The sequence below is a fragment of the Oncorhynchus kisutch genome, linkage group LG25 (assembly GCF_002021735.2).
Source record: "Oncorhynchus kisutch isolate 150728-3 linkage group LG25, Okis_V2, whole genome shotgun sequence".
Classification (NCBI taxonomy): Eukaryota; Metazoa; Chordata; class Actinopteri; order Salmoniformes; family Salmonidae; genus Oncorhynchus; species Oncorhynchus kisutch.
The window spans coordinates 31,461,715-31,605,893 of record NC_034198.2 but is presented as its reverse complement, the minus strand read 5'-3'; the positions used below and the strand labels follow the sequence as shown (position 1 = coordinate 31,605,893).

At 44.4% G+C, this 144,179-nt stretch overlaps 5 protein-coding genes and 1 long non-coding RNA gene across 12 annotated transcripts; 2 read left to right on the top strand and 4 right to left on the bottom strand.

The window, feature by feature from the left end:
- Positions 1-10,417: 10,417 nt before the first annotated feature.
- LOC109880191 (mitoferrin-2) lies at positions 10,418-30,641 on the bottom strand. The gene is made up of 4 exons (XM_031804928.1): positions 28,280-30,641; positions 22,494-22,722; positions 19,469-19,525; positions 10,418-13,098 (listed from the first exon to the last, which is right to left on the bottom strand). The coding sequence occupies exons 1-4, from the start codon at positions 28,619-28,621 to the stop codon at positions 12,542-12,544; spliced, it is 1,185 nt and encodes a 394-aa protein (XP_031660788.1). The 5' UTR covers positions 28,622-30,641; the 3' UTR covers positions 10,418-12,541.
- A 12,156-nt stretch (positions 30,642-42,797) lies between these two features.
- Positions 42,798-85,015, bottom strand: LOC109880195 (serine/arginine repetitive matrix protein 2). 7 transcript variants are annotated; one of them, XM_031804516.1, is made up of 16 exons: positions 84,856-85,015; positions 74,261-74,304; positions 67,542-67,999; positions 66,649-66,706; positions 66,024-66,180; positions 64,211-65,696; positions 63,837-63,910; positions 59,445-59,555; positions 57,826-57,993; positions 52,658-52,760; positions 51,940-52,169; positions 51,593-51,857; positions 46,493-46,816; positions 45,260-45,424; positions 44,999-45,067; positions 42,798-43,280 (listed from the first exon to the last, which is right to left on the bottom strand). In XM_031804516.1, the coding sequence occupies exons 3-16, from the start codon at positions 67,923-67,925 to the stop codon at positions 42,843-42,845; spliced, it is 4,032 nt and encodes a 1,343-aa protein (XP_031660376.1). In that variant the 5' UTR covers positions 67,926-67,999; positions 74,261-74,304; positions 84,856-85,015; the 3' UTR covers positions 42,798-42,842. The 7 variants fall into 7 exon arrangements, with proteins under 7 accessions (XP_031660376.1, XP_031660378.1, XP_031660377.1 ...); XM_031804518.1 differs by lacking the exon at positions 84,856-85,015 and adding an exon at positions 83,892-84,017; XM_031804517.1 differs by lacking the exon at positions 84,856-85,015 and adding an exon at positions 83,331-83,652.
- A 166-nt stretch (positions 85,016-85,181) lies between these two features.
- LOC109880189 (phosphoglycerate mutase 1) lies at positions 85,182-96,798 on the bottom strand. The gene is made up of 4 exons (XM_020472420.2): positions 96,378-96,798; positions 93,877-94,151; positions 88,140-88,320; positions 85,182-87,640 (listed from the first exon to the last, which is right to left on the bottom strand). Exons 1-4 carry the CDS (start codon positions 96,514-96,516, stop codon positions 87,471-87,473), a joined length of 765 nt encoding a protein of 254 aa, XP_020328009.1. The 5' UTR covers positions 96,517-96,798; the 3' UTR covers positions 85,182-87,470.
- A 1,236-nt stretch (positions 96,799-98,034) lies between these two features.
- On the top strand, positions 98,035-110,895 carry LOC109880193 (phosphatidylinositol 4-kinase type 2-alpha). Its single transcript, XM_031804521.1, has 10 exons — positions 98,035-98,507; positions 101,646-101,846; positions 101,991-102,122; positions 104,541-104,694; positions 104,836-104,897; positions 105,039-105,138; positions 106,793-106,926; positions 107,144-107,203; positions 108,384-108,592; positions 108,702-110,895. The coding sequence occupies exons 1-9, from the start codon at positions 98,184-98,186 to the stop codon at positions 108,543-108,545; spliced, it is 1,329 nt and encodes a 442-aa protein (XP_031660381.1). The 5' UTR covers positions 98,035-98,183; the 3' UTR covers positions 108,546-108,592; positions 108,702-110,895.
- On the bottom strand, positions 110,503-119,686 carry LOC116357415 (uncharacterized). The gene is made up of 3 exons (XR_004205390.1): positions 119,551-119,686; positions 114,149-114,319; positions 110,503-111,872 (listed from the first exon to the last, which is right to left on the bottom strand). It is a non-coding gene; the product is annotated as an uncharacterized LOC116357415 (long non-coding RNA).
- A 1,790-nt stretch (positions 119,687-121,476) lies between these two features.
- Positions 121,477-122,840, top strand: LOC109880194 (MARVEL domain-containing protein 1). Its single transcript, XM_020472423.2, has one exon. It carries the CDS (start codon positions 121,741-121,743, stop codon positions 122,227-122,229), a length of 489 nt encoding a protein of 162 aa, XP_020328012.1. The 5' UTR covers positions 121,477-121,740; the 3' UTR covers positions 122,230-122,840.
- Positions 122,841-144,179: the final 21,339 nt, after the last annotated feature.

Below are 144,179 nucleotides of genomic sequence, written 5' to 3'. Positions count from 1 at the left end.
TAATGTACTCTATATCATCTACTGCATCTTTATGTAATACATGTATCACTAGCCACTTTAAACTATGCCACTTTGTTTACATACCCTACATTACTCATCTCATATGTATATACTGTATTTTGTACCATCTATTGCATCTTGCCTATGCCGTTAGGCCATCGCTCATCCATATATTTATATGTACATATTCTTATTCAATCGTTTACACTTGTGTGTATAAGGTAGTTGTTGTGAAATTGTTAGATTACTTGTTAGATTTTACTGCACGGTCGGAACTAGAAGCACAAGCCTTTCACTATACTCGCATTGACATCTGCCAACCATGTGTATGTGACCAATAACATTTGGTTTGATTTGATTTGGGGGTGGGGGTGGGGGGTGTGTGTGCGTGCGTGTCTGGGGGTGGTGTATGTTCGTGTGTGTGCCAGGGGGTGGTGAGTGTGTGTGTGTGTCTGTGTGTCACCAGCCCCTTCCACAGGTGTGAGCTGTGAATGTCACTGACCCGAGGCTTGGTTTCCAAAACAGGGGCTTACACCATGACTCCTGGGAGAGAGTGAGTGGGTGTGTGTGTGTGTGTGTGTGGCCTTCTTTCACATGTGTAGGTTTGTTACACAGGGGAGTGTGTGGGTGTGTTTGAGGCCTTGATAACACTTTCCCCTGTTTTAATTCTCTTGGGAAGATCGGCACTGTAGACTATAGAACCTTACAGAAAAACCACATGTTTTCACATGGAACATCTCACAAGAAATAGCACATTTTAAATGGTGTGAAAATGTGTGTTTTTTTGATCACGTCATCACGTGTAGTTTTATGTCATCACGTATAGTTTTATTTCATCACGTGTTGTTTTATGTCATCACGTGTAGTTTTATGTCATCACGTGTAGTTTTATGTCATCATGTGTAGTTTTATGTCATCACGTGTAGTTTTATGTCAGCACATGTGTAGTTTTATGTCATCACGTGTAGTTTTATGTCAGCACATGTTCCATTACATGTTGTCACAATAATCACGTCATCACGTGTAGTTTTATGTCCGCACGTGTAGTTTTATGTCAGCACGTCGTTTTATGTCATCACGTGTAGTTTTATGTCATCACGTGTAGTTTTATGTCAGCACATGTGTAGTTTTATGTCATCACGTGTAGTTTTATGTCAGCACATGTTCCATTACATGTTGTCACAATAATCACGTCATCACGTGTAGTTTTATGTCCGCACATGTGTAGTTTTATGTCAGCACATGTCGTTTTATGTCATCACGTGTAGTTTTATGTCATCATGTGTAGTTTTTTGTCATCGCGTGTAGTTTTATGTCAGCATATGTGTAGTTTTATGTCATCACGTGTAGTTTTATGTCAGCACATGTGTAGTTTTATGTCATCACGTGTAGTTTTATGTCATCACGTGTAGTTTTATGTCATCATGTGTAGTTTTATGTCATCACGTGTAGTTTTATGCCATCACGTGTAGTTTTATGTCATCACGTGTAGTTTTATGTCATCACGTGTAGTTTTATGCCATCACGTGTAGTTTTATGTCATCACGTGTAGTTTTATGTCAGCACATGTGTAGTTTTATGTCAGCACTTGTGTAGTTTTATGTCAGCACATGTGTAGTTTTATGTCAGCACATGTGTAGTTTTATGTCAGCACATGTTCCATTACATGTTGTCACAATAATACATTGCCTTCACATAAGATAATGTGATCACATGAAAACGTGTTTTTGGAACACTTCACATGTGATCCCGTGACATTCATGTTGTTTTTCTGTGAGGGCAGGACATACTGTCTCACACCCCATCCACATTTTATGGTCCACTGCTTATGGGTCAGCAGCTGGTCAATCAGAAGCATAAAAGAAAATGCAGCCGCCACCATTGGCTGCTACGTAAAGCCAACGGCAGTTGCTCTCTGCAAAAACAAATGCATGCTAGCAAATTTCGTCCTTGTTGGACCTGCGTTTACGACGTATTCAATTTGTGTTTGTGTGGTTGTTGCTGTAGTTTTCTGTCTCTTGGTCTCGTTGGTGCAGTGATTTAGAGTAATGGATCTACTTCAGAGGTATACAATAACTTTTACAATTGTCCCATTATCTGACATGAATGCACAGTGTAAGTACACCATTTAGCAAATCAGAAATTATTATTTAACAACGCTGTGGTAAAATACGGTGGGAAAGTGACCGCCTTTTGGGCTTCAAGATGATACACCAAAGTATGTGGACACCCCTTCAAATGAGTGGATTCTGCTATTTCAGCCACACCTGTTGCTAACAGGTGTATAAAATCAAGCACACAGCTATGTAATCTCCATAAACAAGCATTGGAAGAAGAATGGCCCATAATGAAGAGCTCAGTAACTTTCAACGTGACACCGTCATAGGATGCCACCTTTCCAACAAGTCTGTTCGTCAAATTTCTGCCCTGCTAGAGCTGCCCCGGTCAACTGTATGTGCTGTTATTGTGAAGTGGAAACGTCTAGGAGCAACAACGGCTCAGCCGTGAAGTGGTAGGCCACACAAAGTCACAGAAAGGGACCGACAAGAACTTTTCGTCGGGAGCCTCATGAAATGGGATTCCACGGCCGAGCAGCCGCACACAAGCCTAAGCTCACCATGCTCAATGCCAAGCGTCTACTGGAGTGGAGTAAAGCTCACCGCCATTGGACTCTGGAGCAGTGGAAACACGTTCCCTGGAGTGATGAATCACACTTCGCCATCTGGGTTTGGCGGATGCCAGGAGAATGCTACCTGCCTGAATGCATAGTGCCAACTGTAAAGTTTGGAGGAGGATGAATAATGGTCTGGTGCTGTTTTTAGTGGTCGGGCTATGCCCCTTAGTTCCAGTAAAGGGAAATCTTTATGCTACAGCATACAATGACATTCTATACGATTCCGTGCTTCCAACTTTGTGGCAAGAGTTTAGAGAAGGCCCTTTCCTGTTTCTGCATGACAATGCGCCTGTACACAAAGCGAGGTCCATACAGAAATTGTTTGTCAAGATTGGTGTCGAAGAACTTGACTAACCTGCACAGAGACCTGACCTCAACCCCACTGAATACCTTTGGGATGAATTGGAACTCCGACTGCGAGCCAGGACTAATCCCAACATCAGTGCCCAACCTCACTAATGCTCTTGTGGCTGAATGGAAGAAAATTCTCGCAGCAATGTTCCAACGTCTAGTGGGAAGCCTTCCCAAAAGAGTGGAGGCTGTTGTGGCAGAAAAGGAGGAACCAACCCCACATTAACACCCATGATTTTGGAAAGAGATGTTGGACGAGCAGGTGTCCACATACTTTTGGTCATGTAGTTTATTTATAAAGAGAGAAAGAGAGTTGTTATACATACTGTAGAGGTCTGTCTCGTCAAATGCATGAAAATGTGGTTGTTTAAGATATACATCAAATTATATTTGTACAGTATTTGTGGGATAATTTACATCTACCCGATGCCTTTTATGAACGTTTTCATTTACGAATACGCAATGGAAACTTTCATGAAAGCCATCGTTGTCGTAGGCTAGAATAATCCACGAATGCGAATATAGTTTAATAGACAGTACCAGTAAAATATTTGGACACACCTACTCATTCAAGGGTTTTTCTTTATTTTCTTCTATTTCCTACATTGTAGAATAATAGTGAAGACATCAAAACTGTGAAATAACACATATGGAATCATGTCATAACCCCAAAAAAGTGATAAACAAATCAAAATATATTTTATATTTGAGATTCTTCAAAGTAGCCACCGTTTGCCTTGATGACAGCTTTGCACACTCTTGGCATTCTCTCAACCAGCTTCATGAGGTAGTCACCTGGAATGCTTTTCCAACAGTCTTGAAGGAGTTCCCACATATGCTGAGCACTTGTTGACCGCTTTTTACTTCACTCAGCAGTCCAACTCATCCCAAACCATCTCAATTGGGTTGATGTCGGGTGATTGTGGAGGCCAGGTCATCTGATGCAGCACTTTCCTTCTTGGTCAAATAGCCTTTTCACAGCCTGGAGGTGTGTTGGGTCATTGTCCTATTGAAAAAGAAATGACAGTCCCACTAAAGCGAGAAGTTTCAAAATACTTAGTCGTCACCAAAGTTCCAGAGCACATCTTTAAGCAGTAAGACACACGAGGCTGTGCTATATCATGAATAAAGTCACAGTGACAGCAGTAAGACACACGAGGCTGTGCTATATCATGAATAAAGTCACAGTGACAGCAGTAAGACACACGAGGCTGTGCTATATCATGAATACAGTGACAGTGACAGCAGTAAGACACACGAGGCTGTGCTATATCATGAATACAGTGACAGTGACAGCAGTAAGACACACGAGGCTGTGCTATATCATAAATAAAGTCACAGTGACAGCAGTAAGACACACGAAGCTGTGCTATATCATGAATAAAGTCACAGTGACAGCAGTAAGACACACGAGGCTGTGCTATATCATGAATAAAGTCACAGTGACAGCAGTAAGACACACGAGGCTGTGCTATATCATGAATACAGTGACAGCAGTAAGACACACGAGGCTGTGCTATATCATGAATAAAGTCACAGTGACAGACCTGCTGGAGGATCCTCCAGCCACAGCTTCTGTTGACTCAACATTATACTGTACAGCAGGCACACTGTCAGCTACCATTACTACTACTGTCCCGTGGTCTTCCTCTTCATCCTTTTCAAACTAGTAACAAACGCATGTACGCACACACACCAACAGGGCTTAGCTTCAGACTAAATAGTTTACATTAGGCTGGGAGATAGGTAGGCAAGAGACGGCAAACACACAAATCCCCCCTCCCCCACAACACACACACGCAGTCAGGCTCTCATGAGGAGTATCTGCAGTGGCCTGGTGGGGCAAGCTTCAGCTAGCTACACCACAGGCAGGAAGAGAGGGGACGGGTCAAACACACACAGACAGACAGACAGACACACAGATGGCTCATTAACACTCGCTGTTTGAATAGGTGTCTGGCTGACAAGAGGCTCCATGTGAGCATGTGTGTGTGTGTGTGTGTGTGTGTGTGTGTGTGTGTGTGTGTGTGTGTGTGTGTGTGTGTGTGTGTGTGTGTGTGTGTGTGTGTGTGTGTGTGTGTGTGTGTGTGTGTGAGTGCGTGCGTGCGTGCGTGCGTGCGTGCGTGCGTGCGTGCGTGCGTGCGTGCGTGCGTGTGTGTGTGATTAGCCAGTGAGACATCACTCTACACTTGAAGCTGTGTGAAAAGGAGCTGATTCTTCTTAAAGCTGCTTGTCTTAAACAGCACTGTTAGCCTTACTGTAGCAAACCAGAGAGGACCCCTTGCTTTAAGCTACTTCTATATACCCCTCTCTGTTCAACGTTAACAAATCAGTTAGCAGATACTACAGTGATTCACTGTACAATAAGTTGATTTCTTCAGGAAGGGGGAAAACCATGATCATCACAAGTATAGTGGCTCAACTTTAATGTAACATTCCTCAATCGTTTCATCAATAATGTTATTGTCCAGGTTGAGAAATTCATGAATTCATCCTGATTCTCTACATTGGTAATATTCTATTGTTCTGAATGTGGGCTGTAACCAGTCACATACTCCATTAGAGGCTGCTGAGGGGAGAAGGCTGAAGAATGGCTGGAAGGCATGGTGTAAAGTACTTAAGTAAAAATACTTTACAGTTCTACGTAAGTCATTTGGGGGGGTATCTGTACTTTTTTTACTTTTACTTCACTTACATTCCTAAAGAAAATAATGTACTTTTTACTCCATACATTTTCCCTGACACCCAAAAGTACTCATTGCATTTTGAATGCTTAGCAGGACAGGAAAATGGTCCAATTCACGCACTTATCAAGAGAACATCCCTGGTCATCTCTACTGCCTCTGATCTGGCGGACTCACTAAACACACGTTTCATTTGTAAATTATGTCTTAGTGTTGGAGTGTTCCCCTGGCTATGTGTAAATGATGTCTTAGTGTTGGAGCCCCTGGCTATCTGTAAATGATGTCTTAGTGTTGGAGCCCCTGACTATCTGTAAATGATGTCTTAGTGTTGAGGCCCCTGGCTATCTGTAAATGATGTCTTAGTGTTGGAGTGTTCCCCTGGCTATCTGTAAATGATGTCTTAGTGTTGGAGCCCCTGGCTATCTGTAAATGATGTCTTAGTGTTGGAGTGTTCCCCTGGCTATCTGTAAATGATGTCTTAGTGTTGGAGCCCCTGGCTATCTGTAAATGATGTCTTAGTGTTGGAGCCCCTGGCTATCTGTAAATTATGTCTTAGTGTTGGAGCCCCTGGCTATCTGTAAATGATGTCTTAGTGTTGGAGCCCCTGGCTATCTGTAAATGATGTCTTAGTGTTGGAGCCCCTGGCTATCTGTAAATGATGTCTTAGTGTTGGAGCCCCTGGCTATCTGTAAATGATGTCTGAGTGTTGGGGCCCCTGGCTATCTGTAAATGATGTCTTAGTGTTGGAGCCCCTGGCTATCTGTAAATGATGTCTTAGTGCTGGAGCCCATGGCTCTCTGTAAATGATGTCTTAGTGTTGGAGCCCCTGGCTATCTGTAAATGATGTCTTAGTGTTGGAGCACCTGGCTATCTGTAAATTATGTCTTAGTGTTGGAGCCCCTGGCTATCTGTAAATGATGTCTTAGTGTTGGAGCCCCTGGCTATCTGTAAATGATGTCTTAGTGTTGGAGCCCCTGGCTATCTGTAAATGATGTCTTAGTGTTGGAGCCCCTGGCTATCTGTAAATGATGTCTTAGTGTTGGAGCCCCTGGCTATCTGTAAATGATGTCTTAGTGTTGGAGCCCCTGGCTATCTGTAAATGATGTCTTAGTGTTGGAGCCCCTGGCTATCTGTAAATGATGTCTTAGTGTTGGAGCCCCTGGCTATCTGTAAATGATGTCTTAGTGTTGGAGCCCCTGGCTATCTGTAAATGATGTCTTAGTGTTGGAGCCCCTGGCTATCTGTAAATGATGTCTTAGTGTTGGAGCCCCTGGCTATCTGTAAATGATGTCTTAGTGTTGGAGCCCCTGGCTATCTGTAAATGATGTCTTAGTGTTGGAGCCCCTGGCTATCTGTAAATGATGTCTTAGTGTTGGAGCCCCTGGCTATCTGTAAATGATGTCTTAGTGTTGGAGCCCCTGGCTATCTGTAAATGATGTCTTAGTGTTGGAGCCCCTGGCTATCTGTAAATGATGTCTTAGTGTTAGAGCCCCTGGCTATCTGTAAATGATGTCTTAGTGTTGGAGCCCCGGGCTATCTGTAAATGATGTCTTAGTGTTGGAGCCCCTGGCTATCTGTAAATGATGTCTTAGTGTTGGAGCCCCTGGCTATCTGTAAATGATGTCTTAGTGTTGGAGCCCCTGGCTATCTGTAAATGATGTCTTAGTGTTGGAGCCCCTGGCTATCTGTAAATGATGTCTTAGTGTTGGAGCCCCTGGCTATCTGTAAATGATGTCTTAGTGTTGGAGCCCCTGGCTATCTGTAAATGATGTCTTAGTGTTGGAGTGTTCCCCTGGCTATCTGTAAATGATGTCTGAGTGTTGGAGCCCCTGGCTATCTGTAAATGATGTCTGAGTGTTGGAGCCCCTGGCTATCTGTAAATGATGTCTTAGTGTTGGAGCCCCTGGCTATCTGTAAATGATGTCTTAGTGTTGGAGCCCCTGGCTATCTGTAAATGATGTCTTAGTGTTGGAGCCCCTGGCTATCTGTAAATGATGTCTTAGTGTTGGAGCCCCTGGCTATCTGTAAATGATGTCTTAGTGTTGGAGCCCCTGGCTATCTGTAAATGATGTCTTAGTGTTGGAGCCCCTGGCTATCTGTAAATTATGTCTTAGTGTTAGAGCCCCTGGCTATCTGTAAATTATATCTTAGTGTTGGAGCCCCTGGCTATCTGTAAATGATGTCTTAGTGTTGGAGCCCCTGGCTATCTGTAAATGATGTCTTAGTGTTGGAGCCCCTGGCTATCTGTAAATGATGTCTTAGTGTTGGAGCCCCTGGCTATCTGTAAATGATATCTTAGTGTTGGAGTGTTCCCCTGGCTATCTGTAAATTATGTCTTAGAGTTGGAGCCCCTGGCTATCTGTAAATGATGTCTTAGTGTTGGAGCCCCTGGCTATCTGTAAATGATGTCTTAGTGTTGGAGCCCCTGGCTATCTGTAAATGATGTCTTAGTGTTGGAGCCCCTGGCTATCTGTAAATTATGTCTTAGTGTTGGAGTGTTCCCCTGGCTATCTGTAAATGATGTCTGAGTGTTGGAGCCCCTGGCTATCTGTAAATGATGTCTTAGTGTTGGAGCCCCTGGCTATCTGTAAATGATGTCTTAGTGTTGGAGCCCCTGGTCTCTGTAAATGATGTCTTAGTGTTGGAGCCCCTGGCTATCTGTAAATGATGTCTTAGTGTTGGAGCCCCTGGCTATCTGTAAATGATGTCTTAGTGTTGGAGCCCCTGGCTATCTGTAAATGATGTCTTAGTGTTGGAGCCCCTGGCTATCTGTAAATGATGTCTTAGTGTTGGAGCCCCTGGCTATCTGTAAATGATGTCTTAGTGTTGGAGCCCCTGGCTATCTGTAAATGATGTCTTAGTGTTGGAGCCCCTGGCTATCTGTAAATGATGTCTTAGTGTTAGAGCCCCTGGCTATCTGTAAATGATGTCTTAGTGTTGGAGCCCCTGGCTATCTGTAAATGATGTCTTAGTGTTGGAGCCCCTGGCTATCTGTAAATGATGTCTTAGTGTTAGAGCCCCTGGCTATCTGTAAATGATGTCTTAGTGTTGGAGCCCCTGGCTATCTGTAAATGATGTCTTAGTGTTGGAGCCCCTGGCTATCTGTAAATGATGTCTTAGTGTTGGAGCCCCTGGCTCTCTGTAAATGATGTCTTAGTGTTGGAGCCCCTGGCTATCTGTAAATGATGTCTTAGTGTTGGAGCCCCTGGCTCTCTGTAAATAACAAATACAAATAACATGAACCGTCTGGTTTGCTTAATATAAGGCATTTAATTATTTATACTTTTACTTTTGATACTTTTACTTGTGGTATATTTTAGTCAGTACATGTGCTTTTGATAGTTATGTATATTTAAAACCAAATACTTTTACTCAAGTAGTATATTACTTGGTGACTTTGACTTTTACTTGAGTCATTTTCTATTTAGGTATAATTACTTTTACTCCAGTATGACAACTGGGTACTTCTTCCACCACTGCTGGGACGGAACAAATGGAATGGCATCACACCCTTGGAAACCATGTGTTTGATACCATTCCACCTATATCTGCTCCAGCCATTACCACGAGCCCGTCCTCCCTAATTAAGGTGCCACCAACCTCCTGTGATACACTCACAGGTAAAGGAGACCCAGCTGTGTGAGCGAGGCGGTTATGTTTCGGGTCGCAGGGTGAAAGTTCAGATCTGCACCTGTGCCTCAGCCTAAACACAATACCTGTCACCAACAGACAGCCTTTCGAGCTAATGTGTGTGTGTGTGTGTGTGTGTGTGTGTGTGTGTGTGTTTGTGTGTTTGACAGGGGAGCAAATACCTGAGACATGTTCAAGTCCACACACAAACACACACATATTATTACTATTTTTAAAACATAATAGCAACAGACCTGAATTATAAAAAAGATAAATATCAGACACAAGCCTGGTTGCTAGACAGCCAGCCAGACAGACACATCTCATGGGTGGGATGCATCAGACCCTTCATCCTCTTGACACGGACAAATAAACCCTACACACACATCAAATAACCTTACAATGGAAAACACTGGGGGAGATCACTCTCTAACATCATCTAACTGCTAATGACTTTATTTTCTTATCAGCAGGCTATCCAGGAAGTACCTCAAACTTTCTGTATTCCTCTGCCATGTGTTACTATGACAATAGAGATATATAGGTGACACAAACGGCTGTTTAAAGGTCCATTGCAGTCAAAATCGTGTTAATCCTGTGTTTAGTATCATATTGTAAAGCTGATGAATATAACACTGTAAAAGTGTGAAAACATTTAATCAGTGTTATTTCCTGTCCGTTTCTGGTTGAAACTAGAATATGCAATGGACCTTCTAATCGGCGGGTTTTGCAAGGGTGGAGTTTCAGCTTGCCTGGTGACACGTCACCAAGCAGTACATTAGTTAATAGTCCAATAACAGAGTTCCAGAGTTTTCCCCTCCCAGCAAAATTCTTGCTTGAGGAATAGTATATTTCTTAACAAATAAATATTTGTTCTTCTTTTCAACCATTCTGATGTAAAACTATTACAGTTAGGTACTTGTTACCCACAAATGATTTTATATCGATATAAAAACGGCCTTTAAGGTTTTGATCGCAGTATGTGAGATTCTACTGCATTGTTTTGTTGTTGCTGAGAGGAAAGGTATATGTGTCTGTGTGTACGAAAACAAACAATGCAAACAAGTGTAACAGCACCTGTGGGCAACCTGAGGGAGTCTACTGCTCTGTTTATTGATCAGACAGGATTACAGGGGACAGTCAGACAGAGGTCAAGAAGACTGATCAGCTGCATTCATCATCCACACACACAGCTGAGGCCACATAGGCTACGTTTACACAGGCAGCCCAATTCTGACCTCTGATCCGATTGGTAAAAATACCAATTATTGTTAAGAGATCAGAATTGGGCTGCCTGTATAAACACAGCCATACACACCGAGTGTCATGGATAAGTCCCTTAATCAATCAATTCATGTAATAGTTAATACACAACAGTATAATGATGTCACACCCCTAGCCACTGATCTAAGGCCAGTTTAGCATTCTCTCCAATGGTTAAGTTAGTATTTCGGGAGAGGACGCTGATCCTAGATCTGTGTCCAACGGTTACTTCTACCTGAAGTTTTTAGAACGGCTTATTAACAGATGACTTGTGCAGAAACCTTTCAATGGAAGTTCCCCTGAAACATGAGCTCTTTCCTTCTTGACCCTTTGGAGTCAGGGCCAGACCGTAACATTCACATGATGTCAACATGTTTCTGTAGTGTGGATTTTGCTTCATGCTGGGAATCCATATTGTGTGTGTGTGCCAGTCAGCCTCTGTTTTAGCCAACCGGTCCTGTCTAAACCTTCATGTGTTCTAGTCAGTCTAGGTAAAACAAGGGTGTGACTGTAAACTGAAGTGTGTTTACGTTGGAGTTATTTTAGTCAAATGCAGAGCGACATACAGGAGCAATCAGGATTAAGTGCGTCGCTCAAAGGCTCATCAGTATATGTTAAAACCTGGTCGGCTCGTGGATTTGAATCAGCAACCTTTCGGTTACGGTCCAAACGCTCTTAAGCGCTAAGCTACCTGTCATCTGTGTGGGCTAACCCATCCAAGAATTTGATCTACTCCAAGCAAAAGTACAAAGTGAGATCTGGGCAAACCCCCCCCACCCCACTCTGCTTACATCAGTGCAAATAACAAGGCAAGATGGAATTTATCTTCCAATGAATTGTCCAAAGATCCATGGTGATTCTCTCCATTCTTTCTATACACCAAAGCCAACCAACGTTAGTACTGTAGGGGTTCAGGAATCACTTTAACTCAATAGTTCCTCTCAGAATATATTTACTGCACTTTACAACTTACTGTCAGCAATATATTTAAGATATATATATATATTTATTTAAGTCTATATTTTGAGAGAAATTCCTGATTTCAAACCTCAAGAAGAGGTTTACGTCTCTACCAGTTCAAGAAATTACAAACTGATACTAGGTCTGGGGTTAAGGCGATCTTGTACATGAAGCCTATAAACAATCGTCTGGGTTTACACAAATGCCTCCAAAAGGCCCACTGTCACTCACACCTGGCCAAATGATATTACTCAAGAGCTTTATTGGGATGGTCACAGTGCCCCCTGGTGGGGCTTACAGTGAACAACATTCTCATCCAGATACATTAAAACGCAAGAATTAACACTACAGGTAGACTCCGTAATAGATCATCATACAAAGCTGGGCGACTTCCCGCTAACACATAACAATAACAGAATCCAAATCTGCCAAGATGACCGCAACTACTGGCTATTTCCAATCTGCGCCTCAATTAGACAATCTTGTTGTTAATTTCCGAAAGCAGGAAGTGGCCAACTGTCTGTGTATGATGAGGTCATAGTCTTTAAGAACACCGACAGAACAGCTGTCGTCAAATTCATCCCAACAAAACTCTATGAAAGGTGCTGGACACTTTACATATTTCACAACTAAATCCGCTGGAGTAAAACAGAAGCATCTCTTTCAGGTTGACGTTTATGTGCGTTATATGGGTATACATTGAACACGTACTGTCAATACATCACATATTCACTTTCATAGTGTATTGTAAATCCTCAGTTTCAAACAGTTTAGCAGAGATGTTGATGGTTGAGCCACAGATGGAAGTGTGTTATTGGCAGTCTGAACGGGGTAAATAAGAGGTGGGTATTGGTTGGTTTATGTGCGTATCGATTCTTCCTCTCCCTCGCTCTGAACACCTGCTCCAAAGGAAAAGGAGGTTGATAGATAAAAAAAGGAAGAGATGAAGAGATATGGCTGAAAGAAAATAGGACCTGATTTATTTCCCCTCCCGCTGTAGCGCGACCCTCTTCTCCTGCTGGTGCTTGGTGATTCCGTACTTGAAGAACTCATAGACAGACCAGCTGATGGCTGTGGAGGGCATCTGATAGATCACCCTGGCCTGGACTCCTTTAAAGAACCCAGGCAGGCCACCCAGCCTGTACACTGTCCGGAAGGCATGGGCCAGGCCTGTGATGTGTCTGTGTGTCCCCTGACCTCCACCCTGGCCTGCAGCGGGGAGCCCCACCAGGGACTCCTGGGTGTTGAGCAGGGTCTTGCAGACATCCAGAGGGGTGGTGGCTGCAGCAGCGATGGCCCCGGCCAGGGCTCCAGACACCATGTGTGAGGAGGGGTTGTACTGTCTGTGGGGGTTGAGCAGCTCCTGGAGGTACTCGTAGGTCATGAAGTGGAGAGCCTGGAAGGGGACGTTCATGGTGAGCTGGGTGGTGTAGGAGCGGTAAAAGGCCCCAGGGCCCTCGCTCTGCCACACGGCACGCACACAGTCCATCACGCCGCGGTACGGGGAGTTATACATCTGCAAACGCTGCTTCACCACTGGACAGGGAGAAAAAGAGAGAGGGAGGGACAAGTGAGCAGAGGGGAGGGAGGGAGGGAGGGACAAGTGAGCAGAGGGGAGGGAGGGAGGGACAAGTGAGCAGAGGGGAGGGAGGGAGGGACAAGGGAGTAGAGGGGAGGGACAAGTGAGCAGAGGGGAGGGAGGTAGGGACAAGGGAGTAGAGGGGAGGGACAAGTGAGCAGAGGGGAGGGAGGGAGGGACAAGTGAGCAGAGGGGAGGGAGGGAGGGACAAGTGAGCAGAGGGGAGGGAGGGAGGGACAAGTGAGCAGAGGGGAGGGAGGGAGGGACAAGTGAGCAGAGGGGAGGGAGGGAGGGACAAGTGAACAGAGGGGAGGGAGGGAGGGACAAGTGAACAGAGGGGAGGGAGGGAGGGACAAGGGAGTAGAGGGGAGGGACAAGTGAACAGAGGGGAGGGAGGGAGGGACAAGGGAGTAGAGGGAGGGAGGGACAAGGGAGTAGAGGGGAGGGAGGGAGGGACAAGGGAGTAGAGGGGAGGGAGGGAGGGACAAGGGAGTAGAGGGGAGGGAGGGAGGGACAAGGGAGCAGAGGGGAGGGAGGGAGGGACAAGGGAGCAGAGGGGAGGGAGGGAGGGACAAGGGAGCAGAGGGGAGGGAGGGAGGGACAAGGGAGCAGAGGGGAGGGAGGGAGGGACAAGGGAGCAGAGGGGAGGGAGGGAGGGACAAGGGAGCAGAGGGGAGGGAGGGAGGGACAAGGGAGCAGAGGGGAGGGAGGGAGGGACAAGGGAGCAGAGGGAGGGAGGGAGGGACAAGGGAGCAGAGGGGAGGGAGGGAGGGACAAGTGAGCAGAGGGGAGGGAGGGAGGGACAAGTGAGCAGAGGGGAGGGAGGGAGGGACAAGTGAGCAGAGGGGAGGGAGGGAGGGACAAGTGAGCAGAGGGGAGGGAGGGAGGGACAAGTGAGCAGAGGGGAGGGAGGGAGGGACAAGTGAGCAGAGGGGAGGGAGGGAGGGACAAGTGAGCAGAGGGGAGGGAGGGAGGGACAAGTGAGCAGAGGGGAGGGAGGGAGGGACAAGTGAGCAGAGGGGAGGGAGGGAGGGACAAGTGAGCAGAGGGGAGAGAGGGAGGGACAAGTGAGCAGAGGGGAGGGAGGGAGGGACAAGTGAGCAGAGGGGAGGGAGGGAGGGACAAGTGAGCAGAGGGGAGGGAGGGAGGGACAAGTGAACAGAGGGGAGGGAGGGAGGGACAAGTGAACAGAGGGGAGGGAGGGAGGGACAAGGGAGTAGAGGGAGGGAGGGAGGGACAAGGGAGTAGAGGGGAGGGAGGGAGGGACAAGGGAGTAGAGGGGAGGGAGGGAGGGACAAGGGAGTAGAGGGGAGGGAGGGAGGGACAAGGGAGCAGAGGGGGAGGGAGGGAGGGACAAGGGAGCAGAGGGGGGGGAGGGAGGGACAAGGGAGCAGAGGGGAGGGAGGGAGGGACAAGGGAGCAGAGGGGAGGGAGGGAGGGACAAGGGAGCAGAGGGGAGGGAGGGAGGGACAAGGGAGCAGAGGGGAGGGAGGGAGGGACAAGGGAGGGAGGGACAAGGGAGCAGAGGGGAGGGAGGGAGGGACAAGGGAGCAGAGGGGAGGGAGGGAGGGACAAGGGAGCAGAGGGGAGGGAGGGAGGGACAAGTGAGCAGAGGGGAGGGAGGGAGGGACAAGGGAGTAGAGGGGAGGGAGGGAGGGACAAGTGAGCAGAGGGAGGGACAAGGGAGTAGAGGGGAGGGAGGGACAAGTGAGCAGAGGGGAGGGACAAGTGAGCAGAGGGGAGGGACAAGTGAGCAGAGGGGAGGGACAAGTGAGCAGAGGGGAGGGACAAGTGAGCAGAGGGGAGGGACAAGTGAGCAGAGGGGAGGGACAAGTGAGCAGAGGGGAGGGACAAGTGAGGCAGAGGGGAGGGACAAGTGAGCAGAGGGAGGGACAAGTGAGCAGAGGGGAGGGAGGGAGGGACAAGTGAGCAGAGGGGAGGGAGGGAGGGACAAGTGAGCAGAGGGGAGGGAGGGAGGGACAAGTGAGCAGAGGGGAGGGAGGGAGGGACAAGTGAGCAGAGGGGAGGGAGGGAGGGACAAGTGAGCAGAGGGGAGGGAGGGAGGGACAAGTGAGCAGAGGGGAGGGAGGGAGGGACAAGTGAGCAGAGGGGAGGGAGGGAGGGACAAGTGAACAGAGGGGAGGGAGGGAGGGACAAGTGAACAGAGGGGAGGGAGGGAGGGACAAGGGAGTAGAGGGGGGGAGGGAGGGACAAGGGAACAGAGGGGAGGGAGGGACAAGGGAGTAGAGGGGAGGGACAAGGGAAGTAGAGGGGAGGGAGGGAGGGAGGGACAAGGGAGTAGAGGGGAGGGAGGGACAAGGGAGTAGAGGGGAGGGAGGGAGGGACAAGGGAGTAGAGGGGAGGGAGGGAGGGACAAGGGAGTAGAGGGGAGGGAGGGAGGGACAAGGGAGTAGAGGGGAGGGAGGGAGGGACAAGGGAGTAGAGGGGAGGGAGGGAGGGACAAGGGAGTAGAGGGGAGGGAGGGACAAGGGAGCAGAGGGGAGGGAGGGAGGGACAAGGAGCAGAGGGGAGGGAGGGAGGGACAAGGGAGCAGAGGGGAGGGAGGGAGGGACAAGTGAGCAGAGGGGAGGGAGGGAGGGACAAGGGAGTAGAGGGGAGGGAGGACAAGTGAGCAGAGGGGAGGGACAAGTGAGCAGAGGGGAGGGAGGGAGGGACAAGTGAGCAGAGGGAGGGAGGGAGGGACAAGTGAGCAGAGGGGAGGGAGGGAGGGGACAAGGGAGTAGAGGGGAGGGAGGGAGGGACAAGGGAGTAGAGGGGAGGGAGGGAGGGAGGGACAAGGGAGTAGAGGGGAGGGAGGGAGGGACAAGGGAGTAGAGGGGAGGGAGGGAGGGACAAGGGAGAAGAGGGGAGGGAGGGACAAGGGAGAAGAGGGGAGGGAGGGTAGGGACAAGGGAGCAGAGGGGAGGGAGGGAGGGACAAGGGGAGCAGAGGGGAGGGACAAGTGAGCAGAGGGGAGGGAGGGAGGGACAAGTGAGCAGAGGGGAGGGAGGGAGGGACAAGAGTGAGCAGAGGGGAGGGAGGGAGGGGGACAAGTGAGCAGAGGGAGGAGGGAGGGACAAAGTGAGCGAGGGAGGGACAAGTGAGCAGAGGGAGGGAGGGAGGGACAAGTGAGGCAGGGGAGGAGGGAGGGACAAGTGAGCAGAGGGGAGGGAGGGAGGGACAAGTGAGCAGAGGGGAGGGAGGGAGGGACAAGTGAGCAGAGGGGAGGGAGGGAGGGACAAAGTGAGCAGAGGGGAGGGAGGGAGGGACAAGTGAGCAGAGGGGGAGGGAGGGAGGGACAAGTGAGGCAGAGGGGAGGGAGGGAGGGACAAGTGAGCAGAGGGAGGGAGGGAGGGACAAGTGAGCAGAGGGGAGGGAGGAGGGACAAGTGAGCAGAGGGGAGGGAGGGAGGGACAAGTGAGCAGAGGGGAGGGAGGGAGGGACAAGTGAGCAGAGGGGAGGGAGGGAGGGACAAGTGAGCAGAGGGGAGGGAGGGAGGGACAAGTGAGCAGAGGGGAGGGAGGGAGGGACAAGTGAGCAGAGGGGAGGGAGGGAGGGACAAGTGAGCAGAGGGGAGGGGGAAGGGAGGGAGGGACAAGTGAGCAGAGGGGAGGGAGGGAGGGACAAGTGAGCAGAGGGGAGGGAGGGAGGGACAAGTGAGCAGAGGGGAGGGAGGGAGGGACAAGTGAGCAGAGGGGAGGGAGGGAGGGACAAGTGAGCAGAGGGGAGGGAGGGAGGGACAAGTGAGCAGAGGGGAGGGAGGGAGGGACAAGTGAGCAGAGGGGAGGGAGGGAGGGACAAGTGAGCAGAGGGGAGGGAGGGAGGGACAAGTGAGCAGAGGGGAGGGAGGGAGGGACAAGTGAGCAGAGGGGAGGGAGGGAGGACAAGTGAGCAGAGGGAGGGAGGAGGGACAAGTGAGCAGAGGGAGGGAGGGAGGGACAAGTGAGCAGAGGGGAGGGAGGGAGGGACAAGTGAGCAGAGGGGAGGGAGGGAGGGACAAGTGAGCAGAGGGGAGGGAGGGAGGGACAAGTGAGCAGAGGGGAGGGAGGGAGGGACAAGTGAGCAGAGGGGAGGGAGGGAGGGACAAGTGAGCAGAGGGGAGGGAGGGAGGGACAAGTGAGCAGAGGGGAGGGAGGGAGGGACAAGTGAGCAGAGGGGAGGGAGGGAGGGACAAGTGAGCAGAGGGGAGGGAGGGAGGGACAAGTGAGCAGAGGGGAGGGAGGGAGGGACAAGTGAGCAGAGGGGAGGGAGGGAGGGACAAGTGAGCAGAGGGGAGGGAGGGAGGGACAAGTGAGCAGAGGGGAGGGAGGGAGGGACAAGTGAGCAGAGGGGAGGGAGGAGGGACAAGTGAGCAGAGGGGAGGGAGGGAGGGACAAGTGAGCAGAGGGGAGGGAGGGAGGGACAAGTGAGCAGAGGGGAGGGAGGGAGGGACAAGTGAGCAGAGGGACGGAGGGACAAGGGAGTAGAGGGGAGGGACGGAGGGACAAGTGAACAGAGGGGACGGAGGGACAAGTGAGCAGAGGGGAGGGAGGTAGGGACAAGGGAGTAGAGGGGAGGGAGGGAGGGACAAGTGAGCAGAGGGGAGGGAGGAAGGGATAAGTGAGTAGAGGGAGGAAAGGACAAGTGAGTAGAGGGAGGAAAGGACAGGTGAGTAGAGGGAGGAAAGGACAGGTGAGTAGAGGGAGGAAAGGACAGGTGAGTAGAGGGAGGAAAGGACAGGTGAGTAGAGGGAGGAAAGGACAGGTGAGTAGAGGGAGGAAAGGACAGGTGAGTAGAGGGAGGAAAGGACAGGTGAGTAGAGGGAGGAAAGGACAGGTGAGTAGAGGGAGGAAAGGACAGGTGAGTAGAGGGAGGAAAGGACAGGTAAGTAGAGGGAGGAAAGGACAGGTGAGTAGAGGGAGGAAAGGACAGGTGAGTAGAGGGAGGAAAGGACAGGTGAGTAGAGGGAGGAAAGGACAGGTGAGTAGAGGGAGGAAAGGACAGGTGAGTAGAGGGGAGGGAGGGATGGAGGAAGCATTAGAAAGACCTCAACCTGCCCCCCACCCCCCAATCTCCCCCTCCACCTAGCTAGCAGGTAGAGTAAACAGGTTAGGCCCTCGAGGTACAAGGTGCTACACCTGCAGAGGGAGCTCTGACACAGTGGTTTATCTGCAGCAAACAACATCTCAGTGTCCTTAACTTCTTGAGTGTAGGTGGCAGGATTTTCGTTTTTGGCTAAAAGACATACCCACTTGAAACTGCCTATTTCTCAGGCAAGAATATGCATAATTGTCAGATTAGGATAGAAAACACTCTAAAGTTTCCAAAACGGTCAAAATATTGTCTGTGAGTATAACAGAACTGATATTGCAGGTGAAAACCTGAGGAAAATCAAACCAGGAAGTGCTGTTTTTCCTAAAAGCTCTCCGTTCCATTGGATGCCTTGCCTCCATTTAAAGGGACATCAAACAGATTGCTTTTCTTATAGCTTCCTCGAGGTGTCAGTCTTTAGACAGTTTCAGGCTTTTATTTTGAAAAAATGAGCGAGAAAGATAACATCACGTCAGTGGATAGCTGGGTGTTCGCAGAGTTTTGCTTGTGCAACAGAGTGGGGCTGCCATTGTCTCTCCCTCTCCTATTGAAAAAGCGACAGTCCCGGTTGATATATTATCGATTATATATTTTAAAAACAACCTGAGGATTGATTATAAAAAAACGTTTGACATGTTTCCCTGGACATTACGGATACTATTTGGAATTTTCGTCTGCGATGTCGTGACCGCTCGAGCCTGTGGATTTCTGAACATAATGCGCCAAACAAATGGAGGTATTTTGGATATAAAAATAATCTTTATGGAACAAAAGGAACATTTATTGTGTAACTGGGAGTCTCTTGAGTACAAACATCCGAAGATCATCAAAGATAAGCGATTTAATCTATTGCTTTTCTGACTTTCGTGACCAATCTACTTGGCTGCTAGTGTTTGTAATATTTTGTCTACTGAGAGAGATGTTCTTACATAAACGGTTGGTTTGCTTTCGCCGAACAGCTGTATTTAAATCTGACACACCAGGTGGATTAACAACAAGCTAAGCTGTGTTTTGCTATATTGCACTTGTGATTTCATGAAAATGAAATATTTTTTGTAATTTAATTTGAATTTGGTGCTCTGCAGTTCAGCGGGTGTTGATGAAAATGATCCCGCTAAAGGGATGGGTGCGTCAAGAAGTTTAATACACCCCATGCATCAGAAGGAGAAAAGCAGGTTCAAAGCAGTGCCGTGAGACCTGTGTCCCTGGCCCTCACCCAGGGAAAGAGATAGATTATTTATAGACAGAGAAATGTACCTTCAGATGGGTTCATGGCTGCGTCATGAAGCAATGTGGCTACACACCCTGCCGTACCTGTAACACACACACACACACCCCAATGGTGAACAACAACAAGAGAGAGAGAGAAAGATTGCAGCGAATGAACGAAAAAGCAGAGGAGAAATCCTCTAGTTCTCTCTAGTGGTAAAACAGGACATCATCACTGCTGATGGACCAGAGTTAAAACTTCTCTTCCTCTACTGGGCATGTCTGCAATCTCTTACCCTGCCTCTCCCTTGACTTGGAAACAAGGGAGGGGGGAAGAAGAGAGAAGACAGCTGACCTGGGAAGAAGAGAGAGAAAAAGCAGAGAAGACAGCTGACCTGGGAAGAAGAGAGAGAAAAAGCAGAGAAGACAGCTGACCTGGGAAGAAGAGAGAGAAAAGCAGAGAAGACAGCTGACCTGGGAAGAAGAGAGAGAAAAAGCAGAGAAGACAGCTGACCTGGGAAGAAGAGAGAGAAAAAGCAGAGAAGACAGCTGACCTGGGAAGAAGAGAGAGAAAAGCAGAGAAGACAGCTGACCTGGGAAGAAGAGAGAGAAAAAGCAGAGAAGACAGCTGACCTGGGAAGAAGAGAGAGAAAAAGCAGAGAAGACAGCTGACCTGGGAAGAAGAGAGAGAAAAAGCAGAGAAGACAGCTGACCTGGGAAGAAGAGAGAGAAAAAGCAGAGAAGACAGCTGACCTGGGAAGAAGAGAGAGAAAAAGCAGAGAAGACAGCTGACCTGGGAAGGAGAGAGAGAAAAAGCAGAGAAGACAGCTGACCTGGGAAGGAGAGAGAGAAAAAGCAGAGAAGACAGCTGACCTGGGAAGGAGAGAGAAAAAGCAGAGAAGACAGCTGACCTGGGAAGAAGAGAGAGAAAAGCAGAGAAGACAGCTGACCTGGGAAGAAGAGAGAGAAAAAGCAGAGAAGACAGCTGACCTGGGAAGAAGAGAGAGAAAAAGCAGAGAAGACAGCTGACCTGGGAAGAAGAGAGAGAAAAAGCAGAGAAGACAGCTGACCTGGGAAGAAGAGAGAGAAAAAGCAGAGAAGACAGCTGACCTGGGAAGAAGAGAGAGAAAAAGCAGAGAAGACAGCTGACCTGGGAAGAAGAGAGAGAAAAAGCAGAGAAGACAGCTGACCTGGGAAGAAGAGAGAGAAAAGCAGAGAAGACAGCTGACCTGGGAAGAAGAGAGAGAAAAAGCAGAGAAGACAGCTGACCTGGGAAGAAGAGAGAGAAAAAGCAGAGAAGACAGCTGACCTGGGAAGAAGAGAGAGAAAAAGCAGAGAAGACAGCTGACCTGGGAAGAAGAGAGAGAAAAAGCAGAGAAGACAGCTGACCTGGGAAGAAGAGAGAGAAAAAGCAGAGAAGACAGCTGACCTGGGAAGAAGAGAGAGAAAAAGCAGAGAAGACAGCTGACCTGGGAAGAAGAGAGAGAAAAAGCAGAGAAGACAGCTGACCTGGGAAGAAGAGAGAGAAAAAGCAGAGAAGACAGCTGACCTGGGAAGAAGAGAGAGAAAAGCAGAGAAGACAGCTGACCTGGGAAGAAGAGAGAGAAAAAGCAGAGAAGACAGCTGACCTGGGAAGAAGAGAGAGAAAAAGCAGAGAAGACAGCTGACCTGGGAAGAAGAGAGAGAAAAAGCAGAGAAGATAGCTGACCTGGGAAGAAGAGAGAGAAAAAGCAGAGAAGACAGCTGACCTGGGAAGAAGAGAGAGAAAAAGCAGAGAAGACAGCTGACCTGGGAAGAAGAGAGAGAAAAAGCAGAGAAGACAGCTGACCTGGGAAGAAGAGAGAGAAAAAGCAGAGAAGACAGCTGACCTGGGAAGAAGAGAGAAAAAGCAGAGAAGACAGCGGACCTGGGAAGAAGAGAGAAAAAGCAGAGAAGACAGCTGACCTGGGAAGAAGAGAGAGAAAAAGCAGAGAACAGAAACAGGGATAAATAGAGAAATATTCTCTAGTACTTGCTTTGTCTGAGCAAACTGTGTTTCAAGTTTCTTGTCGTGCAAATTAGAACTGTGTGGACAGACCTAGATGGCAGCTACTTAGTGAACTCTCAGAGGACTGTTAGTCTGGTTCTAACTGCAGTCTGCTTTCCTTTCACATGCTCTCTAATAAAGCTAGTTACAACTATGGGGGACAGAAACAATTCCTGCAGTAATAATAGTGTCTTTCTTTACCCTCTGAAGGTCTCTGATGCAGTCAGTCTGTGAATGTGGCTGACTCGGCAGAATGCTGACCATTCATACGGGGTCATATCAGCCGCGCGGCCAGATAAATACCACTCCTACTAGCCTCCAGGGCCAGAATTAGACCCCACCATCAGCTGATACCCCGCCAGAGTGGCTGGTGATGTTTTTCATCACACTGGCGAGTGGACCAACAAGTTAGTTTCAGGCCAATCAATCAATTAAAATGTATTTTATAAAGCTCTTTTTACATCAGCAGTTATACAGATACCCAGCCTAAAACCCCAAAGAGCAAGCAATGCAGAAGCACGGTAGCTAGGGAAAAACTCCCTAGAAAGACAGGAACCTAGGACAAAACCAAGAGAGAAACCAGGGCCTGCTTACTGTCTGGGTATGAGAGAGCCTGGAGCTCAAGCAGTAGTCCTGTCTACAGAATGGGGCTATAGGAACCATGTAGCACCACTCCTCAGCCACTGTGCTCCAGGTGGCAGGCTGACTCACCCACCCACCCACACAACTCAGTGTCTGAGAGCAAGGTTCATCTAGGTTTGTCCAAGTTGCATCTGCTTAGTGCCCAGGGGAGAAAAGGGCCTCTCCCTCTCTACAGTGTGAACCAACATTACAGGACTACAGAACTAAATAATTCACTACTTGATTGAGTTGCTAAGAATAATTTTGGAAACACCAAATGAAATGAGTGTTTACAAGAAAAAAACAAGGTAATTTACTGTATGTAGGTTGCATAGGAGAAGTACAGGCTTGGTATGCACACATGTGCATTTTGTGCGTGTGCTTTGCATGTATATGCCTTGTGTGTGCTGTGTTTTCCCGGTATACCGTTGGCCAGGTGGCTGTTAGCACCGGGATGGATGATGTCACCCAGACTCTTCTTCAGTTTCTCGTAGCAGGCGAAGTAGAGAGCATGCGCCGGTCCTGCCCCCACGGCCGTGGCATTCAGCCCTCTCATTGGTCGCCAGACACCCTCTGTGGTTATGATTCGCCGAAGCGCGTCCATCACATTCCGGTAGCGTGCGGCAGGCTCAGGCTGTAGGCTCTGCATTCGCGTCTACACAGGGGAGAGGTTAGAGGTCACAGACTTACTGGTTACCCAAGTCATAACCTAACCACACACTTCTCGCCATACCATAATCTAACCAGAATGTTTAAATTACATTTGAGAAACTTCCATGTTGGAATAAAATCTTAGCAGAGGTGGGATGAGTGCAGTACTTGTAATATATTAAAAAAGCCAAGTCATAATATTGGTAGTGCTTCCACATGCTAAATAGTTTCACGTTTGAACATTTTGAGTGGTCGTGCCCCCCCCCCCCCCCCCCCTCATTTTGGGGAATATCCACAATATGGGAATTAACAGCACTCACACCCCCTGCCCCTACACACACTCCTTTCTGTGAGGCACTCCCCCCAGCAGCACTCACACGCCCTGCCCCTACACACACTCCTTTCTGTGAGGCACTCCACCCAGCAGAACTCACACGCCCTGCCCCTACACACACTCCTTTCTGTGAGCCACTCCCCCCAGCAGCACTCACACCCCCTGCCCCTACACACACTCCTTTCCGTGAGCCGCTCCCCCCAGCAGCACTCACACGCCCTGCCCCTACACACACTCCTTTCTGTGAGCCACTCCTCCCAGCAGCACTCACACGCCCTGCCCCTACACACACTCCTTTCCGTGAGCCGCTCCCCCCAGCAGCACTCACACGCCCTGCCCCTACACACACTCCTTTTCGCTGGGCCAGTGTCCAGGTTCAGTGTTCATCCCGTGAGGTTTAGGGTTGCACATTTTGGGGAATATCCACAGGTGGAAACTGTCCATGGGAATATGGGAATTAACAGAAATATATGAAAATTAATGCCATTTAAACTGTGGAATTATTTGCATTGGATCTATTTACCATATCATACAGAGACAGACACCTTTTACCTTATCATAAGACATCATTGAAAATGATTAAATCCTTCCAATAGAAAAAAAACAATTGAGTGACAAATTGAACTTTAATTAAATGAGTTGACTCTTCACATGGGATGATTTCACTGAACAACAAAAGGGAATATTGAATGATCTCCAATGATCCATCGTATCTCCCAAAAATTGTCTTGGTCAGTCTGTTGTGTGCTTTGGTGTGTGTGTTCCCAAACAAGGACCAGTTGCGCTCTGAGGTGGCTGATGTTGGTGGGATTTAGAGGATGATGGAGGCAACATGAGAAAGAGCCTCAGATCCACAAAGTCCCTTCCACCAGGTGGCTGATGAAATATGTTGGCACGACTGCCATAATGCATCACCATCCCAAAGACCTTGCTTGGAAGTGTACTCCGCCAGACTGCCAAGAACCTTCCCCTCATCCAGGCCAAGGTGGTGAAACACGGTAGTGATGACACCATAGGCCTTGTTGATCTCTGCACCAGACATGATGCTCTTGCCAGCATACTTGGGGTCCAACATGTACGTTGCAGTGTGTTTGGGCTTCAGGCACAAGTCTTCACACTTTTTGATGCATTTCAGAACTGTAGTTTCCTCTGCTTGGCACAACAGTGAAGTGGGCAGGGCAGTATGGATTTATTATATTACATCTGCAAGCAGAGTCTGAACATCAGACATGATGGCATTGTCTTCCTCAATCTGTGCAATGGCTACTGCTATAGGTTTCCCTCTGCTTACCACTCTTTCCCAAAATACATCATCCAGTAGGATCCTCTTGATGGGGCTGTCCATATCGGCAGACTGTGATATGGCCATTTCTTGGAGAGACTCCTTCCCCTCCAGGAGACTATCAAACATGATGACAACACCACCCCAACGGGTGTTGCTGGGCAGCTTCAATGTGGTGCTCTTATTCTTCTCACTTTGCTTGGTGAGGTAGACTGCTGCTATAACTTGATGACCCTTCACATATCTAACCCCTTTCCTTGGCTCTCTTGTAGAATGTATCCATTGTTTTCAGTGCCATGATGTCCTTGAGAAGCAGATTCAATGTATGAGCATCACAGCCAATGGGTGTGATGTGAGGGTAGGACTCCTCCACTTTAGACCAAGCAGCCTTCATGTTCGCAGCATTGTCTGTCACCAGTGCAAATACCTTCTGTGGTCCAAGGTCATTGATGACTGCCTTCAGCTCATCTGCAATGAATTGACTGGTGTGTCTGTTGTCCCTTGTGTCTGTGCTCTTGTAGAATACTGGTGGAGGGATGGAGATCTAGTTAATTATTCCTTGCCCACAAACATTCGACCACCCATCAGAGAAAGGTTCAGGGTTCATCCTCTCTCTGTGAGGCTAGGGGCCAGTATCAAGGTTCAGGGTTCATCCTCTCTCTGTGAGGCTAGGGGCCAGTGTCAAGGTTCAGGGTTCATCCTCTCCCTGTGAGGCTAGGGGCCAGTGTCAAGGTTCAGGGTTCATCCTCTCTCTGTGAGGCTAGGGGCCAGTGTCAAGGTTCAGGGTTCATCCTCTCTCTGTGAGGCTAGGGGCCAGTGTCAAGGTTCATCCTCTCTCTGTGAGGCTAGGGGCCAGTGTCAAGGTTCAGGGTTCATCCTCTCCCTGTGAGGCTAGGGGCCAGTGTCAAGGTTCAGGGTTCATCCTCTCTCTGTGAGGCTAGGGGCCAGTGTCAAGGTTCATCCTCTCTCTGTGAGGCTAGGGGCCAGTGTCAAGGTTCATCCTCTCTCTGTGAGGCTAGGGGCCAGTGTCAAGGTTCAGGGTTCATCCTCTCTCTGTGAGGCTAGGGGCCAGTGTCAAGGTTCATCCTCTCTCTGTGAGGCTAGGGGCCAGTGTCAAGGTTCATCCTCTCTCTGTGAGGCTAGGGGCCAGTGTCAAGGTTCAGGGTTCATCCTCTCTCTGTGAGGCTAGGGGCCAGTGTCAAGGTTCAGGGTTCATCCTCTCTGTGAGGCTAGGGACCAGCTAGTGCTGTGAAACGCATAGAGGGTCTTCTAATAACGTCCAAAGGAGAGGCCCGGGCTACAGCTGAATGGACAATACATGCTGATTGCTTGCTGCACTGTGTATGTCAGTGTGTTACAGGAACTGTAAAGCACTGTGGAATGCCGGGCCTGTAAGAGAGAGCAGACTCCTACACGTCAACCAACCATGCATAATGTAGCAGTACCTGGATGGGTTTGAAACCTTTAGAACATCGCCATCTTGCAAGATATTTGATGTCAATGTTTCAATGAGAGTTCGGTATGAATCAATGTTAAAGGTAATGAGAACAGTTCTCTCAGCCACGACACACGATATGTAGCCTATGGTTGTGTATTGCAGAGAGCTTAGCTTGTCTAGAAAGAGCCTTTCTAACCTCAACCTTTGGAATGAGTGTAAACAACGAGTTGACATCATCTCTACTGTGCAATCTGTGAGACAACCACTGCAAGCTATTTTCAGAGGATTATCAACTGTTAGTCCACTGGGGTCAGCTGTCAGCTTGAGCTAGGTCCCCTCTGTAGAGATCTGCTAATGTGTTTATAAGTAAAGACGGTCAATGCCATGTTGTTTGACAGGTGACATGATTTATAGATCAGTGAGTCTGTGTCTCAGGCTGCCCTTCCTCTGCAAGCAGACTGTTTCACTGTCTGGGCTGCACCTCAATACTTTAAAAGACACATGCTTTCCTAGTCTCCTTTACTTCGTCTGCGCGCATTTGAAAACTCAGTATATGTGAAAGCAACACGGTGGCTGGATGCCAACTGGGAACATGCTTTTTTTTGACTGTCCTGTTCTTTCATGTCGTTGAAGAGAGGAGACGGGGCGAGGAAGCCATTTTAGACGACTGAGACGAAGCCCAAGCTGTGTGAGCAGCACCTGGATCAGAGGTAGGAAATACAGCTGGGAAAGACAGATGAATCTCCGCTTTGTTCTGAGAGAGCCCTGCTCTCCCACCTGACACTAACAGCTGACTCGTCTCCCTACCTGACCGCTCTGACTCGGTTGCTCCGTCTCTGCTAACTGCATAGTCGTACACACTGACCGCAGCGGTCTACAAATCTCCCTGAATCTTAAATAACTACTCAATATTATTCGTAGATCAGTCAGTCACAATTTACCGATGATATATCACGGTTTTGATGCTCCCAAACACCACCAATCATTTCCAGCAGTGACCAACTCATGACTCGCTCTACAGGGACCACAAAATATACCAGACAAAACGCTGGGCTCTCATGTGCAGAGCAGACCTAAATCAGTGAGTGGGCCTGTCAAAACAGCATAGGCTAATGTAACGTAACACATCTGGTTTACATAACACCTAAGTCATCCCGGCTAAGCACTTCATCCAACACACATTTAAAGTCTTATAACAATAAACAGAACTATGGTTCTAAGAGTGTGCAGTGGTAGAGCCAACCTGTCAGCCTAATTCTGCATAATGAGCACAGCAACATAGAAGCATTGTGCTCTTAATCCCAGGACATCCAGCCCGGTATTTTCTGTAAACAAAGAACAGTTCTACCCCATCTAAATGCTGCCAGGTAGCAATTAGCATTGCAAGTTCGTTTTGCATGGCCCGATGCCCCGCGGGTGCGGAGTTTCACACTGTACACCATTGGTTTCTATTGAATCTCCTTACAACCGGGGAACCGGGCCATGCAAAACGAACTGACCCATTGACGATCTAATACTTTTTGACAGAATCCAGGGTGCCTGTACTAACCTATGGGTTCTCTTCTTAAATAGTTTGGAAATACAGGGAGTTACACCTAGAAGCCATATGCATGCTAAAAGCAGTTTGGAACGTTTTTCAAATGTAACGTTAGCTACTAATCGATCACATACTCTCCTACGTTTACTAGTCACCTAGCTAGCTGGTGGGCAACAGTCAGCGGGTGATGTGTTTACATGTACAGGAAATGGGGCACATGTGCTGCTTCATTCCACCTAACCGTCTCCTTTCTCAAAGCGAATAATAACTTTGCGTGTTATTAGTATGTAAAACTACCTGGGGGGTGCACACTAATGGCAATAGGGACCATAGTAAATTGCAGTAAGAAAATATTATATCAGGCGCCAACTAAATAGCTGGCTACAGTACTAGCTAATCATTATTCACCCCCAGACTCGAGCCGATGCACAGCCAGGGGCCGACCTTGCGGTTTTGGTTAGCTAACTAACAGCTAAAATGGCTAACGTTAGACAGCTAGCTAATAAGATGACAACGGCAATATTCACTTCCTAAAAGTTTACCTTTCCATTTTATTGAAATTCTGTATGCCAAAGTTAAGTTAATGAATATGGTGACTAATTATGTGACAAATCTAACTTGTGTGCACTGCAGTAACTAACTAGCTAGGTAACGTTACCTAATCTAGCAAGTAGAGCAGGCTCGATCCACTGATATTCGTAGTGGATGGAAGTTAGCTCTTTAGCATGCTAAGTTAGCGTCCTAGCTGAAATGTTAGCCTGTCTGGTTTCGACCTTGCCTCATATGTGCTGTGACTGACAAACTTATTGACAAGGTGGCCACCAATCGGATTCGCATGATTGCTGAAGCCACATCATGACAAGCAAAGTAATTTCTAACCCTCCAATGCAATGTGCCCAAGCTCCAAGACCAGTCGGTTAACTATCTAAGTTAGCGGCTAACGCTAGCCCAACATAGCCTACCGCGTTACCTTGACACAGTCGATGGGGAACATCAGGCAATGCTCCATGATCCCAGCCACTGCTCCTGCAAACATGTGGGTGCTGGTGGAAGCGCCTTGCGGCAAACCCTCATACTCCGGTTCCGAAGCATCTGCTATTTCAGGAGGGCCACCGCTAAACTGAACAGTCTGGATCTCTGCATCGCCTCCGATCCGGGGAGACAAATTCCCAACGAGGCTCTCCGACACTCCCCAGATCCTTCCACTGAACCATCGGACCTCTGCGCCGGCTGAGGCTCCAGCAACCCCGGCGTTCCCGCCTGCTGTCTCCGCTGTCATCCGATGCCTTCTCGGGAAACCATCCGCTTCCATTGGAATCTCGATGGACAGTCTTTACTTTATGCCCCGATGGCACTCCGTCTAAGGCGGTTTCGTGTTCGCGTACCGTTGGTAGTTTTTTACATTCCCGTCCCAGATGTTTACCGGTCGTACACCGTTTCCACGCCCCGCCTCCCTCAGTCCCCAGAGCGGACAGGTCCACGCAGTGTTTGGGAAAGGCTTGCCGAAACCCCAACAACCGGATGTTCCGGTTTTCAGGGGAAGTGGGAAGAGAGCCTGTGACGCGACGGCCGCTTTTGGACGTTAACATAATGTGGTTGGTTGAGCTATAACTGCATTTTCTATTGCATCAGGATTAAAACGGAATGTTTCTAAATGTGAAATGTTATGTTTATTTGACTCTGATGATAAAGAAATAGAAAATATTCCTGTAAAGGACTGTGTTAAAAATTTAGGAATACATCTGTCAAAAAACCACTTAGTCAGACAACATTTGAATTTCTCTCCTAAAATTAAGAGAACTAAACATATATTTAATAATTGGCTACAAAGAGATCTTTCTATACTTGGGAGAGTACTTCTGTCCAAGGCAGAGGGTCTGTCTCGTTTTGTGTACCCCTCATTATCGTTATGTGTAAATCTAGCTACTTGTAAAGAGATCAATAAGACCTTTCTTGACTTCATCTGGAAAAATAAGCCTCACAAACGAAAAAAAGATGTCCTTTCTAACCAAAGAGCTGAAGGCGGTCTAGAAGTGTTGGACTTTGTTGACATAAATAACACTTTCAAGATAAACTGGTTGAAAAAATGTTTGCTCAATACTGATTCAATATGGTATTTCATTCCAAATAATGTGTTTAATAAATTGGGAGGTCTTCAATTTTTACTGAAATGTAATTATATTCCTGAAAGATTACCTGCTAAATTGGCTAGGTTTCACCAACAAGCTTTACTGGACTGGAAAATATGTTTCCTGCACAATTTTTTCCCCTCATAAAGCTCTTTTGTGGAATAATTCAGACATAACTGTAAGGAATAAGTCATTGTTCTACCCCAGCAGGCATGAGAGGAATATTGACTTTGTCCTTGATATTTTTGACAACAAGGGTAATATTCTTACATATGAACAATTTATAACATTGAAAGAGTTTCCAATACCTTTCAGAGAGTTTATTTCTGTGATCAAAGCCGTTCCCAGTGGTCTAACTACACTTATGAAAAGTCATCTTAATTTTGGGAATGATCACAAAGTTTATCCAGATCTCAGATTGGAAGGCGTGGGCTTACTTGAGATATCTTGTTGTGATAAATATATAAGATAAATATATAAGAAAAATTCTTCATTCACAAAACCAACTTACACCGAGAGGAAAGTTTTTCTGGAACATGCTTATTCCTGACAAATGCATGGTTAAGGCCTTACAAATACTGTATACCAAACAAAGTTAAAGAAGTGCACTTCAACATTTTGCATAAGATATATCCATGTAATTCTATGATGTCCAAATTTGTGGCTATTGATGATATCTGCGTTTTCTGTGAAAAAGAAGGTGAGAATCTGTCTCACTTGTTCTTTGAATGTAAATTTGTGTCCGAATTTTGGGAAAACCTTGCAAAGTACTTATTTACCATGATGAACACTGCCTATAATTTTAACATAAAATAGATATGTTACTATTGCAATGATAACAAAACCACTGAAATTATTGTTATTTTTTAAATTCTTGTTGCCAAAAACTTTATACACAAATAAAAATTCAAAAATTCTATACGAAAATTACCAATTTTTCTGATTGAATTTAATTATCTTATTAAAACACTAACCCTAGTGAATAACAAAAAGAATAACATCTTCATGAATCATTATAATAAGATATTTCCAGAGCGAATATAATTGCACTTAAATTGTTTCTTTTTTGTATTTTATTGATATTTTTGTATGTTTGAGCATTGTTAATACCTGTGTTTGGTTTGCTAGACATGTTTGATGTAGCAATGTAAGTAGATTTTTGTATTATGAATAATAAAAAATAACATTTTTATAAAAAAATAAAAAAAATAATGTGGTTGGTTGTCTGGTATAGCTATCTTAAGATGAATGCACCAACTGTAAGTCGCTCTGGATAAGAGTGTCTGCTAAAATGTAAATGCAGGCTAGATGTTAAACAATCAGTAATTTGGGTATATATTTGGGCACTTTTTCGCCACTTTTCTACAAAATCTTTAAAGGATACATACATATGGCATACTTGGGCCATTTTGTTGTGTTTTCCAGACCCCCTCAAACATTTTAAGACATCATTGGGGTGTATGTACCAATTATTTATGGAGATATGGCCATGTGGATCCTGTCCAATATGGCCATGTGGATCCTGTCCAATATGGCCATGTTGATCCTGTCCAGTATGGCCATGTGGATCCTGTCCAATATGGCCATGTGGATCCTGTCCAATATGGCCATGTGGATCCTGTCCAATACAGCCCTATGGAGCAGGTTGATGGTCATTTTAAAAACTGTCCCTTTAGAGTATGAGTATAATATGTTAAATCTGCTATGGAGCTATAGCTAGACATCTTTATTTATACTCTTACTTACTTTGTGTAAAGGCTGAAAGGTCTCATCATAAAAGTGTTTATGTAACCGATGTGAAATGGCTAGCTAGTTAGCGGTGGTGCGTGCTAATAGCGTTTCAATCGGTGACGTTACTTGAGACCTTGAAGTAGTTGTTCCCCTTGCTCTGCAAGAGCCATGGCTTTTGTGGAGCGATGGGTAACGATGCTTTGTGGGTGTCAGTTGTCTATGTGTGCAGAGGGTCCCTGGTTCGAGCCCGGTGAGGGGACGGACTAAAGTTGTACTGTTAAAATGGGTTACCCGTCTCTCTCTGCTGGACATAATGCATTCCTATGAGACTTTACCCAAAGTGACAAGTACAGGGTAGGTTTTCTGTTACATTTCTATAATTTTTTTTCAAAAATGACTTTTTTAGACATGTGTCTCAAATTTGGTGGACTATCCCAGTAGCTGCTGGGCTGCTGGGCTACAGTCAAAAGTACCTCAACATGACCTCAATGAAGGGCTTAAGAGTACTTTATGATCAGAAGTATTTTCTATGGCCTCCCGAGTGGCGCAGTGGTCTAAGTCACTGTAGCCTGGGGTTTGATCCCAGGCTACGTCACAACTGTCCGGGACCGGGAGTCCCAAAGGGTGGTGCACAGTTGTCCGTATATTATATGTGGGGTTTATTTAGTGGCTAGATGACCCTATTTTCATCTAGAATGTGGCTGCAAATACAGATGTTTCACGGTCGCAACCCGTCAAGCCCCTCCGGAAACTGCTTTCTCAAAGCTAAGGATCCGGATCACGTTCTACGCTTGTGTTATTTTATGCACACTGCATAGCTGCTGCTCACACTCCCCCTCTTATGTTTCTCTCTTTACTCACCAGCCTCTCTGAACCATGATGAAGTAGCCTCTCTCTACCTCATATTTCTGAACATTTGAAAAAAAGAAACTGCCGATTTGAACGAACATTCCCCAAAATATTTATTGAAGGCTATACAACCTTCTCTGTCACTTTGCACAATAATTGCTGCAAAGAAACAACTACTAAAGGACACCAATAATAAGAAGAGACTTGCTTGGGCCAAGAAACATGAGCAATGGATATTAGACCGGTGGAAATCGGTCTTTTGTGAGACACAGAGTAGGATGATCTCCGCATGTGTGGTTCCCACCGTGAAGCATGGAGGTGGTGCGATGGTGCTTTGCTGGTCACACTGTCTGTGATTTACTTAGAATTCAAGGCACACTTAACCAGCATGGCTACCACAGCATTCTGCAGCGATACGCCATCCCCTCTGGTTTGGGCTTAGTGGGACTATCATTTGTTTTTCAACAGGACAATGACCCAAAATACCCTGAGGCTGTGTAAGGGCTATTTGTCTAAGAAGGAGAGTGATGGAGTGCTGCATTAGATGACCTGGCCTCCACAATCACCCGACCGTAACCCGATTGAGATGGTTTGGGATGAGTTGGACCACAGAGAGAACGAAAAGCAGCTAACAAGTGCTCAGCATATGTTGGAACTTCTTCAGACAAAGACCAACAAAGACTGTTGGAAAAGCATTCCAGGTGAAGCTGGCTGAGAGAATGCCAAGAGTGTGCAATGCTGTCATCAAGGCAAAGGGTGGCTACTTTGAAGAATGTAAAATATAAAATAGATTTTGATTAGTTTAACACTTTCTTTGGTTACTACATTATTCCATATGTTTTGCTGAGTCATGGCTGAACGACAACACGGATATTATACAGTTGGCTGGGTTTTCCGTGCTTCGGAAAGACAGAACAGGTAAATCCGGTAAGCCAAGTGGTGGTGGAGTGTGTCTGTCTGTCAATAACAACTGGTGTGTCTAATATTAAGGAAGTCTTGAGGTATTTCTTGCCTGAGGTAGGGTACCTCATAAGCTGTAGAACACACTACCTACAAAGAGTTTTCATTCGTTTTTTTCAGAGATGTTTATTTACTACCACAAACCAATGCTGGCACTAAGACCTCACTCATCGACCTGTATAAAGCCATAAGCAAACAAGAAAATGCTCACCCAGAAGCGGTGCTCCTAGTGGCCAGGGACTTTAATGCAGGCAAATTTGAATATGTTTTACCTCATATCTACCAGCACGTCACATGTGCAACCAGAGGGGAAAAAAACTCTAGACCACCTTTACTCCACACACAGCCATTCGTACAAAGCTCTCCCTCGCCCTCCATTTGGAATTACCATAATTCTATCCTTCTGATTCCTACTTATAAAAAAACTAAAGTAGGAAGTAGCAGTGACTCACTCAATATGGAAGTGGTCAGATGACGCGGACACTATGCTACAGGACTGTTTTGCTAGCACAGACTGGAATATGTTCCAGGATTCATCCAATGGCATTGAGGAGTATACCACGAGCAATGAAACAGGCAAAGCGTCAATACAGGATTAAGATTGAATCCTACTACACCGGCTCTGACGCTCGACGCATGTGGCAGGGCTTGCAAACGATTTACGGAAACCCAGCTGCGAGCTGCCAAGGGACGTGAGCCTAACAAATGGGATAAATGCCTTTGATGCTCGCTTCGAGGCAAGCAACACTGAAGCATGCTTGAGAGCATCAGCTGTTCTGGACGACTGTGTGTCTCCATAGCCGATGTGAGTAAGACCTTTAAACATTCACAAGGCCGCAGGGCCAGACGGATTACCAGGATGTGTACTCGGAGCATGCACGGATAAACTGGCAAGTGTCTTCACTGACCTTTTCAACCTCTCCCTAACCAAGTCTGTAATGCCAACATGTTTCAAGGAGACAACCATAGTCCCGAAGGTAACCTGCCTAAATGATTACCGCCACGTAGCACTCACATCGGTAGCCATAAAGTGATTTGAAAGGTTGGTCATGGCTAACAGCACTATCATCCCAGAAACACTAGACCCACTCCAATTCGCATACCGCCCCAACAGGTCCACAGATGACGCAATCTCAATTGCACTCCACACTGCCCTTTCCCACACGGAGAAAAACACCTATGTGAGAATGCCGTTCATTGACTAGGAAAGGCAAAGGCAAAGGGGGATACCTAGTCAGTTGTCCAACTGAATGTAATTCAACTGAAATGTGTCTTCCGCATTTAACCCAACCCCTCTGAATCAGAGCGGTGCGGGGGGCTGCCTTAATCGACATCCACATCTTCAGCGCCAGGGGAACAGTGGGTTAACTGGCTGCAGCTCACTGTTCCAACACCATAGTGTCCACAAAGCTCATCACTAAGCTAAGGACCCTGGAACTAAACACCTCCCTCAGCAACTGGATCCTGGACTTCCTGACGGGCCACCACCAGGTGGGAAGGCTAGGCAATAACACTTCTGCCACACTAATCCTCAACATGGGGGCCCCTCAGGGGTGCGTGCTTAGTCGCTTCCTGTACTCCCCGTTCACCCATGACTGTCTGTCCAAGCACGACTCCATCACCATCATTAAGTTTGCTGACGACAAGGTTTGGCACTATGTATTCAGGTAGGTAGCGATCTCTTGGCATCCGCCAAACCCAGATTCGTCCATCGGACTGCCAGATGGTGAAGCTTGATTCATCACTCCAGAGAATGCATTTCCAAAGTGTTATGAAATTTAATGTCATATAATATTTTTAATTGTATGTACCTGCCTTAATGTTGCTGGATCCCAGTAAAAGTAGCTGATACCTTGGCAGGAGCCAATGGGGATCCTTAATAAACACCAGGAAGATTACCTGCTGCCTTGATCAATAGCTAACGGCTACATAATCATCTCCTCAACCAGACTTCTCTCTGCCAACATGGAAACTAGCTAATTGTGTTTCAGTCCAGAGCTGTTTTAACTTAACACTATTATCTATTCTAGTCCCTGAGAGGACCTTCAAGGCAGTGCAGTGTTCAATTTCTGCCGACCAAGGGGAATGAAGTGTTAATTTCTGCTTACAAGAACAAAAGCCACTGGTTCTGATCAAGTTAGAGTCGATTGTGTGTTGTCCAAAGGCGCTCCTTAAAGGAATACCAAGCCAGAGAAGGGTCATCATTCTCCATTGACCCTAATGTCTCTCTAACACACTCTAACATGTCCTGGGAGAGAAGTGTTACAGGAGACGAGCGGGAAACCTTAGATCGCTTAGACCCCCCCCCCCCCCCCCCCCACACACAGAGAGACCATATATCACTCATAACATACTACTTCATTCCCTCTCCTGTGGGACGACAGGAGTTATTTTACCCAGCATAAGCTAAACAAGACAGAAAATTCACATTACACTGCCTGAAAATTAGACGATAACCTGTTTACGTCCTGCTGTTTGGTTGTTTTTGCACATTCAGTGAACACTCTTCCTTGAGTTACAGAACAGATACCTTCCGCGTGGGTTTTCTGTATTCCCTTGGCTGCTGCATTGTTAACTGGCATATAACCTATTATTGTATTTAACACAGGCGTTGGACTACTGAAGATGCTGACGGAGCTCAATGTGACACATTAGGAAACCATCTTCTGTTATGGAGACTCTCAAGGTGGGTCCTTCACTTAAGATGGTTTCCTTTAGTGCTCTTATGGAAGATGTCTGTCAGGGCTCTGTCATGATTTTATGTGGTCCTGTAAGGCTCAGTTGCAACAAGATTATCGTGTGTTCAATTTCTGGGACCACCCACAGTTGAAATGTAGACACACATGACTGGAGGTCGCTTTGGATTAAAGCCTGCTAAATGTTATATTATGTACATGATTTGACGTCTGGCAACTTCAGGCCTCTGAATTTTTCCAATGTTAACAAAAGTGCTTTAGATGTATGCTAAATACTATTAAAATAGGTAATAGAAATGGTTAGAATGGAGTCAAGGCTTACTGGAAAATACTTCAGTTATCTTACAAAGAAAAATATTTCTGCATCAACATGCCGTTCACCTGAAAATATATTAATTTAAAGCTATTTTCAACATTGTGAAATCTTCTTTTTCCTTAACTGGAATTAAAAGTTGAAATCGCTCAGTCTACTTGTTCGTCTATCACTGGCTGATTCAGAATCAGAAAAAATACTGTCATTTAAAACAATTTCTAGGATTGTGTCAGTGTTATACGAAGCTAAACATTGAAATCACACCATGATATACAGTAGGTCAGTGAAATTGTTGAGTGAATAATGTGGATTCGGCCTACGTTAATTCCAACTGCAGTAAAGTGTTCCATGTGTAGACAATGCCCATTTGCTTATCGGTCTGAGATGCTGTCTGTGTATTCGGGGCCTGTATTTAAGTGGAGGACATTTTGGGTTTTATGCACCAGCTGCACCACCTTGTGGAAAATAATAAAATGGCAAACAAGAATATATCTATTTTTTAACTGTACACCTATTCTTTATTGTCTTTATAGCCATGGATATCAATCACATTTGATTTGTTTGTCTCCGTTTGTAAATACCTTTGTAATAAAGTGCAACCCGGTCCTAAACCCAACACAGAGCGAGCAGAAAGCCACCACACCCTGCAGGAGTTTAACAAGCCAAACACACACACACACGTTGCAGCACAGATGACAGGAGAGATAGGTAGAATTCATAGAGGACTCATCTTTGTATCTGGCCATCTCCATTTTGAAGTTGTACATTTTTTTTAACGATAGGCTGACAGTGCCTTGCAAAAGTATTCACCCTCCTTGGCATTTTTCCTATTTTGATGCATTACAACCTGTAATTTAAATTGATTGTTATTTGGATTTCATGTAATGGACGTACACAAAATAGTCCAAATTGGTGAAGTGAAATGAAAAAAATAACTTGTTTCAAAAAACTCTAAAAAATGTAAACCTGAAAAGTGGTGTGTGCAAATGTATTCACCCCCTTTGCTATGCAGCCCCTAAATAATATCTGGTGCAACCAATTACCTTCAGAAGTCACATAATTAGTTAGATTGCACACAGGTAGACTTTATTTAAGTGTCACATGATCTGTCAAATGATCTCAGTATATATATACACCTGTTCTGAGAGGCCCCAGAGTCTGCAACACCAGAAAAAAATAAGCAAACACATTTGGTGTTCACCAAAAAGCATGTGGGAGACTCCCCAAACATATGGAAGAAGGTACTCTGGTTAAATGAGAATAAAATGAAGCTTTTTGGCCATCAAGGAAAATGCTATGTCTGGCGCAAACCCAACACCTCTCATCACCCCGAGAATATCATCTCCACAGTGAATCATGGTGGTGGCAGCATCATGCTGTGGGTATGTTTTTCATCGGAAGGGGCTGGGAAACTGGTCAGAATTGAAGGAATGATGTATGGCGCTAAATACAGGGAAATTCTTGAGGGAAAACTATTTCAGTCTTCCAGAGATTTGATACTGGGAGGGAGGTTCACCTTATAGCAGGACAATGACCCTAGGCATACTGCTAAAACACTCGAGTGGTTTAAGGAGAAACATTTCAATGTCTTGGAATGGCCTAGTTCAAGTCCAGACCTCAATCCAATTGAGAATCTGTGTTATGACTTAAAGATTGCAGTACACCAACAGAACCCATCCAACTTGAAGGAGCTGGGGCAGTTTTGTAAGAATGGGCAAAAATCCCAGTGGCTAGATGTGCCAATCTTATAGAGACTTGCAGCTGTAATTGCTGCAAAAGGTGGCTCTACAGAGTATTGACTTTGGGGGGTGAATAGTTACGCAGATTAAAGTTACGTTTTTTTGTCTTATTTCTTGTTTGTTTTACCCAAAAATATTTTGCATCTTCAAAGTGTTAGGCATTGTGTAAATCAAATTATACAACCCCCCCCCCCTCCCCAAAAAAACATTTTAATTCCAGTTTGTAAGGCAACAAAATAGGAAAAAATGCCCTTGGGGGGTGAATACTTTCGCAAGCCGCTGTAACTCGATGACTCGGTTGGACATGACTCTAACAGGGTCACCATGAGGGATTAGCCAGTGAATTTGGAAGTCCCACCCAGTTGACTGCATTAAAATGGTGGAAGCTAATACTGCCATTTGGCCACTAATGGCCTCTATCATTCTCTATGGGAGCATCTCAATTGCATACTCCTTGCACACCCTCTCTCCTCGCATTCTCAAAACCCATTGGAGGAAAAGGTCAGAGGGGAGGGACCTCTGGCTTTGTCATTCAATGGGTTTTGAGAAGGAGGTGAGGGAATGCTAACATAGTCAAGGGCCGATAGATTCGGAATGGGCTAATATCAGCCCAAAATACCATCCCAACCGATTGTCGGTCGGTCTCTAGTTGGCAGCACTTTTTACAATTTTCTTCACACTCATCTCTAGTTGGCATGGTCAAGTTCCTTATTCTGCACAGGTGTAAAGAGAAACTATTTCCACTCCATAACAGAAGTGATACGTTGGGGGGCATGTGTACTAATGATGCAGTGAAGAAATTCTACTCAAACACAATTGGGATTTGTTTGACAAACTACATTTATTTTTTACCACTTCTGCAATTGCAATAAAAAATGTATTTTGGAAATATAAGTTATTCAACAGCAGAAATGTTACAAAAAAACAAGTGTAAATAGTAAAAGGAATGAACAGAACAGGTGAAAATATATATAGGTAGGTCAATCCTACTAGGATTCATCTTTTGCATTGTTCAACAAAGTGCCTGAAAGAAATCACGTGACGTTTGCTCACTTGAAGTGATTTACCTGAGAAAGTGGAACATGTAGACAGTTGAGTCCCAAATGGCACCCTGCTCCCTATATCATGCCCTACTTTTGACCAGAGCCCCATGGGACCTGGTCAAAAATAGTGCACTACACAGGGAATAGGCCGGGGTGCCATTTTGGATCCAATCTTGGTCGTCTAGACGACAGGCAGTGGGTCTAGACAGGCACAATTCTAAATGGAAGCAGCCAGGTTATCTTCCATTGCATTCTTCTTTGGTTTCTCTCTCCCCCGATTCCTTCATATAATCTTCATCCCTCCTTTCTGTGCTTCTCCCAGTCTCTTCCTTCAGTACGGTGCTTCTCTCTGCTTCTCCACCTCTTTGTCCCATCTCTGAATCTTTCTGTAAATTGCCTCTCTCCTCAGTCTCTCCCTTCTGTCTGTTCTTCCCCTCTCTCCTCAGTCTCTCCCTTCTGTCTGTTCTTCCCCTCTCTCCTCAGTCTCTCCCTTCCGTCTGTTCTTCCCTTCTCTCCTCAGTCTCTCCCTTCCGTCTGTTCTTCCCTTCTCTCCTCAGTCTCTCCCTTCCGTCTGTTCTTCCCTTCTCTCCTCAGTCTCTCCCTTCCGTCTGTTCTTCCCTTCTCTCCTCAGTCTCTCCCTTCTGTCTGTTCTTCCCTTCTCTCCTCAGTCTCTCCCTTCTGTCTGTTCTTCCCTTCTCTCCTCAGTCTCTCCCTTCTGTCTGTTCTTCCCTTCTCTCCTCAGTCTCTCCTCAGTCTCTCCCTTCCGTCTGTTCTTCCCTTCTCTCCTCAGTCTCTCCCGTCTGTTCTTCCCTTCTCTCCTCAGTCTCTCCCTTCTGTCTGTTCTTCCCTTCTCTCCTCAGTCTCTCCTCAGTCTCTCCCTTCCGTCTGTTCTTCCCTTCTCTCCTCAGTCTCTCCCTTCCGTCTGTTCTTCCCTTCTCTCCTCAGTCTCTCCCTTACCGTCGGTTCTTCCCTTCTCTCCTCAGTCTCTCCCTTCCGTCTGTTCTTCCCTTCTCTCCTCAGTCTCTCCTCAGTCTCTCCCTTCCGTCTGTTCTCCCTTCTCTCCTCAGTCTCTCCCTTCTGTCTGTTCTTACCTTCTCTCCTCAGTCTCTCCTCAGTCTCTCCCTTCCGTCTGTTCTTCCCTTCTCTCCTCAGTCTCTCCTCAGTCTCTCCCTTCCGTCTGTTCTTCCCTTCTCTCCTCAGTCTCTCCTCAGTCTCTCCCTTCCGTCTGTTCTTCCCTTCTCTCCTCAGTCTCTCCTCAGTCTCTCCCTTCTGTCTGTTCTTCCCTTCTCTCCTCAGTCTCTCCCTTCCGTCTGTTCTTCCCTTCTCTCCTCAGTCTCTCCCTTCCGTCTGTTCTTCCCTTCTCTCCTCAGTCTCTCCCTTCCGTCTGTTCTTCCCTTCTCTCCTCAGTCTCTCCCTTCCGTCTGTTCTTCCCTTTTCTCCTCAGTCTCTCCCTTCCGTCTGTTCTTCCCTTCTCTCCTCAGTCTCTCCCTTCCGTCTGTTCTTCCCTTCTCTCCTCAGTCTCTCCTCAGTCTCTCCCTTACCGTCGGTTTCTTCCCTTCTCTCCTCAGTCTCTCCCTTCCGTCTGTTCTTCCCTTCTCTCCTCAGTCTCTCCTCAGTCTCTCCCTTCCGTCTGTTCTTCCCTTCTCTCCTCAGTCTCTCCTCAGTCTCTCCCTTCCGTCTGTTCTTCCCTTCTCTTCTCAGTCTCTCCTCAGTCTCTCCCTTCCGTCTGTTCTTCCCTTTTCTCCTCAGTCTCTCCTCAGTCTCTCCCTTCTGTCTGTTCTTCCCCTCTCTCCTCAGTCTCTCCCTTCTGTCTGTTCTTCCCCTCTCTCCTCAGTCTCTCCCTTCCGTCTGTTCTTCCCTTCTCTCCTCAGTCTCTCCCTTCCGTCTGTTCTTCCCTTCTCTCCTCAGTCTCTCCCTTCCGTCTGTTCTTCCCTTCTCTCCTCAGTCTCTCCCTTCCGTCTGTTCTTCCCTTCTCTCCTCAGTCTCTCCCTTCCGTCTGTTCTTCCCTTCTCTCCTCAGTCTCTCCCTTCTGTCTGTTCTTCCCTTCTCTCCTCAGTCTCTCCCTTCTGTCTGTTCTTCCCTTCTCTCCTCAGTCTCTCCCTTCCGTCTGTTCTTCCCTTCTCTCCTCAGTCTCTCCTCAGTCTCTCCCTTCTGTCTGTTCTTCCCTTCTCTCCTCAGTCTCTCCCTTCTGTCTGTTCTTCCCTTCTCTCCTCAGTCTCTCCTCAGTCTCTCCCTTCTGTCTGTTCCTCCCTTCTCTCCTCAGTCTCTCCTCAGTCTCTCCCTTCCGTCTGTTCTTCCCTTCTCTCCTCAGTCTCTCCCGTCTGTTCTTCCCTTCTCTCCTCAGTCTCTCCCTTCTGTCTGTTCTTCCCTTCTCTCCTCAGTCTCTCCTCAGTCTCTCCCTTCCGTCTGTTCTTCCCTTCTCTCCTCAGTCTCTCCCTTCCGTCTGTTCTTCCCTTCTCTCCTCAGTCTCTCCCTTACCGTCGGTTCTTCCCTTCTCTCCTCAGTCTCTCCCTTCCGTCTGTTCTTCCCTTCTCTCCTCAGTCTCTCCTCAGTCTCTCCCTTCCGTCTGTTCTCCCTTCTCTCCTCAGTCTCTCCCTTCTGTCTGTTCTTCCCTTCTCTCCTCAGTCTCTCCTCAGTCTCTCCTCAGTCTCTCCCTTCCGTCTGTTCTTCCCTTCTCTCCTCAGTCTCTCCTCAGTCTCTCCCTTCCGTCTGTTCTTCCCTTCTCTCCTCAGTCTCTCCTCAGTCTCTCCCTTCCGTCTGTTCTTCCCTTCTCTCCTCAGTCTCTCCTCAGTCTCTCCCTTCTGTCTGTTCTTCCCTTCTCTCCTCAGTCTCTCCCTTCTGTCTGTTCTTCCCTTCTCTCCTCAGTCTCTCCCTTCCGTCTGTTCTTCCCTTCTCTCCTCAGTCTCTCCCTTCCGTCTGTTCTTCCCTTCTCTCCTCAGTCTCTCCCTTCCGTCTGTTCTTCCCTTCTCTCCTCAGTCTCTCCCTTCCGTCTGTTCTTCCCTTTTCTCCTCAGTCTCTCCCTTCCGTCTGTTTCTTCCCTTCTCTCCTCAGTCTCTCCCTTCCGTCTGTTCTTCCCTTCTCTCCTCAGTCTCTCCTCAGCCTCTCCCTTACCGTCGGTTCTTCCCTTCTCTCCTCAGTCTCTCCCTTCCGTCTGTTCTTCCCTTCTCTCCTCAGTCTCTCCTCAGTCTCTCCCTTCCGTCTGTTCTTCCCTTCTCTCCTCAGTCTCTCCTCAGTCTCTCCCTTCCGTCTGTTCTTCCCTTCTCTCCTCAGTCTCTCCTCAGTCTCTCCCTTCTGTCTGTTCTTCCCTTCTCTCCTCAGTCTCTCCCTTCCGTCTGTTCTTCCCTTCTCTCCTCAGTCTCTCCCTTCCGTCTGTTCTTCCCTTCTCTCCTCAGTCTCTCCCTTCCGTCTGTTCTTCCCTTCTCTCCTCAGTCTCTCCTCAGTCTCTCCCTTACCGTCGGTTCTTCCCTTCTCTCCTCAGTCTCTCCCTTCCGTCTGTTCTTCCCTTCTCTCCTCAGTCTCTCCCTTCCGTCTGTTCTTCCCTTCTCTCCTCAGTCTCTCCTCAGTCTCTCCCTTACCGTCGGTTCTTCCCTTCTCTCCTCAGTCTCTCCCTTCCGTCTGTTCTTCCCTTCTCTCCTCAGTCTCTCCCTTCTGTCTGTTCTTCCCTTCTCTCCTCAGTCTCTCCTCAGTCTCTCCCTTCCGTCTGTTCTTCCCTTCTCTCCTCAGTCTCTCCCTTCCGTCTGTTCTTCCCTTCTCTCCTCAGTCTCTCCCTTCCGTCTGTTCTTCCCTTCTCTCCTCAGTCTCTCCTCACTCTCCCTTCTGTCTGTTCTTCCCTTCTCTCCTCAGTCTCTCCCTTCCGTCTGTTCTTCCCTTCTCTCCTCAGTCTCTCCCTTCCGTCTGTTCTTCCCTTTTCTCCTCAGTCTCTCCCTTCCGTCTGTTCTTCCCTTCTCTCCTCAGTCTCTCCCTTCCGTCTGTTCTTCCCTTCTCTCCTCAGTCTCTCCTCAGTCTCTCCCTTACCGTCGGTTCTTCCCTTCTCTCCTCAGTCTCTCCCTTCCGTCTGTTCTTCCCTTCTCTCCTCAGTCTCTCCCTTCCGTCTGTTCTTCCCTTCTCTCCTCCACCGCTGCTTCCCTCTTTTCTGTGACCCTCAGTTCTACTTCTGTCCTTTCTGCCACCATGTCTTCCATATCTGGTTCCTCATCTGAATCCTCTCGCGTAAGTTCCACCATCTCCTCCATCTTTAGGAATGTATCTTCCTCCTCCCCCTGAATGTCCCTTTCTTCCTCAGCTTCCTCCATGACTAAGTGCTTTTCTGGTGTCTTCTCTTTCTCATCGCTCTCATCCTCCATCGCCAAAGTCTTCACTGCAATCCTCACCTCATCCCCCTCATCTTCTTCTCCTTCCACCTCCATGACCCTATCCCCCTCTCTCTCTTCCTCCCCGTCGGAGTGTTGACTCTCCTGGCTGCTGCTCACAGCATCCTCAGGCGGAGGCTGCCAGAAGTCATACAGTTTATCCTAGAGGCAATACACACATTATAAAACATATCACATTGCTATCAAACATCACCACATCTTACCCTGTAGGGAATAAACATAATATTATTCTAACACTTTTACTCTGCAATAATAAACACAGCATTAAACCAAACACAGCTCTGCGATACTATAGTTACCCTGGGAATACTTCCCCGAACTAACTAACTAACTACACACACCCACACATACACATACATACAGTACCAGTCATAAGTTTGGACACACCTACTCATTCAAGGGTTTCTCTTTATTTAACTATTTTCTACATTGTAGAATAATAGTGAAGAAATCAAAACTATGAAATAACACATATGGAATCATGTAGTAACCCAAAAAAAGTGTTAAACAAATGAAAATATATTTTAGATTCTTCAAAGTAGCGACCATTTGCCGTGATGACAGCTTTGCACAATCTTGGCATTCTCTCAACTAGCTTCATGAGGAATGCTTTTCCAACAGTCTTGAAGGAGTTCCCACATATGCTGAGCACTTGCTGGCTCCTTTTCTTTACTCTGCGGTCCAACTCATCCCAAACCATCTCAATTGGGTTGAGGTTAGGTGATTGTGGAGGCCAGGTCATATCTGATGCAGCACTCCATCACTCTCCTTCTTGGTCAAATAGCCCTTACACAGCCTGGATGTGTTTTGGGTCATTATCCTGTTGAAAAACAAATGATAGTCCCACTAAGCCCAAACCAGATGGGATGGCATATCGCTGCAGAATGCTGTGGTAGCCATACTTGTTAAGTGTGCCTTGGATTCTAAATAAATCACCGACAGTGTCACCAGCAAAGCATCCCCACACCTCCTTCTCCATGCTTCAATGTGGGAACCACACATTTCCACCAGTCTAATGTCCATTGCTCGTGTTTCTTGGCCCAAGCAAGTATGTTCTTCTTATTGGTGTCCTTTAGTAGTGTTTCCTTTGCAGAAATTCGACCATGAAGGCCTGATTCACACAGTCTCCTCTGAACAGTTGATGTTGAGATGTGTCTGTTACTTGAACTCTGTGAAGCATTTATTTGGGCTGCAATTTCTGAGGCTGGTAACTCTAATGAACTTATCCTCTGCAGCAGAGGTAACTCTGGGTCTTCCATTCCTGTGGCGGTCCTCATGAGGTCAAGTTTCATCATAGCGCTTGATGGTTTTTGTGATTGCACTTGAAGAAACTTTCAATTCTTGAAATGTTCTGGTTTGACTGACCATGTCTTAAAGTAACGATGGACTGTCATTTCTCTTTGCTTCTTTGAGCTGTTTTTGGACTTGGTCTTTTACCAAATAGGGCTATCTTCTGTATATCCCCCTACCTTGTCACAACACAACTGATTGGCTAAACCACATTAAGGAAAGATATTCCACAAATTAACAAGGCACACCTGTTAATTGAAATGTATTCCAGGTGACTACCTCATGAAGCTGGTTGAGAGAATGCCAAGAGTGTGCAAAGCTGTCAAGGCAAAAGGTGGCTATTTTGAAGAATCTAAAATGTTAAATATGTTTTGATTAGTTTAACACTGTTGGTTACTACATGATTCCATGTGTTATTTCATAGTTTTGATGTCTTCACTATTATTCTACAATGTAGAAAATAGTCTAAATAAATCAAGATTGATTCCAGGGTTTTTCTACACACCCACACACATCTAGCTATGGCTTTATGTACTATAGCTGTACTGTATCTCTCTATGCATGTCTACCTGGAGAGGCCTGGTTCTCTGGACCAGCACGTGCCACTTGGTGTAGATTCTGGCAACAAGGTCCTTCACCTGGAGGAAGAGAGAGCGAGAGGTGGGGTGGATGAGGAAGAGTGCGGAGAGAGAGGAAGAAGAGAAGAAAGAGGGAGAGAACGAGAGGGGTTAAGAGCTGTTTAACTAGAGAGAACATATCATCATTAATGCATTAATGTGGGTTACAGTTCCCATAGAAATGTTGTCTATATGGAAGAAGTAACTACATACCCTGCTCCTGTAAAGCATCTTCTCACTCTCCCTGATGTCACTTTTGATGTGTTTCTCCAGCTCAGCACTTAGCAACAACAACTGGTTCTTTTGCTCCGAAGGGAAGACCTCAAAGTTGGTGGCTTCGTTGGCCAAGGCCAGGAGGCTGTAGCAGAGGTAGTAGGCCTGAAAACAACAGTGTTCATTAGACACCAACCGGAAGAAAACGGGGATGACTTTGACAATTGGTCATATATACATATTATATATATATATATATATACATACACACACACACACACATGTACATATATATACACACAGTTGAAGTCAGAAGTTCACATACACCTTAGCCAAATGCATTTAAACTCAGCATTTCACAATTCCTGACATTTAATCCAAGTAAAAACTACTTGTCTTAGGTTAGTGAAGTGAAATGTCAGAATAATAGTAGAGAGAATAACTTATTTCAGCTTTTATTTCTTTCATCACATTCCCAGAGGGTCAGAAGTTTACATACACTCAATTAGTATTTGGTAGCATTGCCTTTAAATTGTTGAACTTGGGTCAAACGTTTTGGTAGCCTCCCACAAGCTTCCCACAGTAAGTTGGGTGAATTTGGCCCATTCCTCCTGACAGAGCTGGTGTAACTGAGTCAGGTTTGTAGGCCTCCTTGCTCGCACACGCCTTTTCAGTTCTTCTCACACGCTTCATTCATCAAATGATGTCAATTAGCCTATCAGAAGCTATTACATCATTTTCTGGAATCTTTCATGCCGTTATAAGGCACAGTCAACTTAGTGGATGTAAACTTCTGACCCACTGGAATTGTGATACAGTGAATTATAAGTTAAATAATCTGTCTGTAAACAATTGTTGGAAAAGTTACTTGTGTCATGCACAAAGTAGATGTCCTAACTGACTTGCCAAAACTATAGTTTGCTAACAAGACTTTTGTGGAGTGGTTGAAAAACGAGTCATACTGACTCAGGTCTAAGTGTATGTAAACTTCCGACTTCAACTGTATATACACTTCCCTTGTAAACCACTGTCGGTTGTGTGACCTAATGAACACAACCCCAGTTCTCCTGATTTAACCGGACAAGAAGTGTAGTCACTTTGAACCAGACGCAAACAAACCTGGGAGGGACTAGCTGCTGCTCATGTCCAATAAGAAACTCATATTTTGTTGCAAAACAAATTCTGTTGCAAAAATACCCTTATATACACCCTGGTAAATAACCCTTTGTTGACCTGCTGGTCCAGGGAGGCACAGTCCTCCTCTTCCTCCCGCTCTCTGTGTGGGTGGTGACTCCTCCTGTAGCAGGAGGTGGCCAGCCCCCGGAGGAGTGAGGAGGGCCGCATTTGGGAGAGGTAGGGACGCAGGTCTGACAGCTGGAACTCTGTGTTGGAGGGAATGTAAGTGCATCTGTTGTTTAGCAGCTTGGAGATGGCCGACACACTGAGGTGTCTCCTGAGTTGCTTGCCGCGCATGCTGTCTGGCAGGAGCTCAACCAGCCAGCGCAGGTTGTGGTGGTCCTCAGTCAGGGCAATCAGCGACATGCAGATCCTGGGTAGCTACAGAACAGGACAGGAGATCGATCAACATCAACAATCAGACAGGAGAAACAGACACACAACACAGTGAGATGAGTTTACCTAGGAAAGGAAAGAAATAAAGTTCAAACTAGCAAAATAAAGAAATGGTGACAAGCATTCATTCATCTCCAGCACCATACCAGTGTCTACATACAGTGAGCTCCAAAAGTATTGGGACAGTAGCAGGTTTCCATCCAATTTGTGACAAATTTTCATGGGAATATTTTTTAAAAATCTGCATAGAATAACATGCTCATTTTCCACCAGAGATGTGTTTCCATCAAAGTAACCTTTTGCGGATAAAAGGCTGTGCGCGATGATGTAGTGCACATAAAAATAACTTTTGCAGTTAAATTACAAGTTAAATGTGTTTCCATGGGGCCTCCCGAGTGGCGCAGCGGTCTAAGGCACTGCATCGCAGTATTTCCTCTGACACATTGGTGCAGCTGGTTTCCGGGTTAAGCGAGCAGTGTGTTCAGAAGCAGTGCGGCTTAGCAGGGTCGTGTTTCGGAGGACACATGGCTCTCGAGCTTCGCCTCTCCCGAGTCCATATGGGAGATGCAGCAATGAAACTGTAAATATTGATCCCACGGAATTGAGAAAAAAAGGGGTAAAAAGTCACATTTTATTTGTATATAAAAAATGAGTTTCCATTTTCAACTTTACTGATGGTTTTGTAACAAGATTTGTTGCGTTATATTGCAAATGTGCCCACTCTAGTCTTGGCACATTAACCAACATCTCGCAGATACAGTGCTGGTAGGCTACCTACATTATGAGATTATTATGGAGAAGAGTGATATTTTTTGTATTTGTCAAACGGCAGCCAAGCATTGATGATCATGTCACTAGAATAAGACCCTCGATATTCATTGGAAAAGAGCATCAAGCTCATCACCTTGCACATTCACCTCCTAACTTAGTTCATCTGTAGCCTAATAAACAGCATGGTTTACAGATTGGTAGTGGGAGGACCACACAACATGGCGTGACTCCAAGTTTACTTCAAAATGATGGTTATATTAATATTTGCTAATAAAGGCATTTCCACTGCCATTTCTCACATCATTTATTTTAGACTTAAAAAGATCCCACCATGTCGAACAAACAAATTGTCTGTTGGCATTTATAAAATTGTACCGGCATTTCATGTTTCCATCAGCCCAGTCGTGATGGACTTTTTTCATGCGTCAGGTAATTCATCTGCATGAAATGGTTGGCTGGAAGCCTGGTTGGTGACACATTTTGGGGGTTTTGGCTCTGGTCTACAGCACTTTGGATTTGAAATGATACAAAGTTACAGAGGCACAAACATCATATCCCTAAGAAATGCTAACCTCTCCTGTTCTTGTAATGGAGAGAGGTTAGCATGTCTTGGAGGTATGATATAAAATGCTAATCTCTCCTGTTCTTGTAATGGAGAGAGGTTAGCATGTCTTGGAGGTATGATATAAAATGCTAATCTCTCCTGTTATTGTAATGGTGAGAGGTTAGCATGTCTTGGAGGTATGACATAAAATGCTAATCTCTCCTGTTCTTGTAATGGAGAGAGGTTAGCATGTCTTGGGGGGATGATTTTTGTGCATCTGTAACTTTCTCACTCATCATTATTCATCATTGGGGCGGCAGGGTAGCCTAGTGGTTAGAGCGTTGGACTAGTAACTGAAAGGTTGCAATTTCAAATCCCCAAGCTAACAAGGTACAAATCTGTTGTTCTGCCCCTGAACAGGCAGTTAACCCACTGTTCCTAGGCCGTCATTGAAAATAAGAATTAGTTCTTAACTGACTTTCCTAGAAAAATAAATAAATAAATGCAGTGCCTGTTAATTCATCATCGAATCACAGCCTACTTCGTCAAACAGGTGATGATTTAACAAGCGCATTTGTGAAAAAAGCACTGTCGTGGCACCAATGTGTACCTAAACATCAATGCCTTTCTTAAAAACAATACACAAGTACATATTTTTTTAAACCTGCATATTTAGTTAAAAGAAATTAATGTTAGCAGGCAATATTAACGAGGGAAATTGTGTCACTTCTCTTGCGTTCAGTGTCAAGGTATATGCAGCAGTCTGGGCCGCCTGGCTCAAACTGTGTGAAGACCATTTCTTCCAAAAAAGACTAATTCATTTGCCAGAATCTTACATAATTATGACATAACGTTGAAGGTTGCGCAATGTAACAGCAATATTTAGACTTATGGATGTGGTTCCGTATTTCACTGAAAGAATAAACGTTTTGTTTTCTAAATGACAGTTTCCAGATTTGACCATATTAATGACCTAAGGCTCGTATTTCTGTGTGTTATTATATTATAATTAAGTCTATGATTTGATAGAGCAGTCTGACTGAGAGGTGGTAGGCAGCAGCAGTAAGCATTCATTCAAACAGCACTTTACTGCGTTTGCCAGCAGCTCTTCGCAATGCTTGAAGCACAGCTCTGTTTATGACTTCAAGCCTATCAACTCCCGAGATTAGCCTGTCAATACTAAAGTACCTATTAGAACATCCAATAGGATGTATCTGAAATACAAATGGTAGAGAGAAATAGTCCTATAATTACTATAATAACTACAACCTAAAACGTATTCATTGGGAATATCGAAGAGGAACCACCAGCTTTCATATGTTCTCATGTTCTGAGCAAGGAACTTAACTTCTTCGATATAGGGGGCGCTCTTTTAATTTTTGGATGAAAAACGTTCCAGTTTTAAACAAGATATTTTTTCACAAAAAGATGCTCGACGATGCATATAATTGACAGCTTTGGAAAGAAAACACTCTGACGTTTCCAAAACTGCAAAGATATTGTCTGTGTGCCACAGAACTGATGTTACAGAAAAAACCCAGATAAAAATACAATCAGGAAGTGCCGCATTTTTTAAAACCGCCTCATGGCAATGACTCCTTATATGGCTGTGGAGGAGCTAGGAGTCAGCTTACCTTTTCCACGTTTTCCCCAAGGTGTCTGCAGCATTGTGACGCATTTGTAGGCATATCATTGACCCTAAGAGACTACATTTACCAGGTGGTCGCTTGGTGTCCTCCGTCGCAATTATTGCGTAATCTCCAGCTGCAGTATTTTTCCGTTTTCTTCGGGTGAGAAGCCAGCTGCCACCACTGATAGATTATCGAATAGATATGTGAAAAACACCTTGAGGATTGATTCTAAACAACGTTTGCCATGTTTCTGTCGATATTATGGCGTGAATTTGGAAAAAAGTTTGGCGTTGTAAGTGACAGCATTTTCGTTTTTTTCTCTTAGCCAAACGTGATGAACAAAACGGAGCTATTTCTATTACACAAATAATCTTTTTGGAAAAAATGAACATTTGCTATCTAACTGAGAGTCTCGTCATTGAAAACATCCGAATTTCTTCAAAGGTAAATTATTTTATTTGAATGCTTTTCTTGTTTTTGTGAAAATGTTGCCTGCTGAATGCTAGGCTTAATGCTATGCTAGCTATCAATACTCTTACACAAATGCTTGTGTAGCTTTGGTTAAAGCATATTTTGAAAATCTGAGATGACAGTGTTGTTAACAAAAGGCTAAGCTTGTGTTTCAATATATTTATTTCATTTCATTTGCGATTTTCATGAATAGGAAACGTTGCGTTATGGTAATGAGCTTGAGGCTATGATTACGCTCCCGGATACGGGATTGCTCGACGCTAGAGGTTAAACTTTAGCTTTTTTACATGGCACATGTTGTACATTTACTTTCTTCTCCAACACTGTTTTTGCATTATTTAAACTAAATTGTTTTTATTTATGTATTATATTAAGTTAAAATAAAAGTGTTCATTCAGTATTGTTGTAATTGTCATTATTACAAATATATATATATATATAAAAAATCGTCTGATTAATCAGTATCGGGGTTAAAAAAATCATAAACGGTCGACCTCTAGCCAACACACCGTAATGGTGTTGTCCACCACCCTTCTTCCATCTTCATATTTGACAGGGAAGCCTAAATGCTCCCATCCATGAGACTTACATGAAGCGGGAGGCTTTTCCTGTTCTTCAGCTCCTCCGCTAGCTCCATGTCTGTCACTGCTCTTTAGTCTTCTTCGCTTTTTGCAATGTGAGCATCCAGGATTGATTCTTTGCGATTCAACATGCCCCGTTCATGTGAACAGTAAACACAACTGCTTAAAAAAATTATTCAATCAGGCTTCAGAGCAAAACACAGCATCTTTTCACTGCAACTTTGCATCGAGATTTAGGGAATTACTTTAAAAAGTAACAGCAGCAGTAAAATCACACTATGATGGTTAAACTCTGCAATTGATCTGCGGATCACATGCGTGCTGAGCCGTGGGGGGTGATCCGTACAGATCACGGATCAACTACGGTCCGTTACATCACTAGTCATGAGCATATGTAGATTAAGTGAAAGTGCAGCTTTTGTGATTGGACCTAGAAAATTCTTGAACCTGTTTCCAACGGGCTATTTTGGGACTGTAATTTAAAACAAGTCAGTGCTAACTCTGCTCCGGAGCAGGGCCAGCTAGCCCTGGGCTAAGGATGGTGCTAGTCCACTTTACAATGTGCAAGCGTGAACACTCCCTTAGCCCTGGGCTTATTTAGACAGCAAATAACTGGATGGGAGAGACAAGCAAGTAGGAGATGAAGTTAGAAATGCTGAGGCGGGGATTGAACCCACAACCATTGGGGTTGCACATGTACACGTGTTTCTACGGCACCACGCAGAAGACACAGAAGAAGAAAGAAATAAAACAGTTGACTGACCATGATGTCCAAGTCCCTTATGCTGTTGACCAGGTTGTGCAGTAGGGAGCGGAGGTGCTCAGTGGGCTGGAGGGCGAGCTGCGTGTCCAGGCCCACTCTGCTCACCACCGTCAGGAGTAACAACAGTTCTCCGTCACTGTAGACCCGCGGGCACAACGACGTACAATGACACATGTACTTGACGACATTGTCAAAGTTGTGTTCAGGGAAAGTTCTGATCTCCTTCTTGCTGGACAGGCTCTCTGTGCTGATCTGGAGGCCCTCTCTACATACACACAGGTAGTTATTATCTGTCTATCAGAAAAATTGTATGAACAAAGTAGTTATTGACACACACACAGATTTACATCAGGTCTCCCTCAGTGAAGGGGGGTTGTAGGTTCTCCAGGGGGAAAAGGGTGACAAAGGGAACCCCCATGTTCATGAAGACCAGGGTCATGTCTCCAACACTGGGCACCCACACCTCAAACCTCTCACTCTTATTCAGCACCATGTGTTCAGCAGCGGAGCAGGAAATATCTCCAAGGGCCTTTAGTACCTGATGACAGGTCAGCCTGTCTGAGTGGACTGACATCATCTACAGGAGGGAGGGAGAGAGAAAGAGAGACTGACGTTTTGTCTGTCTTTAATGAGCCATCCTCATTTGATTAAAAACACTTTCGTACCCCCTCGTTAGTCCTCCCCCTATGTTAGTCCCCCCCCTCGTTAGTCCTCCCCCGGGGCAGCAGGGTAGCCTAGTGGTTAGAGCGTTGGACTAGTAACCGGAAGGTTGCAAGTTCAAACCCCCGAGCTGACAAATCTGTCGTTCTTCCCCTGAACAAGGCAGTTGACCCACCGTTCCTAGGCTGTCATTGAAAATAAGAATTTGTTCTTAACTGACTTGCCTAGTTAAATAAAGAGAAAATGTTAGTCCTCCCCACAAAAAAAGAGTTGCGTACCACCAACCCAACACAGAGAGAGAGAGAGAGACATTAATACATTGATCAATTAAAATTAAGCAATTATACAAACAAATCAATCAAGCTGATTAGTCTAGCACAGGTAAAAGGGGGTGTAGAGTAGTACCTGGAAGAGCCAGCGGGTCACCTGGGGAGGACAGGGGGAGGAGCAGTAGGCTCTCTGGAACAGCTGGGAACTGACCTGGGTCCTGAACTGGTCTGGAGAGGAGCTGAGAGACACAGAGGGAATGGGAGATGGTAGAGAGAGGGGAAAACACACCAGAGAGAGAGAGAGGGGGAAAACACACACCAGAGAGATGAGAGAGAGGGGGGAAAACACACACCAGAGAGAGAGGGGGAAAACACACACCAGAGAGAGAGAGGGGAAAAACACACACCAGAGAGAGAGGGGGAAAAACGCACACCAGAGAGAGAGAGGGGGAAAAACATACACCAGAGAGAGAGGGGGGAAAAAACACACACCAGAGAGAGAGAGGGGAAAAACACACACCAGAGAGAGAGAGGGGGAAAAACACACACCAGAGAGAGAGAGAGGGGAAAAACACACACCAGAGAGAGAGAGAGGGGAAAAACACACATCAGAGAGATGAGAGGGAAAAACACACACCAGAGAGAGAGAGAGAGAGGGGAAAAACACACACCAGAGAGAGAGAGAGAGGGGAAAAACACACACCAGAGAGAGAGAGAGAGAGAGGGGAAAAAACACACACACACCAGAGAGAGAGAGACACACCAGAGAGAGAGAGAGGGAAAAAAAACACACCAGAGAGAGAGAGAGGGAAAAACACACACCAGAGAGAGAGAGAGAAAAACACACACCAGAGAGAGAGAGGGGAAAAACACACACCAGAGAGAGAGAGAGAGAGAGACACACCAGAGAGAGAGAGAGAGAGGGGAAAAACACACACCAGAGAGAGAGAGAGAGAGGGGAAAAACACACACCAGAGAGAGAGAGAGAGAGAGGGGAAAAACACACACCAGAGAGAGAGAGAGAGAGAGGGGAAAAACACACCAGAGAGAGAGAGAGAGAGAGAGAGGGGAAAAACACACACCAGAGAGAGAGAGAGAGAGAGGGGAAAAACACACACCAGAGAGAGAGAGAGAGAGAGAGGGGAAAACACACACCAGAGAGAGAGAGAGAAGGGAAAAACACACACCAGAGAGAGAGAGAGGAAAAACACACACCAGAGAGAGAGAGAGAGGGGAAAAACACACACCAGAGAGATGAGAGGGGAAAAACACACACCAGAGAGATGAGGGGAAAAACACACACCAGAGAGATGAGAGGGGAAAATACACACCAGAGAGATGAGGGGAAAAACACACACCAGAGAGAGAGAGGGGAAAAACACACACCAGAGAGATGAGAGGGGAAAACACACACCAGAGAGAGAGGGGAAAAACACACACCAGAGAGATGAGAGGGGAAAAACACACACCAGAGAGATGAGAGGGGGAAAAACACACACCAGAGAGATGAGAGGGGAAAAACACACACCAGAGAGAGAGGGGGGGAAAAACGCACACCAGAGAGAGAGAGGGGAAAAACGCACACCAGAGAGAGAGAGGGGAAAAACACACACCAGAGAGAGAGAGGGGAAAAACACACACCAGAGAGATGAGAGGGGGGAAAACACACACCAGAGAGAGAGAGGGGAAAAACACACACCAGAGAGAGAGAGGGGAAAAACACACACCAGAGAGAGAGAGGGGAAAAACACACACCAGAGAGAGAGAGGGGAAAAACACACACCAGAGAGATGAGAGGGGGAAAACACACACCAGAGAGATGAGAGGGGAAAACACACACCAGAGAGAGAGAGAGAGGGGAAAAACACACACCAGAGAGAGAGAGAGAGGGGAAAAACACACACCAGAGAGAGAGAGAGAGAGGGGAAAACACACACCAGAGAGAGAGGGGAAAAACACACACCAGAGAGATGAGAGGGGAAAAACACACACCAGAGAGATGAGAGGGGAAAAACACACACCAGAGAGATGAGAGGGGAAAAACACACACCAGAGAGATGAGGGGAAAAACACACACCAAAGAGATGAGAGGGGAAAAACACACACCAGAGAGAGAGAGAGGGGGAAAACATACACCAGAGAGAGAGAGAGGAAAAACACACACCAGAGAGATGAGAGGGGGAAAACACACACCAGAGAGATGAGAGGGGAAAAACACACACCAGAGAGAGAGAGAGAGAGGGGGGGAAAAACACACACCAGAGAGAGAGAGAGAGGGGAAAAACACACACCAGAGAGAGAGAGAGAGAGAGAGGGGAAAAACACACACCAGAGAGAGAGAGAGAGGGGAAAACACACACCAGAGAGAGAGAGAGAGGGGAAAAACACACACCAGAGAGAGAGAGAGAGGGGAAAAACACACACCAGAGAGATGAGAGGGGAAAAACACACACCAGAGAGATGAGGGGAAAAACACACACCAGAGAGATGAGAGGGGAAAAACACACACCAGAGAGATGAGAGGGGAAAAACACACACCAGAGAGAGAGGGGAAAAACACACACCAGAGAGATGAGAGGGGAAAAACACACACCAGAGAGAGAGGGGAAAAACACACACCAGAGAGATGAGAGGGGAAAAACACACACCAGAGAGATGAGAGGGGAAAAACACACACCAGAGAGATGAGAGGGGAAAAACACACACCAGAGAGATGAGAGAGAGGGAAAACACACACCAGAGAGATGAGAGAGAGGGGGAAAACACACACCAGAGAGAGAGGGGAAAAACACACACCAGAGAGGGGAAAAACGCACACCAGAGAGAGAGAGGGGAAAAACACACACCAGAGAGAGAGAGGGGAAAAACACACACCAGAGAGAGAGGGGGGAAAAACACACACCAGAGAGAGAGAGGGGAAAAACACACACCAGAGAGAGAGAGGGGAAAAACACACACCAGAGAGATGAGAGGGGGAAAACACACACCAGAGAGATGAGAGGGGAAAAACACACACCAGAGAGAGAGAGAGAGGGGAAAAACACACACCAGATAGAGAGAGAGAGAGAGGGGAAAACACACACCAGAGAGAGAGAGAGAAGGGAAAAACACACACCAGAGAGAGAGGGGAAAAACACACACCAGAGAGATGAGAGGGGAAAAACACACACCAGAGAGATGAGAGGGGAAAAAACACACACCAGAGAGATGAGAGAGAGGGGAAAAACACACACCAGAGAGATGAGAGAGAGGGGAAAAACACACACCAGAGAGATGAGAGAGAGGGGAAAAACACACACCAGAGAGATGAGAGGGGAAAAACACACACCAGAGAGATGAGAGGGGAAAAACACACACCAGAGAGATGAGAGGGGAAAAACACACACCAGAGAGATGAGAGGGGAAAAACACACACCAGAGAGATGAGAGGGGAAAAACACACACCAGAGAGATGAGAGGGGAAAAACACACACCAGAGAGAGAGAGGGGAAAAACACACACCAGAGAGATGAGAGGGGAAAAACACACACCAGAGAGATGAGAGGGGAAAAACACACACCAGAGAGAGAGAGCGAGGGGAAAAACACACACCAGAGAGATGAGAGGGGGAAAACACACACCAGAGAGAGAGATGAGAGAGAGAGGGGAAAAACACACACCAGAGAGAGAGAAGGGAAAAACACACACCAGAGAGATGAGAGAGAGGGGAAAACACACACCAGAGAGAGAGAGAGAGGGGAAAACACACACCAGAGAGAGAGAGAGGAAAAACACACACCAGAGAGAGAGAGAGAGGGGAAAAACACACACCAGAGAGATGAGAGGGGAAAAACACACACCAGAGAGATGAGGGGAAAAACACACACCAGAGAGATGAGAGGGGAAAAACACACACCAGAGAGATGAGAGGGGAAAAACACACACCAGAGAGAGAGAGGGGAAAAACACACACCAGAGAGATGAGAGGGGAAAAACACACACCAGAGAGAGAGGGGAAAAACACACACCAGAGAGATGAGAGGGGAAAAACACACACCAGAGAGATGAGAGGGGAAAAACACACACCAGAGAGATGAGAGGGGAAAAACACACACCAGAGAGATGAGAGAGAGGGAAAACACACACCAGAGAGATGAGAGAGAGGGGAAAAACACACACCAGAGAGGGGAAAAACGCACACCAGAGAGAGAGAGGGGAAAAACACACACCAGAGAGAGAGAGGGGAAAAACACACACCAGAGAGAGAGAGGGGAAAAACACACACCAGAGAGAGAGGGGGGAAAAACACACACCAGAGAGAGAGAGGGGAAAAACACACACCAGAGAGAGAGAGGGGAAAAACACACACCAGAGAGATGAGAGGGGGAAAACACACACCAGAGAGATGAGAGGGGAAAAACACACACCAGAGAGAGAGAGAGAGGGGAAAAACACACACCAGATAGAGAGAGAGAGAGAGAGAGGGGAAAACACACACCAGAGAGAGAGAGAGAAGGGAAAAACACACACCAGAGAGAGAGGGGAAAAACACACACCAGAGAGATGAGAGGGGAAAAACACACACCAGAGAGATGAGAGGGGAAAAAACACACACCAGAGAGATGAGAGAGAGGGGAAAAACACACACCAGAGAGATGAGAGAGAGGGGAAAAACACACACCAGAGAGATGAGAGAGAGGGGAAAAACACACACCAGAGAGATGAGAGGGGAAAAACACACACCAGAGAGATGAGAGGGGAAAAACACACACCAGAGAGATGAGAGGGGAAAAACACACACCAGAGAGATGAGAGGGGAAAAACACACACCAGAGAGATGAGAGGGGAAAAACACACACCAGAGAGAGAGAGGGGAAAAACACACACCAGAGAGATGAGAGGGGAAAAACACACACCAGAGAGATGAGAGGGGAAAAACACACACCAGAGAGAGAGAGCGAGGGGAAAAACACACACCAGAGAGATGAGAGGGGGAAAACACACACCAGAGAGAGAGATGAGAGAGAGAGGGGAAAAACACACACCAGAGAGAGAGAAGGGAAAAACACACACCAGAGAGATGAGAGAGAGGGGAAAACACACACCAGAGAGAGAGAGAGGGGAAAACACACACCAGAGAGAGAGAGAGAGAGAGGGGAAAAACACACACCAGAGAGAGAGAGGGGAAAACACACCAGAGAAAGAGAGGGGAAAAACACACACCAGAGAGAGGGGAGAGAGAGGGAGGAAAAACACCAGAGATGGGGTATTGGGGCAAGAGAGGAGAGGACTGAACATTTCCTCTCAGTCACTCACACACCTCACCATAGGATTGTTTTCTGTGTGGTGTCACACGGGGTGACGTTACAGCGTCTCAGCTGCAGTGTGTGTTGGCTGAAGAGACGCCCAAAGTTGTCCAGGTTGAACACCGCTTCGCCGGGGTGCAGGTCCTGGATGGCACTAGACAACACCGAGAAACGCTGCAGGAAATCCCTGGGGTTGACAAGAGATACACACATGGAAGTGTGGGATTGTGGTTATTAGTCTGTGTGTGTGTGTAGTTACCTCTGCTCCTAGGACTAACTGGAAATGGGGTACCTAGACAGTTCAACAGAAGATGTCCGCTGCATTTATCTGCCTTAAATCGACGTCATCGGCGCTCGTAGAGCGGTTGTTGTTAAGTGCCTTGCTCACGGACAGAACAGCAGATTTTCCCACATTGCCCGGCTCAGGGATTCAAACCAGCGACCTCTGTTAACCTCTAGGCTACCTGCACTCTGTTTTCTGTACGCTCCTCTTTGGTGTTTATATGGATGTACAGCACCAGTCAAAAGTACTAGGTTGACTTTATTTGGACTATTTTCTACATTGTAGAATAATAGTGAAGACATCAACACTATGAAATAACACACATGGAATCATGTAGTAACCAACAGTGTTAAACAAATCAAAATATATTTTATATTTGAGATTCTTTAAAGTAGTAGGAAAGGAAGACTCAAAGTTCATTAGAGTTACCAGCCCAAATAAATGTTTCACAGAGTTCAAGTAACAGACACACCTCAACATCAACTGTTCAGAGGAGACTGTGTGAATCAGGACTTCATGGTCGATTTCTGCAAAGGAAACACTACTAAAGGACACCAATAAGAAGAACATACTTGCTTGGGCCAAGAAACACGAGCAATGGACATTAGACTGGTGGAAATCTGTCCTGTGGTCTGATTTTTGTTTCCAACCGCCATGTCTTTGTGAGACGCAGAGTAGGTGAACGGATGATCTGCACATGTGTGGTTCCGACCGTGAAGCATGGAGGAAGAGGTGGGATGGGGCTTTGCTGGTGACACTGTCACCAGCTAATTCAAGGCACACTTAACCAGCATGGCTACCACAGCATTCTGCAGCGATATGCCATCCCATCTGGTTTGTGCTTAGTGCGACTATCATTTGTTTTTCAACAGGACAATGACCCAAAACACACCTCCAGGCTGTGTACGGGATATTTGACCAAGAAGGAGAGTGATGAAGTGCTGCATCAGATGACCTGGCCTCCACAATCACCCAACCTCAACCCAATTTAGATGGTTTGGGATGAGTTAGACTGCAGAGTGAAGAAAAAGCAGCTGACAAATGCTCATCATATGTGGAAACTCATTCAAAACTGTTGGCATTCCACGTGAAGCTGGTTGAGAGAATGCCAAAAGTGTGCAAAGAGTGTGCATCAATGCAAATGGTGGCTACTTTGAAGAATTTCAAAAATATTTAGATTTTTTAAACACTTTTTGGTTACTACATGATTCCATATGTGTTATATAATAGTATTGATGTCTTCACTATTATTTTACAATGTAGAAAATAGTCAAAATAAAGAAAACCCCCAAACTTTTGACTGGTACTGTATGTTTTAAGTGTATGTGTGTGGGTGCATGTGTGCGTGCAGTTACTTTTGCTGCTGCGAGATAGCCTCCTCAATGTTCTCCTCCTCCTCTTCCTCAGCCAATCTCAGCAGTTTCTCTTTACAGGAGAGATGCAGCTTGGCTTCCATCTCCTTAGACCTGGGGAGAATAACCACGACATAGCACACATTGTTATGACATAGAACTCGTTTAATTCTTAAAGTCTAAGCCATTGGGGGGTTCTCAGCTGACATATGGAATTGTTTTAAGGTGGTCATACTATGGATCATTTAGCTATTTGATTTAGAATTTTTAGGTAACTAACAAAATATATATATTTGATAAAATATTGAATTTGGCCTTTACTACTACAGCCCAGAGAAACGCATCGAAAAACACATTCATAAATGGGGAAAAAGACAGTCAAAATGTAAATAATGAGAAACAAGGTTTTCAAGTGTTTGCTCTATATCTAGAGACATAAGAAAGCTCAGGAAATATACAGTGGGGAGAACAAGTATTTGATACACGGCCGATTTGGCAGGTTTTCCTACTTACAAAGCATGTAGAGGTCTGTAATTTTTATCATTAGGTACACTTCAACTGTGAGAGACGGAATCTAAAACAAAAATCCAGAAAATCACATTGTATGATTTTAAAGTAATTCATTTGCATTTTATTGCATGATATAAGTATATTTGATCACCTACCAACCAGTAAGAATTCCTGCTCTCACAGACCTGTTAGTTTTTCTTTAAGAAGCCCTCCTGTTCTCCACTCATTACCTGTATTAACTGCACCTGTTTGAACTCGTTACCTGTATAAAAGACACCTGTCCACACACTCAATCAAACAGACTCCAACCTCTCCACAATGGCCAAGACCAGTGAGCTGTGTAAGGACATCAGGGATAAAATTGTACACCTGCACAAGGCTGGGATGGGCTACAGGACAATGGGCAAGCAGCTTGGTGAGAAGGCAACAACTGTTGGCGCAATTATTATTATTAAGATCAAGATGATGGTCAATCACCCTCGGTCTGGGGCTCCATGCAAGATCTCACCTCGTGGGGCATCAATGATCATGAGGAAGGTGAGGGATCAGCCCAGAACTACACGGCATGACCTGGTCAATGACCTGAAGAGAGCTGGGACCACAGTCTCAAAGAAAACCATTAGTAACACACTACGCCGTCATGGATTAAAATCCTGCAGTGCACGCAAGGTCCCCCTGCTCAAGCCAGCGCATGTCCAGGCCCGTCTGAAGTTTGCCAATGAACATCTGGATGATCCAGAGGAGGAATGGGAGAAGGTCATGTGGTCTGATGAGACAAAAATAGAGCTTTTTGGTCTAAACTCCACTCGCTGTGTTTGGAGGAAGAAGGATGAGTACAACCAAGAACACCATCCCAACCGTGAAGCATGGAGGTGGAAACATCATTCTTTGGGGATGCTTTTCTGTAAAGGGGACAGGACGACTGCACCGTATTGAGGGGAGGATGGATGAGGCCATGTATCGCGAGATCTTGGCCAACAACCTCCTTCCCTCAGTAAGAGCATTGAAGATGGGTCGTGGCTGGGTCTTCCAGCATGACAACGACCCGAAACACACAGCCAGGGCAACTAAGGAGCGGCTTTGTAAGAAGCATCTCAAGGTCATGGAGTGGCCTAGCCAGTCTCCAGACCTGAACCCAATAGAAAATCTTTGAAGGGAGCTGAAAGTACGTATTGCCCAGTGACAGCCCCGAAATCTGAAGGCTTTGGAAACCTGAAGGATCTGTCTGTATGCAGGAGTGGGCCAAAATCACTGTTGCAGTGTGTGCAAACCTGGTCAAGAACTACAGGAAACGTATGATTTCTGTAATAGCAAACAAAGGTTTCTGTACCAAATATTAAGTTCTGCTTTTCTGATGTATCAAATACTTATGTCATGCAATAAAATGCTAATTAATTACATAAAAATCATACAATGCGATTTTCTGGATTTTTGTTTGAGATTCTGTCTCTCACAGTTGAAGTGTACCTATGATAAAAATGACAGAAATTACATGCTTTCTAAGTAGGAAAACCTGCAAAATCGGCAGTGTTTCAAATACTTGTTCTCCCCACTGTATATATTCTTTACACATATTTAACCCCTTTTGGGGTAGGCACAAATCTACCTTCATCCTTCCATTCCTTTTTTAAAATGGTACAGGTTACCTTCAGACGACACTTGTGGGGGTCATAGAGCAAAACGGCGAACACCATCGTGTTTGTGTTTTGAAGCAAGAAATAGATCTCTGAACATTTCACCTATTACTACCTGTCAGGGCAATGAGATTGAGACTGTAACCTCATAAATATCTTGTAATTGTAATTGATGATGGCCTCTTAAATTGCATATTCAACAACTTACAAAAAAATTGAAGCTGAAGTTGGGATTTTATTTTAGGAATAAGGCCTGTTTTTCTTTTGAAGCCAGAAGGAGGCTCGTATCAGCTACATTTATGCCTTTACTAGACTATGGGGATATTTTATATATGAATGCTTCCACTCAGTGTTTGAGATCAATTGACACCCTTTACCATGGAGCATTGAGATTTATTTTAAACTGCAAAACCCTTACGCACCACTGCACTTTGTATACCAGGGTTGGCTGGCCTTCTCTAGTCACTCGTAGGCTCAGTCACTGGTATACTTTTATTTACAAAGACATTTTGGGTTTACTACCATTTTATTTGGGCATTTTTATTGTTCATAAATGTGGTGGGTTGTCTCTTCGTTCGCTGGACTTTATCCTGCTAACTGTTCCAAATGTCCAAACTGAATTTGGTAAAAGGGCTTTAATGTACTCTGCATCATCGTCTTGGAACGCATTACAAAAATACTTGTCCTGATTGGTGTTTTTAAATCACTGATGAAGGACTTTGAGACTGATTCCCTGACCTGTCAATGTTTTTAAATCACTGATGAAGGACTTTGAGACTGATTCCCTGACCTGTCAATGTATTTAAATCACTGATGAAGGACTTTGAGACTGATTCCCTGACCTGTCAATGTTTTTAAATCACTGATGAAGGACTTTGAGACTGATTCCCTGACCTGTCAATGTATTTAAATCACTGATGAAGGACTTTGAGACTGATTCCCTGACCTGTCAATGTTTTTAAATCACTGATGAATGATCTTGAGACTGATTCCCTGACCTGTCAATGTTTTTAAATCACTGATGAAGGACTTTGAGACTGATTCCCTGACCTGTCAATGTTTTTAAATCACTGATGAAGGACTTTGAGACTGATTCCCTGACCTGTCAATGTTTTTAAATCACTGATGAAGGACTTTGAGACTGATTCCCTGACCTGTCAATGTTTTTAAATCACTGATGAAGGACTTTGAGACTGATTCCCTGACCTGTCAATGTTTTTAAATCACTGATGAAGGACTTTGAGACTGATTCCCTGACCTGTCAATGTTTTTAAATCACTGATGAAGGACTTTGAGACTGATTCCCTGACCTGTCAATGTTTTTAAATCACTGATGAAGGACTTTGAGACTGATTCCCTGACCTGTCAATGTTTTTAAATCACTGATGAAGGACTTTGAGACTGATTCCCTGACCTGTCAATGTTTTTAAATCACTGATGAAGGACTTTGAGACTGATTCCCTGACCTGTCAATGTTTTTAAATCACTGATGAAGGACTTTGAGACTGATTCCCTGACCTGTCAATGTTTTTAAATCACTGATGAAGGACTTTGAGACTGATTCCCTGACCTGTCAATGTTTTTAAATCACTGATGAAGGACTTTGAGACTGATTCCCTGACCTGTCAATGTTTTTAAATCACTGATGAAGGACTTTGAGACTGATTCCCTGACCTGTCAATGTTTTTAAATCACTGATGAAGGACTTTGAGACTGATTCCCTGACCTGTCAATGTTTTTAAATCACTGATGAAGGACTTTGAGACTGATTCCCTGACCTGTCAATGTTTTTAAATCACTGATGAAGGACTTTGAGACTGATTCCCTGACCTGTCAATGTTTTTAAATCACTGATGAAGGACTTTGAGACTGATTCCCTGACCTGTCAATGTTTTTAAATCACTGATGAATGATCTTGAGACTGATTCCTTGACCTGTCAATGTTTTTTTGAATTTGCTGTTTTATGATGTTGTTATACTCTTGTGAATTATATGGTTTGTATTAGATTACTTGTAGTTTTTCATGTTGTCTGTCTGTAATTTTTGTAATGACTTGGCGCTGCCTATCTTGGCCAGGACTCTCTTGAAAAAGAGATTTCAAATCTCAATGAGCCCTTCCTGGTTAAACATTTTTTTTATTAAATTTTTAAAAAATGGTACGTTGTCATTTTAAAGCAATGCAGTGATTTCTCTATCTCCCAGACCCACATGGAGAAAATAGCACTATAATGTCCCTTATGATAAACAATACCTTTGAATGCCCTCCTTTTCCTTCAGCATCTCATCCAGGTTGTTCCTGTAACTGGTGGCTTTAGATGAAGATGGCTGCCAGAGAAAACATCACGTCAACGTTATCAACCCTTTTAGACTGAGGTAAAACACTGTAGCATTGTTAGAGACGACTTGTACACTGTTTTACGGCATTTCAAATTAGTCCTTTGAACCTTTCTAACCTTCTACAATAAGTTACAACTAAACCATATAAATGCCATTATAGAAAGTAGCTCCTTACAGACTGGTTATAGTGGCTATACTGGACCCCATTTAGGCCTACATCAAAACTGGAAAATTACAATAAGTGAATAAAACATTGTTGACCACGACCCTAAGAAAGTTGCATCTTACTGGTTGGCTGTGGTGTCGGAGCCCAACGGGGATGCTGGGTGCAGGGATGGTTCCTTTTTCTGGGGTGTCTGGGGGCCAGGCGGTACGGTCCAGGATCTGCTGCAGGGACGGCAGCTGGTCCTCGTCACTGCTGCTGCTGGTCTGGGATAGCGCCAACTCTAGCCCCAGGCTCAGGTCGAGGCCTAGGCTCAACTCCACATCCACAGGGTCCCCCTCCAGACTCTTACGGGAATTGTTCTTGTTGCTTCTTTGTTCTCCTTCCTCAAGGAACGATAAACTCTTAAGGACCTTCTGGTCTCCTTCCTTCCTCTCTTCACCCTCCTTTCCTTGTCCATGTTGGTCCAGGGTTGAGAAGGGACTGGTTTTGAGGTCTGCCGTCTCCATGCTAAATGACTTGTCCTTCCATGAGGATGAGGACTTTGCAGAGGCTGAGAGGGGGATCGTTTTCAGAACGGAGGACTCAGTCTTGAGGTAGGCATTCTCATTCATAGTTGACACCAACTCTGCTGAAGCAATACCAGAAGATCTGGTTTTCGGTCCTGAGGCGACATCCTTAGGGGACGAGGGCTTCCCTGAGGAAGATACAGTGCTGGTGATGGCTCTGTACAAGCCGGTCTCTAGTTTAGTCAAGTCATTCCTGCTCAACTCCAGCCTTACAAAGGAGGAGAAGATTTTGGGGTCCAGGAGTAGCTTACAGGGGTCCATTGCAGTGTCCGTACAGGAAGAGATCTTGGGACATGGGATTCGCTGTGATCGGGATTTGGGGGGGATTTCTCTAGGGCTTGTTACATAGGGGGACCCCGGTCCCATACTAGCATCACTGACAGTAGCCAACACAACAGACAGAGGAACCTTGTTGTGTACAGAGGGCGACCTGTCTCCTCTCTGGGGACTGGGAGAAAAGGTCATCGCTGCTCTAGACAGGCTAGAGGTTATGGGGTCAGGGGTGAAAAGGTCATTCAGGTCATCCGGCAAGGCAGACGTTCTACGTGGGCGAGAGACGTGTCGCTTCTTTTCCAATGCGTGATGGCACCGAAAACTAGGGCAGCTCGACTCCGAGCTCTGAGATTTTGAGTCGGGTTTGGGGGTTCTCCCGTCGGGGCGAACTGTCGGTTCTCTTCCTCCACTCTCTCGCTCTCTGGTCTCTTTAGCTCTACTACATTCTCCTCTACTAAGGATTGTGACTGGCAGGTTGGCTGGGTTGCCAGATTGGTGATTCATTCCCCTGTATCCGGCCTGAGGGTTGCCGTTCTCCCTCACATTATTGAAGCATGGCGTCTTTCCATGGCCGGTGCAGCGCTTCCTCGCAGGTTTGGGTGTGGAGAGTGGATAGGTCGGGAAAGTACTCCTGTCTCTCTCCATCCCTTCCTCTGTCTTCTTAGGGGTGAGACTCTCCTTCAACCTTAGAGTAGGACTTGAGCTCAGATTGTTCTTCATGAAGACTTTCTTCAGGTAGGATGGGTTGGGGCTGGTGGACATTTTAGAACTAGGAGTAAAGGGTCAAATTAAATCAAATGTATTCATAACAGAGCACTTAGCCATCACAAACCAGGCGTTACAGAGATCACAATCAGTAACATTTCTGGCTTTTCAATTGATGATATTATATTCATTGATCCTTGTAGAAGGCCTTATGAGCTTAGTTAGCACAATTATCTAAATGATCATAAGCCAAAATATAAGGTTCACTCCATCGTCCATCTTTCTTTCTGTAGTCATTTCCAGCTACTACACGGCATACAAAGTTAGCCCTAATAGTAATTGCTGAAGGGGACAAATACAGTTGCATTGAATTAAATGTTTACCCCCTCACCTGGCTGTTCCATCGGTTGGGCAACAGGTACTGATAGGGTCTGGGTTATAGTCCTCTGGATGAAGTCTCTTATTAGCCATGTCCTCTCCTCTTCCTCTGTTTCTCTCCTCCAAGTCTGGCTGTCTGAGTCTCTTCAGAGACATGGATCTGGTGCCTCCTGGTGGGAAACATCATAATCAACATTCCACAGTAAATACAATATTTCATATAAAGTTCAACAAATAAAATACTAGAGAACGAGTATGTGGGCCCTCAACAAATGACTAAATATTACATGAATTGTGAAGTCAATTGTGATAACCCCTTTTTCAAGCGCTTTAGCACACATAACAGAGAGGCCCACTAGATAACTAGATAAAAGTGCACTTCATGCAAAATTTGCCTGAATTTGCATAGTATACTACTCTCAACAAATCATTAGTCAAATGGCAGAAGGGGCATCAGAAACTACTATACATGTCTGCATCAGCATTGTTACTGTACAAAAAGAACAACATTGAAACTTATCATTTGGAGATGGTTAACCTATTGATGTGTTTATAGACTCATTTTATAAGGGTTCAGGATTCAAAAATAGGTCTATGATGGGCTTGTTATTTACATACAAGTTAGGTCTAATTTGTACCTGGAGTGAACTGCTTGTTAGAGGGAGTGGTTCCTCTGTGGTCCAGGGAACCACGACTCTGTGGAAAGACCGAAAACAGAAGAGAACCAAATATCAACATCATTGAATTGTCATTATTGACGTGCCTGTGAGAGGTGAGAGTGAGACAGTTTAGATTATATTATATTTGTTCGTATCTGCTTAGGACAGACTTTCGGGATCAATGAAGTACAATACATGGTCAAAGGTATGTAGAGACCTGCTCGTCGAACATCTCATTCCAAAATCATGGCCATTAATATGGAGTTGGTCCCCCTTTGCTGCTATAACAGCCTCCACTCTTCTGGGAAGTCTTTCTACTAGATGTTGGAACATTGCTGGAGGGACTTGCTTCCATTCAGCCACAAAAGCATTAGTGAGGTCGGGCACTGATGTTGGGCGATTAGGCCTGGCTCGCAGTCGGCGTTCCAATTCATCTCAAAGGTGTTCAATGGGGTTTAGGTCAGGGCTCTGTGCAGGCTAGTCAAGTTATTCCACAACGATCTCGACCAACCATTTCTGTGTGGACCTCACTTTGTGCATCGGGGCATTGTCATGCAGACACAGGAAAGGGCCTTCCCCAAACTGTTACCACAAAGTTGGAAGCACAGAATCGTCTAGAATGTCATTGTATGCTGTAGCGTTAAGAAACCCATTTCATGAAGCTCCTGACGAACAGTTCTTGTCCTGGCATTTCTGCCAGGGGCAGTGTGGAACTCGGGAGTGAGTGTTGCAACCAGTGTTTTCCCCACTGAAAAGCATTGAAGAGAGTTGGAATGGGAATTACAGTGTACTTCCTGAATTGACTGGAATTGACCCCAACCCTAATAGGGATGTGATCAGAGAAAACAGAACAAATTCAAATGAAACTCTACCTTGAGTTTCTTGTTCATGTCTTCCCTCAGCACCACTCCATAGTCCCTCCTTCTGCTGGGAGCACTGACTCTGCATGGGGGAAGGGAGGAGGGCGACAGTGGGTTGTCCCTTCCCATACCACCCCAAGTGTTAAATTTCTTGCCCCTATAGGGGTGAGGGGTCACAGGGCTGTGGGAATGCTGGGTTTTCCTGATTAGGGTGTTTGTAAAGTTGGCCGGGCCATCCTTGGCTTCACCCCCAACTCCAACCCGGGAGGCTCGGTGGTGTACCCCTGGCAGGTGGGGAGGGGGAGGAGGCAGGCCAGGAGCGGGCTTCGCCCTGAGTTTGGGCAGGGGGTAAGTGTTGGGGTTGGACAGGTGTCCGGGGGGCTGAGAGGGTTTCATCTCGGTCTCCTGGATGGAGGAGAGGGCCGGTGATGGTTCAGGACGAGGAGACCCCAAAGGGATGACGTCTTTGACTGCAAACACAGGTGGAAAAGGGATACAGGTGTGAGCACATAGACCAACAGAGATATGATCCATCACCATATGGAGGAACCATCACCTCCCATTTCACAGCGAGCTTGCTCAAAGGGAAAATGCACACTGTATTAATGCAGGTTAACAGCCCCAAAGCATTTCTTGGCCCACCACCATACGATGGGCAACAAAATATTAGGGTTGTCACAATACCAGGATCGCGATACTACAATACCTGATTTTCCATGGCAAAAAAGAAAACACAAATTAGACTGAACTCTATAGCCCTATATTAACCTACTTTAAGGTTAAATTGTGGGTGCTACAGCTTGCAGATTAAACAAATGTGACTCTAGATTGTCAGCTCGATGGTGAGAGATTTTGGCGTGCCTAAGGTCTGTTGACCGACTAAGGTCCACTGTCATCCAGAAGGCTGTGTCCATGACATCTCTCCTGCACACGGTTATGGCCAACTACTCCAATTTTGACACCATCGTCACTCACGTAGGTTTTAACAACCTTCGTTTTCGGCGATCTGAGGAAGGACTACACATTTTATTTTAAAGCCCTCGCTGGCACAGGGAAGAGAATAATTATCTCTGGCCCCCTCCCGTGCTACAGAAGGGCTTCTGGATGTTTCAGACGACTCTTTGCCCTAAACGAGTACCTGAAGAAACTTTGCAACAACAGGAATGTCTCTTTTTGTGACAACTTTGATTTGCTGTGGGATCAACCAAGACTTTTTAAAAGAGACAGGATTCACCCTAACTGCAGGGGTTCCAGGATTATTTCCAGCAACATGGCAAACTGTTTTACAGACTGACAGACAGGGTCTGGCAGTGCTCCAGTTCTCTCTGTCAGAATAAGCAACATAGAACTCAGAAAGCATATCAGCTCCTGTAGAAATTTCACTATGGTTATTGTGTGACCTAATTTATGTTCCTTTAACTCCACCTTCTGTCATCTACCATTCTGATAGATTGGAGACTGTCAAAAAAACGTGGTTGTAACGTTAATAGGTCTGGTTACCTCTAGGCAGACGCCCACACTCATTGAATGTCACTTTTAAATGTTAGAGCAATCACTAGTAAAAACCTCATTACTGACTGCAAAGTTCATTGCATGTTTCTCACTGAAACATGGCTGTCTTCAGACTGTCGAGCCACTCTTATTGAAGCCCCCCAGGGCTAAAGATGTTCATACTCTACCAGAAAAGGGAAAAAGAGTGTGGGGGGGGGGGGGCAGACACTATTTTTGCTAATGCTCTCAGCTGTAAGGACACCTCCCTTCTCACCTCATTTGCTCACATTGTATATAGACTTGTTTATACTGCATTATTGACTGTATGTTTGTTTTTACTCCATGTGTAACTCTGTGTCGTTTTATCTGTCGAACTGCTTTGCTTTATCTTGGCCAGGTCGCAATTGTAAATGAGAACTTGTTCTCAACTTGCCTACCTGGTTAAATAAAGGTAAAATAAAAAATAAAATAAAAAATTTCAGTTGGATACTTTGGGTCTTTTCAGCATCATACTATACTTTTTAAATGTCATTGTGTTGGGAGATGTTATATTCATGTTGACAAAGAGAATTTAAGAATCTTTTGAGCTCTATGGACTTTATCCAACATGTTACTGGGCCCACCCATAAGCATAGCCATTCTCTGGACCTGGTTATTACCAAGAGGCTTTCTATTGACATATCCTGTATTGTTTATGTTGCTTTATCTGATCACCACTGTGTGTTCATTACTACTACTGAACACATTAAGAAACACTATTGACTGTATGAACAATAACTACTCCACCACCTATTCTGCCTTCCTCTTGTGATGATTGAGTTGATAACTTTAATAACAAATGAAGGGTAACCATTGATGCCATAGCTCCAGTAAAGTTGACAAAGGCCACATCCAAATGGAGACTGAGGAAACTAATAAATTAAGGAGAAATTGCAGAAAGGCAGATCGGAAGTGGAGAAAGTCAAAGTTGCAGGTCCATTAAGATATTCCGAGAGCAACTTGGCATATAATGCATTCGGAAAGTATTCAGACCCCTTGACGTTTTCCACATTTTGTTATGTTACAGCCTCATTCTAAAATGGATTAAATAGTTACACACAATACCCCATAATGACAAAGCAAAACAGGTATTTAGAAATTGTTCCAAATTTATATACATTTTTTTTTTGAAATATCACATTTACATAAGTATTCAGACCCTTTACTCAGTACTTTAATGAAGCACCTTTGGCAGCGATTACAGCCTTGAGCCTTCTTGGGTATGACGCTACAAGCTTGGCACACCTGTATTTGGGGAGTTTCTCCCATTCTTCTCTGCAGATCCTCTCGAGCTCTGTCGGGTTGGATGGGGAACGTCGCTGCACAGCTATTTTCAGGTCTCTCTAGAGATGTTCGATCAGGTTAAAGTCCGGGCTCTGGCTGGGCCACTCAAGGACATTCAGAGACTTGTTCTGAAGCCACTCCTGCGTTGTCTTGGCTATGTGTTTAGGGTCGTTGTCCTGTTGGAAGGTGAACCTTCGCCCCAGTCTAAGATCCTGAGCGCTCTGGAGCAGGTTTTCATCAAGGATCTCTCTGTACTTTTCTCCGTTCCTCTTTCCCTCGATCCTAACTAGTCTTCCAATCCTTTCCCTGAAAAACATCACCACAGCATGACGCTGCCACCACCATGCTTCACCATTGGTATGGTGCCAGGTTTCCTCCAGATGTGAGAATTGGCATTCAGGCCAAAGAGTTTGATCTTGGTTTCATCAGACCAGATAATCTTGTTTCTCATGGTCTGAGATGCCTTTAGGCTAACTCCAAGCAGGCTGTCATGTGCCTTTTACTGAGGAGTGGCTTCCGTCTGGCCACTACCACAAAGGCCTGATTGGTGGAGTGCCGCAGAGATGGTTGTCGTTCTGGAAGGTTCTCCCATCTCCACAGAACTCTGGAGCTCTGTCAGAGTGACCATCGGGATCTTGGTCACCTCCCTGACCAAGGCTCTTCTCCCGCAATTGCTCAGTTTGGCAAAGCGGCCAGGCCCAGGAAGTGTCTTGGTGGTTCTAAACTTCTTCCATTTAAGAATGATGGAGACCACTGTGTTATTGGGGACCTGCAATGCTGCAGAAATGTTTTGGTACCCTTCCCCAGATCTGTGCCTCGACACAATCCTGTCGGAGCTCTAAGGACAATTCCTTCGACCTCATGGCTTGGTTTCTGCTCTGATATGCACTGTCAACTCTGGGACCTTATATAGACAGATGTGTGCCTTTCCAAATCATGTCAAATCAATTGAATTTACCACAGGTGGACTCCAATCAAGTTGTAGAAACATCTCAAGGATGATGAATGGAAACAGGGTGCACCTGAGCTCAATGTAGAGTCTCATAGCAAAGGGTCTGAATACTTATGTAAATAAGGTTTCTGTTTTTCATTTTTAATAAAATGTGCAAACATTTCTAAAAACCTTTTTTTCATTGTTATTATGGGGTATGGTGTGTAGACTTTGTTATTATGGGGTTTGGTGTGTAGACTTTGTTATTATGGGGTATGGTGTGTAGACTTTGTTATTATGGGGTATGGTGTGTAGACTTTGTTATTATGGGGTATGGTGTGTAGACTTTGTTATTATGGGGTATGGTGTGTAGACTGAATTCTTTTTTTTAGAATAAGGCTGTAACGTAACAATATGTGGAAAAAGTCAAGGGGTCTGAATACTTTCCGAATGCACTATATAACAAGACAATTAGAAAGGCCAGACAGACTTATTTTTCTAACTTGATCACTAATAATCAGAATAATTCTAGTGCTCTTCTCAACCATTGATGGCCTGATAAATCCTATCCCTCACATTTTATGTGGACTTTTCTCCACATCTAAATGTGATGAGTTTGCGGCATATTTCAGAGATAAGACAACAAACATTAGGCTGGGTATCAGTCAAGCAAGACCTGATGAGAAGTTAGATGATATGTGCCCTAGTCTACTACGCAAAGGCACTAGGGATTTATTTTCCCTGGTTGACACATGCTCAGGAAAGTGATATCACAACTTAAGCCTTCTACCTGCCTTCTGGATCCTATCCCCACCACCTTCTTCAAAACAGTTTTTAATTGCATATCTGAAGAAGTGCAAGCTATTGTTAATCCCTCCCTGTTCACAGGCACTTTCCCATCTGCACTAAAAACTGCTATCGTGAAACCCCTTCTGAAGAAAAATGATCTAGATTCAACAGTTCTTAGCAATTTTCAGCCAATCTACAACCTTACATTCTTAAGCAAAATTCTGGATAAATTTGTTTCAAACAAGTAAATTACTTTTTCAGTGCCAACTGTATTTAAACAAAAATCCAAATCTGGTTTTCCGGCCCACCACAGTAGAGACAACATTAGTTAAAGTAGTAAATGTTCATAGAGCCAACAGATGCCAAACATCTCTCTGTCCTTGTACTCTTGGATTTAAGTGCTGCATTCAACACTGTTGACCATGATGTCCTTCTGGAAAGACTGGAGAGGTGAGTTAGCCTCTCCGGTTCAGTTCTAAAGTGGTTTGGGAGCTACTTCACCAGTGGAGAGTTTGTTGTCACCCTGGGTGAACATAACCTAGAGAAAATACATACCACATGTGGCATTCCACAAGGTTTGATTTAGGGTCCGGTATGGTTCAGTTTCTATATGTTACTCCTTAGCAGCATTAACAGAAAGCATCTTCAGTGCTACGCAGACCATACACAACTTACAATTTGTGTCACCAGAGGATTTTAGCTTCACGGATAAATTATTACTGTATTTGTGATTTAAATACTTGGATGGCTCACCACGTCCTCCAGCTAAATCAAGACAAGACTGAGGTACTTATTGTTGGAGCAAAAGCACAGAGAGAATCTGTCCGCAGTTTAATTCACAGGCAATAAATATAAAACACCAGGTAAAAAAAACCTAGGTGTTATTTTAGATTCTGAACTCAATTTCAAATGACACATTAGGAATGTAGCTTTTTACCACCTGAGGAACATTGCCAAGGTCTGGCTGTTTCTGTCTCAGACTGTAATGCTCCTGTCTGGTCTACCCAAGGAGGTCAACTGCAAAACATACAGAATGCTGCAGCACAGGTACTAACCAAGACCAGACAGAGAGCACTCATTACACCGAATTTAAAGTATCTGCACTGGCTGCCTGTGAGTTTAGAATTAATTTAAAGATTATTATTGGTTTTTAAATCAATCCATGATTGTGCACCCCAATACATACCAAGTAATGCACCCATTAGGTCCCTCTTGCACTGGCCTTTCAACGATCCCAAAGCCTCGGACCAAGAGGCATGGAGAGGCAGCTTTTAGTTATTATGCCCCCAGCCTCTGGAATAGCCTGCCAGAGAACCTGAGGGGGGCTGAAACTGTGGACACATTAAAAAGAGATCTTAAAACACACCGTTTTTTAGCTTTGCTTTTCCTTAAGATGATTTTGGGTAGTTCAGTTATTGTTATTCTGTAGTTTTTTTTATCCTCTTATGTTTGTTGTGTAGTAAGTATTTCAGTTATTGTGTTGCAGTCCATGTCTGAAATGTGCTTTAGAAATACATCTCAATTTGATAATGCTGTTTGTTTCTAACATTAGGACTGTTTTCCTCAAGAAATCTGCTTCATGATTTGTTTCCTTGCCACGATACTTCTGAATATTGCGATACTGGTATTGTGACAAACCTACAAGACATTAATGGTAACTTCCAGAATCCAGGGCAAGTGAGTGAGTGATAGTTTTGAGGTTGAGCTTAGAAGAACCCTGTAGGCTATATAGTTAGTTGTGGTTATTGTCCCGAGTGGTCAAACAAAATCCACACAGACAGAGTAAGACACAGCCAGAGAGACAGAGAAAAACAGACACACCCACACTACACTGTAGCAGCAAGGTTTTTGACCCAGTTCAAAGGTTAGCGTTAGCATAGCATCAAATGATCCAACGATGAAGCATTATGCTGTAGAGTGTTAGTGCTCCATGCCCCAACTCAATACAAACTCTGTTTCTCACCCACATTGGTGAAGTACTGCCTAAGGCTACTCATCCTTCTCTATAAGTACGATCTCACTCCTTTACATTAGCATGGGGCAGCTCCTAAGGCAGTCACACAAAGCAGCAGGTGCCACAGTCATCTGTGTGTGGAGTCAAATCACTTGGGTTTAACTACAATATTTCAGTGTGTGTGTGTGTGGATATAGTCTCATAACAAGTTCAGTGTTGTTTCATCAGTTCTCAAGATCTTACATCCACCAGTAATGCTTTTCGTAGAGAAGTAGTCTGCAATTGATCTGCAAAAAAAGACAAGACAAAAGTCAATGGAGAAGTAATTTCCATAAAAAGCATTATGCTTTGTTTGAGTCAATTAAACATTAACAAGAAATATTGCGTACAACGGAAAGAGACACTTGCCCTTTGAATTGGATTTAACTAGCCGAGTCAGTTAACCAGGGACTGTAGTGATGCCTGTTGCACTGAGATGCAGTGCCTTTGAACGCTGCGCCACTCAGGAGCCCCAGCCTCTGACAAGGTAGATGGGCTAGCTACAACCGTCATAGACTGTTTTTTACGGGTTAGCTGGCCTCCGCCCAGTACCCTGCTCTGAACTTATTCACTGTTACTAGCCAGCTACTACCCAGTACTCTACACTGCACCTTATAGACTGCTGCCCTATGTACCTAATCATTGAAAACTAACTTTAATAATGATTACATACTGTTTTACCAAGTTCATATGTATATACTGTATTCTAGGCAAGGATCATCCTACAGTGCATTCGGAAAGTATTCAGACCCCTTGCCTTTTTCCACATTTTGTTATGTTACAGCCTTATTCTAAAAATGACTAAATAGTTATTTTTGCTCATCAACCAATAACCAATAACCCATAATGACAAAGCAAAACATATATTTTAAAAAAAACATTTAGGCAAATTCTGTTAACAATAAAACACTGAAATATGACATTTACATAAATATTCACTCCCTTTACTCAGTACTTTGTTGAAGCCCTTTTGGCAGAGATTACAGCCTTGATCTTTGTCAAAAGGAATATAAAAATCTCCCAACACAAGGATTTTTATCAAAGTTCTCAAGGACAATAGACAATAGTTCAGAGAGATCCGTAAAGAAAGTGTTTCATTACATTGGTGGCCTATACAGGGTGATGGCCAGCACTGGTGGCTGACATTTAAACAGTATAACATGATGCTCAAAAGACCCAAAGTCGCCGAATGAAATCTCCTCACAGCTGGGAGCATTAGCAAAAAGAGGCTGTCCCTCCCACACTTTTCTGATAGAGTATGAAAAGCTTCAGCCCGGGGGGGGCTTCAATAAGAGCATCTCTACAGTCTGAAGACAGCCATGTTTAGTGAGAAACATGCCATCAACATGAACACTTATGTAAATGTGAAATTTCCATTAAAAAATATATATATACAGTGGGGCAAAAAAGTATTTAGTCAGCCACCAATTGTGCAAGTTCTCCCACATAAAAAGTGAGAGGCCTGTAATTTTCATCATAGGTACACTTCAACTATGACAGACAAAATGAGAGAAAAAAAATCCTGAAAATCACATTGTAGGATTTTTTATGAATTTATTTTCAAATTATGGTGGAAAATAAGTATTTGGTCACCTACAGACAAGAAAGATTGCTGGCTCTCACAGACCTGTAACTTCTCTTTAAGAGGCTCCTCTGTCCTCCACTCGTTACCTGTATTAATGGCACCTGTTTGAACTTGTTATCAGTATAAAAGACACCTGTCCACAACCTCAAACAGTCACACTCCAAACTCCACTATGGCCAAGACCAAAGAGCTGTCAAAGGACACCAGAAACAGAATTGTAGACCTGCACCAGGCTGGGAAGACTGAATCTGCAATAGGTAAGCAGCTTGGTTTGAAGAAATCAACTGTGGGAGCTAATATTAGGAAATGGAAGACATACAAGACCACTGATAATCTCCCTCGATCTGGGGCTCCACGCAAGATCTCACCCCGTGGGGTCAAAATGATCACAAGAACTGTGAGCAAAAATCCCAGAACCACACGGGGGGGGACCTAGTGAATGACCTGCAGAGAGCTGGGACCAAAGTAACAAAGCCTACCATCAGTAACACACTACGCCGCCAGGGACTCAAATCCTGCAGTGTCAGACGTGTCCCCCTGCTTAAGCCAGTACATGTCCAGGCCCGTCTGAAGTTTGCTAGAGAGCATTTGGATGATCCAGAAGAAGATTGGGAGAATGTCATATGGTCAGATGAAACCAAAATATAACTTTTTGGTAAAAACTCAACTCGTCGTGTTTGGAGGACAAAGAATGCTGAGTTGCATCCAAAGAACACCATACCTACTGTGAAGCATGGGGGTGGAAACATCATGCTTTGGGGCTGTTTTTCTGCAAAGGGACCAGGACGACTGATCTGTGTAAAGGAAAGAATGAATGGGGCCATGTATCGTGAGATTTTGAGTGAAAACCTCCTTCCATCAGCAAGGGCATTGAAGATGAAACGTGGCTGGGTCTTTCAGCATGACAATGATCCCAAACACACCGCCCTGGCAACGAAGGAGTGGCTTCGTAAGAAGCATTTCAAGGTCCTGGAGTGGCCTATCCAGTCTCCAGATCTCAACCCCATAGAAAATCTTTGGAGGGAGTTGAAAGTCCATGTTGCCCAGCAACAGCCACAAAACATCACTGCTCTAGAGGAGATCTGCATGGAGGAATGGGCCAAAATACAAGCAACAGTGTGTGAAAACCTTGTGAAGACTTACAGAAAACGTTTGACCTCTGTCATTGCCAACAAAGAGTACATAACAAAGTATTGAGATAAACTTTTGTTATTGACCAAATACTTATTTTCCACCATCATTTGCAAATAAATTCATTAAAAATCCTACAATGTGATTTTCTGGATTTTTTTCCCTCATTTTGTCTGTCATAGTTGAAGTGTACCTATGATGAAATTTACAGGCCTCTCTCATATTTTTAAGTGGGAGAACTTGCACAATTGGTGGCTGACTAAATATTCCCCCCCTCCCACTGTATATATAAAAATAATAATTAAATCGCTGCCAAAGGTGCATCAACAAAGTACTGAGTAAAGGGTCTGAATACTTAAGTAAATGTGATATTTCAGCAAAAACGAATAAGACTGTAAAGTAACAACTTGTTACTAAAAAAATTTAAAAGATAATGACAAAGCAAAACAGGTTTTTAGAAATGTTAGTAAATGTATAAAATAAAACTGAAGAATCACATTTACATAAGTATTCAGACCCTTATTTCAGTACTTCGTTGATGCACCTCTGGCAGCGATTACAATCTCGAGTCTTCTTGGGTATGACGCTAAAAGCTTGGCACACCTGTATTTGGGGAGTTTCACCTATTCTTCTCTGCAGATCCTCTTAAGCTCTGTCAGGTTGAATGGGGAGCGTCACAGCACAGCTATTTTCAGGTCTCTCCAGAGATGTTCGATGGGGTTCAAGTCTGGGCTCTGGCTGGGCCACTCAAGGCTCAAGGACATTTAGAGACTTGTCCCGAAGGGACTAATGCGTTGTCTTGGCTGTGTGCTTAGGGTCGTTGTCCTGTTGGAAGGTGAACCTTCGCCCCAGTCCTCTCTCGAAGAGATTACGAGCTAAATAGCTTCTATGCTCGCTTCGAGGCAAGCAACACTGAAGCATGCATGAGAGCATCAGCTGTTCCGGACGACTGTGTGATCAGGCTCTCTGCAGCCGATGTGAGCTAGACCTTGAAACAGGTCAACATTCACAAGGCCTCAGTGCCAGACGTATTATCAGGACGTGTACTCCGAGCATGCGCTGACCAACTGGCAAGTGTCTTCACTAACATTTTCAACCTGTCCCTGACTGAGTCTGTAATACCAACATGTTTTAAGCAGACCACCATAGTCCCTGTGCTCAAGAAGACCAAGGTAACCTGCCTAAATGACTACCGACCCGTAGCACTCACATCGGTAGCCATGAAGTGCTTTGAAAGGCTGGTCATGGCTCACATCAACACCATTACCCCTGAAACCCTAGACCCACTCCAATTTGCATAGTGCCCAACAGATCCACAGATGATGCAATCTCTATTGCATGCCACACTGCCCTTTCCCACCTGGACAAAAGGAACGCCTACGTGAGACTGCTATTCAGCATGATGCTGCCACCAGCATATTCACCGTAGGGATGGTTCCAGGTTTCCTCCAGATGTGAAGCTTGGCATTCAAGCAAAAGAGTTCAATCTTGGTTTCATCAGACCAGATAATCTTGTTTCTCATGGTCTGAGATGCCTTTAGGCAAACTCCAAACGGGCTGTCATGTGCCTTTTACTGAGGAGTGGCCACTCTACCATAAAGGCCTAATTGGTGGAGTGCCGCAGAGATGGTTGTCCTTCTGGAAGGTTCTCCCATCTCCACAGAGGAACTCTGAAGCTCTGTCAGAGTGGCCAGCGGGTTCTTGGTCACCCCCGACCAAAGCCATTCTTCCCAGATTGTCCAGTTTGGCCGAGCGGCCAGCTCTAGGAATTGTCTTGGTGGTTCCAAACTTCTTCCATTTAAGAATGATGGAGGCCACTGGGTTCTTTGGGACCTTCAAGGCTGCAGACATTTTTTGGTACCCTTCCCTAGATCGGTGCCTCGACACAATACTTTCTCGGAGCTCTACGGACAATTCCTTCGACCTCATTTCTTGGTTTTTGCTCTGACATGCACTGTCAACTCTGGGACCCTATAAAGACAGCTGTGTGCCATTCAAAATCTTATCCAATTATTTGAATTTACCACAGGTGGACTCCAGTCAAGTTGTAAAAACATCTCAAGAATAATCAATGGACTCAGGATGCACAGGAGCTAAATTGAGTCTTATAGCAAAGGGTCTTAATATTTACGGAAATAAGGTATTTGAAAAATATTCTAAAAACCTGTTTTTGCTTTGTCTTTATTGGGTATTGTGTTTATTTTTTTTATTTAATCGATTTTAGAATAAGGCTGTAACGTAACAAAATGTGGAAAAGTGAAGGGGTCTGAATTAGAGTTCGACCGATTAATCGGAATGGGCGATTAATTAGTGGAGATTTCAAGTTTTCATAACAATCGGAAATCGATATTTTTGTACACCGATTTGGACTATTTTTTTGTTTACATCTTTATTTAACTAGGCAAGTCAGTTAAGAATACATTCTTATTTTCAATGATGGCCTAGGAACGGTGGGTTAACTGCCTCGTTCAGGGGCAGAACAACAGATTTTTACCTTGTCAGCTCGGGGGATTCAATCTTGCAACCTTACAGTTAACTAGTCCAACTCTCTAGCCACCTGCCTCTCGTTGCACTCCACGAGAAGACTGCCTGTTACGCGAATGCAGTAAGCCAAGGTAAGTTGCTAGCTAGCATTAAAACGTATCTTATAAAAAACAATCATAATCACTAGTTAACTACACATGGTTCATGATATTACTAGTTTATCTAGCGTGTTCTGCGTTGCATATAATCGATGCGGTGCGTATCATTGCTTCAATATGTACCTAACCATAAACATTAATGCCTTTCTTAAAATCAATACACAGAAGTATACATTTTTAAACTTGCATATTTAGCTAAAAGAAATCCAGATTAGCAGGCAATATTAACCAGGTGAAATTGTGTCACTTCTCTAGCGTTCATTGCACGCAGAGTCAGTGTATATGCAACAGTTTGGGCCGCCTAATTTGCTAGAATTTTACGTAATTATGACATAACATTGAAGGTTGTGCAATGTAACAGGAATATTTAGACTTATGGATGCCACCCGTTAGATAAAATACAGAAGTAACGGTTACGTGTTTCACTGAAAGAATAAACGTCTTGTTTTCGAGTTAATAGTTTCCGGATTCGACCATATTAATGACCTAAGGCTCGTATTTCTGTGTGGTATCATGTTATAACTAAGTCTATGATTTGATAGAGCAGTCGGTACCAGCAGGCTAGTAAGCATTCATTCAAACAGCACTTTTGTGCGTTTGCCAGCAGCTGTTTATGACTTCAAGCCTATCAACTCCTGAGATTAGGCTCGTGTAACCGATGTGAAATGGCTAGCTAGTTAGCGGGGTGCAAGCTAATAGCGTTTCAAACGTCACTTGCTCTGAGACTTGGAGTGGTTGTTCCCCTTGCTCTGCATGGGTAACGCTGCTTCGAGGGTGGCTGTTGTCAATGTGTTCCTGGTTCGAGCCCAGGTAGGGGCGAGGAGAGGGACGGAAGCTATACTGTTACACTGGCAATACTAAAGTGCCTATAAGAACATCCAATAGTCAAAGGTTAATAATATACAAATGGTATAGAGAGAAATAGTCCTATAATTCCTATAATAACTACAACATAAAACTTCTTACCTGGGAATATTGAAGACTCATGTTAAAAGGAACCACCAGCTTTCATATGTTCTCATGTTCTGAGCAAGGAACTTAAACGTTAGCTTTCTTACATGGCACATATTGCACTTTTACTATTTTCTCCAACACTTTTTGTGCATTATAATTTTTTTGCATTATTTAAACCAAATTGAACATGTTTCATTATTTATTTGAGGCTAAATTGATTTTATTGATGTATTATATTAAGTTAAAATAAGTGTTCATTCAGTATTGTTCTAATTGTCATTATTACAAATAAATACAAGTTGGACGATTAATCGGTACCACTCATCTGAATACTTTCCGAATGCACTTGAAGTACTGCTGTACACCTTTTCTAATCATATACTGTCCATACTGTCTATACACACCACCACATACATATATATTCATACTCCGGACTCTGACATTGCTTGTTCTGATATTTTTAAATTCCCGTCTTAACATTTTGGGATTTGTCTGTATTGTGAGGTATTACTGCACTTTTGGAGCTAGAAACATAAGAAATATTCTACACCTGCATAAACGTCTGCAAAATATGTATACGTGTATACAATACAATTTTTATTTGACAACTTCCATAACATTAACAAATATGGTCAGACTAGCTACAGACTAGCTACATTATATATATTGGTTGTAATTGTCAAACACGCATTTCACAGAGTCTCCCACTTGGAGGGTCAAGTCAACTGAAATGTCTCACTGGGAACTAGGAGCTTCCGATAATTCTGAACGGTGGGTTAACTGCCTTGTTCAGGGGCAGAACGACAGATGTTCACATTGTCAACTCGGGGCCCCAATCTTGCAACCTTACAGTTAACTAGTCCAACGCAATAACGACCTGCCTCTCTCTCGTTGCACTCCACAAGGAGAATGCCTGTTACGCGAATGCAGTAAGCCAAGGTAAGTTGCTAGCTAGCATTAAACTTATCTTATAAAAAACAATCAATCATAATCACTAGTTAACTACACATGGTTAATGATATTACTAGATATTATCTAGCATGTCCTGCGTTGCATGTAATCTGACTGAGCATACAAGTATCTAAGTATCTGACTGAGCAGTGGTAGGCAGAAGCAGGCACGTAAACATTCATTCAAACAGCACTTTCATGCGTTTTGCCAGCAGCTCTTCGTTGTGCGTCAAGCATTGCGCTGTTTATGACTTCAAGCCTATCAACTCCCGAGATGAGGCTGGTGTAACCGAAGTGAAATGGCTGGCTAGTTAGCGCGCGCTAATAGCGTTCCAAACGTCACTCGCTCTGAGCCTTCTAGTAGTTGTTCCCCTTGCTCTGCATGGGAAACGCTGCTTCAATGGTGGCTGTTGTCATTGTGGTGCTGGTTCGATCCCAGGGAGGAGCGAGGAGAGGGACGGAAGCTATACTGTTACACTGGCAATACTAAAGTGCCTATAAGAACATCCAATAGTCAAAGGTTAATTAAATACAAATGGTATAGAGGGAAATAGTCCTACAATTCCTATAATAACTACAACCTAAAACTTCTTACCTGGGAATATTGAAGACTCATGTTAAAAGGAACCACCAGCTTTCATATGTTCTCATGTTCTGAGCAAGGAACTGAAACGTTAGCTTTCTTACATAGCACATATTGCACTTTTACTTTCTTATCCAACACTTTGTTTTTGCATTATTTAAACCAAATTGAACATGTTTCATTATTTACTTGAGGCTAAATTGATTTTATTGATGTATTATATTAAGTTAAAATACGTGTTCATTCAGTATTGTTGTAATTGTCAGTATTACAAATAAATATTATTATTATTATTATTTTATTTTTTAATCTGCAGATTAACCGGTATCTGCTTTTTTTGGTCATCCAATAATCGGTATCGGTGTTGAAAAATCTTAATCGGTCGACCTCTAATATGCATAATCACTTTAACTATACATTCATGTACATACTACCTCAATTGGGCCGACCAACCAGTGCTCCCGCACATTGGCTAACCGGGCTATTTGCATTGTGCTCACTGTAACAGTATAAATTTAGACCGTCCCCTCGCCCATACCCGGCCGCGAACCAGGGACCCTCTGCACATATCAACAACAGTCACCCACGAAGCATCGTTCACCCATCGCTCCACAAAAGTCGCGGCCCTTGCAAAGCAAACTACTTCAAGGTCTCAGAGCAAGTGACGCCACCGATTGAAACACTATTTAGCGCGCACCACCAACTAAGCTAGCGTTTCACATCCGTTACACTCACCCCCCTTTTGACCTCCTCCTTTTCCGCAGCAACCAGTGATCCGGGTCAACAGCATCAATGTAACAGTCATCAATGTAACAGTATAGCTTTAGACCGTCCCCTCGCCCATACCCGGGCGCGAACCCGCACACATCAACAACAGTCACCCCTCGAAGCATCGTTACCACAAAAGCCGCGGGGGAACCACTTTTTTTTTTTTTAGCAAGGGGAACCACTACTTCAAGGTCTCAGAGCAAGTGACGTCACCGATTGAAACACTATTTACCGCGCACCACCAACTAAGCTAGCGTTTCACATCCGTTACACTACTCTCTGTTGATCATGTATGCACAGTCAATTTAACTATACATTCAAGTACATACTACCTCAATTGGCCCGACCAACCAGTGCTCCCACACATTGCCTAACCGGGCTATTTGCATTGTGCTCCCCCCAACCCCTCTTTTACGCTGCTGCTACTCTCTGTTCATCATATATGCATAGTCACTTTAACCATATCTACATGTACATACTACCTCAATCAGCCTGACTAACCGGTATCTGTATGTAGCCTCGCTACTTGTATAGCCTCGCTACGGTATATAGCCTGTCTTTTTACTGTTGTTTTATTTCTTTACTTACCTATTGTTCACCTAATACTGTTTTGCAATATTGGTTAGAACCTGTAAGCATTTCACTGTAAGGTCTACTACACCTGTTGTATTCGGCGCACGTGACAAATAATCTTTGATTTGATCTGATCTTCAGGTCGGAAAGTCAGAGCTTTCGAAAGATGTTCCGAGTTTCCGACTTTGAATTCCAAGTTGGACGACCTTTAAAAATGAATTCTCCCAGTCTGAGCTCGTATTTTTACGAGTTCCCAGTTGTCTTCTATGAACATACAGAGTATCTGACAGTAATAGACAATCACACACAAGTCGACGTGTCCATTTGCATTAAGTCAATATGCATGTTCACAAATAATTTGTCTCACTCGTCAATTTCACCGGAACAGATTATTTGAATTAAAATTAATTGAAGTTGATTTCCTGGTGTTTTAAGTCTTATGTCCAACAATGAAAACAAAATGTGTTTTTTTTGGGGGGGGCGCAAATAAAACCACCCGCAGGAAGCCAGTTGGGGAACCTTGACCTAGTGGTAAACTAGCTAGCTTTCTAACAAGCTAAAAGTCTAGCTTGCTGCCGTCTAGTTTATGTTGCACGGGAAGTGTAAGGACTAAGGTAACTTAATGAAATGCAGCTAACTCGTTTCTTACCTCCCATTTCCATTAGATCGTATTTTGTTTCATTATGACAGAACAAGTTGTCCGTTAAACACTAACCTTGCTATGTTATTTGTTTCCTATCAGGATATCAATGGTGCTTTCAAGACAAATGGTAACGAGAGAGAGGGGGAGAGAGAGAGAAAAGAGGTCAAAATCTGACATAGTTTATATTCAGGTCGGAAAGTCGGAGCTCTACAAAGATGTTCGCGTTTCTGACTTGGATATCCAAGTTGGATGACCGTTCAAAAATATTTTTCCCAGTCTGAGTTCCTATTTTTACGAGTTCCCAGTTGTCTTCTAGGAACAGAGCGTATATGCTTGTTCCTAGGTTGTCTAAAACACACTGAAGTCGGAGATTTCCGAGTTCCGACTTGTTTTGAACACGGCATCTGACTGTCGACCTGTCTGTCCATTTGCTTAATATACGTATGTCCACAAAGCAATTTGTCTCACTCGTCATTTTACCTGGAATTTGTATAAAGTAATTCTGAAACAATTTATTAAATCGTCTAGAAAGCAAAACATGTATAGGTTGCTAGCTTGCTACTGTACTCTAGCAACCAAATAGTGTCGACTTGTTAAAAAACAAAATCTCACATTTCGTAAACAGGTGTGGACTTAACAATGACGTTACTTAAGGCCCTTCCCAACAATGCAGAGAACAAAAAAAGATCAATAGAAACATATCTAATAACAAGGAATAAATACACAATCATGAGTAATGATAACTTGGCTATATACACGGGGTACGTTATTCAAACTCCCGACAATAACATCTAGCTAACTAGGTTGTTGTTACCCAGCAGTTTACACATCGGTGTGATATGACTAGCTAATTCTCTAACCAACACAGATTTGACACGCCAAGACTGTCTAGCTTTGCTGCTGACTAGTTTCTGTTGCAAAGGAAGTGTAAGGACTAAGGTAACTTAATGAAATGTAACTACATTCTTACCTCCCATTTCCTTTAGATTTTTTTTCATTATGACAGAACAAGTTATCCGTTAAACTAACTTCGCTATGTATTTGTTTCCTATCAGGATATCAAGACAACTGTAAAACCACAAAAAAAGGTTTCAGAGTTTGATGACCATTCAAAAGGATTTTTTCCCAGTTGGGACTCCCCCCCCCTGTAAAGTCACAGTGAAGTTACGACACCTGACATTTTTTTGTGACGGAAAAACACGTCACGTCCTGGCTGGCTGCCCAGGTGTGCCACTGAGAGGCCTACTAAACCAGTGTCCTTAGATTTCTATAATAAAAATATAGACCAAATACATGTTTTTATTTTTCCACACATTTATTGGTTCAGCACAGGCTTCAGAAACAGTGCATTACAATGAAGTTGAACACTAATAAATAACCTTTTATTACAAAGGATTTTCCTTTCAGTCAGAAGATTGGCAACAATGTCAAAGGAGAATGTATTGGGAACGGCTGGGGAAGGATAGAACAGGCATATCCTATAGGAATTGGGTACTTACATTGCAGTTATCCCACTTAGAGGTGTTACAAACAGAAAAGGCAAACGTCAAGTTATCCCACCAAATATAAAATGAACACATTTTCAGAGTAGAAGAGTGGTTCTAGCAGCAGACAGGGTGGTTAAGATAAACTTAAGTATGGGCCTACTCATAGATTGTGGAAATAAATGAAACATATATAAACGAATCAGCTCGCTTGGACGTGGAAGAAGCGAGTTGGTCTGTTACGTGCAATCTATTTCTATCTGCATCTATGAATGTTTAGCCCTGAATGCCACTGGTGTAGGCTAAAGCAGAAACAGACCGACAGTGCAGGTACCAAACGTTTGATCCCACTGACAAAACAGTATCAAATGGGACACACTACTCAAGAGGAAATGGGATGGAAAAACATGTTACAAACAGCAGTACATGCACATAGAAGCACCATCCAAGGCTAGGAAAGGTATTCAGTCAACTTCTGTGGTTTTACAGTGAATTGTGAAAATACATGACACAAAGAAGCAATATCAAGGGAAGGGGGCATGGAAGAAAGAGCTATTTGGTCTCTGCCACAGTTCTTAAAAACCCTCTACAGGACCAGTGTCCCTATACCGGGACAGTTGAGCTAACGTGCACTAATGTGATTAGCATGACAGTTGTAAGTAAAAGCAAACTTTCCAGGACATAGACATGTCTTATATGGGTAGAAAACTTTAATTATTGTTAATCTAACTGCACTGTCCAATTTACAGTAGCTATCACAGTGAAATAATACCATGCTATTGTTTGAGGAGAGTGCACAGTTATGTACTTAAATGTATCAATAAACCAATTAGGCACATTTGGGAAGACATTTTGAACAGTCTAAAACTTTGTGCACACACTGCTGCCATCTAGTGGCCAAAATCTGAATTGTACCTAGACTCCTAAGTCACATAATGAATTGCCTCTCTTGCATTTCAAAGATGGAACAATTTTTTTTGAAAAAGCATGTTTTTTTTCTTTGTATTATCTTTTACCAGATCTAATGTATTATATTCTCCTACATTAATTTCCACAAACGTCAAAGTGTTTTTTTTCAAATGGTATCAAGAATATGCATATCCTTGCTTCATGTCCTGAGCTACAGGCAGTTAGATTTGAGTCTGTCATTTTAGGTCCTGAGCTACAGGCAGTTAGATTTGGGTCTGTCATTTTAGGTCCTGAGCTACAGGCAGTTAGATTTGGGTAGGTCATTTTAGGCGAAAATATGGAGAGAAAAAAGGGGCGAATCCTTAAGAGGAGATGGACACTGTCGTCCAACTTCTGATGTGGTTATACAGTGAATTGCTCAACCACAGACAGGGCAGAGGGAAACAAAAAGGGAAGAACCAGTACAACCGTGTGTGTTGTGCAAATATTAATTATTTCTCCCTTCTTGTGGTTTTAACTGTTTATTAATTTGGCTATTTTTTTGTTGTTGTTTTCTTTGGGTAGAAATCACATGACTGTTTACATTTTAAGTGCAAAAATGATTCTTTAACATCTAAATACATACTATTTTCTAGAGAAACTTGGAAGTATAATAACGCAAGACCAACAATTTTCCAATAAATGAGGCTTCATCACCACATTCGTAATCTCAGTGATCCATCGTCAAACAGGGAAACACTTTTGTTGGACTTACAGAAACAGTAATACGCCAGTGGAATGATGACTGTGTGATTTGATAGTCAGTGGTCCCCATATAAGTAGTTTGGTCCATAAATATCCACTTATACTAACTTATTAGTTACTTTATAATCATTTTAAAAACTTTCTATGCACAGTAGAGTTGAATATGAACACACATTCTTAGTGCCTGTTTCTTGGCCTGCATGTAGAGTGTGTGAGAGCTCCTTTGAGAGCTGTAGTATTGTTGACCCTCTACTCCGACCCATATCCCTTTACCCCTACTCTGAGCCACATGGAGTAGAATTAAGCTTCCCACAGAGAATGATCTAGGGTCAGTTATACATGCTTCCTTCCTAATGAAAGGTTGGGAATTGGTGGGAGGCTAAAATCTGATCCTAGATAAGTGCAACTTCCTACTGCACGATACACAAAGTGCCCCCTCTCTCTCCCTCTACTTTTTGGCTTTGCCCTGGGCTGCCACGGCCTCCATAGCCTTCCTGACGGTCTCCTCATCCCCCAGGAACTGCATGGGTTTGACGGGCTTCAGGTTCTTGTCCAGCTCGTACAGGATGGGGATGCCTGTGGGCAGGTTCAGCTCCATGATTGCCTCCTCTGACATACCTGCAGGGGGCAGCACAGAGCAGGACATGGTTGACAACATGCTGTAAATCATGTCAATTAAAATATAATGACAAAAGAAAGTGTATACAAAAAAATAAGGAGCACACAGATGGAGACTTACACAGGAGGGTTGAGGTGCAACATATTTCAGTGTGCGATTTTTTTCAATATCATACATTCGATATGTGCCGATTAGAATGTGTAAAACCTCAGCCTTGAATATACGATACTACCACAGGTAGTTCCTAGAAACTAATCAGGGTTCTCCAATTCCACTCCTGGGGATTTATTGGTGTTTAGGCTTTTGTTTCAACCCAGCTCTAACACACCTGATTTGACTAATTGTGACCATGAACAGCTTATGAATTAAAAACTGGTGTTCATTTTCCAAAAATATGCATTATTACTAGGCTGTAACAAAAACCTGCACACACCATGTGGCTCTCCAGAGCCAAGAGGTTAGAGATATTCACTGTTCTAAGCAGTTCCTACTACCTACCGTCCAGGTGCTTGACAATGCCCCTGAGGCTGTTGCCGTGGGCAGCAATGAGAACCCTCTTGCCCTGTTTGATCTGGGGGACAATCTCGTTGTTCCAGTAGGGCAGTGCCCGGGCGATGGTATCTTTCAGGCTCTCACAGGACGGAAGTTGCTCCTCCGACAGGTCGCCATAACGACGGTCCTAAAGAAAATATAGTACGTCAACAAACAAAAAAAAATGCCTAACAGCAACCTGGGCCTGAAGCCTCATACAATCATATTGCTTTCAATCAAATCACATTTATTAAGCTCTTTTTACATCAGCGGTGGTCATTTTAGGCTTTATTTACAAAGGCAGCCCAATTATGATATTTTACCCAATTATTGGCAGAAGAGCTGATATGATTGGTCAAAAGACCAAGACACTGAAAAAAGTTATAAAACACAACATGTAAAGTGCTGGTCACATATTTAATGAGCTGAAATAAAAGATACCAGAACATTTCCATACGCACAAAAAGCTTATTTCTCTCAAATTCTGGACACAAATCTGTGCCCCTGCCCAGTCATGTGAAATCCATTGATTAGGGACTCATTTATTTATTTAAAATGGAATGATTCTTATATGACCTGTAACCCAGTAAAATTGTTGAAAGTGTTGCATTAATGTTTTTGTTCAGTATAGTAAAAATAATATCAGAATTGAGCTGCCTGTGTATACGCAGCCAAAGTGATTGTACATTAACCCGGCCTAGACACCAAAGAGCAAGCAAAAGGCACATTGGCTCAGAAGAACTCCCTAAAATAAATACATCTTTGTTTATTCCCTAGAGAAGGAAGAAACGTTCAACTGTCCAGTGCTTTCAGTTCTATGTACAGTCGTGGCCAAAAGTTGAGAATGACAAATATTCATTTTCAAAGTTTGCTGCTTCAGTGTCTTTAGATATTTTTGTCAGATGTTATTATGGAATACTGAAGTATGATTACAAGCATTTCATACATGTCAAAGGATTTTATTGTCAATTACATGAAGTTGATACAAAGAGTCAATATTTGCAGTGTTGACCCTTCTTTTTCAAGACCTCTGCAATCCACCCTGGCATGCTGTCAATTAACTTCTGGGCCACATTCTGGCTGATGGCAGCCCATTCTTGCATAATCAATGCTTGGAGTTTGTGGGTCCACCCGCCTCTTGAGGATTGACCACAAGTTCTCAATGGGATTAAGGTCTGGGGAGTTTCCTGGCAATGGAGCTAAAATATTGATATTTTGTCTCCCGAGCCACTTTTGCTTTATGGCAAGTTGCTCCATCATGCTGGAAAAGGCATTGTTCGTCATCAAACTGTTCTGGATGGTTGGGAGAAGTTGCTCTCAGAGGATGTGTTGGTACCATTCTTTATTCATGGCTGTGTTCTTAGGCAAAATTGTGAGTGAGGCCACTCCCTTGGCAGAGAAGCAACCCCACACATGAATGGTCTCAGGATGCTTTATTGTTGGCATGACACAGGACTGATGGTAGCTCTCACCTAGTCTTCCCCGGACAAGCTTTTTGTCCGGATGCCCCAAACAATCAGAAAGGGGATTCATCAGAGAAAATGACTTTACCCCAGTCCTCAGCAGTCAAATCCCTACCTTTTGCAGAATATCAGTCTGTCCCTGAGGTTTTTCCTGGAGATAAGTGGCTTCTTTGCTGCCCTTCTTGGCACCAGGCCATCCTCCAAAAGTCTTCGCCTCACTGTGCGTGCAGATGCACTCACACCTGCCTGCTGCCATTCCTGAGCAAGCTCTGTACTGGTGGTGCCCCGATCCCGCAGCTGAATCAATTTTAGGAGATGGTCCTGGCGCTTGCTGGACTTTCTTGGGCGCCCTGAAGCCTTCTTCACAACAACTGAACTGCTCCCCTTGAAGTTCTTGATGATCCGATAATTTAGGTGCAATCTTACTGGCAGCAATACCCTTGCCTGTAAAGCCCTTTTTGTTCAAAGAAATGATGATGGCACGTGTTTCCTTGCAGGTAACCATGATTGACAGAGGAAGAACAATGATTCCAAGCACCACCCTCATTTTGAAGCTTCCAGTCTGTTATTCGAACTCAATCAGCATGACAGAGTGATCTCCAGCCTTGTCCTTGTCAACACTCACACCTGTGTTAACGAGAGAATCACTGACATGATGTCAGCTGGTCCTTTTGTGGCAGGGCTGAAATGCAGGGAAGATGTTTTTTGGGGGATTCAGTTCATTTGCATGGCAAAGAGGGACTTTGCAATTAATTGCAATTCAGCTGATCACTCTTCATAACATTCTGGAGTATATGCAAATTGCCATCATACAAACTGAGGCAGCAGACTTTGTGAAAATATATATTTGTGTCATTCTCAAAACCTTTGGCCACGACTGTACATTGAATAAGTCTGACAAATGATTTGCATTATCCAAATGTTTAGTCTATGAAGATCAGTTGGCCAATGCACCTGTACTCTATACCTCTGATAGTCCTACGTGGCAATTTTTAACACATCTGTCAATACTGATGACGCATTCACCAATCGATTCTGATCTCAGCATAACTTTGAACTTTACCGTCTTACAACATACTCCTCTGAAATACATTAACTCAGAGAGTTGAAACACAACACCAAAAGACCCTGTTCTATATAAGAGCACCATGAATTTAAAAAATACTTCAAACATGTATGCATGTATGACCAGGCGAGGCAGAAGCCATTTTGTTTGAATGGTCAGGAGGACTAACCACCAGTATGCTTGAGGAAATGCTGCCCCTGTAGATTGTATCCAGTCCTGATCATAGCAACTTAATTTAAAGATCATTACTTCAATCAAATCGATGATTATAGTTCAACAATAAGTGCTAAGATGGAACGAAATCCTGCACACAACAGCAGCTCTCTCGGGCTGGAGTTTGCCCTACCCTGCCCTGCCCTGCCCTACCCTGGCCTGCCCTACCCTGGCCTGCCCTGCCCTACCCTGGCCTGTGGTCTTCCCATGGGACCTGGTGGTGCAGACAGAGGGCACAGACACATAGGTTGTATCCCAAATGGCACTCTGTTCCTTATAGTGTGCACTACTCCTCTAGTTAAAAGTAGTGCACTATATATAAAATAGGGTGTCATATGGGACACAGCCATAACCTAAAACACTCTCCTCAGCATAACACACAGCCCATACTAGTCTCTACTTCTGCCCCTCTGTTGAGTCACGGTAATTAGGCATCTCCAAGCTCTGATGCTGCTGATGGTCATTAGTAACATACCAAACTTTAACTGCCTGGTACTCAGCACTCTATTGTCCCTCTAATCATTCTGACATCAATGCAAATGTATTCGATAATCTAATCAAACACTTCATGAGAGCTCATGTTGAGCAACATTTCTATAGGCTAAGCAATAGGCACACTGCTTTGCAACAGGAGAATAGCCTACATGGCTGGCCTGAAAATGAACCATGGGGAAAGCGTCCTCCTTCACTGCAGCCGAGGTGAGTAAGACATTTAAACATGTTAACCCTCGCAAGGCTGCAGGCCCAGATGGCATCCCCAGCCGCGCCCTCAGAGCATGCGCAGACCAGCTGGCCGGTGTGTTTACGGACATATTCAATCAATCCCTATACCAGTCTGCTGTTCCCACATGCTTCAAGAGGGCCACCATTGTTCCTGTTCCCAAGAAAGCTAAGGTAACTGAGCTAAACGACTACCGCCCCGTAGCACTCACATCCGTCATCATGAAGTGCTTTGAGAGACTAGTCAAGGACCATATCACCTCCACCCTACCTGACACCCTAGACCCACTCCAATTTGCTTACCGCCCAAATAGGTCCACAGACGATGCAATCTCAACCACACTACACACTGCCCTAACACATCTGGACAAGAGGAATACCTATGTGAGAATGCTGTTCATCGACTACAGCTCGGCATTCAACACCATAGTACCCTCCAAGCTCGTCATCAAGCTCGAGACCCTGGGTCTCGACCCCGCCCTGTGCAACTGGGTACTGGACTTCCTGACTGTGCGCATGTGAAAAAATATCCTAATAGTTTATCAAAATGTTAAGATAAACGATCATCCTCATTGCTTTAAATGGTTTCTTTTTGATGCGAGTTGTATTAATTTGGGCTCATATCATATCCCACTACTGTCCCAGACCATGTTTGGAATATTTATTTATGGCACTGAAGAACAAGTTGACCAAAAGAATAGGACTGTCACATTCTGACCTTTATTCCTTTCTTTTGTCTTTATTTAGTATGGTCAGGGCGTGAGTTGGGGTGGGCAGTCTGTTAGTTTTTCTATTTCTGTGTTTGGCCTGATATGGTTCTCAATCAGAGGCAGCTGTCTATCGTTGACCCTGATTGAGAACCATATTTAGGCAGCCGGTTTTCCTTTGTGTTTTGTGGGTGGTTATTTTCAGTCTTTGTGTGTCTGCACCAGATAGAACTATTTCGGTTGTCACTTTGTTGGTTTGTATTTTTGAAGTGTTCAGTTTCTTATTAAAAAGATGAACACTAACCACGCTGCACTTTGGTCCTCTTCTTCCACCAACAACAGCCATTACAAGGACAACGTTTGTATTATGGGGGATAGTATATTGATACAGGCTAGTGTTTTGGCTGTTCGTTAGGCCTACTCTGCTTGTTGGCTGATAAAAGTAGGATACATGTGGACAGTTGTAACATCTTCAATATGCACCTCAGAATTCCATAAGAGTGACACGAGCATTTGCGTCCCTGATGTGTCGGTCTTCATTCACTACTTCTTAGCTGAAATGCCTGTGAGAAGGACCCAATCACAGGACGGGCATTGGCTACATCTGAGAGAACCATGTGAGTGAGAGGTGCTTTGAAGCTTTGGCCGCAGAAGGCATGGATTTTTATAGGGGGCATTACGGTCACACGGGGAATGCCGCCGGTAAATTTGAGGCCTGGTGAGAATATCAAGTTCTTGTCAAATTGTGAATGAGAGACTGATGAAGTGTGGGCAGCTTGTGACTTTTTTCAAATCATCATTAGAGTCCCATCATGCAGCCTTAGAATGTATTAAACATCAAAACATATAGCCCAATGTTTGTATCACAACTAAAGTTGCATAAATCTCTCTAAATGAAGCATATAGGAGGACCAGTTTCTTTGTTTACAACTCAACACAGAATAGCTGCATGTGCGCACTTCCTTTGAAATCATTTGGAGAAAATATCCTTTCTATTTTATTAAGCTATGTTCAATTGTATTCTTCATACTATAAAATAATACAAATTCTAAGCAAATTTTGTCTGCTAAATGAGCTAGTGTAGCCCACAGCCATATGGCATATTCAGATCAGGGCCTAACATAAGGACAACTCAGAGTACGCTATTATTTTCTTCTGAAATAGACTACATTTTCTTCATATCATGTTTATTTAGACCTGTATAAAATAAATAATGGATTTATTGTGATGTGTAGGCTATATTAAATCGATTTTTTTAGACTTTTAAAAATTTATATGTTCCAAAGGTCTGCATCAGTGGCTTGTAGGCTATTTGTGGAAGCCAGAAGATGCTAAATATGTTTATGCTAATTAACGGTAAATTACTGTGAGACAGGCAGTTATTTGCTTGACAATCACCGCCACAGCCCTAAACAAGACTGCCACTATAGGCTCTTCCCAATGTGAGTGAGCCTAAAGAAAGATTCACAAATTAGGTTGATGTGTGATGCCATAGCAGGTCAACTCTCCCCCATGTTAGAGAGTGTGTCCCTCACCTTGCTGATGACGGTGTAGAAGTCGTGGTCCGGATCCATAGTGGGAGGAGGGATATCGAAGCTCCGCCTCCAGATCTTCACCTGAGCCTCTCCGTGCTTGGCGGCAGTCTCCGACTTGTTTAATCCCGTTAGGCCACCGTAGTGGCGCTCGTTGAGGCGCCAGGTCCGGTGGACGGGAAGCCACATCTGGTCAATGCTGTCCAGACACAGCCACAAAGTGCGGATGGCCCTCTTTAGGACTGAGGTGTAGCACACGTCAAACTCATAGCCAGCATCTGAGGAAGAGAAAGGATGTGTTCAGGGTTTGATTCAGGTTGATTTTGGTGGGTGGTTGGACTGCTATGTAAGCAACATCTCTGGTCAAATTCAAATCAAATCATCAGGGTTACTAGAAGCCTAAGTTTTGGCCCAAATATGTCTAAACTTGAGTCAGAAAGCCAGATATTTCCCTAACCAACACACTGAGTAAGTTTGATTTCATTCATTGCATGAAGCAGCACATCTAGAACGTCATGTTCACATCACATCATGTTCACATTGGAAGAGCTGTGACATCAAAAGCAGTGGATGCAGGATCTCCGTTGCTCCTTCGTCCATTGTAAAAGGGGGCTGAACTAATAGGCCCACCATAGACAGCAATACCACAGAACAAGTAATGGGTTAGTTATAAAAGTCACACTCAAGTCATTTCCTAGTTCAAGTCTAGGCCGAAAATATAAGATTGCCATCTTCAACCTAGACTTGAACCAGGAAGTAGCTGGGACTTTCATAGGGTATGGAATGAGGGCATGGTCGAGGTGGAAACAAGGGGTACAGTCACAACCATGGTAAAGTTGATTTGACATAGTCGCTGGACATTTGTACCTTCAAACGGTTTGAAAAGGTGTACAACATTGCACATGTCTAGCTTCCAGATTTCAATGAGAGCATCACAATATCATGTCAAGCCTGTAGGCAGGCTGCCACAAGGTCTATGCAACTAGTTAGGGACCATCAAAAAAGTGCATGATCACAATATTCAAATTCTGGACACATCACCTAGAAACTTCAAACTGTTCAGAAGGGATGGACACATCCTGCACATCCTTTGTCCTCCTCACAAAATTATTTTAATATAAAAAAATATATAAAAACAGATGGTATCTAACCACATTTTCACAATCTCGCAAGTTGAAAGAATCATATTTCTCCACTCCCATCCCAGAGTCTAAATTTTGCCTACATTTGGGGCATAAATTTACTGCAAGAAATGCTTAAATTCTGCAGGAGTTAATATTAAGGCTATGTGAGTGGTTATAGACCTACAGTCAGTGTCCAGATTTCAGTTTACATTTAACCCATCTGAACAGTAGACTATAGTTCCCTTGACTTGCCATACGCCTATTTAAAGTCCCCATCTTGTGCCTGTCGAATTTGTATCACACATACCTGGCACTTTTTCTGCCGGTTCCCAAAAGCACGTTAATTGGTGTGTAGGCTATTTGGCGTGAGTGTACAGTTAAGCCCTCAAGTTTAGGTTTATGCTCTAATGCCAGAAAGGTTATTATTTCAGGCTAAATGTAGCCCATAAATAACAATAATTATACAGTTATAGGTTTTTATTTCATTATTTTAGGCTAAATGTATTTTTTGTATTATTATTATGTTTTTTAACTAGGCAAGTCAGATAAGATCAAATGATTTACAATGTGTAGCCTATAAATAACAATAAATATACATTTATGGATTTTTAAGGTGTTTTATCTTTATTCAACCCGCAAGCCACCCACCTGACCCTCATCTATCCCTAAACGGATAGGCTACGACGGGGACTACGGGTTGAGAGTCAACCCGCGCATCACTAATGCATAGTAATGTTCAGACCGAGCATCAAGGTTTTAATAAAACTCCCCCTACAGAAGACGTCTTGGTCCAATGACTCGTGTGTAGCTTAATGGAACGGAGTGTCACGCTCAAGAGATTGCATAGGATGTGCAGCAGACTGCCAACATCGTTGCTGTGAGATTATTAAAAACTCGGTCGAAATCGGGAGAAAAAAAATTAAACCCTTTTTTCCTCCATAAAGAGCCTACCAGCCTTAGGTCTGTAGCGCAAACCGTTCACGAGCAATTGAGGTTTGAAGATCCAGCGAATATCGAACAATCAAACCAACTTTACCACGGTGGGGAACAGCCACCAAAACACCTCCATACTATGTCAAAATCGATGAGGTCGTCACGTGACATTGCTGGTATTGGTAACAAGTGTTTTCACAACTACAATTTCTATAGTGAATAGACATCAAATAAGATAGTTGATCTTCCTTCAGGCAGCAAAATGGCCAACTGGACTGGCACTACATGCTTCCAAAATACTGTAGGGCTAGCAGTTGCGACCGATATTTCAAATAGATTATGAAAATGTACAATCAATGTCAGTGTCTTTAGTGAGGAAACATTTTATGTGTTTGTGTCTGATATAAAGTGAGTAGCTAGCTGGTCAAATAAAAAATAAGATTCCACCTTTCAGGGCCTGTCCTCCTCTCCTCGCCTCCCGTTCTCCAGTCTCACTCAGATCTGCGTCAAACCAGCCGCAGAATCGATTATCCTGGTTCCAGTTGCTCTCTCCGTGACGGATCAACACCAGCTTGTAGGCCGCCATAAGTGATATATTCCTTTGCGTTGATTAAGCTCCGAAAATAAGGAATAAACGGAAATGTTCTAATTGAAAAGACAGCAACAGAATGGGTGGACATGGACAGCTATCTTTGACGCTAGAAGATACGAGTGATGCGATTGGCTATTTTTCTCGCTCTTTGTTTTACAGCAGTCTAATAGGATCCCCCTGCGGTACTTCCTGCATATTCCTAGACCAATGAAACAGAGGACCATTTGCACATCGTTACAACACTATATATATACATAATGTGACATTTGTAATGTCTTTATTATTTTGGAACTTCTGCGAGTGTAATGTTTACTGTTCATTTTTATTGTTTATTTCACTTTTGTATATTGTCTACCTCACTTGCTTTGGCAATGTTAACATATGTTTCCCATGCCAATAAAGTCCCATCACCTCCAATAGGAGTTATTTTACACTGGCTCGGGTTGAACTGCGCAAAAGCCACTCCACGTCATCGGCTAAACCGGAAGGGAGGAGCGCCCTTCTGCGTCGCTTGGTAATTTTGTCAACAAGCAGCATGATGCCTCGCCCAGAAGCATACAGCATCTCGTTTCCAAAAAATAAATGTTTGATTTTCTATTTTTCATTGTGACGGCAGGTAAAGCATTTTTATCAAAAGCAAATAACTTTTTATTGAAAACACAGAACCCTACTAATTAGCCAACGACACATGATTAATTGCGTCATTTTTGTTTTGAACCTGGTTTATGCCCAGGGGGCAGCCCGATTCCAAATCGAATGCAAAAAACGCTTTTACGGGCGCCCGGTCGAGATGAATCGAACCCCCCGAGGTGCTTTAATTGCTATCATAAACTGGTTACCAATTTATACCATAGGTATGACAAAACATTTATTTTCACTGCTCTAATTAGGTTGGTAACCAGTTTATAATAGCTGGTTACAAACTTATAGAAATTACTATAGAAATTGTAGTTTACAGTTATGTAAAACTGAATAAAGCTCAGTGATACTAGCAAGAGCAGTGTGCAGGTTTCTGCTTTTTTCTCATCCTATTTAACTGCTACCATATACCTGCAACAAAGATATCTCATATGCGCAAGTGCCTTTTTGTAACATCATACCAAATGGGTGATGGACATCCACAAATGATTACATACCATAATAAATTGACTCTCCCGGATTCACATACAGAATAATATGAAATGCTCTGAGACCAGGTTGCTCTACTACAAAGTGACTACTACCACATTTCAGTGGAATCGAATGCAACCACTGAATTTGACTGAAAGTGATGAAGAATCGTACATGTTATGATAGAACACTTGAGAAGTAATTTGAACTACCAGCGCCCAATTTTGCCTGATTTACCACATTTATTTGATCAGTGGGGTGATCAGAATATCGATGAGAATCATCGGTTACGTTAAGCATATTTTATTTCACCGATTTCACCACACAACAAGCGTTCCCTCAGAAACGGGGCGGTACCACGAGGAGGCTGGGCAGAGGAAACGCCAATTGCAAGTCTCTATTCCGAGTGGGTGGGTCTTTATGCAGAGGATGACAGTCATGTTTTGTTTGAAAGCTTGGAATCAACAGCATCGAAACAACACCTCGTCTGATTCCCTGGCTCCTGTCTGTCCATTTACCCGCCGCTGTAATACCCGAAATCCCACGCTGAAATGGAAGAAACGAGCCCCCTCGTCTCTCCTCTCCAGCACTCCATTGATTACAACTACTGCCAGAGCGAAGCCACCAGTCCAATAACTCCGGGTTCTGTGGTGCGAGTGTCGGCTGGGAGCCCTGGACGCAGCCGGGAGAGACAGACGCTTTTGGTCAGGGACAGAGGGAACTCTCCGCGGGATCCACACAGGAATGAGTTTCCAGACGACCCAGAGTTTCGGGAGATCGTGAGGAAAGCAGAACAAGCCATAGAAGAAGAGATCTTTCCAGAGATCATCTGCCAAGGATCTAGTGGTAGTTACTTCGTGAAAGACTCTCAAGGGGTGAGACGGACTAGCTTCGTCCCGCAACTAGCTTTTTAAATGACCATTTATATAAACAATTTTGACTTTGACTTTTTAATGTTACATGTAATCTGTAACATTAAAACAGACAGGCTTCTAGCTAGGACTGCTAGTCTTTCGAGAGAGAAATGTACACTGACTGACTGACTGACTGACTGACTGACAGTCAGTTAGACAGACAGGCAGGCAGACATGGAGACTGATGGGGAGAGGATGCACTCTGTCATTTTTTAAAAACGCCCTTTGTTTTCAAGTAAGCCATATAACTCTGTCTTATGCAGCAGCACCAGCACATGATTTTGCTTACACTGTCTGTCTGCTCTGGCAACCTGCTGTTGCTGATTCTAGCTCTCACAGTGAAGTGATGTCATCATGTTCTGTATTGACTTCCACCAGCATCTCTCTGCAGTGTTGCTTTTTGGCTGATGTGACATTTGAGATGAGCAATTTACACATGGTGGTTTTTAGCCATAGTAGACCTTGCTGTATAGTAGATACGGGATGTAGTTCGACCATGCCAGGCTGGGGCTGTGACCTGGCATCATCACATGGCACAGTGGCAGTCAGGGTGGGAAAAAACTCTGTGGGCTGCCAGCCCCACAGTGGAGTGATGCGGTGGTGTGACGCATGAAATAGAAAGAAGTTGTCCCCAGACCTTGATCTAAGGATAAGGACACTGTAAGATCCTAGACATGCCTTGGGCAACTTCTATTAAAACCAGTGTGGTACACAGGCCCAACCTTTCAAAGATTAGCTGTCACTATCAGTTCTCAGGCCTAAGCAAATGTGCTGACGTCCCTGGCGTGGACCAGTCGAGGAGCGTTTTATTTTTTTATTTAACCCATAGTAAATCAATTTACTCTGTGTGTACTGTGTAGGCTGCTGTCTGTGTGAATATGTTGTAGCTTAGGAGAAGTCATGTGCTAGCAATCTGAATGGATAAAGGTAGAGCTCTCAATTTTCTCTCCAGAGGTAGGCCGAGTAATCAGAATCCTCACACTCTCTGAAGAAAATGGATACTCCATTTCCGTTCCCTAGCCTGCCCCTCTCCCTCTCCTTTTAATTCAACACACTCAATAAACACATCTCTGTTCCTCTCCTATGGACCAGTGGCTATTAAACGCAACAGATATAAACTTACAGGGTTGTATAGGCTGCATTCCAGGGCATCTTTACTGTTGTCATACCGTGTATATGTGGCAGAGGTGAGTTGGACTCACAATTTCATGATGAGGCTGTCCTCCCTGCTAGCGACTTTACACATATTTGTCAGCCTTGGCCCAAGAGGGAGTTTTCTCTTGGTCTAATGGTTAAGATGTTGGTTTTGACCAATAGACCAGGGTTCAGATCCCTGGCCCACATCCAGGTCACAGCCCCAGCCTGGCATGGTCGAACTACATCCCGTATCTACTATACAGCAAGGTCTACTATAGCTAGAAACCACCATGTGTAAATTGCTCACCTCAACTGTCACATCACCCAAAAAGCAACACTGCAGAGAGATGCTGGTGGAAGTCAATACAGAACATGATGACATCACTTCACTGTGAGAGCTAGAATCAGCAACAGCAGGTTGCCAGAGCAGACAGACAGTGTAAGAAAAATAATGTGCTGGTGCTGCTGCATAAGACTGAGTTATATGGCTTACTTGAAAACAAAGGGTGTTTTAAAAAGCAGGAGACCAGGGTTCAGATCCCACTCATGGCACATGCACTACATGACCAAAACTATGTGGACACCTTCTCGTCAAACATCTAATTCCAAAATCATGGGCATTAATTATTATAAATGTAACCTTTTATTTAACTAGGCAAGTCAGTTAAGAACACATTGTTATTTACAATGACGGCCTAGGAACAGTGGGTTAACTGCCTTGTTCAGGGGCAGAATGACAAATGTTTACCTTGTCAGCTCTGGGATTTGATCTAACAACCTTTCGGTTACTGGCCCAATGCTATAACCACTAGGCTACCTGCCGCTATGAAGTTGGTCCTCACTTTGCTGCTATAATAACCTTAACTCTTCTGGGAATGCTTTTTACTAGATGTTGGAACATTGCTGCAGGGACTTGTTCCCATTCAGGTCTGGGCTCTGTGCAGGCCAGTCAAGTTATTCCACACCGATCTCGACAAACCATCTCTTTATGAACCTCACTTTGTGCACGGGGGCATTGTCATGCTGAAACAGGAAAGGGCCTTCCCCCAAACTTGTCAGAAAGTTGGAAGCACAGAATAGTCTAAAATGTAATTGTATGCTGTAGAGTTAAGATCTCCCTTCACTGGAACTAAGGGGCCTAGCCCAGACCATTATTCCTCCTCCTCCAAACTAAACAGTCGGCACAATGCATTTGGACAGGTAGCGTTCTCATGGCCTCCGGCAAACCCAGATTTGTTTGTCGGACTTCCAGATGGTGAAGCAGGATTCATCACTTCATCACGTGATTCAGCCAACACATTTCCACTGCTCCAGAGTCCAATGACGGCGAGCTTTACACCACTCCAGCCGACGCTTGGCATTGCGCTTGGTGAACTTATGCTTGTGTGCGGTTGCTCGGCCATGGAAACCCATTTGATGAAGCTCCAGATGAACAATTCTTGTGCTGATGTTGCTTCCAGAGCCAGTTTGGAACTCGGTAGTGAGTGTTGCAACCGAGAACAAACAATTTCTCTGTGCTACGCACTTCAGCGGTCCTGTTCTGTGAGCTAAGCCACATCAGTGGTTCCAGAGATGTTAAACACATCTCCAGGTGTTGTGAGATATGATCTTCTGGCACAGTCAGCGAGACTGCCTTAAAGACGACCTGGAACGTGCCCGTAGACTACAAAGCTAGCCTCAGTCTCTGATCTTAACCTCCTGTGTGGCTCCCTCCACAGTTGATCATGTGAGGAAACTCAAGTTAATCTGATTTACTTTAATGGCTTGCAAAACTATTCCAATTCCAGCTTGTTAGCCCCATTCTGTAGGTTCTGCTGCACCATGAATCACCCTCTTTGATTGGCAAAGGTTGTGTTATGTCACTTCCTCTGACATTACCACTCTGTCTCTTACTATGGGTAAAGAACATTAGTAGAGTCTAACAAGTACCAATAATAATCCCGTCTGTCCATCTGTCTCTAGAACGTAATCGGTGTGTTCAAGCCTAGGAACGAGGAGCCGTATGGTCAGCTAAACCCAAAGTGGACCAAGTGGCTCCAGAAGCTGTGTTGTCCCTGTTGCTTCGGACGGGACTGTCTGGTCCTGAACCAGGGACATCTGTCTGAGGCCGGGGCCAGTCTGGTGGACCAGAAACTACAGCTCAATATCGTGCCCCAGACCAAGGTACGGGTGGGGTTACTGGCAGACATGCATGCATTCACGCACATACGCAGTCAGTCACACACACACAGGGTATGGACAATAAATTATCTTAATCTTTCCCCCCTCTCCCATTCATCACTATCTCGCTCTCTCTCTCTTCTCTAGGTGGTGTACCTGGCCAGTGATACGTTTAACTACAATGCTATAGACAGAGTCAAGTCTCGGGGAAAGAGGCTAGCTCTGGAGAAAGTTCCCAAAGTTGGACAGCGCTTCAACAGAATAGGCCTCCCTCCTAAGGTAGGTTCAGCTGCCGCCTGGGGTTCAGAACCTACAACTGGGCAGTGTTCATTCGGCATGAAATGGGAGAAGGCAATCTAAAACGGCTTGAAACAGTGAGGCATTGTCTGAACTTGTCCAATAAGAAACACACATTTTGTACAACGTTTAGAAATGTTTTGCCACAGTGAACACAACGCTGTTATGGTGCTTCTGTCTCTGCTTTAGCCAACATTTAATGCGTCATACATTTATTTTATTTATTTTTATTTCACCTTTATTTAACCATGTAGGCAAGTTGAGAACAAGTTCTCATTTACAATTGCGACCTGGCATGCCACATGTAGCGTTGTTGACTAATTCAACCAATCAAGGGCTTGAGGAGCAGTTGATGAGTTGAATCAGGTATGTTAGTGCTGGGTTAGAACCAAAGCCTGCAATCCCCAGGACTACAGTTGAAGAACACTGCCCTAAAGTAAATAATATGGTAACCCTTAAAGGGGCAACTTACAATTGAAACAATAAAAGCTGGTACCCCGCCTCAGTTTTGGTAAAAAGCTGAGGGATCAGGCCTGACTAAATGTAACCACTAAAATGCATCATCAGAGCTATTGATGTAAAGACTGACCATCTAAGATATCAACATTGTAGTTGTAAGCCTGTTGAGGCTAACATTTACAATGTTGACCAACATTGGGGTAAAACAAGCTTATATTTTGGGTTCTGATGGGGTACAACAGTTGAACTAAGCTCATGAGGCATTCATACAGTGGCCTCCTTGGCATTTATTCCTATTTTGTTGCCTTACAAACCTGGAATAAATTTATTTGGGGGGGGGGGGGAATGTATCATTTGATTTACACAACATGCCTACCAGTTTGAAGATGTAAAATATTTTTTGTGAAACAAACAAGAAATAAGACAAAAAACAGAACTTGAGCGTGCATAACTATTCACCCCCCCAAAGTCAATACTTTGTAGAGACACCTTTTGCAGCTATTACAGCTGCAAGTCTCTTGGGGTATGTCCCTATAAGATTGGCACACCTAGCCACTGGGATTTTTGCCCAATCTTACAAAACTGCTCCAGCTCCTTCAAGTTGAATGGGTTCTGCTGGTGTACAGCAATCTTTAAGTCATACCACATATTCTCAATTGGATTCAGGTCTGGGCTTTGACTAGGCCATTCCAAGACATTTAAACTTTTGTCCTTAAACCACTCGAGTGTTGCTTTAGCAGTATGCTTAGGGTCATTTTCCTGCTGGAAGGTGAACCTCTATCACCAGTCTCAAATCTTTAGAAGACTGAAATAGGTTTCCCTCAAGAATGTCCCTGTATTTAGCGACATCCATCATTCCTTCAATTCTGACCAGTTTCCCAGTCCCTGCCGATGGGGAAAAACATCCCCACAGCATGATGCTGCCACCATGGGATGGTGTTCTCAGGGTGATGAGAGGTGGTGGGTTTTCCATGATGGCCAAAAAGCTCAATTTTAGTCTCATCTGACCAGAGTACCTTCTTCCATATGTTTGGGGAGTCTCCCACATGCCTTTTGGTGAACATCAAACATGTTTGCTTATTTTTTTTATTGAAGCAATGACTTTTTTCTAGCCAGCTCTGTGGAGTGTACGGCTTAAAGTGGTCCTTTGCAACTTCTTCAGGGTTATCTTTGGTCTCTTTGTTGCCCCTCTGATTAATGTTCTCCTTGCCTGGTCCATGAGTTTTGGTGGGCGGCCCTCTCTTGGCAGATTTGTTGTGGTGCCATATTCTTTCTATTTTTGAATAATGGATCTAATGGTGCTCTGAGATGTTCAAGGTTTCAGATATTTTTTTATAACCCAACGTTGATCTGTACTTCTCCACAACTTTGTCCCTGACCTGTTTGGAGAGCCCCTTGGTCTTCATGGTGCCGCTTGCTTAGTGGTGTTGCAGACTCTGGGGCTTTTCAGAACAGGTGTGTATATATATACTGAGATCATGTGACAGCTCATGTGACACTTAGATTGCCCACAGGTGGACTTTATTTAACTAATTATGTAATTTCTGAAGGTAATTGGTTGCACCAGATCTAATTTAGGGGCTTCAAAGCAAAGGGGGTGAATACATATGCAGTTACCACTTTTCAGTTTTAGAAAAAAATTCGTCACTTCACCAATTTGGACTATTTTGTATATGTCCATTACATGAAATCCAAATAAAAATCCATTTAAATTACAGGTTGTAATACAACAAAATAGGAGAAACGCCAAGGGGATGAATACTTTTGCAAGGCACTGTAAGTTATATTCTTCAAGAATCAATGAGTATCATTCCTTTATAAGTCCAAAAATGGATGTAGCTACTGCAGATTGCCCCTTTTTAAAGCCTGCCGGTATAAAAATGTAGAACTTCCTGTATGAGCCTTTTGTCTTATAATAATCCATTTTCCTCCATGGCTCAGGTGGGATCATTCCAGTTGTTTGTGGAGGGCTACAAAGACGCAGACTATTGGCTAAAGCGGTTTGAGGCAGAGCCTCTTCCAGAGAACACCAATCGGCAGCTGCAGCTTCAGTTCGAGAGACTGGTGGTCCTCGACTATATAATCAGGAACACAGGTGTGTGCAAGAAACATAGAAACTAGTATTTCATCGTCAGGAACACCGGTGTATATATATGTGTGTGTGTGTGTGTGTGGAAGGGAGGATGAATAACTGAATTAGATGCAATGTAGCTTGATGCCGTGTTGATGCTTGCAGATCGGGGGAATGACAACTGGCTTTTAAAATACGACTGTCCAATGGACATAGAAAGAAACCGGGTGAGTAGACTTACAAAATACAATTTTAAATGTAAGATTTTGATTTGTAGCATTCGTTTTAAATGGAGTTATTAAAGAAAGTGTGAAACTGGATTGTCACATTCTTATTGTCGCTCTCTCCCTGTGTGTGTGTGTGTGTAGGAGACAGACTGGGTGGTGGTAAAAGAGCCTATTATCAGACTGGCAGCCATAGACAATGGTCTTGCCTTCCCAATCAAACACCCTGACTCCTGGAGAGCCTGTGAGTGTCTCTCACACACATACGTGTGTGTATATGTGTGTTGAAGTGGGAAGTTTACATACACTAAGATTGGAGTCGTTAACTTGTTTTTCAACCACTCCACAAATGTCTTGTTGACAAACTATAGTTTTGGCAAGTTGGTTAGGACATCTACTTTGTGCATGACACAAGTAATTCTTCCAACAATTGTTTACAGACTATTTTACTTATTCACTGTATCACAATTTCAGTGGGTCAGAAGTTTATATACACTAAGTTGACTGCATTTAAACAGCTTGGAAAATTCCAGAAAATGATGTCATGGCTTTAGAAGCTTCTGATAGGCTAATTGACAACATTTGAGTCAATTGGAGGTGTACATGTGGATGTATTTCAAGGCCTACCTTCAAACTCAGTGCCTCTTTGCTTGACATCATGGGAAAATCAAAAGAAATCAGCCAAGACCTCAGAAAATAATTGTAGACCTCCACAAGTCTGGTTTATCCTTGGGAGCAATTTCCAAATGCCTGAAGGTACCACGTTCATCTGTACAAACAACAGTACGCAAGTATAAACACCATGGGACCACGTAGCCGTCATACCGCTCAGGAAGGAGACTCGTTCTGTCTCCTAGAGATGAACGCACTTTGGTGCAAAAAGTGCAAATCAATCCCAGAACAACAGCAAAGGACCTTGTGAAGATGTTGGAGGAAACGGGTACAAAAGTATCTATATCCACAGTAAACAAGTCCTATATCGACATAACCTGAAAGGCCGCTCAGCAAGGAAGAAGCCACTGCTTCAAAACCACCATTAAAAAGCCAGACTACGGTTTGCAACTGCACATGGGGACAAACATCATACTTTTTGGAGAAATGTTCTCTGGTCTGATGAAACAAAAATGGAACTGTTTGGCTGTAATGTTATGTTTGGAGGAAAAAGGGGAGGCTTGCAAGCCGAAGAACACCATCCCAACCGTGAAGCATGGGGGTGGCAGCATCATGTTGTGGGGGTGCTTTGCTGCAGGAAGGACTGGTGTCATGAGGAAGGAAAATGATGTGGAAATATTTCCATCTCAAGACATCAGTTAAAGCTTGGTCGCACATGGGTCTTCCAGATGGACAATGACCCCAAACATACTTCCAAAGTTGTGGCAAAATGGCTTAAGGACAACAAAGTCAAGGTATTGAAGTGGTATCACAAACTCCTGACCTCAAACCCATAGAACATTTGTGGGCAGAACTGAAAAAGTGTGTGCGAGCAAGGAGGCCTACATTCCTGACTGAGTTACACCAGCGCTGTCAGGAGGAATAGTCCAAAATTCACCCAATTTATTGTGGGAAGCTTGTGGAAGGCTACACAAAATGCTTGACCCAAGTTAAGCAATTTAAAGGCGACACACTCTAAGTATTTAGTATCATGTAAACTTCTGACCCACTGGGTATGTGATGAAAGAAATAAAAGCTGAAATAATTCTCTCGACTATTATTCTGACATTTCACTTTCTTAAAATAAAGTGGTGATCCTAACTGACCTGACAGGGAATGTGTACTAAGAATAAATGTCAAGAATATCTTTTTTTTAAAGTTTAAATGCATTTGGCTAAGGTGTATGTAAACTTCCGACTTCAACTGTATGAGAAGAACCCACACTACTTCATTCCTCCTCTCTGTAGATCCATTCTACTGGGCGTGGTTATCTCAGGCTAGGGTTCCTTTCTCTGAGGAGATTAGGGACTTGGTTCTGCCGAAACTGACCGACCCCACCTTCATCAAAGACCTGGAGGAAGACCTCTACCAACTCTTTAAGGTTAGCAGGGGGTTTAATTTGCCTGGCCCCAGATCTGTTTGTATTTCTGCCAACTCTTATGGACAGCACAAACTTACCCTGGACCAAGTTTTTCATGGCCTTGATGTCACTTGACGTCGCAACAAAGTTCTACTCTACTCCATTCTGTCATCCTCACAACACTTCTTGAATCATGCCAGCGTTATTATAGTGACATCTTGTCCTGTGTTCTCTTCAGAAGGATCCAGGGTTTGACAGAGGACAGTTCCACAAACAGATAGCTGTGATGAGAGGACAGGTGAGTTGGTGGGGCAATACCTGGACATCTGAACAGTGTCAGTATTTCTCATTGTCCTCCTACTCAAATCAAATCGTGTTGGTCACATACACATATTTAGCAGATGTTATTGTGGGTGTAGCGAAATGCTTGTGTTCCTGGCTCCAACAGTGCAGTAGTATCTGACAATTTACAACAATACACACATCTAAAAGTAAAAGAATGGAATTAAGAAATAGATGAATATTAGGACGAGCAATGTCGGAGTGGCATTGACTAAAATACAGTATATACATATGAAATGAGGAAAACCATTGTGTAAAGTGACTAGTGTTCCATGTCTATGTACACAGGGCAGCAGCCTCTAGGGTGCAGGGTTGAGAAAACCGGGTGGTAGCCGGCTAGTGATGGCTATTTAACAGTCTGATGGTCTTGAGATCACTATGGTGTTGAAGGCGGCGCTATAGTCAGTGAACAGCATTCTTACATAGGTATTCCTCTTGTCCAGATGGGATAGGGTAGTGCAATGGTGATTGCATCGTCTGTGGATCTATTGGGGCGGTATGCAAATTACAGTGGGTCTAGGGTATCAGGTAGATGTGATATGATCCTTAAATAGCCTCTCAAAGCACTTCATGATGACAGAAGTGAGTGCTATGGGGCAATAGTCATTTAGTTCAGTTACCTTAACTTTCTTGGGTACAGGAACAATGGTGGACATCTTGAAGCAAGTGGGGACAGCAGACTGGGAGATATTGAATATGTCCATAAACACTCCAGACAGATGGTCTACACATGCTCTGAGGATGTGGCTAGGGATGCCGTCTGGACCGATAGCCTTATGAGTGTTAACACACTTAAGTCTTACTCATGTCGGCCACGGAGAAGCAGAGCCCACAGACCTTGGGAGTGAGCCGCGTCGGTGGCACTGTGTTATCCTCAAAGCGGGCAAAGAAAGTGTTTAGCTTGTCCGGGAGCAGGACATCGGTGTCCGCGACGTGGCTGGTTATCCTTTTGTAGTCCGTGATTGTCTGTAGACCCTGCCACACACGTCTCATCTGAGCCGTTCTCTGTACTGATGTTTTTCCTGTTCCACTAAGTGTGTGATGCTGAAGCTGTGTTTCTGTCACCAGATTGTGTGTGTGTGTGCTTCCATCTGTTTGTGTAAACCTGTGCTGAAGCTCTGTATGTCTACCACCAGATTTTGAACCTGAGCCAGGCCCTGAAGGAGCGTAAGACCCCCCTACAACTGGTGCAGATGCCCCCAGTCATAGTGGAGACAGCCAGAGCACCACAGAGAGCCAACAGTGAGTCCTACACACAGAGCTTCCAGAGCAGGAAACCCTTCTTTACCTGGTGGTAGAGGAGGAGGCCAAGTAGAAGAGGAGGTAAGAGAGGGAGAGACTTGAGATGGAGGAAGACTGTATAGCACTGGAGCAGAAAGAGAGGATAGTGAGAAGCGAGACAGATGAAGAGGGAAGAGTAGGGAGGAAGAATGGACCAGATTGAGAGACTTGAGATGGAGGAAGACTGTATAGCACTGGAGCAGAAAGAGAGGATAGTGAGAAGCGAGACAGATGAAGAGGGAAGAGTAGGGAGGAAGAATGGACCAGATTGAGAGACTGGAGATGGAGGAAGACTGTATAGCACTGGAGCAGAAAGAGAGGATAGTGAGAAGCGAGACAGATGAAGAGGGAAGAGTAGGGAGGAAGAATGGACCAGATTGAGAGACTGGAGATGGAGGAAGACTGTATAGCACTGGAGCAGAAAGAGAGGATAGTGAGAAGCGAGACAGATGAAGAGGGAAGAGTAGGGAGGAAGAATGGGCCAGATTGAGAGACTGGAGATGGAGGAAGACTGTATAGCACTGGAGCAGAAAGAGAGGATAGTGAGAAGCGAGACAGATGAAGAGGGAAGAGTAGGGAGGAAGAATGGACCAGATTGAGAGACTGGAGATGGAGGAAGAAAACCTCTGCCTTACTTCAGTTTCATCAGCCAGTAAAGCTCTTCCCTGCTCATAACCAATAGGAAGTCAGATATGTTTCTACCTTCCCTGGAACCCATCAGAGACAGTTGTGCTGTAACTACAGACATAAGAGCGAGAGAGTAGTGTCAAAATTCAGAACGAATGTAGCTTACGAATGATATTTTTAAATAAATATAAAGGGGTAAAGAATGGTATGTTAAGACAGTTGGGTAGCCCTGCACTGGTAGTTGGCTGAAAGAGATGATTATAAAGACCCAAAACTGTGAAAGACTCCCACTGTGGTTAGGTTCCCATTGCCAATTGATGGTTGTATTTATTGTAACCAGTCACTGAAGGAGAATGCTGAAGAAGTCTTTTTTTCTATCATTGCAAAATGTCAACATATGGTAGTCCAATCAAATTCAAGTGCACAGAATATCTTTTTACCTAAGGTTAAACATTTCAGCCCCAACGGGTCACTTTCCTTACCAAATTACAGCCTTCTAGCATCTCTTATGGCCTCTGAAGCATGACATTACCATGAACAGTATGGCCTGTAGCTAGCAAGCAGAGAAGTCAAGTGTCCTGATATTCGTAGCTATAATCTTTATGGTCTGTTAGGGTTGCAACATTACAGTAACTTTCTCAAAGGTTTTTCAGAAATCCTGGTTGGAAAATGTCCTGCTTTTACCCTTCTGATTCCAGGAGTTTTCCAACCAGAAAACCTAGGAATGTTGTGAAAGTTACTGTAATTTTGCAATCCTATGGTGGTATGTATGCTTGTATGCTGTGGTCAGACATTCAGCATTTGGGCCTTATTTGAATGAGTGTCTTCCTTTGACCCAGAAGAGCCTGCCCACAGGAGGTTGGTGGCACCTTAATTGGGGAGGACGGGCTGGTGGTAATGGCCAGAGCGGAATGGTATCAAATACATTAAATAAAATGTTTCCATGTGTTTGATGCCATTCCATTCACTCCATTCCAGACATTATTATGAGCCGTTCTCCCCTCAGCAACCTCCACTGAGCCTGACTGAAGTAGCCTGGTTAAACCAGAATGAACGCAGCACTCACCATTGTTTCACTTCATGAGTGCCGTGTTAAATATGGGTTAACCAGGCTATGATAGAAGGGCCACGTTACAGGTGGTACTAACTACTCATACTGGGATTGAAGTTTGTACTGCAGATTGTACTGGGCCATGTTCATTAGGGCAAACCGTGGGAAAATGTTTTGCAACAGAAAACAAAAATAAGCATGTCTTATTGGACTAGGCCAGATGGTACCTTCTGATTTCACTCCTTTTTGGACACTTTTTGTCCATTTCGTGCCTACTGAACATAAACCAGGTAACAGTGCCTGTTGTGTTATGGGCATCTGCATGTGATGGCAGCCCTGTGGCGCCACCTATGGGATGACTGCAATGTACTGTCTCAGAAACGCACATTGCCTGTTTCCTCACATCTTGTTTATTTAAATGTACATTTCCTGCTATAGTAACCAAACTGTCCTACTAATGTATTGTATTGACAAATCACAGGAGGTTGGTGGCACCTTAATTGGGGAGGGGCTTGTGGTAATGGATGGAGTGGAATGGGATTGTATTAAAGACATGGTTTCCATGCGTTTGCCATTTCATTTACTCCGTTCCAGCCATTATGAGCTGTCCTCCCCTTCGCAGCCTCCACTGATACGATTTGTACTGTATGTAAAGAATGAAATGCATAAAGAATTGCACTATTCCATTATCAAGGTTTCTTGTACTTTTCTTGTCTCTTAGATTGCATCCTGATTTTCTACCCTTCTCCCAAAGCGAGCCCTTGCACACTTTTCTAACATGGATTTAGCAATCGTGGCAACTCAATCCAGCCCATGCTTACACCAGTCACATGTTTTTAAATCCATGACCGAGAGTGTCCATATTGCTGACTTCTAGAGAGGGCGGAGAATTGGGAGGCAGAGTTGGTTGATTTATTTCAAAGGAATGTTGATCAAATAAAATCAGGTCATTATTATGTATTGACTTCCTCTTAGCCTACTATTTCCAGGTAAACACCAGATAATTTAGCGGTACCTTATGGTCTGCTGGTTTATGTCATTCCACAGTTCAGTCGTGGACACTTGTGGCGGCGAGCCACAGGATAATTCTGTTATTCTCTGTCTCATTTTAACACGACATGAAAGTTTTATAGAGAACCAAGGATTAGTTCGATTTTTTTTTAAATTTTTTTTTTACTGAAGATTGTTTCATATGATCGTGTTTAGCTTTTTGTGTTGTTTTTCATGTATAGTGAAATGTGCGGGGGCACTGGTTGCGGGGGCACCGGTTATTTGAGGTAGTATGTACAATGTAGGTAGAGTTATTGAAGTGACTATGCATAGATGACAACAGAGTAGCAGTGGTGTAAGGAGGGGAGGGGGGGGTCACTGCAAATAGTCTGGGTAGCCATTTGGCTTGAGGGTAGAAGCTGTTTAGAAGCCTCTGGGACCTAGACATGGAGCTCCGTTGCTGGTTACTGTGCTGTAGCAGAGAGAACAGTCTGACGAGGGTGGCTGGACTCTGACTACTCTTGGTATAGAGGTCCTGGATGGCAGGAAGCTTGGCCGCAGTGATGTTCTGGGACATTCGCACTACCCTTTGTAGTGCCTTGCAGTCAGAGGCTGAGCAGTTGTCATAACAGGCAGTGATGCTCTCGATGGTGCAGCTGTAGAACCTTTTGAGGATCTGAGGACCCATGCCAAAACTTTTCGTGTACATTATATATAATACATATACTATAACGTGTGTGTGTGTGTGTATGTGTGTATATATATATATATATACACACTGTTGAAGTTGGAAGTTTACATACACCTTAGCCAAATTCATTTAAACTCAGTTTTTCACAATTCCTGACATTTAATCCCAGTAAAAAGTACCTGTTTTAGGTCAGTTAGGATCATCACTTTATTTTAAGAATGTGAAATGTCAGAATAATAGTAGAGAGAATGATTTTATTTCAGAAATGATTTCTTTCATCACATTCCCAGTGGGTCAGAAGTTTACATACACCCTATTAGTATTTGGTAGCATTGCCTTTAAATTGTTTAATTTGGGTCAAATGTTTCGGGTAGCCTTCCACAAGCTTCCCACAATAAGTTGGGTGAATTTTGTCCCATTTCTCCTGACAGAGCTGGTGTAACTGAGTCAGGTTTGTAGGCCTCCTTGCTCGCACATGCTTTTTCAGTTTGTCCCACAAATTTTCAATAAGATTGAGATGAGTGCCTTGTGATGGCCACTCCAATACCTTGACTTTCTTGTCCATAAGCCATTTTGCCACAACTTTGGAAGTATGCTTGGGGTCATTGTCCATTTGGAACATCCATTTGGAACATCCATTTGCAACCAAGCTTTAACTTCCTGACTGATGTCTTGAGATGTTGCTTCAATATATACACTTAATTTTCCTGCCTCGTGATGCCATCTATTTTGTGAAGTGCACCAGTCCCTCCTGCAGCAAAGCACCCCCACAACATGATGCTGCCATCCCCGTGCTTCATGGATGGGATGGTGTTCTTCGGCTTGCAGGCGTCCCCCTTTTTCCTCCAAACATAACGATGGTCATTACGGCCAAACAGTTCTATTTTTGTTTCATCAGACCAGAGAACATTTCTCCAAAAAGTATGATCTTTGTCCCTATGTGCAGTTGCAAACCGTAGTCTGGCTTTTTTATGGCAGTTTTGGAGCAGTGGTTTCTTCCTTGCTGAGCGGCCTTTCAGGTTATGTCAATATAGGACTCGTTTTACTGTGGATATAGATACTTGTGTACCTGTTTCCTCCAGCATCTTCACAAGGTCCTTTGCTGTTCTGGGATTGATTTGCACTTTTCGCTCGAAGTGCGTTCATCTCTAGGAGACAGCACGTCTCTGTCCTGAGCGGTATGACAGCTGCATGGTCCCATGGTGTTTATACTTACGTACTATTGTTTGTACAGATGAACGTGGTACCTTCAGGCGTTTGGAAATGGCTCCCAAGGATATACCAGACTTGTGGAGGTCTACAATTGTTTTTTTGAGGTCTTGGCTGATTTTTCTTTTGATATTCCCATCATGTCAAGCAAAGAGGCACTGAGTTTGAAGGTATTCCTTGAAATACATCCACAGTACACCAACAATTGACTCATGATGTCCATTAGTCTATCAGAAACTTCTAAAGCTATGACATTATTTTCTGGAATTTTCCAAGCTGTTTAAAGGCACAGACAAATTAGTGTATGTAAACTTCTGACCCACTGGAATTGTGATACAGTGAAATAATCTGTAAACAATTGTTGGAAAAAATTACTTGTGTCATGCACAAAGTAGATGTCCTAACCGACTTGCCCAAACTATAGTTTGTTCACAAGAAATTTGTGGAGTGGTTGAAAAATGAGTTTTAATGACTCCAACCTAACTGTATGTAAACTTCCGACTTCAACTGTGTGTATGTATATATGTGTATACATACACTTATATTATTTAAGTCAGGTAAGAATAAATTCTTATTTACAATGACTGTCTACCTCGGCCAAACCCGGACGGACGATGCTGGGCCAATTGTGCACCGCCCTATGGGACTCCCAATCACAGCCGGATGTGATGGAGCCTCTTGCGCTGAGAAGCAGTGCCTTAGACCGCAGCGCCACTTGGGAGCCCAGCTGGGCCCTCCGCCGTGAACAACTCTTGCAGCTGACACAGATTCACGGTCACCTGTTTACCCACGGTAAATACATTCCATACATAATTGGCAGTTTTATTTTGACTCTTTTCAACCAGGTAAGTCATTGAGAAGTAAGAACACATTCTCTTTTACAATAACTACAGCTGTCAGATTGAATGACTCCTAACCTTGATGCTTACCCTAACCTCACCTCCTTAGTTCTAACCTTACCTTAAAAACCTTTGCCTGTCAATCCCTGTGCTGAACCTTTACCTTCGGATCTGCCGACTGAATATCCACATCTTAAACGATAACAAACTCACCCAGTCAGATGTTCCCTGAGCCCGCCTTCCTACTCCTCCACTCTGTCAGACACCACTGTGTGGAGGGCCCCGCCACCGTGGAGGAGGGAGACGCAGATGCTGCCTCCGCATCCATCCTCCCCAGGGGAGAGACACCAAGAGTGGTGAGAAGATCCCACCAGATGGGCCTACCTGTGGAGGATATGAAAGGTTAGGGTTAAGGGCTAGCACTCACTCGTTGCATTTGCATTGTTTTTCATGTGAGTTTGTTTCTAGGTGCAACTTGATCTTACTCAGAGGAATGACTGTGCCAGTTACAGACTTAGGATGGTGTGACTGAAGCATGTCCTGGCCAAGGAGAAACTCTGGGCCCTTATTTGTTTACGGCCAGGTTATGGTTTAGGAAAACCTCCAGGCCCTTTGTAAGGGAAACCCGGGGGGGGTGCAAGGCAAGCTGCTGCCAGTCTACCTGTCCTTGATGGTTTAATCCTGCTTTGAGGAGCAGGGAGAGGAACCCGGTCCATCCGGTCCCAATGACTATTACACTGCATCTGGTAAGAACCAGTCTACCGATACAGTAACTCTGGTAAGAACCAGTCATCTAATTAAGTCTGCTTGGTCACACATGAAGAACTGACATAGTGGCAGGCAGTGTAATTGTATTATCAGAGTTATGTAAGGTACAGTAGTTACCTGGCTGTGTCTCTAGGTCAACTGTAGCCTACTGGAGGAAAGTAGGGCTCTGCTCCAATATCCATACTAGAATTCCATTTAAAAAGCATGCCCAATACATTGCTCCATTTGAAGTTGTATGTTAGTGTGGTTATTTGGAATGTAGCCATTCTCTCTCTCCACCATATGGAATTAGACAGCATTTGATCTAATTCAGTTAATTGAGATTGTATGATAGGCCTATCTACTGTGTTTCTGTTGAGGTTCTAGAATAGACGGCAACCTGAGAAAGTCACTTTAGAATGTTATGCACCGAAGGTGACTCACATCAACACATCAATAATGTAAGTGAAATGCTGCACTAAGTAAAATATTGCATTAACCCTTGAACTGTCTCTTCTTGAAAAACAATTCACCTTAAAATTCTTATTACTAACAACTCAAATAAGAACTTCCCATAGTTTATTTTCCAACTTCATGTTTATTTTGGAAATAACAAGAGTTCTACTAGGAGGTTGAGTCAGAAGGTCATACCAGCAATGCCATATTAGAATGGCAATTTGCATAGCATTTGTGACCGACCACCTCGATTTGATTTACATAGGATAAGAGATTCAGAGCTAGAAAATAGTATATCATACACTGCAGTTGAGGAACAAATGGGAAAGTAATTCTGCTTTTAAAGTTGATAAACTTGTAACCCCACTTTTGAGAAAATAGACCTTGAATGTTTTGGCAAACCTACTGGAGAGCTCTTCTTTGTCTACACCCATTCAGCATGGTTCACACCCTCTTAAGCCTTTGTCCCACACATCTCTTTAATGATTCACATGTGAGGCCGTGTGCTAAATAGTGAGTACGGTAGTTTTCTAACAAAAGATTTCCAGACTAGAGGCCGGTTTATACTACTTCTATCTACATGTCTGTATACAGTTGTCGCAGTGACATCATGAACATTCTATTGTCATCCAACATCAAACATGTCGTTATGAAAAAGTATAAACACACAAGAACAACAGGCTGCATGACATCATGCAGCCTGGGGGTCCGAAATAGAATAACTGTTTTTTTACACCAATAAACCCATCTGTTTAAAAATGTATTTCGTATATGTCAATCTAGCAAACCAGGCAACTAAAATGACATTTTACCCCTTTTTTGTGATATCCAATTGGTAGTTACAGTCTTGTCCCCATCGCTGTAAGTCCAGTACGGACTCGGAAGAGGCGAAGGTCGAGAGCCATGCGTCCTCCGAAACATGACCCCGCCAAGCCGCACTGCTTCTTGACACACTGCTCACTTAACCCAGAAGCTAGTCGCACCAATGTGTCGGAGGAAACACTGTACACCTGGCAACCATGTCAGCGTGTATGCGCCCGGCCCATCACAGGAGTCGTTAGAACGCAATGGGACAAAGAAATCCCGGACGGCCAAACCCTCCCCTTACCCGGATGACGCTGGGCCAATTGTGCATCTCCAAATGGGTCTCCAGGTCGCAGACGGCTGCAACACAGCCCGGGATCTAACCCGAATCTGTAGTGACGCCGTTAGCATTGCGTTGCAGTACCTTAGAGACCGGGCAACAACCTCTCCCTCAAAGTCATGAATTTCAGGAAATGGAGGGCTGAGCAGACCACCATTCACATCGACAGGGCTCTAGCTGAGTGGGCCGAGAGCTTCAAGTTCCTCTGTGTCAAGGATCCATCATGGTCCAAACACACCAACAAAGTCGTGAAGAGGGCACAACAACGCCTCTTCTCTGCAGGAGTCTGAAAATAATTGTCATGGGCTCTCAGATCCTGAAAAAGTCCTACAGCTGCACCATTGAGAGCATCTTGACTGGCTGCATCACTGCTTCGTATGGAAACTGCTTGGCATCCAACGGCAAGGCGCTACAGAGGGTAGAGAGGATGGCCCATGACCTCTATACCAGGCGGTGTCAGAGGAAGGCCCTAAAAATAGTCAAAGACTCCAGCCACCCAAGTCGTAGACTGTTCTCTCTGCTACCACACGGCAAGCAGTACCGATGCTCCACGTCTGGAACCAACAGGACTCTGAACAGCTTCTACCCCAAGCCATAAGACTACTAAATAGTTAGTTAAATACAGAAGTTAACCAACTAGCTACCCAGACTATCTGCATTTACCCTTTTTGTGCTAAAAAAATATTGGACGGAAGAGCGCAGTGACTTTCAACATGGCACCGTCATAGGTTACCACCTTTCCAACAAGTAATTTCGTCAAATTTCTGCCCTGCTAGAGCTTCCCCGGTCAACTGTAAGTGTTATTGTGAAGTGGAAACGTCAAGAAGCAACAACGACTCAGCCGTGAAGGGATAGGCCACACAAACTCACAGAAAGGGACCGCCGAGTGCTGAAGCACATAGCACGTACAATTAGTCTGTCCTCGGTTGCAACATTCACTACCCAGTGAGTGTTGGAGCAGGGAAAAACATTCTCTGAAGTGATGAATCACACTTTCCCCATCTGCCAGTCCGACGGACGTATCTGGGTTTGGCAGATGCAAAGAGAATGCTACCTGCCTGAATGTATAGTGTCAACTGTAAAGTTTGATGGAGAAGGAATAATGGTCTAGGGCTGTTTTTCATGGTTCGAGCTAGGCTCCCTTAGTTCCAGTGAAAGGAAATCTTACTGCTACAGCATACAATGACATTCTAGATGATTCTGTGCTTCCAACTTTGTGGCAAAAGTTTGGGGAAAGCCCTTTCCTGTTTCAGCATGACATTGCCCCTGTGCACGAAGCAAGTCCCATACAAAAATGGTTTGTCAAGACTGGTGTGGAAGAACTTGACTGGCCTGCATAGAGCCCTGACCTCAACCCCATCGAACAGCTTTGGGATGAATTGGAATGCCGAAGAGCCAGGCCTAATCGCCCAACATCATTGCCCGACCTCACTAATGCTTGTGGCTGAATGGAAGCAAGTCTCGCAGCAATGCTCCACCATCTAGTGGAAAGCCTTCTCAGAAGAGTGGAGGCTGTAGTAGCAGCAAAGGGGGAACCAACTCCATATTAATGCCCATCATTTTGGAATGAGATGTTCGACCAGCTGGTGACCACTTACTTTTGGTCATGTAGTGTATAACCCTCAATGTACCCCTTGTAAATAACCACGTTATCGTTACTCATTGTGTATCTATTATTACATGTTTTACTTTATTATTTCTCTATTTTCTTTCTCTCTGCATTGTTGGTAATCATTTCAATGTTAACCCACACCTGTTGTTTACAAAGCATGTGACAAATACATTTGATTTGATAGGCGACCTTTCTTAAGGCTAGGCGTCCCGCTAGCGGGACAACTTCCGGGGAAGCTGGAGGGCGCGCAGTTCAAATAAATAATCGTAAAAATAATGGATAGACAACATTTAGGAACATACAAGTCTTATATCGATTAAAACTTAGATTCATGTTAATCTAACTGCACTGTGCGTTTACAATAGCTATTACAGCGAAAGCATGCATGTGGTTGTTTGAGGACGATAATATCCTTTTTTATATCCCAAAAAGTCTGTTTACTTGGCACCATCGATTTGAGTAATCCACTCGTTCAACATGCCAAGATAGGAATCCGAAATTCTTCCCCTAAACTTTGTTTCAACAAGTCTAAATAAGTTTCTATTTAATCCTCAGATACCCTAAAATGTAATTAAACTATAATATTTTATAAGGAAGGAAGTATGTTCAATAGGAAAACGATATTAGCAGGTGCGTGTCCTCTTCCTCAGGCGCATAAACGAATTTCAAAGTCTATCCCTGTGGTAAAGCATATCATTCCTCCTCGTTTTGGAAGAAACAAGCCTGAAACCTTGAACATAGACTACTGACACCCAGTGGAAGCTATAGGAATTGCATCCTGAGAGCTAGATTTCAGAATGACCCTATACTTTCCACTGTAAGAGCATGGGCTCTCAAATGGTTGGTTTTTCTTTGGATTTTCTCCTACCATATCTATTATGTTATAGTCTCCTACATCATTTTAACATTTCTACAACCTTCAAAGTGTCTTCTTTACAATGGTACCAATTATATGCATATCCTGGCTTCAGGGCCCGAGCAACAGGCAGTTTACTTTGGGCATGTCAGTCAGGTGGAAATTGAGAAAAAAGGACAATAGCCCTAACAAGTGTTAAGTCTGAATATTGATGAATTGACCCCATATGTCATGAAATGTGGTTTATTATATATTATAATATAGTGTGTTGTCAACGATTCAATCATGGGGCGGCAGGTAGCCTAGTGGTTAGAGCGTTGGACTAGTAACTGAAAGGTTGCAAGATCAATCTCTGAGCTGACAAGGTAAAAATCTGTTGTTCTGCCCCTGAACAAGGCAGTTAACCCATTGTTCCTAGGCTGTCACTGAAAATAAGTATTTGTTCTCAACTGACTTGCCTAGTTAAAGGTTTTAAAAAATGCACAGATAGGACTCTAGTAATTATGCTGCAATAGTTTGTGTCGGGGGGCAAGGGTCAGTCTGGAGTACTTTTCCTGTTTATCCGGTGAAAGTAAACGTGTTTGTTTACTTTTCTTTTGTTAATCTGCATCAAAACATACATATTTAGACTCCTTTTGTGTAAAGGTACGAGGCCAGAAACCGCTGTGTATTTCAGCTGCAAACAAAGGGTTTTGGAAATTAGTCTTCTACCCAGCCAATATAGGTCAAGGATAGTCTCGTGCGTAAAAGCCGAATACACAACTCTGGAATAACAAATACTTTAGGAAACACGTTCTTACCCTAAAACGATAGTGACACGTTGTTCTTATGCTTTTTCCAATATCATTTCCTCTGTCATTTTGTTCTGTCCTACACTGCGGTATATCCGGTCAGTTATGGATAATAAAGGACCTTTGATTTATCAATGGCTCTGTGCACTCGGTGTTGTCAATTGGCTGCACTCTGTAGTTTTGTCATCTCGGGTCTACACCACTGTGCCTATCTACCAATGAGAACGGACATGGTAATTAACCCCACCTTATAGGGCCGGATGGAATGTTTTCTCGAGCAATCAGAGTTTGTGGGCGGAGCATGGTGTGAAGATCCGCCCCTCGGCCACGTAGTTAATCTATTGACGTCAATGGTCCTGGCACGAAGCTGTGTGTGATGGGCTTGCCGATTATGTGTGAGACAAAAATCACTCCCCTACAGTGTGTGTGTGCCTTTGCCTGCTTGGGGACGGAATGTCCCTGTAGTGTATGGCATCTCCCTGTGCGCACTAACTTCACACTTTCACAGTGGGTTACAAGATTGCAAGAGTTGAATGCACTTATGACATAAAACGGTATAATTGTGCATCATCAAGAAGGGACATGGCATAATGCTGACATTTTAGAAACCCACGTGAACTCGTCATCTTTAGGTTGCCATTATGTGTTCTGCCCTGACGTCAACGCACTCAGTAACTGATGGAAGACTATTGATTACTGCACGACCTTTGGCTTCCATGACCTCCAGCCATTGACCTGACCTAATCATATCTACAATGATCAGACTGACATGTTGCATCATATCTTAGAAGGCTATAGTGTAATGTGTATTACCTATGCCCTGTGTGTCTGGGTGTGTTGTGTGATGTGTGTATGGCCTAGTTAAATAAACATAAAAAAAAATAAAAAAAATAAAAAAAATATTGTGCACAATTAGGCTGTGTGTGTAAGTCTGTGTGTATGTGCGTGCGTGCGTTCATGTGTGAGTAAGTGCAGTATGTCAAATCAAATCTTTGTGTGTGTGTGTGTGTGTGTGTGTGTGTAAGCCACCAAGGGGCATCAGAAGGATTAGTAACCTCTTGGAAGTAACCTACTGCTGGAGATGATTTGAGATCCAGGGGAGGAGCCTTTCACGAGCGAAGTGTCTCCTCATAAAACAGGAAAACAGACTCACTAAACATTTCTGACACTCAGCCAACTCTCAAGGTTCCTGCAAGATAAACAGTTATTTTCTGCTCTATTCTTATGCATCACATTCCAAGGTTTTGGCTACTCTCTGAAAACAGCATGTGTGTCTTTTTGACAACTTGGCATGAAAAGAGTGCATTGTTTAGTCAAACTGTCAACTTTTTTAATCTACTTTAATACGGCCAGCTAACGAAACACATTGTTGTATTAACGTTGTCAAGAAAACTGTTTCAGGAGTGTGAACAGATGTAATGCGCTTAAAGAACAGAGATTGATGAGGAACAAAGAGATTAACATGAATCAAACAAACTCTCAGCAAAGCTCTGTCTCTCTCAATTCAGTCAATTTCAATTCAAGCCGCTTTATTGGCATGGGAAACATATGTTAACATTGCCAAACAATCTCTCTCTTGAGCGAACACACACACACACACACACAATATGACTGGCAGAGAGTGAGAGAGAGAACAAACACCATTGTAAATACAACCCACATTTATATTTATTTATTTTGCCTTTTGTACTTCAACTATTTGCATATTGTTACAACACTACATAGTCTTAATATAATATTTTAAATGCTTACATTATTTTGTGAGTGTAATGTTTACTGTTAATTTGATTGTTTTTCACTTTTGGTTATTATCTATTTCACTTGTTTTGGCAATGTAAACATATGTTTCCCATGGCAATCATGTCCATTGAATTGAGAGGAGGAGCGGTCTTTGAATTTGAATCCGTCCCCCTTTCGGTTTCCTACCCCAACCCCCGAGAGAGAGAGAGAGAGAGAGAGAGGGGAGTGGAAAGGAAACGGAAAAGACGAAACACACACAATCCTCCTAATTTCAAAACCCCGGACTGTGCAGAAGAAAAGACAACTCGCTGAAAAAAATTACACTTCTAACCACCTATTTATTTGTCATTCTACCCTCCCTTTTACTTTTCCGTTTTTTCTGTCCTTATTATCAGTCGGTGGTAGATTGAACTCCCCTGCTCTACTCAGTAAAAGGTCCCAGTGTTCGCTGGAGCAGACATGCCCCCCCAGCCGGAGGTGAGCACACATTTCCGGGACTTCCTCAAGAGTTTTCTCGGCATCATCCGAATTCTCCAAATCATATTCGGAGCTGGACTATGGGTCACAATCGCCGCCAACAAATACGAAGGCTCCATCCACTTCGTCCTGTTTGTGGCAGTCCTCTTCTGGCTCCTCACCCTCGCCGCCTTCTTCATCACTCTCCTGGACAAGAAGGACCTCGTCCCCATTTTAGGAGGGGACCGGTGGTTGCTTAGCAACCTTCTTCACGACATCGCGGCCGCGGTGCTTTATCTACCGGTGATCGGCGTCATGATCTACAAAACGGAGCGCTACGCATACTGCAACCTGGAGCAATACAAACACAACTGCCTGTATAAAGTCTACTTGGCTGCCACTGTGTTCGCATGTCTGGGCGCTGTGGTGTATCTTGTCTCCGCGGTGTATGTGGGCTGTAGGAAGTGCCGGGGTGAGCAGACGGTGGTTTGAGAGAGAAGGGAGGACAGAGGGGAACAGAGTGAGGGATAGGGCAGAGGACTGGTGGAGGGAGGCGAGAGGCGAGAGCTTTCCCTGGATAGGGGAGAGGACACGGGTGGAGAGGGGGTATTTTATGTCCTCCAAAACTGAGTGTCTTCTTGGCTCAAACTCCTACAGGTTTGTCGATATTCTGTTCCGTAATTTAATGTCAGTATCATTTCAGTAGCTTACCAAAGTATATATTTTATATTTTTATCTGTGTGTTTTTTTGTTGGACTATAATACTTTTTTGGTAGGCCTACTCCAGTGTTTTTGTTTTGACTGACAACAACATTCCAAAGCTCTGAGATGTCCAGTCCAGGCATGGGCGTGTTATCCATGCCTTTAAAAACAAATACCTTATGCTTTTCAGCCTACAACAAGCTGTAATAGCAAGGACATGAGATTATATGCCTTTGATATGAAAATAACTATACCATAATTGTTGCTAATGTTTTTAAGTGTTCTTTTAGCAAGAATGAATCCTTGTCTATATCAAAAACAAAACCAAGTCTGTTCCTAATTAAAGTGTCCTTCATGTTAAGACCAAATGTTGATGCATTAAAACCAATGTCAGGGTTCTTTTCTTTGGTAATAACACTGTCATTAATGCCGGAGCTGAGTACCAGCATCTCAAACGTTCTGCTGCTTGAGCTTCTGTTCCTATTATAGAATATTAGCTCAAAAGCATTATGGAGCTCCTGAACCTACATATAAAGTGTACCGGCACACATAATGAGTACCGGAACCTATTTCAGTCCAAGTCAAGCATTGCCTACAGTAGTCCTGTTTGTTTCCAATAATAACAATTTCCAGAGTTTTTTTCTAATCTGAAAAGTATGCCTCTGCAAACTCTGTCTGGCCCTACTTTTATGTGAGTGTGTGTGTCTATGTGAGTGTGTGTGTGTCTATGTGAGTGTGTGTGTATTGAAGTGCAGATGATGGTGTTGGTTTCCCAAACGAGAGCCAGATTGGTGTGGGGAGCAGATTGGGGTGGGGAGCCCTCAGCTACTTCCTGTCTGAGACAAACTGGCTTAACCAATCAGCAGGGGTGGCTGGGATGCCACACAGCCACATGAAAGACAGAAGAGTGTGTGCCTTTACTCTGTAATCACTACCTCTGTGACTGGAATTGTGTATGTGTGTGTATGTATTTATGTGATTATTGTTATATCTGTGTGTGTGTGTGTGTGTGTGTGTGTGTGTGTGTGTGTGTGTGTGTGTGTGTGTGTGTGTGTGTGTGTGTGTGTGTGTGTGTGTGCGCGTGTGTGTGTGCATGTGTGTGGGTATGTATTTATGTGATTATTGTTATATCTGTGTGTGTGTGTGTGTGTGTGTGTGTGTGTGTGTGCATGTGTGTGGGTATGTATTTATGTGATTATTGTTATATCTGTGAGTGCGTGTGTATGTGAGTGAGTGAGACAGAGAGAGAGATGAAGATCATAGTGATTGGGAAAGTGGCAGTTCTTACAGGAATTAACGGTGGGGCTTTAGGGTGTGTATGTGGAGGGGGAGGGAAGAGAAGGGTTGATGATTAGTGATTTAGAAGTGGTCTGCAGGGAGACGAGATGAGTAGTGGTCTATTCCTGGGAAACACACATTTCCTGCTAACTTGCTCCTCAGAGAGCAAAAAGAAACAAAGCACGACAATGAAGCAGAAATAAATCCAGCCACAAGGTGTATGACACAGCCTAAACCTAGTGGACCCATGTTCTGTGCTGAGCCAGGGAGACATTATTACGAATGGGAGGGGTGTAGATGAAAATGTTTAACAAGACCCGTGTTCTGTGCTGAGCCAGGGAGACATTATTACGAATGGGAGGGGTGTAGATGAAAATGTTTAACTGAGCTGAGCCAGAGAGACATGAAGCAAGGGAGGAAGGAAGCATTGTGAAAATGTTGGTTGCTGAGCCCTGAGTAGACTGGAGGACACAAAACACAAGATGGAATGGTAAGGCTAATGTTGAACAGATGCATTGCAGGAATATAAAGTAAATCTATGTGTGTGCTTGTGTGTGTGTGAGAGAGAGAGTCATAAGTGATTGGTCTGCAACACAGGCCAAGCAAACAGCTCAGATAGAATGTAGATCCTTCCCTCCTCAATAAGACCTAACTCCACCCCTCCTACGCTCACAACTTCAATTTAGTAACAAATACTTTTAATTTTATCCTCTTTCCAAAAGTACAGTTATGTGAATCTGATTTGTTTTTAGGGAAGCTGACAGCTTTGCTTATGTTGCATAAAGGAGTTGTCGTTTTCTCAAATTTTCTCTCTAGTCAGAACCAGATATTTTGACTCAGCCATGTATGGACTGACTGTAAGAGCAAGACACTGTACCTAAGAGCGTCTGCCAAGGAACTATGTGTAATGTGTGTCGGAGCTGCTGCCTAGTGTTTAAGAACATGGGTGAGTGAGTGAGTGAGTGAGAGAGAGAGAGAGAGAGAGAGAGAGAGAGAGAGCCATTGGACAGATGTGGAATAGAGTGAGATTGTGTTTTACCATCTTAACGAAGAAATGAAGTGAGAAGGGGGAGGTAGGACAGAGACGGAGGGAGAAGAAGAAAGACGGGGACAAGAGAGAGAGAGTGTGAGGAAAATATAAAGAGTGAGAGAGAATGAGCGAGTGAGAGCATTGGGACAGAGAGAAACCCTGGGAGAAGGGCACTTCAACACATATAAAGCCAGACAGATTAGTTAAGAGTGCCAGCCCAGTGATATTTACTCTGGCTACTCAACCAGAGAGACATTTCCTGTATGGACTCAAACTGGACTAGAGTAGACTGGGCGAGACCAGTTAACACTTCAATGGTCTCTCTCTATCTCTCTCAATTAAAATACATTCAAAGGGGTTAGGAACATATGTTTACATTCCCAAAGCAAGTAAAATAGATAATAAACAAAAGTAAAATAAATAATAAAAATGAACAGTAAACATTACACTCACAAAAGTCCCAAAGGAATAGAGACATTTCAAATGTCATATGGCTGAACAGTGCCTTCCATAAGTGTTCAGACCCTTTGACTTTTTCCACATTTTGTTCGGTTACAGCCATATTCTAAAATGGATAACATAAAAAAAGCTCAGCAATCTACACACAATACCCCATAATGATATTTTTGCAAATTTATTAAGAATAAAAAACTGAAATACCTTTTTTACATAAGTATTCAGCCCCTTTGCTATGAGACTCGAAATTGAGCTCAGGTGCATCCTGTTTCCTTTGATCATCCTTGAGATGTTTCTACGACTTGATTGGAGTCCACCTGTGGTACATTCAATTGATTGGACAAGATTTGGAAAGGCACACACCTGTGTATATAAGGTCCCACAGTTGAGTGCATGTCAGAGCAATAACCAATGCATGAGGTTGAAGGAATTGTCCGTAGAGCTCCGAGACAGGATTGTGTCAAGGCACAGATCTGTGGAAGGATACCAATTGTTTTTTACATCATTTAAGGTCCCCAAGAACACAGTTGCCTCCATCATTCTTTGAAGAAGTTTGGAACCACCAAAACTCTTCCTAGAGCTGGCCACCTGGCCAAACTGAGCAATTGGGGGAGAAGGACCTTGGTCAGGGAGGTGACCAAGAACCCGATGGTCACTCTGACAGAGCTCTACAGTTCCTCTGTGGAGATGGGAGAACCTTCCAGAAGGACAACCATCTCTGCAGCACTCCACCAATCAGGACTTTATGGTAGAGTGACCAGACGGAAGCTGCATCCATGTCTCCCCCCCACGGCCCTGTGGAAAGAAATAAGTTTTTTGCCAATTTTAACCGTGCACTTGTTGTTGGTGTACATGGATTTTATATTGTCGTATGTTTATCCCCAACACCGCTTTCCATCAGTTTATTTAGCAGACCCTCATGCCAAATTGAGTCAAAAGCTTTTTTTAATAAAAAAATAATATTTTTTTTAAACTAGGCAAGTCAGTTAAGAAAAAATCTTATTTACAATGACGGCCTACACCGGCCAAACCCGGACGATGCTGGGCCAATTGTGCGCTGTATCACAACGGCCAGTTGTGATACAGCCTGGATTCAAACCAGGGTGTCTGTAGTAACGCCTCAAGCACTGAGATGCAGTGCCTTAGCCCGCTGTGCCAATCAGGATCTCAACAAAGGGGCAGGTAGCCAAGTGGTTAGAGTGTTGAGCCAATAACTGAAAGGTTGCAAGATCGAATCCCTGAGCTGACAAGGTAAAAATCTGTCGTTCTGCCCCTGAACAAGGCAGTTAACCCACTGTTCCTAGGCTGTCATTGTAAATGAGAGTTTATTCTTAACTGACTTGCCTAGTTAAAGCAACAATCGACAAGGCATGAGAAGATTTTGCCTTTGTTTGTTTGTCAATTAGGGTGTACAGGGTGAATATGTGGTATGTTGTACAGTAAATATAGCCAATTGGAAATTTGATCAGGTGTAGAAGGGGAATAAACTGATCTGTGTGACTGGGGTTTGTTTGGGGAGGGGTCTCTCTCTCCATGTCCCCTTTACCTGTCTTTTTTCTATCTGTCTCTCTCTCAAACCCCTAAAAACTAGTGCAGAGTGAAACAAGTCCTAAAGAATAGGGTGAGACAGTGAAGCACTGTATCTTACAAAAAATAATACTGTTGCTATGGACTGACATCAACTAGCTGAATGACTGATAGGGATGTGTTGTCGGCCATTTTCTGCCAAGATATCTAAAACGGACTTCATCATTCCAAATGGCCCACAATGACTCGACTGTGATTCACAGCTATAATTACATCACTGGCAGGCTTTCTGATTCAGAGTGGTTGGGTTAAATGCAGAAGACACATTACGGTTGAATGCATTCAGTTTTGCAACTGACTAGGTACCCCCTTTCCCTTTCTGTATCTTCAAGAACATGAACAAAGTGCCGTCTGTCTCTCTATTTGGGAATTTCTGTGCCCATATTAACAAATCATACCCAGAGTAGAGTAGGCCCTCATCCTAGATCAGCTGTACCTGGGTCTGTGCAGAAGAAAAAACAACTCTCTGACAAATTTGACACTTCTAACCACCTATTAAGCAATCTACCCTCCTTTTTTCTATATTTTATTTGAGTCGGTGTTAGATTGAAAGCCCCTGCTCTGTCCTCTTTCTGGCTCCTCACCCTCGCTGCCTTCTTCATCACTCTCCTGGACAAGCAGGACCTCGTTCCTCATCTTGGGAGGGCAACCTAATTCATAACATGGCAGCCGCGGTGCTGTATATACCAGTGATTGGCGACATGATCTAGAAGACCAAGCGGTACGCACACTGCAACCTAGAGCAATGTATAAAGTCTACCTGGCTGCCAACGTGCTCGCATTGTGGTGTATCTTGTCTCGGCGGTATATGTGGGCTGTAGGGAGTGCCGGGGCGAGCAGACGGTGGTTTGAGAGAGAGAGGGGAGGACAGAGGTGGACAGAGGAGTAAGGGATGGGGGACTGGGGGAGGGAGGCAGGAGGTCTCATATGGGAGAGGAGGGGGGGTGGGGTATTTTCTGTACCCCAAAGATAAGGGAGTGTCCTCTTGTCTTCTTGGCTCAAATTCCTATAGGTTTGTCCATATTTTGTTCTGTAATTTAATGTCAGTATTAACTTATCAAAGTATATATTTTATATTTTAGTGTGTGTTTTTAAATATGGCAGCAAGCTATCAACCAAAAACCTTTAAAAAAAATTTTTTTTGGGGGGGGGCATGACTATAATAATTTTTGGTAGGCCTAGTCCAGTGTTTTTGTTTTGACTGGCAACAACATTCCAAAGCTCTGAGCAGTCGTCAGGGCATGGGGTATTATCTGTGCCGTTACAAACACACCACTTGTGTTTTGCAGCCTACAACAAGCTGTAATGGCAAGGACATGAGATTACATACCTTTTGATATGAAAATAACTACATCAAATTTGTTGGCAAGGAAGAATCCATGTCTATATCAAAAACAGAACCAAGTCTGTTCCTAATTATTCCTGAAATGTCCTCCATGTTAAGGCCAAATGTATTAAATCCAATGTCACTGAACACCAGAGACAGGGTTCTCTTCTTCGGTAATAACACCCTCATTAATTAACATTCATTAACATTCTTGTCCTTTAGTAGACGCAACTTAGTTAATGCATTCATCTTAAGAGAGCTAGGTAGAACAACCACATATCACAGACAAGAGACCTGAGGTGGCAGAACGGAGTGCTTAGGTTGGGGTGTGGAGTTTGATCGTAGCCTGGCGGTAGGGAGGGGCAGTTCCTCTTGCTGATCCGTCAGTAAGCACCATGGTCTTGTAGTGGATGCAAGCTTCGACTGGAAGCCAGTGGTTGTACAGAGGAGTGGGTGACATGAGAGAACTTGAGAAGGTTGAAAACTAGGCTGGCTGCAACGTTCTGGATAAGTCGCAGGGGTTTGATGGCACAAGAGGAGAACCCAGCCAACAACGAGTTGCGGTAGTTCAGACAGGAGAGGACAAGTGCCTGGATTAGGAATTGTGCCGCTTCCTGTGTGAGGTAGGGCCATACTCTACTGATGTTGTAGAGCATGAACCTGCAGGAGCGAGTCACTGCTTTGATTCTTGCAGAGAACGACAGGGTGTTGTCTAGGGTCACGCCAAGGTTATTTACGCTTTGGGAGGGCGAGACTGTGGAGCTGTCAACAACTGGTGGAGAAGTTTTTGAGCAGGCAGGCAGGCCTCCCTGGGAGGAAGAGCAGCTCTGTCTTGTCGAGGTTGAGCTTGAGGTGGTGGGCAGACATCCAAGTTGAGATATCTGCCAGGCACGCAGAGATGCGTGTCGCCACCTGGGTGTCAGAAGGAGGGAAGGAGAAAAGTAGTTGATTGTCATCCTCACAGAAATGATAGGAGAGACAATGTGAGGATATGACTTGGTGTAGAGGAGAGAGACTAGAACTAGGGGACACCAGTAGTGAGAGTACGTAGTGCAGACACAGATCCTCTCCACGTCACGTGGAGCGGCCTGCCAGGTAGGATGCAGTCCAAGCGTGTGCAGAGCCTGTGACGCCCAGCCCTGAGAGGGAGGAGAGGAGGACCTGATGGTTCACGTGTCGAAGGCAGTGGATAGATCTAGGAGGATGAGAACAGAGGAGAGAGAGTCAGCTCTGGCAGTGCAGAGGAGAGAGAGTCAGCTTTGGCAGTGCAGAGAGCCTCTGTGACACAGAGGAGAGAGAGTCAGCTCTGGCAGTGTGGAGAGCCTCCGTGACACAGAGGACAGAGAGTCAGCTCTGGCAGTGAGGAGAGCCTCCGTGACACAGAGGAGAGAGAGTCAGCTCTGGCAGTGAGGAGAGCCTCCGTGACACAGAGGACAGAGAGTCAGCTCTGGCAGTGCAGAGAGCCTCCGTGACACAGAGGAGAGAGAGTCAGCTCTGGCAGTGAGGAGAGTCTCCATGACACAGAGGAGAGAGAGTCAGCTCTGGCAGTGCAGAGAGCCTCCGTGACACAGAGGAGAGAGAGAGTCAGCTCTGGCAGCGAGGAGAGTCTCCATGAAACAGAGGAGAGAGAGTCAGCTCTGGCAGTGCAGAGAGCCTCCGTGACACAGAGGAGAGGAGTCTCAGTTGAGTGACCCGTCTTGAAGGCTAGGGTTAAGAAAATCATTCTGAGAGCGATAGCGAGAGAGTTGATCCTAGACAGCATGCTCAAGGGTTTTGAAAAGAAAAGAAAGAAGGGATACAGGTCAATCGTTTTTGACACCAGATGAGTGGAGTGTTGGTTTCTTTTGAGGAGGGGAGCAACTTGGGCCATTTTGAAGTCAGAGGGGACATAGCCAGTAGTCAGGGATGAGTTGATGAGGGAAGTGAGGACTGGGAGAAGGTCTCCAGAGATGGTCTGGAGAAGGGAGGAGGGGAAGGGGTTGAACGGGAAGATTGTCGGGCAGCCAGACCTCACTCGTCGCAGGATGTCATCTGGAGAGAGAGGGGAGAAACAGCTCAAGGTGTAGGGTAGTTCTGTGTGAATGAGATCAGTGGGCTCAATCGCTGGGATGACACTGAAGAGTTGTGCCTTTACTCTGTAATCACTGCCTCTGTGACTGGAACTGTGTATGTGTGTGATTATTGTTATATATGAGTGTGTGTGTGTGTGTGAGAAAGAGAGAGAGACATGGAGAGGACAGCAACACAATTACACTCAACCAAATCATGAGAAAACTAAAAGTGAATTACTTACACTTTGGAAAGTGTATTTGTGCAAACTAGAATGCTATTTGGCCCTAAACAGAGAGTACGCAGTTGAGTACGCAGTTGTAGAATACCTGACCACTGTGACTGACCCAAAATGAAGGAAAGATTTGACTATGTACAGACTCAGTGAGCATAGCCTTGCTATTGAGAGAGGGGAGAAGGGTTGATGATTAGTGATGTAGAAGTGGTCTGCAGGGAGATGAGATGGTCTATTCCTGGAAACACACATTTCCTGCTAACTTGCTCCTCAGAGAGAAAAAAGAAACAAAGCATGACAATGAAGCAGAAATAAATCCAGCCACAGAGTTTATGACACAGCCTAAACCTAGTGGACCCATGTTCTGTGCTGAGCCAGAGAGACATGAAGGAAGAGATGTGAAAATGTTGGAACATGACCCATGTTCTGTGCTGAGCCAGAGAGACATGAAGGAAGGGAGGGATGTACGAAGCGATATGTATTTATCTGTCTGGTTCCTCTATCGAGTTCTCAAATCCCTGGACACTAGTGCAGAGAAAAGCAACTCCTAAATGACAGGGAGAGACTGTGAAGTACTGTCTTACAAAAAAATATTGGAATACAACATCATAGATACTATGGACTGACATCAATTAGCTGAATGACTGATAGGAATGTCTTGTCAGCCATTTTCTGCCAAGAAATCTGAAACGGACTTCATCAGTCAAAATGGCCCACAATGACTAAATAATGATTCACAGCTATAATTACATCAGTGGCAGGCTTTCTTCAAGAGCATGAACAAAGTGCCATCTACATTTCTCTTTGGGAATGTCTGTGTCTGTAGTTACAGAGCGTATTCAGAGTAAGAGTGCTGATCTACCTCTCTCTTTGGGAATGTCTGTGTCTGTAGTTACAGAGCGTATTCAGAGTAAGAGTGCTGATCTACCTCTCTCTTTGGGAATGTCTGTGTCTGTAGTTACAGAGCGTATTCAGAGTAAGAGTGCTGATCTACCTCTCTCTTTGGGAATGTCTGTGTCTGTAGTTACAGAGCGTATTCAGAGTAAGAGTGCTGATCTACCTCTCTCTTTGGGAATGTCTGTGTCTGTAGTTACAGAGCGTATTCAGAGAAAGAGTGCTGATCTACCTCTCTCTTTGGGAATGTCTGTGTCTGTAGTTACAGAGCGTATTCAGAGTAAGAGTGCTGATCTACCTCTCTCTTTGGGAATGTCTGTGTCTGTAGTTACAGAGCGTATTCAGAGTAAGAGTGCTGATCTACCTCTCTCTTTGGGAATGTCTGTGTCTGTAGTTACAGAGCATATTCAGAGTAAGAGTGCTGATCTACCTCTCTCTTTGGGAATGTCTGTGTCTGTAGTTACAGAGCGTATTCAGAGTAAGAGTGCTGATCTACCTCTCTCTTTGGGAATGTCTGTGTCTGTAGTTACAGAGCGTATTCAGAGTAAGAGTGCTGATCTACCTCTCTCTTTGGGAATGTCTGTGTCTGTAGTTACAGAGCGTATTCAGAGTAAGAGTGCTGATCTACCTCTCTCTTTGGGAATGTCTGTGTCTGTAGTTACAGAGCGTATTCAGAGTAAGAGTGCTGATCTACCTCTCTCTTTGGGAATGTCTGTGTCTGTAGTTACAGAGCGTATTCAGAGTAAGAGTGCTGATCTACCTCTCTCTTTGGGAATGTCTGTGTCTGTAGTTACAGAGCGTATTCAGAGTAAGAGTGCTGATCTACCTCTCTCTTTGGGAATGTCTGTGTCTGTAGTTACAGAGCGTATTCAGAGTAAGAGTGCTGATCTACCTCTCTCTTTGGGAATGTCTGTGTCTGTAGTTACAGAGCGTATTCAGAGTAAGAGTGCTGATCTAGGATCAGACGCTTTATGAATATGTGTGTCCTGCTTTCATTTTTGCTTGAAAGCAGGAATCAGGAGGATTGAAATATGGTCAGATTTGCCAAATGGAGGGCAAAGGAGAGCTTTGTATGCATCTCTGTGTGTGGAGTAAAGTCTATACAGGACTCTCTTGGTGTGGTCTATACAGGACTCTCTTTCTCAACTCTTTTGACCGACAAAGTATTCCATTAAATGTAAAAACCATTCGAGCCCTCAACTCTCCACCTCGAAGTGAGTTCCACTGAGTTTTTTCATTGTTTGTCTCTAATCTGGGCCTGATTTAGACCTGGGATACGAGGTGAGTGCAATTAACTATGAGCTAGAACAGAAAACCAGCAGGTTCCAGAGCTCGTAAGGTCAGAATTGAATAGCCCTGCACTAGAGCATCAAACAGGCTGTGATGAGGGTTGACTAATAGTTAGCATGTTCCTAGCCTGAATGCCAGTCTGTTTCTGCTAATAGTTAGCATATTCCTAGCCTGAATGCCAGTCTGTTTCTGCTAATAGTTAGCATGTTCCTAGCCTGAATGCCAGTCTGTTTCTGCTAATAGTTAGCATATTCCTAGCCTGTATGCCACTCTGTTTCTGCTAATATTTGGCATATCCCTAGCCTGGATGCCAGTCTGTTTCTGCTAATAGTTAACATATCCCTAGCCTGGATGCTAGTGTTTCTGATTCAGCCCACTCCTCTGTCATTGTCATGTTTGAATTTAGGGCTATAGAGCTGGCTTAAGCAGAACCAGATCTGCATTACTATTGCCCTCCCCTCTTCTATGTATTAGGGTGGCGGTAATGTCTGATTACATAAAGCAGACAAAGTGAACAATCTGGAGTGCTCAGTTTGTGATATTGGGTGCCGTAGCCCAGAAGTAGCCAAAAATCCATGACGTAGACTGGTTTAGTACCCATAATCCTGTAATATCTCTCTCACTCTCATTTTGCACCTTGATGTGTTTGATACCATTCCACTGATTCCGCTCCTGCCGTTACCAAGAGACAGTCCTACCCAATTAAGGTGGCACCAACCTCCTGTGCTGGGGTCACTTCTAAGGGCCTGGATTAGTGATAGAGGCCGGATCCAGTTGTGATTAAATCTTTAGGTAAGGGAAAGGGAGAAGCAGACAATGTGTGAAACATACTGTACCAAATGTTTAATTATCTCATTCTCACATTTCTTATTCAATTTTACCGTAATTCTTATCAATGAGACAATTACAAGAGCAACAGAGTATTTAGTCATTAATACAAAGCACAGGAGGCTGCTGAGGGGAGGACTGCTCATAATAATGTCTGGAATGGCGTGAATGGAATGGTATCAAACACATGGAAATCATGTGTTTGATGTGTTCGATTACCATTCCATTCCATTGATTCTGTTCCAGACATTACTATGAGCCCATCCTCCCCAACTGCCGGGGCGGCAGGGTAGCCTAGTGGTTAGAGCGTTGGACTAGTAACCGCAAGTTCAAACCCCCGAGCTGACAAGGTACAAATCTGTCGTTCTGCCCCTGAACAGGCAGTTAACCCACTGTTCCTCATTGAAAATAAGAATTTGTTCTTAACTGACTTGCCTAGTAAAATAAAGGTAAAATAAAATAAAATAAATAAATAAGGTGCCATCAACCTCCTGTGATACAAAGTGTTCCTCCCAAAACATGTGTATCCTTCATTTTTCCCAATTCAGTAAATATTACAAGAAATGACAGATATAGTTGGTGTTCAAACCACCGCAGATAGCTTTGAAAGGAGCTATATATAATGCTGTAGTGCTCTGGGGCATTGGGATTGTCTGTTGGCGTTGCTATGCATGACTCCACAAACATTTCAGTGTTGGGGACCGAGGACGTGGATGTGATCTCCATGTAGACCATCTCTTTCAGTTCCACCTGGAACCACAGAGAAGATGATGTTGTCCTATGACACTGATCTAAGGTCAGTTTGTTAGTTTTACTCCCTTCCACCAACCCAAAGGGTCAATATTTGGGTAAGGTAAGCTGATTCTAGAACTGTGACATAACCAATTAGCCTGTACATTGGCTAGATTCTCTTTAGGATAAATTGACATTATTCATTAGTTAACTCAATCTAGCTCCCTATATAATGTCGGGAAAGTACATCATTTTAAATTTGAGTCATTTCGCAGATGTTCTTATCCAGAGTGACTTACAGGAGCAATTATGGTTAGGTGCCTTGGTCAAGGACACATTGAGAGATTTTTTTACCTAGTCGGCTCGGGATTTGAACCAGTGACCTTTTGGTTAAAAGCCCTATCCACTAGGGTGCCTGCCGCCCTACAGCAGCAAAGACGATGCAATTTCTTGTTCTATGAAACTGGGCTGTCTGCATGAATCAAGATAGAGTTAGCCCACTGATCTAAAACCTAATCAGTCTGGATCTTAAGGTGTCAGGCTAGGTAACACATTAAGCAAGCATAGTTCAGTGAACTAGTTAAATTGTTAAAACTGCTACTGTGGTAGAACTCAAACTGGTAGGTGAACTTCCCGAAGCCCGTCTCTCTGAAAATGTACGGAATCTTGTGGGCCAGGAATTCCAGGCTCACGTTGCCCTTCTTGAGGTAGACGCACCAGAATTCGATCTCCATCTCGTCCCTCTTGGTGATCACGGCACTGGAGTCCTCAAAGGAAGTGATCACGTTTCTGAAGATTAGGTTGTCCTCTTCCTCCTAAAAAGCAACATATTTTGCTTTAATTGATGATCACTGTCAGAGCGATAGAAATGGCAAAGATCTGGTTGAAATAATACGTCAAATATGTAATACTGTGCTGAAATAGGATCAGATTTCCATTTTTGATCATAATGAATATGATTATAGGAACAGGGAGGATCTGATCCTGGATAGGCACTTATTTTTGTGAATAGAAGTCCAGACCTCCAGCTGGGTGCCGCAGGTGTTGAGGGCCAGGGTCCTGAAGATGTGGCTGCTATTGCAGCTCAGGCTGCAGGACGGGTCATTAAGACGCAGGTGGTCCTCATAGAGACCCACGATGGAGGCCTTCTCCACAGCCACCGTCATGCTGGTCTCGTTGCAGACCACATTTGCTTTGGAAACAGTCACTAAAACGAGGATACGAGAGGATGCTATGCTTGTCAGAGAGTAGAGATCTGCTCGGGCAGTTTAACATTACACAGATTCACAAACCAGATTAACATTGCGTTTGCACCAGTAGGCCGTTTTCTCAGTTGGCCTCCCACTTGTAGTAGAGAGTGTTGTTGTTTGTGGTTGGGTAGTAACAGGTTCCCTTTTTTGGGGTTGGGTAGCAACAGGTTCCGTTGTTTGGGGTTGGGTAGCAACAGGTTCCGTTGTTTGGGGTTGGGTAGCAATAGGTTCCGTTGTTTGGGATTGGGTAGCAACAGGTTCCGTTGTTTGGGGTTGGGTAGCAACAGGTTCCGCTGTTTGGGGTTGGGTAGCAACAGGTTCCATAATTTGTACCATGGTTGTGGCTTTTGTTACTGTAGGACACAGCCCTGACAATATTAATTGAAACATGTTGCAACAGATGGTTTAAATTGTCAAAAGAACACTTCCTAATTTCCACAAAATAATGATGTATTATTTATTAAGTAGGTAATGCAAAAACTTTAAATTCTGTTATTCCTTGACTGACCTGATAACAGAATGATCAGGAACACTCTTTTTTCCATGGCTTCACACTATGTAAAGTAAGGGAGAAACAATGCATCAAATGCAAAGCTGCTTTTCTGGACTAAAGGCCGAAATTGATATTTGGATTGTTATTATTAAGTATTTCGGGATGTCTTACACATTTTCAAACTCATTTTATGTTCCTCGAAGCTCACTCCCCATACCAGTAGTCAAGACAATTGCGTCATCAAAGATGGCTTCCCACTACCAGAGATGTGCAGTGAGCTTCCGGAAAAGTTGTATATAAACATTTCTTTGACCATGGTTCACACATTTTACAATCAGAGTGGACTGGCAAGGTGTTCCTCATAATAGATGTGCCTCCGGTGACTGGATTTGTTTTTCAGAAAAATATCACAGACCTGGGATGTTTAATTTGCTGGGTTCGTCAATTAGCATTCAATGACTAAGAACCAGTGCAATGTCATAAAAGTGCACATTGTTCAAAGGAGTGAAAAAGGCTATGATACAGTATGGTAGCGGCGTTTGTTAGCCAAATTAGCATCTACATTCAAATTACTTTTGAGTATAATGGTGACAATAACCACATTTCATTCCAACCATTTCATACAGATGAATTACCTGGCACATTCAAAAGTCACAACCAATTTGTTATTTCGAAATCTTTTTGTGTTGGTAGCCTGTGAGCGGTTGGTAGCCTGTGAACGGTTGGTAGCCTGTGAGCGGGTGGTAGCCTGTGAGCGGTTGGTAGCTTGTGAGCGGGTGGTAGCTTGTGAGCGGTTGGTAGCCTGTGAGCGGTTGGTAGCCTGTGAGCGGTTGGTAGCTTGTGAGCGGTTGGTAGCCTGTGAGCGGTTGGTAGCCTGTGAGCGGTTGGTAGCCTGTGAGCGGTTGGTTCAATTTTTTAATTATTATTTTTATTTATTTGACCTTTACTTAACCAGGCAAGTCAGTTAAGAACAAATTCTTATTTTCAATGACGGCCTAGGAACAGTGGGTTAACTGCCTGTTCAGGAGCAGAACGACAGATTTGTACCTTGTCAGCTCGGGGATTTGAACTTGCAACCTTCCGGTTACTAGTCCAACGCTCTAACCGCTAGGCTACCCTGCCGCCATGACCAGAGTGGACACATTTGTTATTTAACAAAACAGTTTTTGAGACCAAACCATCAGTGGAGTTGAAAATTATGGAAAACCATTTAACTTTTTCATTTGGTACGTGGGAATTTAGTGGCAAAAGTTATTCTAACCGGTGTCCCCTCACATTGACTCTACGGTACCACCTGTATATAGCCTCCCTGTTCATCTATGCACAGTCACGTTAACTATACATTCTAACCGGTGTCCCCTCACATTGACTCTACGGTACCACCTACATATAGCCTCCCTGTTCATCTATGCATAGTCACGTTAACTATACATTCTAACCGGTGTCCCCTCACATTGACTCTACGGTACCACCTACATATAGCCTCCCTGTTCATCTATGCATAGTCACGTTAACTATACATTCTAACCGGTGTCCCCTCACATTGACTCTACGGTACCACCTACATATAGCCTCCCTGTTCATCTATGCATAGTCACGTTAACTATACATTCTAACCGGTGTCCCCTCACATTGACTCTACGGTACCACCTACATATAGCCTCCCTGTTCATCTATGCACAGTCACGTTAACTATACATTCTAACCGTTGTCCCCTCACATTGACTCTAAGGTACCACCTACATATAGCCTCCCTGTTCATCTATGCATAGTCACGTTAACTATACATTCTAACCGGTGTCCCCTCACGTTGACTCTACGGTACCACCTGTATATAGCCTCCCTGTTCATCTATGCATAGTCCCGTTAACTATACATTCTAACCGGTGTCCTCTCACATTGACTCTACGGTACCACCTGCATATAGCCTCCCTGTTCATCTATGCATAGTCACGTTAACTATACATTCTAACCGGTGTCCCCTCACATTGACTCTACGGTACCACCTACATATAGCCTCCCTGTTCATCTATGCATAGTCACGTTAACTATACATTCTAACCGGTGTCCCCTCACATTGACTCTACGGTACCACCTACATATAGCCTCCCTGTTCATCTATGCACAGTCACGTTAACTATACATTCTAACCGTTGTCCCCTCACATTGACTCTAAGGTACCACCTACATATAGCCTCCCTGTTCATCTATGCATAGTCACGTTAACTATACATTCTAACCGGTGTCCCCTCACGTTGACTCTACGGTACCACCTGTATATAGCCTCCCTGTTCATCTATGCATAGTCCCGTTAACTATACATTCTAACCGGTGTCCTCTCACATTGACTCTACGGTACCACCTGCATATAGCCTCCCTGTTCATCTATGCATAGTCACGTTAACTATACATTCTAACCGGTGTCCCCTCACATTGACTCTACGGTACCACCTACATATAGCCTCCCTGTTCATCTATGCATAGTCACGTTAACTATACATTCTAACCGGTGTCCCCTCACATTGACTCTACGGTACCACCTGTATATAGCCTCCCTGTTCATCTATGCATAGTCACGTTAACTATACATTCTAACCGGTGTCCTCTCAAATTGACTCTACGGTACCACCTGCATATAGCCTCCCTGTTCATCTATGCATAGTCACCTTAACTATACATTCTAACCGGTGTCCCCTCACATTGACTCTACGGTACCACCTGCATATAGCCTCCCTGTTCATCTATGCACAGTCACGTTAACTATACATTCTAACCGTTGTCCTCTCACATTGACTCTACGGTACCACCTACATATAGCCTCCCTGTTCATCTATGCACAGTCACGTTAACTATACATTCTGACCGGTGTCCCCTCACATTGACTCTACGGTACCACCTACATATAGCCTCCCTGTTCATCTATGCATAGTCACGTTAACTATACATTCTAACCGGTGTCCCCTCACATTGACTCTACGGTACCACCTACATATAGCCTCCCTGTTCATCTATGCATAGTCATGTTAACTATACATTCTAACCGGTGTCCTCTCACATTGACTCTACGGTACCACCTGCATATAGCCTCCCTGTTCATCTATGCATAGTCACCTTAACTATACATTCTAACCGGTGTCCCCTCACATTGACTCTACGGTACCACCTGTATATAGCCTCCCTGTTCATCTATGCATAGTCACGTTAACTATACATTCTAACCGGTGTCCTCTCACATTGACTCTACGGTACCACCTGTATATAGCCTCCCTGTTCATCTATGCATAGTCACGTTAACTATACATTCTAACCGGTGTCCTCTCACATTGACTCTACGGTACCACCTGCATATAGCCTCCATGTTTATCTATGCATAGTCACCTTAACTATACATTCTAACCGGTGTCCCCTCACATTGACTCTACGGCACCACCTGTATATAGCCTCCCTGTTCATCTATGCATAGTCACCTTAACTATACATTCTAACCGGTGTCCCCTCACATTGACTCTACGGTACCACCTACATATAGCCTCCCTGTTCATCTATGCATAGTCACCTTAACTATACATTCTAACCGGTGTCCCCTCACATTGACTCTATGGTACCACCTGCAAATAGCCTCCCTGTTCATCTATGCACAGTCACGTTAACTATACATTCTAACCGGTGTCCCCTCACATTGACTCTACGGTACCACCTGTATATAGCCTCCCTGTTCATCTATGCATAGTCACGTTAACTATACATTCTAACCGGTGTCCCCTCACATTGACTCTACGGTACCACCTACATATAGCCTCCCTGTTCATCTATGCATAGTCACGTTAACTATACATTCTAACTGGTGTCCCCTCACATTGACTCTACGGTACCACCTACATATAGCCTCCCTGTTCATCTATGCATAGTCACCTTAACTATACATTCTAACCGGTGTCCCCTCACATTGACTCTACGGTACCACCTGTATATAGCCTCCCTGTTCATCTATGCATAGTCACGTTAACTATACATTCTAACCGGTGTCCCCTCACATTGACTCTACGGTACCACCTACATATAGCCTCCCTGTTCATCTATGCATAGTCACCTTAACTATACATTCTAACCGGTGTCCCCTCACATTGACTCTACGGTACCACCTGCATATAGCCTCCCTGTTCATCTATGCATAGTCACGTTAACTATACATTCTAACCGTTGTCCCCTCACATTGACTCTACGGTACCACCTACATATAGCCTCCCTGTTCATCTATGCATAGTCACGTTAACTATACATTCTAACCGGTGTCCCCTCACATTGACTCTAGGGTACCACCTACATATAGCCTCCCTGTTCATCTATGCATAGTCACGTTAACTATACATTCTAACCGGTGTCCTCTCACATTGACTCTACGGTACCACCTGTATATAGCCTCCCTGTTCATCTATGCATAGTCACGTTAACTATACATTCTAACCGGTGTCCTATCACATTGACTCTACGGTACCACCTGCATATAGCCTCCCTGTTCATCTATGCATAGTCACCTTAACTATACATTCTAACCGGTGTCCCCTCACATTGACTCTACGGTACCACCTGTATATAGCCTCCCTGTTCATCTATGCATAGTCACCTTAACTATACATTCTAACCGGTGTCCCCTCACATTGACTCTACGGTACCACCTGTATATAGCCTCCCTGTTCATCTATGCACAGTCACGTTAACTATACATTCTAACCGGTGTCCCCTCACATTGACTCTACGGTACCACCTGCATATAGCCTCCCTGTTCATCTATGCATAGTCACGTTAACTATACATTCTAACCGGTGTCCCCTCACATTGACTCTACGGTACCACCTACATATAGCCTCCCTGTTCATCTATGCATAGTCACGTTAACTATGCATTCTAACCGGTGTCCTATCACATTGACTCTACGGTACCACCTACATATAGCCTCCCTGTTCATCTATGCATAGTCACGTTAACTATACATTCTAACCGGTGTCCCCTCACATTGACTCTACAGTACCACCTACATATAGCCTCCCTGTTCATCTATGCATAGTCACGTTAACTATACATTCTAACCGGTGTCCTCTCACATTGACTCTACGGTACCACCTGTATATAGCCTCCCTGTTCATCTATGCATAGTCACCTTAACTATACATTCTAACCGGTGTCCCCTCACATTGACTCTACGGTACCACCTGCATATAGCCTCCCTGTTCATCTATGCATAGTCACGTTAACTATACATTCTAACCGGTGTCCCCTCACATTGACTCTACGGTACCACCTACATATAGCCTCCCTGTTCATCTATGCATAGTCACGTTAACTATACATTCTAACCGGTGTCCTCTCACATTGACTCTACGGTACCACCTGCATATAGCCTCCCTGTTCATCTATGCATAGTCACCTTAACTATACATTCTAACCGGTGTCCCCTCACATTGACTCTACGGTACCACCTGTATATAGCCTCCCTGTTCATCTATGCATAGTCACGTTAACTATACATTCTAACCGGTGTCCCCTCACATTGACTCTACGGTACCACCTACATATAGCCTCCCTGTTCATCTATGCATAGTCACCTTAACTATACATTCTAACCGGTGTCCCCTCACATTGACTCTACGGTACCACCTGCATATAGCCTCCCTGTTCATCTATGCATAGTCACGTTAACTATACATTCTAACCGTTGTCCCCTCACATTGACTCTACGGTACCACCTACATATAGCCTCCCTGTTCATCTATGCATAGTCACCTTAACTATACATTCTAACCGGTGTCCCCTCACATTGACTCTACGGTACCACCTGTATATAGCCTCCCTGTTCATCTATGCATAGTCACGTTAACTATACATTCTAACCGGTGTCCCCTCACATTGACTCTACGGTACCACCTACATATAGCCTCCCTGTTCATCTATGCATAGTCACCTTAACTATACATTCTAACCGGTGTCCCCTCACATTGACTCTACGGTACCACCTGCATATAGCCTCCCTGTTCATCTATGCATAGTCACGTTAACTATACATTCTAACCGTTGTCCCCTCACATTGACTCTACGGTACCACCTACATATAGCCTCCCTGTTCATCTATGCATAGTCACGTTAACTATACATTCTAACCGGTGTCCCCTCACATTGACTCTAGGGTACCACCTACATATAGCCTCCCTGTTCATCTATGCATAGTCACGTTAACTATACATTCTAACCGGTGTCCTCTCACATTGACTCTACGGTACCACCTGTATATAGCCTCCCTGTTCATCTATGCATAGTCACGTTAACTATACATTCTAACCGGTGTCCTATCACATTGACTCTACGGTACCACCTGCATATAGCCTCCCTGTTCATCTATGCATAGTCACCTTAACTATACATTCTAACCGGTGTCCCCTCACATTGACTCTACGGTACCACCTGTATATAGCCTCCCTGTTCATCTATGCATAGTCACCTTAACTATACATTCTAACCGGTGTCCCCTCACATTGACTCTACGGTACCACCTGTATATAGCCTCCCTGTTCATCTATGCACAGTCACGTTAACTATACATTCTAACCGGTGTCCCCTCACATTGACTCTACGGTACCACCTGCATATAGCCTCCCTGTTCATCTATGCATAGTCACGTTAACTATACATTCTAACCGGTGTCCCCTCACATTGACTCTACGGTACCACCTACATATAGCCTCCCTGTTCATCTATGCATAGTCACGTTAACTATGCATTCTAACCGGTGTCCTATCACATTGACTCTACGGTACCACCTACATATAGCCTCCCTGTTCATCTATGCATAGTCACGTTAACTATACATTCTAACCGGTGTCCCCTCACATTGACTCTACAGTACCACCTACATATAGCCTCCCTGTTCATCTATGCATAGTCACGTTAACTATACATTCTAACCGGTGTCCCCTCACATTGACTCTACGGTACCACCTGTATATAGCCTCCCTGTTCATCTATGCATAGTCACGTTAACTATACATTCTAACCGGTGTCCCCTCACATTGTCTCTACGATACCACCTGTATATAGCCTCCCTGTTCATCTATGCATAGTCACGTTAACTATACATTCTAACCGGTGTCCTCTCACATTGACTCTACGGTACCACCTGTATATAGCCTCCCTGTTCATCTATGCATAGTCACCTTAACTATACATTCTAACCGGTGTCCCCTCACATTGACTCTACGGTACCACCTGCATATAGCCTCCCTGTTCATCTATGCATAGTCACGTTAACTATACATTCTAACCGGTGTTCCCTCACATTGACTCTACGGTACCACCTACATATAGCCTCCCTGTTCATCTATGCATAGTCACGTTAACTATACATTCTAACCGGTGTCCCCTCACATTGACTCTACGGTACCACCTGTATATAGCCTCCCTGTTCATCTATGCATAGTCACGTTAACTATACATTCTAACCGGTGTCCTCTCAAATTGACTCTATTGTACCACCTGCATATAGCCTCCCTGTTCATCTATGCATAGTCACCTTAACTATACATTCTAACCGGTGTCCCCTCACATTGACTCTACGGTACCACCTGCATATAGCCTCCCTGTTCATCTATGCATAGTCACGTTAACTATACATTCTAACCGTTGTCCTCTCACATTGACTCTACGGTACCACCTACATATAGCCTCCCTGTTCATCTATGCATAGTCACGTTAACTATACATTCTGACCGGTGTCCCCTCACATTGACTCTACGGTACCACCTACATATAGCCTCCCTGTTCATCTATGCATAGTCACGTTAACTATACATTCTAACCGGTGTCCCCTCACATTGACTCTACGGTACCACCTACATATAGCCTCCCTGTTCATCTATGCATAGTCACGTTAACTATACATTCTAACCGGTGTCCTCTCACATTGACTCTACGGTACCACCTGCATATAGCCTCCCTGTTCATCTATGCATAGTCACCTTAACTATACATTCTAACCGGTGTCCCCTCACATTGACTCTACGGTACCACCTGCATATAGCCTCCCTGTTCATCTATGCATAGTCACGTTAACTATACATTCTAACCGTTGTCCCCTCACATTGACTCTACGGTACCACCTACATATAGCCTCCCTGTTCATCTATGCATAGTCACCTTAACTATACATTCTAACCGGTGTCCCCTCACATTGACTCTACGGTACCACCTGTATATAGCCTCCCTGTTCATCTATGCATAGTCACGTTAACTATACATTCTAA

Excerpts from the sequence above, each read along its gene's own strand:
- LOC109880189 (XM_020472420.2), bottom strand. The coding sequence starts at position 96,516 with ATGGCGGCCTACAAGCTGGTGTTGATCCGTCACGGAGAGAGCAACTGG. Across the intron at positions 88,321-93,876 it reads TCTACACCGTCATCAGCAAG|GACCGTCGTTATGGCGACCT; the intron begins GTGAGGGACACA and ends TATTTTCTTTAG. Across the intron at positions 87,641-88,139 it reads CATTGTCAAGCACCTGGACG|GTATGTCAGAGGAGGCAATC; the intron begins GTAGGTAGTAGG and ends TGCCCCCTGCAG.
- LOC109880191 (XM_031804928.1), bottom strand. The coding sequence starts at position 28,621 with ATGGAAGCGGATGGTTTCCCGAGAAGGCATCGGATGACAGCGGAGACA. Across the intron at positions 22,723-28,279 it reads TCCCCATCGACTGTGTCAAG|ACGCGAATGCAGAGCCTACA; the intron begins GTAACGCGGTAG and ends TCCCCTGTGTAG. Across the intron at positions 13,099-19,468 it reads AGCCATGAACCCATCTGAAG|TGGTGAAGCAGCGTTTGCAG; the intron begins GTACATTTCTCT and ends CTCCCTGTCCAG.
- LOC109880193 (XM_031804521.1), top strand. The coding sequence starts at position 98,184 with ATGGAAGAAACGAGCCCCCTCGTCTCTCCTCTCCAGCACTCCATTGAT. Across the intron at positions 104,898-105,038 it reads TGGACATAGAAAGAAACCGG|GAGACAGACTGGGTGGTGGT; the intron begins GTGAGTAGACTT and ends GTGTGTGTGTAG. Across the intron at positions 107,204-108,383 it reads TAGCTGTGATGAGAGGACAG|ATTTTGAACCTGAGCCAGGC; the intron begins GTGAGTTGGTGG and ends GTCTACCACCAG.
- LOC109880194 (XM_020472423.2), top strand. The coding sequence starts at position 121,741 with ATGCCCCCCCAGCCGGAGGTGAGCACACATTTCCGGGACTTCCTCAAG.
- LOC109880195 (XM_031804514.1), bottom strand. The coding sequence starts at position 74,060 with ATGAGTAGCCTTAGGCAGTACTTCACCAATGTGG. Across the intron at positions 66,707-67,541 it reads ACATGAACAAGAAACTCAAG|AGTCGTGGTTCCCTGGACCA; the intron begins GTAGAGTTTCAT and ends GTCTTTCCACAG. Across the intron at positions 43,281-44,998 it reads AGAGAACCAGGCCTCTCCAG|GATAAACTGTATGACTTCTG; the intron begins GTAGACATGCAT and ends TATTGCCTCTAG.